At 46.8% G+C, this 138,358-nt stretch overlaps 9 protein-coding genes across 13 annotated transcripts; 3 read left to right on the top strand and 6 right to left on the bottom strand.

The window, feature by feature from the left end:
• Positions 1–3,812: 3,812 nt before the first annotated feature.
• LOC117039131 lies at positions 3,813–8,554 on the bottom strand. The gene is made up of 3 exons (XM_033136201.1): positions 8,170–8,554; positions 6,363–6,557; positions 3,813–3,914 (listed from the first exon to the last, which is right to left on the bottom strand). Exons 1-3 carry the CDS (start codon positions 8,506–8,508, stop codon positions 3,813–3,815), a joined length of 636 nt encoding a protein of 211 aa, XP_032992092.1. The 5' UTR covers positions 8,509–8,554.
• Positions 8,555–18,943: 10,389 nt separating this feature from the next.
• Positions 18,944–22,974, bottom strand: LOC117061911. Its single transcript, XM_033174901.1, has 3 exons — positions 22,486–22,974; positions 20,187–20,342; positions 18,944–19,355 (listed from the first exon to the last, which is right to left on the bottom strand). Exons 1-3 carry the CDS (start codon positions 22,918–22,920, stop codon positions 19,191–19,193), a joined length of 756 nt encoding a protein of 251 aa, XP_033030792.1. The 5' UTR covers positions 22,921–22,974; the 3' UTR covers positions 18,944–19,190.
• Positions 22,975–34,705: 11,731 nt separating this feature from the next.
• On the bottom strand, positions 34,706–42,809 carry CST6 (cystatin E/M). Its single transcript, XM_033136225.1, has 3 exons — positions 42,526–42,809; positions 40,473–40,601; positions 34,706–35,091 (listed from the first exon to the last, which is right to left on the bottom strand). The coding sequence occupies exons 1-3, from the start codon at positions 42,790–42,792 to the stop codon at positions 35,002–35,004; spliced, it is 486 nt and encodes a 161-aa protein (XP_032992116.1). The 5' UTR covers positions 42,793–42,809; the 3' UTR covers positions 34,706–35,001.
• Positions 42,810–44,229: 1,420 nt separating this feature from the next.
• On the bottom strand, positions 44,230–50,886 carry SSR2 (signal sequence receptor subunit 2). Of its 2 annotated transcripts, none has more exons than XM_033174934.1 (6): positions 50,814–50,886; positions 48,997–49,185; positions 47,791–47,889; positions 46,956–47,064; positions 46,506–46,583; positions 44,230–44,758 (listed from the first exon to the last, which is right to left on the bottom strand). In XM_033174934.1, exons 2-6 carry the CDS (start codon positions 49,149–49,151, stop codon positions 44,648–44,650), a joined length of 552 nt encoding a protein of 183 aa, XP_033030825.1. In that variant the 5' UTR covers positions 49,152–49,185; positions 50,814–50,886; the 3' UTR covers positions 44,230–44,647. The 2 variants fall into 2 exon arrangements, with proteins under 2 accessions (XP_033030825.1, XP_033030826.1); XM_033174935.1 differs by having other exon boundaries at positions 48,997–49,151; positions 50,814–50,873.
• A 1,465-nt stretch (positions 50,887–52,351) lies between these two features.
• Positions 52,352–58,943, bottom strand: TSACC (TSSK6 activating cochaperone). 3 transcript variants are annotated; one of them, XM_033174352.1, is made up of 6 exons: positions 58,775–58,941; positions 56,344–56,426; positions 56,169–56,237; positions 55,088–55,117; positions 54,161–54,319; positions 52,352–52,915 (listed from the first exon to the last, which is right to left on the bottom strand). In XM_033174352.1, the coding sequence occupies exons 1-6, from the start codon at positions 58,846–58,848 to the stop codon at positions 52,689–52,691; spliced, it is 642 nt and encodes a 213-aa protein (XP_033030243.1). In that variant the 5' UTR covers positions 58,849–58,941; the 3' UTR covers positions 52,352–52,688. The 3 variants fall into 3 exon arrangements, with proteins under 3 accessions (XP_033030243.1, XP_033030245.1, XP_033030244.1); XM_033174354.1 differs by lacking the exon at positions 54,161–54,319 and having other exon boundaries at positions 58,775–58,943; XM_033174353.1 differs by lacking the exon at positions 56,344–56,426 and having other exon boundaries at positions 58,775–58,935.
• A 218-nt stretch (positions 58,944–59,161) lies between these two features.
• CCT3 (chaperonin containing TCP1 subunit 3) lies at positions 59,162–72,897 on the top strand. Its single transcript, XM_033174351.1, has 14 exons — positions 59,162–59,289; positions 62,430–62,491; positions 63,185–63,235; positions 63,364–63,426; positions 64,027–64,123; positions 65,657–65,774; positions 66,311–66,497; positions 67,025–67,174; positions 67,739–67,871; positions 67,969–68,050; positions 68,777–68,957; positions 69,824–70,069; positions 70,493–70,624; positions 72,494–72,897. The coding sequence occupies exons 1-14, from the start codon at positions 59,259–59,261 to the stop codon at positions 72,599–72,601; spliced, it is 1,641 nt and encodes a 546-aa protein (XP_033030242.1). The 5' UTR covers positions 59,162–59,258; the 3' UTR covers positions 72,602–72,897.
• A 1,598-nt stretch (positions 72,898–74,495) lies between these two features.
• GLMP (glycosylated lysosomal membrane protein) lies at positions 74,496–83,178 on the top strand. The gene is made up of 7 exons (XM_033174969.1): positions 74,496–74,631; positions 77,611–77,868; positions 78,104–78,301; positions 79,962–80,180; positions 81,325–81,602; positions 81,782–81,931; positions 82,860–83,178. The coding sequence occupies exons 1-7, from the start codon at positions 74,542–74,544 to the stop codon at positions 82,933–82,935; spliced, it is 1,269 nt and encodes a 422-aa protein (XP_033030860.1). The 5' UTR covers positions 74,496–74,541; the 3' UTR covers positions 82,936–83,178.
• A 4,773-nt stretch (positions 83,179–87,951) lies between these two features.
• On the bottom strand, positions 87,952–101,189 carry TMEM79 (transmembrane protein 79). 2 transcript variants are annotated; one of them, XM_033135888.1, is made up of 4 exons: positions 101,083–101,189; positions 92,049–93,030; positions 90,011–90,224; positions 87,952–88,468 (listed from the first exon to the last, which is right to left on the bottom strand). In XM_033135888.1, exons 2-4 carry the CDS (start codon positions 92,809–92,811, stop codon positions 88,252–88,254), a joined length of 1,194 nt encoding a protein of 397 aa, XP_032991779.1. In that variant the 5' UTR covers positions 92,812–93,030; positions 101,083–101,189; the 3' UTR covers positions 87,952–88,251. The 2 variants fall into 2 exon arrangements, with proteins under 2 accessions (XP_032991779.1, XP_032991778.1); XM_033135887.1 differs by lacking the exon at positions 101,083–101,189 and adding an exon at positions 100,981–101,072 and having other exon boundaries at positions 88,252–88,468.
• A 5,666-nt stretch (positions 101,190–106,855) lies between these two features.
• On the top strand, positions 106,856–137,963 carry SMG5 (SMG5 nonsense mediated mRNA decay factor). The gene is made up of 22 exons (XM_033136325.1): positions 106,856–107,104; positions 111,931–112,029; positions 113,190–113,313; positions 115,220–115,376; positions 117,903–117,992; positions 118,552–118,641; positions 120,035–120,113; positions 122,026–122,151; positions 123,283–123,351; positions 124,058–124,266; positions 125,172–125,309; positions 126,065–126,784; positions 128,781–128,950; positions 129,760–129,835; positions 131,139–131,314; positions 131,786–131,944; positions 132,780–132,839; positions 133,873–134,032; positions 134,420–134,510; positions 135,304–135,378; positions 135,503–135,641; positions 136,143–137,963. Exons 1-22 carry the CDS (start codon positions 107,016–107,018, stop codon positions 136,224–136,226), a joined length of 3,180 nt encoding a protein of 1,059 aa, XP_032992216.1. The 5' UTR covers positions 106,856–107,015; the 3' UTR covers positions 136,227–137,963.
• The last annotated feature ends 395 nt before the right edge of the window (positions 137,964–138,358 follow it).

The following is a 138,358-nucleotide window of genomic DNA, read 5'->3' as shown; positions in this document are numbered from 1 at the left end:
TACAAAACACAGGGGAAGTCAAGCGCTATTTTAAAAAGACCATGGAAGAACATCAACATCCAAGTCAGAGGAATGGAAATGAGGTCGGTGATAACAGTGTTGTTTTTATATACTTTTATAGAATTGATAGAAAGGTCCCATTCTGAAAGGGTCAGTTTATCAGGGTTTTAGTTGGCAAGGACTTTGTACAGGGCATCATTCCAATACTTCAGAGGTACCAGCTTAGCAAACATCTCAGGGGCCAGATGAGATCTCGAGAGATGGGCCAGCTTTGGATTGTTATTTTTTAATGCCCCAATAAACTAATAATATTGGCACCTTTTGGTTTCATGTGAGCTCCTGAAAAGGTGACTGCTTTATCAGGTGGCAGCTTCGCTGAGATGGCAGATCTTTAACCTGGACCTCACCTTTCATCATCCACCTGATTTCGTATCTCTGTGGGGCTTGGGGAAAGTGCATCAAACTTCATTTTGAATCCACACTCTCAACCATGAAACTCACTGATTGACCTTGGGCCAGTCACTTTCTCTCAGCCTAACCTACTTGCAGGGTTGTTGTTGTGGAGATCAAATGGGGAGGGGGAGAATCATGCAACTCACTTGGAGATCTTTAGAGGAAAAGGTGTGATAAAAACAATACGTAAATAAAGTTGTGCAAATATGTTCTAACAGGCGTAACCACAGATTTCCCAAAAGGCGAGATAACGGCTAGATAAGCTGGTTTTAAAAGGGCAAATCTGTTGCAATCTTCTTGCAACTTCCAGTCTGTTTCAGGGAGAGACCCGTGGGCTTGCTGTGTGCCAACTTCTGTGTAAATATTTTGCACTTTGCGCAATGTTCAGACCACCCATGGCATTGATGGGCAACGTGACTCTCCTGATATGCGCATATCAGAAAACAAAGTGAGGTCGCTGGGATACGTTTCAGATGATGGCTTCCTTCCAAGTCTACAGTTCTATGAGTCTATGATTCTTTGATCATCTTGTGGTCTGATATCCACAACAGGCGCAAGTCTACTTAAAAGAGATGGTTCATCTAGGAATCTAAGATAGACTACCTCTGGACATGGAGGTTCCATAAGAAGATAAGAAGAGCCCTGCTGGATCAGGCCAATGGCCCAACTAGTGCAGCATCACAGTGGCCAACCAGATGCTGGTGGGAAAACAGAAAGCAGGACCTGAGCAGAAGATCCCTCTCCCCTCCTGTGACTTCTAGAAACTGGTATTCAAAAGCATTGCTGCCTCTGACTGTGGAGACAGAGCCAAGCCATCATGACTAGTAGCCATCAATAGCCCTCTCCTCCATGAATTTGTCCAATCCTCCAAGTGGTGGCCATCACTGCCTCCTGTAGGAGTGAGTTCCAAAGTTCAATTTCAGTGGGTCTTTGCTGGGGAAGCAGAAGTCGAATACAAGCCAAAGTGAGGCACCTGAACACTGCACCCTCTTTTTCTTTCAAGGCGTTGTCTCACTTTTATGCACAAAGCCTCATGAGTTCACGATGAAATTAATTCTGTGTTGCGTGAAACGAGAGGCCTTAAGGAGGGATAGTGGAGAAATTTGGTTCAGCTCACATTTTAATGCAAACCTGCTTAATTCACACTTCCTGAAGCAGGACATAACCCCCCCCCCAAAGACAACCATTTTGAAATTCATACTTCTCCAAATTTTGCAATGCAGCTTTCTAACAAAAAATATGTAGGAAAAGGTATGTGCTTAGGGGAAAGTGGGCACCATAAGGCATACATTAGTGAAAGTAACATACAAAAAAAGCATGTTACATTTGGGGGAATGAATTGCAAAAATATTTAAATACGAGAAACGTGTACTTAATTGTGGATGAATTTCCGTGAGAACTTTTTTTTTTTTTTTTAAGCACCTCAAATCCCAGGCAGGAATGTGGCAAAACGAATTGAAGATTCGTCAAGAAAATGAGAAACCGAAAAAAACCAAAATGGACAGATCCATCCAACATTAAACATGAGTTAGAAAGATCTGGTTTTCATGGCTGCCTTTTCCTTTGGAGTAGACAGATAGGTGTGTCACCTGAGATTTTTGCCGAAATAGTGGCAATCATTGCTATGACTTAGTTTGTTGGCTAAAACTACTGAAAAGCGAGCCCGTATTATTTCCTCACCAAACAAAGGAGCACAATAGTGACTGTATGGTTTGCTGCATATTCAGGTTCAACTAGAGACTTGAAATCCACCCCAACCCCCAAAGTAATACCTCGTCCTTCCTTCCTTCCTTCCTTCCTTCCTTCCTTCCTTCCTTCCTTCCTTCCTTCCTTCTACCTTTCACAGCTGCTTAAAGCAGTTAATGTTTCCTTTCTTCTGGCGCATGGGGATGGAGGAAGCTATTTTAAGATGCTCCCAGGAAGTGGCTGCAGGTCAACATGCTGCCCCTACCTAGGAAACTGCATGGGGAACAAGATGGCTGCCCCTTGTAAGGATATGAGGGAGATTGTGAGAGATAAAGATGGCTGCCTGGTGCCCTGATACAGCCATCAGACAGCCCTTCTTTTCTCTGTACAATTTCCCAGGAAGGGGCTGCACATTATAAAACAGCAGTATGTTGTTGTTGTTGTTGTTGTTGTTGTTGTTGTTGTTGTTGTTGTTGTTGTTGTTGTTGTTGTCCCATGAGGGAGGTATCAGCTGCTCTAAGCAGGCTGTAAAATGTGAAAAAAGAGGCAGCCCTCAGCCAACCTTGTAAATACAGAACAGATCCTGCGTGGGTCAGTTTGCCAGTTACTCAGCTTAATCCACAATTCCACCTTCTGGGCTGTGCATGGGGTTGGTGTCTGTGTGTGAATGCGATGGGCACATTCACTCCAAAATCAGAATCCTCCTTACAGTGGATGCTTGCTTGCCCCGCCCCATTTGCAGCGAAAGACCTGCTTGTGTGGGCATCCCTTTGGGGCATCTGGTTGGCCCCTGTGAGAAGAGGATGCTGCACTAGGTGTGCCCCCTTTGGCCTGATCCAGTAGGCTCTTGTTATGCCCTTATGCATCTCCCCCAGCTTCCCTTTCCTCCCTTCAGTTACACCGTCATGATGACCTTCAGTTCATCCACCGGGTCCAGGTCTGGTCAATGCCAAAAACAGGGCAGAGGCACCGGAAGAGCTTCCACAACTGCCCATGTGGCAGAGCCAGGCTGCTCCACTTGTGACACCTTTGACAGAATATTTCGCCGTGTTGGGACTGTAACACTTTAGCATCCCACCCAGTGGTCCTGTGTTGGAATAGTCGCCTGTGCCAACAGCCCCTTGCACGTATGAAATCTATCATGTCAGGGAGGTGGAGTTGAGGAGGGGTTTTTCCCCCCTTTGCCCTCATCAGCTTCCTTCCTTTTAGAGGGGGGAAATATTCAACGGTCCAATTTCTCCACACTGATTCTGCCAATTGTGTGGCAGGGCTCCTAGCTACCATGCAGGGAGATTTTTTAGCTGTGACTGTATGGGGTTGGACTAGATGACTCCCGGGGGGGGGGGGGAATCCCTTCCAACTCTACGATTCCATGAAGACACGGGTGTTTAAACTGGACAAACAGACAGAGCTGTCAAGTCACATGGCAATGCTTGTGCAAGTTAATTTTATTATCCTATTTCAGAACAATGGAAAACAGAGGCTGGGGGGGCGAAATCTATCAGAGTGTCTACGGGGAGGAGGGGACTGCGCTGAATTTGGACACCAGGCTTGCTTCTAAGTGATTATGTTGCAGCCGTGGAAGGAAAGGAGTGGACCAAGTGGGGGTGGGTTTCTCCCCCACCCCACCCCACAATTGGCTGGCGGCAGCATCTGGGAAGGAGGCAGAGGCTTCAATCTTCACTTTCTTCAACAATTTGCACTTCTCTGCAGCGATGACCGACGATATGGTGCCCATGTCCACTGAAATACATTGAAAACTTGCATTTCTGGATCTGAAGGCAGAAAGAGAAGGCGGCAGAAACCAAAGGAAGAAAGATGTTAGACAGTCCGGGAGGGCCTGTTTTTACTCATTTCAATATACCTCCACTCTTCTCTTAAAGACAAGCCCTGTGGCCAGCTGATCGGGGCTCTCCCTGAGACCATGCTAGAAAGGGTTGCATGGATTTGGGCTCCCTTGGGTTTTCTGCATTGCAGGGAGTTGGACTAGATGATCTTTGGGGAACCCTTCAAACTCTACCACTCTATGATTGATGACTAAACACAGCAAACACAGGCAGGGATCCTGGGTGCAGCATTTGGCACTCGGGAAATATGTACTGTGGTTTTTAAAAGAAGCGTTCCGGCTTATATAAGTTGCAAAAAGCAAACAGATGAAACAAACCCAGCTGTGTGAATATTTGCAGAGAAATGGCCGGTCGAGTCCCAGGAATCAGAGGGAGGGGAGGACAGCATTCTCCAGCCATGTCTCAAGGGTCCTTAACCCTCTCAACAGACATGGGCCAGCCTTAACATTAGGCAGAGGGAGCTGGGCTTCAGCAACAGCTGATTTTTTTTCATTGCAACCATTGAGTAGCATTTGGTCAGTTATAATTCGGTATTAAGCAGAACTTTTGCCACCAAGAAGAGGTGCTTTGGGGAGTTTCCAGCCTCATATTTTCAAAAAATCTCAGCCTAACCTTCTTCGCAGGGTTGTTGTGAGGATAAAATGAGCAGCAGAACCATGTATGCCACTTTGAGCTGCTTGGAGGAAAAGGTGGGATAAAGAATGCAATGAATGTAATATTTAAAAACCAAAAACAACATGGGGGGCGGGGAGTGGAAGCCTGCCACATGCCAGACTATTTCCGCCTATATAAGGCTTCAACTGGTTCATGGAGGAGAAGGCTACTGATAGCTACTAGCCAGAATGGCTATGCTGTTGCCTCTGTGGTGGGAGGCAGCAATGCTTCTGAATACCAGCTGCTGGAATTTGCTCTTGTCTTGCTTGTGGGTTTCTCTTTGGGGAATCTGGTTGGCCTCTGTGAGAACAGGATGCTGGACTAGGTGGGCCACTGGCCTGATCCAGCAGGCGCTACTGCCTGCAGAGGTTAACATCTTTATTGTGCTTCCCTTAGCTGCCAGGCCTCTTGGACCTGTCCAGGGTCCTGAATCATAGCTGATCTGTGATTGTACGCTGCTGGGCTTTCTTGGCAATCAACTGCCTGCAGAGGCAGAAAAAAATAAGGGTCTCTAGGAACTCCAAAACCTGGTGAAGGAGCCTCATCCCAGCTTGGTAGCCGTTAGCTACAATGGCTGTTTTCCCTCCTCTGGCCCCTTTGGCAGAGCAGAACCACTGTGGCTAGCAGCCACTGACAGCCTGTTCCTCCACGAATTCGTCTAACCCTCTTTTAGAGCCTTCCAAGTTGGTGGCCATCTTCGAGACTAATGTGGGAGGGAGTTCCCCAGTTTAACAAGTGTTTTCTTCTCTCTGTTCCAAATCTTTCAGCATTCAGCTTCATGGGGTGTCCATGAGTTCTAGTGTTAGGAGAGAGGGAGAGAAGCTTTTTTCCCCCTCTATCCACTCTCTTCCCCAGAGAATTGTGGGAATTGTAGTTTCCTTTTCACAGAGGCACCCGTTTCCAGCACCCTTAATGAACTACAGTTCCCAGGACGCTTGAGTAGGGGAGGGCAAGTTGTGCGCTTTTTCAATGCGCGTCAAATACGCTTCGAATATACAGAGTGCACCTGCCCAAAATCGAGTCAAAGTCTCCACATAACTTCAATGAAACGTAGAACAGGGAAACGGACTCTGTGTTTTGAAGTTGGCAAGGAATTATGGTCCACCTCCCCTGGCTTTGCGGGCTGGTTTCATTGTCATTGTTTGTAGGAGAATGCTTCCTGTTTAGAGCTTGCCAGATGGTTGTCCTTGAACACCATGGATGGTGGAGTGGAAACGCTGTGGTGGAAAAGGGAACTTATACAACAATGCAATCTGGTCAGGGAATGGATATGGTGAAAGGGAGCAATGGTGGGAAGGATAGATCCAGATTTTACACACAAGCAAGATGAAGAGAAAGAAATAACACAGAAACAACAAGTAATGATTTAAGGTGGGGAGGCAAGGGGTTGGGTAACCTCATTTGTTGTTGTTTTGTTTTTTACGGGAATAAGAAAATATACAATTGAGATTTGATAAATAGACAGCTGGGGGAAAGGGGGGAATTAAATTTTAAAATGTGGAATTTAAGGTTAAATATAAGGAATAGAATGTGAATTGGAAATAAATATGCAATATGAAGCAGTCACACATCAGTGAAGAAGAGTGGGAAGTCATTGGGGAAATTGCATTAAATTTGATGTAATTTAGCACTGATCTGTTAAAAATTTGAAAAACTCATAAAAATTATTCGGCAGAAAAGAAAAGAAAAAGAAATGTGGAACAAAACTGGTTGTTCTCTCACCTCTTTGTCATCACCGGACAGAGGATGGCAGCCTGACAGATCTTCTGATGACTCATCATCATCATCATCATCCATGTAGCCATGATTCCTGATGCCACGGCGTAGCAGCGACTGGCGAGGAAGCTCCTCCTCATCCTTTGTGCAATTGGTCTTCACCATATACACTGTGAATTCCATTATGAACCCAGGGGCATCCTGGAAGCCAAGAAGGAGAGACATTTCAAGCCTTCCTGTTCTCAATGTGAAATGTTGCATTGAGCCAGGGCTTCATCCAAATCCCAGTAGCTGCTTTGAAGGTGAGGGCCCAAGCCTGAGAACACAAGTAAGAAAGGGCTCCTCAAAGCATATGCAAAGCTTTTCTTTTGCCTCAATGTTGTCTCTCCCAGCCCTTAACAACAGCCTTCAACTTTCAGCCTGTGGCTTATGGGGGCCAGGTCGGAAGATGTAGGTTCTCAGGCACGGTCCCCTCAAGAGGCCCTTCCCTTTTGGAAACTGAAAGCAAGGCCTTCCCCCCTCCCCATCCCACCCCCAGTTACTGGGCCTGTTCCTCTGTGGCCCACCAACCTAGTGGGTAGAGGCAGGAGAGATTTTTGCACAAGTCCCTCAAATCCTATGGAGAGAAAACCAAAAGCTGAAAGTTGTAATTTAGAAAAACAAAACAAAAAACTCACTTGATGTTCTCAGATGCTGGGGGGGGGGGGAGCGGACATCTCCTGGAGCTGCCTGATCATGGTTCTCCATTATTAAGCCCACCCATGAAATTGCAGTTCCCTTTCCACAGAATTGGGACCATTGCATCATCTATCTATCATCTATCTATCTATCTAACATCTGATATGTTTCATTTGCACAAAAGTAATATTTTTTATTTTTTAAAAAAAATCACTCTAAATACCTGTAAAAATATTTCTAAAACTAATTTTTGTTTGGGGGGGGTTAATTGGTATTTGAGCAAGCAGAGGGAGGAGACCAAGGCAGGGCGGGTGCATCAGAACTAGAGAGAGACCTACCAAGGAATAAAAAAAGAGGAGTGGGGAATATCGGTGGCCCTTGTGATGTTTTTGGACACCAGCAGATTCAGTAGCCAGAATGGCTAATGGTCAGCAATGCTGGGCATTTAGTAACAGCTGCAGATGTACCGGGACTGGGAACTGAAGGGAACCCCATGAATCCCATAACATACACAAGTCAGACCGGCTGTATTCCCAGCTGAAGGTAGCCTCAATGGCTGGAAGTGCCTTTTACCATCTGCGACTGTGGTCCAGCTACAACCATTTCTGGACCAGGAAAGCCTGACAGTAGTTCATGTGCTGGTGACTTTGAGACTGGATTACTGTAATGCACTCTGTGTGGGACTCCTCTTCCACTTGATCCAGAAGTTGCAGTTAGCGCAGAATACTGTGGCACAATTGCTGACGGGAGTGAGGCCCTGTCACCATGACACTGGTGTTCAGATATTTGCCCTAGCTGCTGATTTTTCTACTGTTAATGGTGTGACTGGAGTCAGTTTACTGGCGAGATCGCCTTACCCCATATGTTGGTGCCACATAGTGCTCATTCCCCATCTGTAAGAAATTGATATTTTAGAGTGGCAGCACCTACACTTTGGAACTCCCTGCTTATTGATCTCAGGTAGGCTCCTTTGCTGCATTCTTTCCGGCGCATGCTAAAAGCGTTTTTTGTTTAGGCAAACCTGTCCAGATATAGAACATTGATGTGTATCTTAATCTGGACAACCTTTTTTGTGGGAAGGGGAGAAAGAAAAAAAGAGCACCTCTGGGTCTTCCCAGATGCCTGCTTCTCTTACCTTGATTTTTAACTGTGCATCCTCGTATAGTTTATAGAAATGTTTGGGGTTCTGCGCATTAAAGTAATCTGTAATCTTTGTCTTGAAGTAATCCCTGAGATATTGAGATTCCTCTTCATCTTTCAACATACGCTGATTGCTACTCGCCCTTTCCTCGTACCTTTCCTCCGATGTGAGCTCCCGTGCTGCCCCTCGACAACAGTGCCACTGTCCTCCACCCCCTGATTCCGGCTGTTGCAATTCCTCTCCGGGCTCTTCTTCCTGTGCCCCCCATGCCGGCTGACCCAAGAGCAGGGCACTCAAGAGCAGCAGCGGCAAACACAGCCAGGATCCGGTCATTGTGGCAAGGAAAGGCTGGGAACTCAGAGGCTACCCGGCTGGAGGCAAGGAGCCTACAGATATAGGGATGGAGGAGGCTCCGCCCCCTGGTGGCTCCGCCCACCCCAACTGGAAGCACCCCACCTCCTCCAAGACACGTCTGCCAGATCAGAGAGAAGAAAAGTGAGTTGAGTCTGAGAACCCAGCACAGGCTTGCGACTTCAGCCTTAGCCTCTGGGAGGTCCCTTTCACTCCTCTGATTCAAATACCTCTCATAACAAGCTGCTGTCTACTAATCAAAACAGGAGCTAGGAGATTTATATCTTGGCCCTCTGTTCTCCCCAGTGAGCCCTCCACGATGCTACAGTCCACTTCCCTGGGATGCCGTGAGGCAAAGAGGTGTCCCAAGGACAAACACCCAGAAGAGGGTCTTGAATCTGGATTTTTTGTTCCAAATATTTTGTTGTTTTCACCAGTGCTTTTTTAGAGACGGACGGGGACGGACGGGGACGGACGCAGGTTCAAACATTTTGTGAATCTTTGTACTTTTGTCCATTTACTGTATTTATTTTTCCTGATTTGTACTATAAAATGGTATTTTTCTGGAGTCAAAATGAGAGCACCCCAAAAACATTTTTTTAAAGAAAAAAAAGCACTGGTTTTCACTGACTTCTACAAGAAGGAACAGTCAATACTCAACAATAGATAACAGGTGTCTATTTAATTACATTTAACTTTTAAGTCATTTCTGTTTTTAAACTAAGGTGTCATTCCACAAATTGCCATGTGTCTTCGAAGGCCTATAACCATGCTCTGTCGAGGTTGCATAGGCTATAAAACTATGCCAGGTAGATTGAAAAGTAGTGTTTTTTTTATCTTGGTCAGTTGTTGTCAGTTTGTCCATTAACATCAAATCCCAGAGTTGTGAGATCCAGATCTCAGACAGCTGTCTTCAATCTTAAATTCACTTTTTGTGTGTGTGTGTTTTTAAGTCCTTATGAAAATTCTTCATTATTTTTGCATGAATTTCTCTTAATAAATGCATTTTTGTCTGCAGTCAGGGCCAGGGAATGGGGAGAAATGGGATGGGCTGTGCATTTAAAAGCCAGACTGATCAAATTCACAAATATAATATCGGCTTTCAAATCTCTCGCCTCCAGGGGCGTCGCTGGGGAGGGGCGGGAGGGGCGGTACGCCCCCAGTGACAGGGTGAGCGGCGGCGGGTGGGGGTGACAAGCGGTGGCCCCTCCCGCCACTCCCACGCGCTGCCGCCCCCTCCGTCACCCCGGGAGCAGCGGCGCTGCACAGACGGGATGCTCGCTCGGCCGAGCGAGCACCCCGTCCGTGCGGCGCTGCTCCTCCCGGGGTGACCGGTGGTGCGTGGGGGGGCCGCGGATTGTCGCCACCGCTCACTCCGTCGCCGTGGGAGCAGCAGCGCACAGTGTGTGCGGTGCTGCTGCTCCTGGGGCGACGCAGCGAGCGGCGGCGCGTGGGGTGGCGGGCGGCAGCCCCTCCCACCGCTCCCACGCGCCACCGCCCCCTCCGTCACCCCGGGAGCAGCGGCGCTGCACGGACGGGGTGCTCGCTCGGCCGAGTGAGCGCCCCGTCCATGCGGCGCTGCTCCTCCCGGGGTGACTGGTGGTGCATGGGGAATGGTGGGAGGGGCCGCCGCGTGTCACCCCCGCACCGCCGCTCGCTCCATCGCCGTGGGAGCAGCAGCGCACAGTGTGTGCGGTGCTGCTGCTCCCGGGGCGACGGAGCGAGCGGCGGCGCATGGGGTGGCGGGCGGCTTCCCCTCCCACCACTCCCACGCGCCGACGCTCCGCTTCCTGCCCGCTGGGCTCAGGGAGCGGAGCCCGGGGGAAAGGACAGGGGCAGGCCAGCTGACCCAACCCCTCTCCTTTCCCCGGGACGGCTCCGCTCATGGAGCGCAGCGGGAGAGGGGCGGGCCAATTGACCCGCGCGGAGGCATTGTTCCGTGCGCATGCGTCATGACGTCATGCCCACGGAGTGACACCCCGCCCCCATGGGTGCCGCTGGGCTTGCCGCCCCCAGCAGCCCAGCGGTTAGCTATGCGCCTGCCTGTGCCTCTGATATCTTTCAACCTGAAGTTTTGGAAACCTCTGATTCCAACGATGCCCAGCGCCTTCTGCCAACAAAACACAGGCATTGACCCCCCCTCTGTCTTCAAGGAAACTGACATAGAATCAAACAATTGTAGAATTGGAAGGGGACCCAAAGGTTCGTCTGGCCCACCCCCCTGCAATGCAAGTGTTAGGAACTGCACTGGATGGTAGGGCATTCTTTTACCTGAGGAAAGAGGGTCCCAAGCTCCCTAAGGTCAGGGAGCACCAGAGGTGCAAATCCAAGTTGAGGCTTAGCTTGAAAATCAGTGCCCAGCAATGTGGCTCAAGCATGAGGTGTCAGGGAGCACCATGGAGCTTGTGCATATTCTTTCAGACAGCCTTGACATTTACAAGATGGCTCAAAACTCGCCGGTGTTCCTCCTCATTCAAGGAAACGATTTGGGGCAGTGTTGGCGGAATCTGGGCACACAAAGGTCTCCTCTCCCCTCTTCCCACTTTCCAAGGTTAGGGCGAAGAAGAAGGCCTCTTGGGTCCTCCTCAGACTGACACCCTCCCACAAACTGGTTACCCTCACGGCCGTTTATAGAGTGACAGTTCTGTTGCAAGTGATAAAACCTGGTAGCAGAAAACTGAGGTGATTTCGAAGTGGCGGTGGTGGTGGTTGTTTGTTGAATTTATATACCGCCCTATACCCGGGGGTCTCAGGGCAGTTCACAGAATAAAATCAAGATATAAAATCAACAAAATACATAATAAAAATAAAAACCCAATAGCCACCCCCCCAAAAAAAACCCAACACATTTAAAAAGGGCATAGGATGTAAATCCAACCAAAGGCCTGGTTAAAAAGGAATGTTTTTGCCTGGCACCTAAAGGTGTATAACGAAGGTGCCAGGCAAACTTCCCTGGGGAGAGCATTCCAGAAATGGGCAGCGGAGGAGCAAGCCGATCGGGTGCCTGGGGCGGCGCGCATGCCCTACGCACAGGGGCAGGGCCAGCCGGGGCAGGACGTCTTGTGGGGCCTCTGGAGTCTGCCTACGATTCTATAGGAATGCTTTGATGGTGTTTCCTGCTTGGCAAGGGGTTGGACTGGATGGCCCTTGTGGTCTCTTCCAACTCTATGATTCTACCTCCTCCCACTCAGCCACCCTACAGCCACCAGTGGGCGGACCGTTTGGGCAGCACGGAGCCTGTGGGCGCCCAAGCCACCCCGTCAGTCCCGGAAGAGACGCATGGCTCAGGCGTGCTGCAGGCCCCGCGGTGGGTGCCACCCAGCATTTTCTCAGCCCCCTCAGTGGTGACACCCGGGACGGCCCACCCCCACTGCAACCCCTTCGTCCGTCCCTGCAGACGGGGAGCCACTGCAGAGAAGGCCCTTTGTCATGTTGCCACCCTCCGGACCTCTCAAGGAGGTGGCACATGAAGGAGGGCCTCAGAAGATGATCTCAGGGTCTGGGTAGGTTCATATGGGAAGAGGCAGTCCTTGAGGTATTGCAGTCCTGAGCCGTTTAGGGGTGTGTAGATCAGTTGTGGTTGAGACAAGCAGGGGAAAGAAGCCAAGAAGATCTGAGTAGTTAAACTTTTGCATATAGCCTCGTAGCCGCAGCCTACTGCTAAGTAAAATTTGTTCCTTCCATTGCAGCCTGTGTGGGTATTGCAAATGCCACATGGTGAGAGCAGTGGGATAGCTGTAGTTCAAAGTGCCACCAAGACGTCAGACAAGATTTTGGACTCTTGATTCGCCTGTGACTATATCACAGGAGGCAGAGTAACCTGGTAATCTGGATCACTTGTAATCTTGTAGACGCTACCATAATTGCAAGTCCTGCATCTGGGTCAGGATAGGCTCCAAATCTCACCCTCCCTGGTCCTGCTGGCTGAGCAGATGGGAGTCCAACAACCTCAAAGGGGCGCGGGCATCACAGCCCCCTTCTCTGAGGACTCCCCCAAACCTCTTATCCTCCTCTCTGTATCCACTGAATCATAGAATTGTAGCTATCTATATAGTAGTTATCTATATAGTAGTTATTGTAGTTATCTATATAGCTCTGAGGAACAAGAGTATCGTACCATCTTTACTGACTATTTCAGGTTGCCAAATTAGGGCCTCATTGTCTACCTTATTTCTAGCAGGAACAGAAACGATAACAGAGAAAATCGTTTGACTCTCTGAGAACGAGGTCACTATTTGAACGGCCTTTTAGCCTGGGGGTTTCATATGATTTATCACTATATTTATATATTTGTGTACTTGACTGGTCTTTCTCCAGTATTTTTATCTGTTTTATCTGTATTTTTAGTCGCAATGGCCTGTTGGCTACGTGAATAAAGTTTGATTTGATTTGAGAATTGTAGCGTTGGAAGGGACCGCCAAGGCTCATCTAGTCCAACCCCCTGCAGTGCAGGAATTGCAGCTCAGTTTTTTCTTTAACTCGCCCCTCTGGCACCACTACATGTCCTGCTCCAGGCAGCAACCCCCTCTTCTCCTCTCACTTCATCCCCTCTTCCTAACCAGCTCCCTGGCCAACCCTGCCTCTCCCCTCACTGCCAAGGTCAGCAAAAGAGAAAACAGCATACGAAGCACGGGGGAAATAAAGCGCTATTTTAAAAAATGAACAAGGGCATCAAATTGCCATTCACGTGGATGCAATTATGTCATCAGTAACTTTATTATTTCATTGTGCTTCTGGACATCTTACAAGGAACTGCAATTCTGAAAGAGCTCACACACCAGGGTTTTATTTGGCAAGGTCCACCTGGGGAGCATTATCCATGTGGAATGATGGTACCCAGTTCTCAAACACCCCATGAGCCAAGAAAAATGCCAGGTGATGTCTGAAAAGAGGCAAGCTTTGGATAATGCCACAATAAGCCTGACATTTCCGTCACTTTGATGGAAGCGGTTCTAAATGTCACTGAGCAGTGTGACACGGCGCTCCTTGAGCCTTAATTGCAAGATTAGAACGTGATTTGGCTAGGACACACGCTTGGCTTGCAGAGTGCCTCAGTTTCAGGCATCTCCAGGTGAAAGCAAAGCAGACTTTCCCGAGGCTGATTCAGGAAATGGAATCAAGACGTGTCATGTTAAGATCCTGGGCACTCGCGGCCAGAGCTCGCAAACAGGGACAAGGCTTGCTGGAGGAGACTAAAGAGAGCGAGCTTGTGGCTTTTGGAGCCTGAGGGGGAGGAGTTACAAACTGAGAGGAAGACAGGCTGAGGGATGTCAGGGACTGGACCAGGGGTAGGCAACCTAAGGCCCGTGGGCCGGATGCGGCCCAATCGCCTTCTCAATCTGGCCCACAAATGGTCTGGGAATTAGTGTGTTTTTACATGAGCGGAATGTGTCCTTTTATTAAAAATGCATCTCTGGGTTATTTGTGGGGCATAGGAATTCGTTCGTTTCCCACCCCCCAAATATATATATATATATATATATATATATATATATATATATATATATAGTCCAGCCACCCACATGGTCTGAGGGACAGTGGACCAGCCCACGGCTGAAAAAGGTTGCTGACCCCTGGACTGGACTGAAGAGGAGGGCTGGGGATCACCCCCTCCTTCTCCTCTGCTTCCCTCTGAGGAAGAGGGGAAGTGGGGGTGGGGTGGGGGAATCGATTCACCTTCTCCAGCAGTTTCAAGAGAAGAAGGAGACAGGTTTGGATTACAGCAGAACTCAGGGCTGCCAAGTTATGAGGTGTTAGGAGAAGGACAGGGAGGGGGAGAACTGCCAGAAGAGATGTCCTTGGAAAGCATGGAAGAGCCAGCACCCCCACCTACACACTGCTCAATTAGAAGTCAAGAGCAAAGGGCTCAATGACATTTGACTCCTGAGCCCCCACCCCCCACCCCATAGAGCCAAGGTTTGTTGCTGGGGAAAGAAGCGGAGGAGTTCAGAGTGAGCAACATCACTATGGATTTAAGGACTGGATTCTTTGCCTCGCACCACAAGGAATAAAACCATAAATATGAACTTCCTTGTTTCTTCCTTGATCCTTGGTGCTACCTGGGGAGGAGAGAATCCCCCAAGCCTGACAAGGGAGAAGTTAGCAACCAGCAGCAGTCAAACTTAGCTCAGTGCAGATCCTGGGAGCTCGCAACCAGAGCTCGCAAACTGGGGTGTTTATGAAGGCGTTTAGCGGTGGGGTTTAAGGAGGAGACCCAGAATTCTGTCTCTTGGTGTGCATAGGACCAGAGACATGGAGGATGAGGGAGCTGTTGCAGTGACCTAGAACGCCATCTTTGTCATTTCTTCCAGAGAACAAGCAACAGTACACTTGTAGCAAGTGCAAGCTGGTTGAGGCCCGCCTAGCCACACCTCAAGCAACAGGGCAACATGCAGAGTTTCTTGATAGAGCCGAGTTGAGCACCAAGATAGATGGGGTGCCTCCAGGGTGGAGAAAGATTGCCCATTGCAAGAGTCTAACCCCTGGAGGAATGTGGTGCACAGAAGTAGGACAGTCACAAACCACACTTTGTCATTAGAGTTGCAAAATTGCTTCCACGCCCTCACCTTAGACCATGGGTGTCAAACACAAGGCCCGCGGGCCTAATCCGGCCCACCAGACCTTGTCATGTGGCCCGTGTAGCCGCCGCCGGCCACCAGCCTTCACCTTTTATTCTCGCTTTTTTTTTTTAACAGCTTCAGCCGGTAGTGATTTTTAGGCCATTCTAGGACTCCCCTTGTCTATAGACCGTCCCTTCCTCTTTCCCCCGAGTGCCGACCCCCTTTCTTCCTCGTCTCTATGATCCGCGCGACCTTTCGGGGGCGATTGGCGGAGCTCTCGCGAGAGGTGCGGCCTTCGAGAGGCCGGCGGCGGGGGTGTGGGGGGGAGCGAGAGCGAGAGCGGCGCTGGGAGGAGGGGGCGGAGCAGGTGACGGGGCCTGGCATTGAAGGCCTGGTGGAGGAGGCAGCGGCGAGCTCGGTTGGTGAGTAAAATGGCGGCGCCGGTGGGGGAGAGAGGGTCACCTGTGGGTGGGGAGAAAGGCGGCAGCAACCCGTGAGGGACATGGGGGCCTTCTCCGTGGCGGGATGCGGCGGCGGCTGAGGGGGACACGAACCTCAGAAGACACGAAGGTACAGTGCACAGAACAATTACCGGTATTTCCACCCCCCAGAAGCGAAAGAGACAGGAGAAGATGGATTTAGAAGTGTCTTTTTTCCATTCTTGATCTAACCCCATCAGATCCAGGGCTACTGACCCGTGGATGAGTATGCTGATAGCGTCCTTGCTACCTTTCGTGGAGACGATGTTGGAGAAAGTGAATTGCAGCCTAGAGGTGACAAGCTGGGAGGAAGGAGTAGGAAGTACTCAAACCATAAGTTTCCGGCCTTTGTAACTTATCCCAACAATATCAAAATAAGCTCCAATAAACAAGAGGGGAAGATTTGAAAACAACAGAAGCAGACCTCAGAACACTCCAAGCAGCCTTTAGAAGCAACAGCCCATAGAATGATTCGAGGAGGAGATGAGTGGAGGTGCTAGGTGACTCCCTCCTGAGGGGAACAGAGGCAGTTGTGTGTGGAGGAAACAGGATGTCACAGGAGGTGTGCTGTCTTCCGGGTGCAAAGATTCCCGATGTGATGGAGAAGTTGCCAAGTCTTATAAAGCCCACTGACCACTAACCTTTCTTTCGGATTCATGTGGGTACAAATAATACTGCCACACATAGCCTGCAACACATAGCAAGGGACTATGAGACATTGGGCAGGGAGCTGAAGAGACTTGGGGGCACAGGTAGCCTTTTCATCACTCCTTCCTGTTGAAGGTCGTGGCCCAAGAAGAGAGAGGAAAATACTTGAGGTAAACCACTGGCTGCACAGATGGTGTCGTCAGGAAGGATTTGGCTTCTTGGATCATGCTCTCCACTTCCTTGACATAGGACTTCTGGCGAGAGACGGGCTGCACCTCACAGCAGTGGGCAAGAATGTGTTTGCCAAGAGTCTTGAGAATCTGATCAGGAGAGTTTTAAACTAGACCCTGAGCACCTGGCACTGGGGATAATAGCTTCACTGATGCACAGGAAACTGAGGTGGTGTTCCAGAAACCTGCTAAAGGGCAAGAAACTACAGGAAGGAAGCAGCTGCAGGGAACAACTTATGGTTTCAGTTGTCTCTACACAAATGCACAGAGTATGGGAAACAAATAAGATGAACTGAAGCTTTTAATATAAGATGGCAAATACGACCTGGTAGGCATTACTGAAACCTGGTGGTATGAGACTCATGACCGGAATATAGGAATTGAGGGGTATAACCTGTTCAAAAGGAATAGACCAAACAGGAAGGGAGGAGTAGCATGGCATATAAAGGATGCGTACACTTGTGAAGAAATCCATGACCTGGAGCATGAAAAGCAGAGTATATGGGTAAAAAAATGTAGGAGAGAGAAACAACAGTGACCTTACTGTGGGTTACAGGTAGGTAGCAGTGTTGGTCTGCCATAGTCAAAACAAAATAAAAAATAAAAAAATTCCTTCCAGTAGCACCTTAGAGACCAACTAAGTTTGTTCTTGGTATGAGCTTTCATGTGCATGCACACTTCTTCAGATACACTGAAAGTCTGGTGACTTCTGTTTCAGTGTATCTGAAGAAGTGTGCATGCACACGAAAGCTCATACCAAGAACAAACTTAGTTGGTCTCTAAGGTGCTACTGGAAGGATTTTGTTGTTGTTCTCACTATGGGTGTCTGCTATAGACCTCCAAGCCAGACTGAAGACTTGGATGATGCCTTACTAGAGCAGATTACCAAACATTAAAAAAGGAGAGAAATAGTAATCATGGGGGACTTCAACTTCCCTAATATCTGTTGGGACTCAGACTCTGCCAAGAGTGCAAGGTCTGAAAAATTCCTCCACTGCCTCGCTGTCAATTTCATTTCCCAGAAGGTAGAAGAACCAACAAGAGGATCATCTATCTTGGACCTGGTCCTCACCAATAGGGATGAACTGATTGATGAAGTGGAAGTGCTCAGAAACTTAGGAGGAAGTAATCATGTTTTCCTGGGTTTCAGGATACGAGGGCAAGGGAAAACTGAGTGTAGTCAGACACATACTCTGGACTTTAAGGAGGCTAATTTCGAAAAGAGGAGCTACTGGGTGTAAGGGGAAGGTCAGGCTTGCAAGAGAGGTTCAAAATAATAATAAAAAAGGTTTCTTCGGCTATGTCCAAAGTTAGAAGAAGAACATGTAAAGTAGTAGGTCCTCTGCGTGGGGAACACAGAGAAATGCTATTGGGTGACAGAGAAAAGGAGGAACTACTCCACACCTACTTTGCCTCTGTCTTCACCCAAAAGGAAAGCGGTGCCCAACCTGGTGATAACAGAATAAATGATGTAAGGAGGGAGCTGCAGCCCAAGATAGGAAAAGAGGTAGTAAGGGAACACCTAGCTGCTTTAAGTGAATTCATATCTCCAGGGCCTGGTTAGCTGCATCCAAGGGCACTAAAGGAGCTTGGCGACGTACAGTAATTTCCAGAAGAGCCTGCAGGATCAGGCCAATGGCCCAGCTAGTCCAGCATCCTGTTCTCACAGTGGCCAACCAGATGCCTCAATGGGAAACCTACGAGCAGGATTCGAGCACAAGAGCCCTCTCTCCTTCTGCGGTTTCCAACAACTGGTATCCAGAAGCATTTCTGCCTCCATCTGTGGAGACTGAGCCATTGTGCTCTTTAGCCACAGAAAGCCTTCTCCTCCTCCGTGAATTTGTCTCACCCTCTTTTAAAGCCATCCAAGTTGGTGGTCATCACTGCCTCCTGTGGGAACGAATGAGTTTAACTATGCGCTGCCTGAAGCACTTTCTTTTATATTTTCTCTCTTTCTTACTTTAAAGGTCTTGTGTCTTGCTAGCCATGCAAGCCTTGTGTTGCACAGTAAAGGACTCTCGTCCCGGGGTGCTTCATGCTCCTGTGAGGAAAGGGCGAGAGCCCTTTGCACTCCTCCAAATGGATTGTGAGAAGGAGTTATTTCAAATACCCCACATAGAGAAAAGGCTTTGTAGATAATCTGGATTGTCTGTGGAGCCTGTTGCCCCACCCTTCCAAAAACACACACAGAAATCGTCAATTTTCTCTATTTGAGGGTGAGAAAGAAGAAGATGAAAGTTGGAAGTTTCAGGACAGACAAAGGAAAGGACTTCGTATTCGTTTTCCAAATATAAGTATAAATAATACTTATTTGTTTTCCAAATTTTTAACAAATCAGTAACAAATGACATCAAATTTAATATATTTCCCCTTAATTTTTTAATACATTTTCCCCCCTTAATTTTTTGTTTAGCCGTGATTTCTGCATCACAGGGGTTGGGCTTGATGACCCCTTGGGGGAAACTTCCGATTCTTATGTTTCTATGAAAACACACAGTAGTGCTTGTGCAAGTCAATTTTATTATCCTACTTTGGAACAGTGGGAAGAGAGCGATTCTGGGGTGTGGAGGGGACTGCGGTGGATTCCAACGCCTCCTTTTATTGGGAGAGTTTTCTGGCTTGTTTCTAAGTGATTACATTGCAAGTGCGGAAGGAAGGAAGGAAAGGGGGAAATCAAGCGGGGGCTTCTCTCCCACCGCTGCCAGCAAAAGTGGGCATCAGCATTCAGAGAGGAGGCCAAATCTTCATCACTCTTCAAGGGAGGGTTCGAACACTTCTTCTTCCTCCTCCTCCTCCCCCTCTTCTCTAGAGACTGCTTCCATTCTTCTAGGAACAGGTTCGCAATCATGGTCAATCACAGTTGCCCCTCCATACTTCTCATCTATAAATACTGTAAACGTGCAGTCGAATTTCTAAGAACGGAGGTAAGATGGGGTGGGGTGGGGACAAGAGACACATGCAAATTAAGAAAACGAAAGACGAGAAATCTCACGTATTGAAGACAATCTGGCAATCTGGGAAAGAAGGAAGGGACTTTTTGGTTCCAATGGTTTGCCTCGGGTTAGACACAGCCATGGACTCAGGCTGCAGCATTCAGCATCCTGAAAAGACCAGCTCTTTATGTTGGGGAAACACTCAGAGACAGACGGCAACTGCTTGGTTGTCCAGGGAAAGGAAGGTCGAGCCTGGACCTAACATAAGGAGAGCCAGCTGGATCAGCCCAATGGCTCATCTAGTCCAGCATCCTGTTCTCGCAGGGGACAACCAGATACCTGTGGGGAGCCAGCAAACATGACCTGAGCACAAGAGCATCTCTCCCCTCCTGTGGCTTCTAGCATTACTGCCTCTGACCGTGGAGGGAGAGCACAGTCACCATGGCTAGGAGCCATCAATAGCCTTCTCCCCCATGAATTTGTCTAATCCTCCTTTCAAGCCATTGTGGTTGGTGGCAACCACTCCTGCAGGGGCGAGTTCCAAAGATTAACGCTGCTTAACTATTATCCTTTTCCGCCCTGCTGAGCTCCACAAGGGCAACCCAGAGACTGAGGATGGGGGAAGCTGATAGGCAGGCCCACCCCTTGTAAGAAAGTGGGACTGTGGCGGGGGGGGGAGGCTGAGGTTGGTAGGGCACTGCCCCATTCACCCTAAAGGGCCAGCCTCTCTGTTGCTCCCAGGACATGTTAAGGCACCTGACATCAGCTGGCAGTCCGGACTGAAAAACGACACCGATTATGTTATCTTACCTCCTGTTCGGATTCAGGTAGTAGCACACAACCCCAGCTCTCCAAGTACGGATCGGAGTACCGCGTGCCGAAATCCTCACGGTTGCTCACGTCATCCTTTGTGCAGTTGGTTTTCGCCAAAGTCATCTCAAAGGTGGCTATTACCCCTTGCGCCTTCTGGAAGCAGGGAACGAGAAACACTTTCGAGGTTAAGGTAACACACGCTGGGCTCACCTCCAGAGGTGTGGGTTTGCACTAAGGCAGGGCTTAGAGCTTGGGATGTGCTAAGTGCGTAAAATGCAAAAAAAAAGGGTATCGAAGCATGTGCAGAGTGCCTTTCGCTCGCCACCAGGGAATTGCTCCCAACCCTTAGAACGTTTGGCTGTTGTCATCCTTACATTTGTATCTCACCTGTTCTTCATGAAGCTGAATGTGGCGAACATGCTTCTGCACACACACCCCTCCGTTTTATCCTCACAAGGACCCTGTGAGGTAGACTAGGCTAAGAGAGTGACTGGCTCAAGGTCACCCCATGGGCTTCATAGGCAAGTGGGAATTCAAACCCTTGACCCCCAGGTCCTAGTCCAATGCTCTAACCACTACACCATGCTGGCTCTCTGAGTCCCTCCAGTCTAGGGTTGCTTTATATCTGGAATTTTGAAAAAATAATCAGCAAAATGTCCGGGTTTTTGCCAGCAGAACCAGGAAGTGACTTTTTAAAGGGGGTGGTGGGGAGATTCTTGCTCTTGGATTCCAAACGCCCCACCCCCCAGTGTTATCTGACTACAAAACCAAACTTCATACTGTTGCAGATTAAGGAACCTGCACCCACCCACCCTGCCATTTACAGAAAACATCATCATCATCATCATTATTTTTGATAGGTAATTGGGATTTGGAGAAATGTAGAAAAGAGGGAAAGGGGCATATGTATTATTTAATAATTAATTGTTTTATGTAGCCTCCACTCCATATATTGAAAGCACTCTTAAACCATTTTAAACATTCATGGTTCTCCCCACTAGCAAAAAATAAATAATAATAATAATCGTGAGAAATGTAGTTTCTTAAGGGTGCTGACCTCACAGAGTTCCAAGCTTTCCTAACAAGCTACAATGCAGTTTCCCAACCAACCAATGTTTACAAAAACGCATGTACTGGGGGGAAAGTGCGCCGCAGAATGAGAGTAACATGCAGAAATGCATTGTGTTTGGGGAAAAGATGCCTGCAAAAAATGTGTTTATTAGGAGAAATTTGCACCCAGGTGGTGATGGATTTTCATGAGGATTTTTTAAAAGAACTAAATCCGTGGATTGCTGGCATAGCTCAATTGGTAGAGCATGAGAATCTTAATGTCAGGGATGTGGGTTCGAGTCCCATGTTGAGTGAAATATTTCTACATTGCAGGGGGTTGGACTGGATGGTCTTTGTGGTTCCTTCCAACACTACAGTTGATAGGAGTCTAAGCTGGATAACTGAATTTCAGACTGGGAAAATGAGGGAGCATCAGGTTGGGAAGTCCTGGTACAGAGGGAGGGCACGGGGCTCAGTTGCACCTATCAGCCCCACCGCCTGAATTCTAAAGGACCCTCCATCCTATACAAGGGGAATCTCAACAGATCAATATTTTCTACTTCCCCAATTTATCTATGCCTTTTCTCGGCTCTGTAGTGGCTCCCCGTTTGTGGAATGCTCTCCCCAGGGAGGTTCGCCAGGCACCTTCATTATATACCGGTATTTTTAGGCACCAGGCAAAAAATGTTCCTCTTCAACCAGGCCTTTGGCTGATTAATATCCAACAGCCTTTTAAATACGTCTGCGAGAAGGGGGACGGGAGGCTTATTATTTTACTGCTTTGTTTTCACTCTTGACTTGTTTTTAATCCTGTATTGTACTCTGTGAACCGCCCTGAGAGCTTATGATGAAGGGTGGTTTTTAAAAATCTAATAAACAACAACAATAAAGGTCCCCAGGTGTCTTACACCCAGAGGGTAGGAACCGTACCAATGGCTTCAAATGCCAAGAATGGAGATTCTGACTAAACATTAGGAAGGACTTTCTGAGGGCAAGATCCGTTCAACAGTGGAACGAACAGTCCCTCAGAAGGTAGCAGGCTCTCCTTCACTGGAGGTTTTCGCACAGAGGTTGAATGACTATATGAAAAGCATTCTTTAGCAGTGTTTCCTGCACTGAAGGGGAATCGGCTTGATGATCCTTGGGGTGCCTGCCAATTCTACAATTCTAGGATTCTATGGTCCCATAGTCCACACACACACACACACACATTTGGGGAACCATTCACAACCTCGGCTTTGCTCACCTCGACATCCATATGGCTGCTCTCATAGTGCTTGTAGTAATTGCTTCGCCAATCTTCCTTGTTATAGTGAGCCACCGCCATATGCTTCATGAAGTTGTGCACTGGCTGTGCGCTGTATGCCGCATCCTCTTCCATAAACCTTCTTTCCACCTGAGCAATCATCCTTTCATGTTCCTCCGAGTTGTGTGGCCGCCAGAAGCCTGAATCTTCCAGGCTTTCCGAAGTGGGTTCCTCCTCCTCTTGCAAATCCCCCTCTTCTTCTTCTTCTTCTTCGGCCAAAGGTGGCGCCATCTGTTCCTCACCTTCCTCTGGGACAAGTGGCTCTCCTAACTCTCCTGAGGAGGGCTGCTCTTCTTCTTCTGCCCCCCATGCCGGCTGCCCCAGGAGCAGGGCTCCCACGAGGAGCAACGACAAACACAGCCAGGATCTGGTCATTGTGGCAAGGAAAGGCTGGGAACTCAGAGGCTGCCCGGCTGGAGGCGATAGCCCTGCAGATATAGGGATGGAGGAGGCTCCGCCCCCTGGTGGCTCCGCCCACCCCAACTGGAAGGACCCCACCTCCTCCAAGACATGTCCACACCACAGAGGAGAAAAGTGAGTTGAATCTGACAACCCAGCACAGACTCGTGGCTCCAGGCTTAGCCTTTGGAAGATCTCTTTTGCTCCTGCAGTTCCATTACCTCTCATGAAAAACTATTGTTTACTAAGGTGCTAGGACAGAGGTTTCCCAAATTGTGGTCCATGAACTTCATGCTAGTGGTCCATGGCATGCCTGCGTTAAATAATATTATTATTATTATTATTATTATTATTATTATTATTATTATTATTATTGGATTTCTTTAAGAAATCTGCAAATGCAATTATCAAAAACAAAACATCAAGCTAGAAATAATAATTAAACAGTTGTAAGAGTAAGAGGAATAAGAATACAATAGAAGAAGAAGAAGAAGAAGAAGAAGAAGAAGAAGAAGAAGAAGAGGAATGAGTGTCACAAAACATATTCCATAGTGGAATGTAAGGTTCATATTTATGCAAAACTTATCAAATAATCATGAATCCATTATTGATTTCTAATTGCATTTTTACTGCTTATTTTATTCCGTATACCGTGTTTTCTTTCATAACCCTTTGACTTCCAGCGAATCCATACCAAATTCTGTGGAATTCATACCCAAACACCATCACAAGCTATTCCTCGCAGAAATCTTTAGCAACAGAAGTGGTGAAGTTGAACTTCTTCGGCGTTTACAGCCCTCACTTTATCGCACTCCCAGCTGTGTGGCAGTTCCAGCTGCCACATGCAATCTATAGCACCACACTGTACAATTCTGTAAAGTGCCAAAGGTCTCACCTTCTCCTCTTTTGCACTGGGCATAGTAAAAGTGCACCAATCGAACAAGAACACCTCTTTCTGTTTAATTTCCCCCTGCTTAATTTAGCTTAGTGCTTAATTTTCCTATCGGCACTAATTGCCAGACTTTCTTATACTGTGTGGTCAATGTTTCACCCTCTAAGAATTTTGAAACTCTGGCTATTACGGGCTGGCATGATGCTTAAAATGCAGCCTTATATTGTCCTCTAGGTCAAGATTGAGCAAGGCCAACTCTGAGCCTTTGACAATGTTTTATGCAGTTATCTAATAATAATAATATTAATAATAAATTTTTATTTATACCCAGCCCTTCCCCGCCAAACCGGGCTCAGGGCGGCTAACACCAATAAAATCACAACAAAAACATGGGTAAAACAATTCATTAAAATACAGATTAAAATACAATTTAAAATTTAATCTAGACTGCAGCCTCATTTTTAAGTAGCCCACCAACCACACCAAAAGAACGAAACATCAGGGTTAAACTGAAACCAACCCAAAGGCTAGGTGGAACAGCTCTGTCTTGCAGGCCCTGCGGAAAGATGCCAAATCCCGCAGGGCCCTGGTCTCTTGTGACAGACTGTTCCACCAAGTCGGGGCCAGTACTGAGAAGGCCCTGGCCCTAGTTGAAGCCTGGCCCTAGTTGATTACTTGGAAGACTTCCTTGCAGAATTTAGCCACCTTGTCACAGGGCCACCACATGTGGAGATGTGGAACCCAGCATTGCACATCTGCCCCCAAGTTGTGTAGTGGCTGTGATCGAGCACCACTAATGTGGAGCAGGTAAACTGGAGCAAGGTGTCACTTCTGCGGAATTTTCCATGCCATTTCTTTGGGATTTTCCCTTTGTTAATATTTTTTTAAGCAATGGCAAGAAACCTAAGACCATAAGAAGAGCCTTCTGGATCAGGCCAATGGTCTATGTCAGGGGTCAGCAACCTTTTTTCAGCCGTGGGCCGGTCCACCATCCCTCAGACCATGTGGTGGGCTGGACTACATTTTTTTGGGGGGGGGGGAGGAGAGATGAACGAATTCCTATGCCCCACAAATAACCCAGAGATGCATTTTAAATAAAAGCACACATTCTGCTCATGTAAAAACACGCTGATTCCTAGACCGTCCGTGGGCCAGATTGAGAAGGCGACTGGGCTGCATCCGGCCCACGGGCCTTAGGTTGCCTACCCCTGGTCTACGTAGTCCAGCATCTTGTTCTCACAGTGGCCAACCAGGTGCCTCAGTGGGAAACCTCCAGGCAGGATTCAAGCACAAGAGCCCTCTCTCCTTCTCGGGTTTTCCAGCAATGCTGCCTCCAGCTGCCTCCATCTATTTTCTTGTTGACATGCTCAAAGGCATCTAATAGGTTCATGAGACTGGGCCATGCTGGTGCTGCTTTAATAATAATAATAATAATAATAATAATAATAATAATAATAATAATAGTAATAGTAATAGTAATAATTTATTATTTATACCCCACCCATCTGGCTGGGTTTCCCCAGCCACTCTGGGTGGCTCCCAACCGAATATTAAAAACACAACAAAGCATTAAACATTAAAAACTTCCCTAAACAAGGCTGCCTTCAGATGTCTTCTAAAAGTAAGTTAGTTGCTTATTGCCTTGACGGGAGGGCGTTCCACAGGGCGGGCGCCACTGCTGAGAAGGCTCTCACTGCCTGGTTCCCTGTAACATCACTTCTCGCAGTGAGGGAACTGCCAGAAGGCCCTCGGAGCTGGACCTCAGTGTCTGGGCTGGACGATGGGGGTGGAGACGCTCCTTCAGGTATACTGGGCCGAGGCTGTTTAGGGCTTTAAAGGTCAGTACCAACACTTTGAATTGTGCTCGGAAACGTACTGGGTGCTCGTTCTTCTATATCAGGCTTCCTCAACCTCGACCCTCCAGATGTTTTGAGACTACAATTCCCATCATCCCTGACCACTGGTCCTGCTAGCTAGGGATCATGGGAGTTGTAGGCCAAAAACATCTGGAGGGCCGAGGTTGAGGAAGCCTGTTCTATATGCTTGGTCATGTTATCTTTCACAATACTAACCACTAGTTTTCCAGGCGAAAGCAAACCGCTCTGCAATTTCCAGGATTTCCCCTGCATCCCTTTTAAACATGTATAATCTGAGGAAAAACCAGGTGACACAAAGTTTCTCATTCCCAACCTTCTGCACCATAGAATCGTAGAATTGTAGAGTCGGAAGGGACCACGAGAGTCACCTAGTCCAGCCCCCTGCAAAGCAGGAATCTTTTTGCCCAATGAGGGACTTGAACCCGCAACCCTGAAATTAAGAGCCTCATGCTCTACTGGACAGATCTCTCTCTCTCTCTCTCTCTCCACACACCTATGATTACTGGGGAATGCTTTCAATAATAAAACTGGGCTGTTGCAAATCCAAGGAACATTCATAGCTGCATCATATGCTGAGTCAGGCCATGGGACCATCGAGCTCAGCATTGTTGACATCCAGGGAATAGCCCAACCAGATGCTTTCCAGATGATGCAGGATTCCAACTCCCACCATCCCTGACTATTGGCCATGCTGGCTGCTGGTGCTGCTGGGAGCATCTCGAAGGACACAGGTCCTACTCCCTGGTTTAATCTAAACTTACTGGCAACAGCTCTCCAAGAACAGCTCTTCTCTTTCAGAGAAGACACAGACCTCATTTGTCCGTAAGCTTGCCTTGCCTCAGCTTTGACAGTGTGTGCAGAAGCAGGAGCTGCCTCTACCCTCCCCAGTCCAACCAGTCACCCTCATTGGGCCCTCTTCCTGGCCCAGAGCACCACCTGTCCCTGCCAAGGTCAGCAATGGAGATAATGGAATATAAAGCACAGAGGAGATGAAGCGTTATTTTTTTTAAAAAATGACCAAGGAAGGGCATCAAAATGCAACCGAGCTGAATGGAAATGGCATCATTGATAACGATGATATTTTTGCATGCTTTTCACACAATGAACAGGGAGCTCCCATTCTGAAAGGGGCAATTCAGAAGCGTTTTCGTTGGCAAGAACTTGGTCCAGGGCACTATTCAAATATTTTGGAGGTACATGATTAACAAACAGTCCAGGTGAAACCTCAGGTGACCACAAGAGATGGGCCAGCTCTGGGTTTGTTTTAGTGTCCCAATAAACTAATAATCCTCGCAACTTTTGCTTTGCTTTGAGTCCCTGGAAAGGTCACTGCCAATGCATCAAGAATCTTTATCAGATGTCCTTATCAATATATCTGACAAGAAGGGCTTTTGGGGTTTGTCTGCCCGTTCTGCGTTTTAAACCTCTGAATCTCCCTTTGCCTCATTTCACCTCATTTGGGGGACTGAAGAAAGTTTCTTAAGCTTCATTTCTCTTTGCGTTCATCCAGAATTAAAAACGCAACTGTAAAAGATTTCTTTGGTGAATCAGAATACCACCTTCATGTGGCAGGATCGGGATCAGGGAGAGATGCTGCATTTCAAAACGTAGCCAGGATGGACCTGGTTTTGATACGTTGTGCACAAACATCCTTTTGGAAAACATTTTGGGTACAAAACAGCCCAGAATGCCTGTTTCTGAGGCATCCAAAACCATCTGATCTAGGCGCTCCTTAAATCTAGGCGGGAATACTTTGGGATCGGTTGTATGGGGAAAATACTCAATTCAGTTCCCATTTAAAGTCATATCTATTCATTTCACACTTTTGAAAACAGTTTGAGAACTGGAACACAGCTATCTTTTGAAATTTGCCCTTTTCTGAATTTTGCAACAGAGTTCTCCCGCCAGTGTTTTTTTTAAATGCCTTTAATAAGTAAAAAAAATGTAGAAAAATTGATATGATGAAGAAATACAATAAATGCATCATATTAGAAGCTGTTTGCAAAACTGTGTGTGCTGATGACTATCAATTGCACTTGTCATTTGTCAGTTCTCTCAGTACCTCATTTTCCCAGTCTTAAATTCAGTTCCCCACATTTTTGCAGCAACTCATGACAATTCTTCAGAGTTGTAGTGCAAATTTCTCTGAAGCAGAACATGTTTGTTGCAGTTCTGACCATTTTTGCAAGAAATTCCCCTAATTTCGGGAAACATAGTTAGCGGGATAGTAGCATTGCAAAATTCAGATAAGCACAAATTTCAAAGAACGGCTGTGTTTTGCTTCTCATAAAGTGTGAATTTGAGTGATTTCTTTTTAAATGCAAACTGAATCACATTTCTCCCCATTCCCTGGCCAGAACTGCATACACACACACCAAAAAATATGTTTATTTATGGAAAAACACTGAAGAATTCTCACGAGGATGTTAAAAAAAAAAAACCTAAAATGACAAACTGAAGCTGAATTTTAGATTGAAAAGAAGAGAGAGAACCAGTATTGACACATTCTTCCATTCCCAGGTGGAAGTGAAAAATCCAGCTTCTGGGCATTTGTACCAGCTTGGGATGCCCTCTCACCTCACGACATCCCAGAGAACTGAATTGCAGCATCCTGGAGGGCTCACTGGGGAGAACAGAGGGCCAAAGAAAGAAATCTCCTTGTGCCTGTTTTGATTAGTAAACGATAGCTTGTTATGAGAGGTATTTGAATCAGAGGAGCGAAAGGGACCTCCCAGAGCCTGAGCGTGAAGTCACAAGTCTGTGCTGGGTTATTGGACTCAACTCACTTTTCTCCTCTCTGGTCTGGCTGCCGTGTGGACGTGTCTTGGAGTAGGGGAGGTCCTTCGCGTTCGGGTGGGCAGAGACACCAGGGGGCGGAGCCTCCTCCATCCCTATATCTGCAGGTCTCTCGCCTCCAGCTGGGCAGCCTCTGAGTTCCCAGCCTTTCCTTGCCACAATGACCGGATCCTGGCTGTGTTTGCCGCTGCTCCTCGTGGGAGCCCTGCTCTTGGGTCAGCCGGCATGGGGGGCAGAAGAAGAAGAAGAGCAGCCCTCCTGGGAAGAGTTAGGAGAGCCACAAGTCCCAGAGGAAGGTGAGGAACAGATGGCACCGACTTCATCTGAAGAACGGGAGGCAATGGAAAACCTCGAAGAAGAACAGAGGATGCCAACTTCATCTGAAGAACGGAATGCAATGGAAAACTTATTTGAAGAAGAAGAAGGAGAACCTCTGCATTTTCAGTCCCTGGCTATGGACTATTTTAACAAGCTCCCGTATTATGATGGTATTTACAGGAGCGTGGAGGCCAAACCTCCAAAATTCAAGGTAAAGGAAACAGGCACCTCAAGGGCTCCCGGGTGGTGGAATGTACCCCATTTGGAGCACCCTCTCTCCTTTGCCCCCAGGCAGATGCGGGTGGCGCTGTGGGTTAAACCACAGAGCCTAGGGCTTGCCGATCAGAAGGTCAGCGGTTCGAATCCCCGCGACGGGGTGAGCTCCCGTTGCTCGGTCCCTGCTCCTGCCCACCTAGCAGTTCGAAAGCACGTCAAAGTGCAAGTAGATAAATAGGTACCGCTCCAGCGGGAAGGTAAACGGCGTTTCCATGCGCTGCTCTGGTTCGCCAGAAGTGGCTTAGTCATGCTGGCCACATGACCGGGAAGCTGTACGCCGGCTCCCTCGGCCAATAAAGCGAGATGAGTGCCGCAACCCCAGAGTCATCCGCGACTGGACCTAATGGTCAGGGGTCCCTTTACCTTTACCTCTAGACACCCAAAAGTCATCAGACAACCATAGCGGTGTTTGAGGACAGGGATAAGAGCCACTCAGCACTGCTCCCCTCCCTTTGTGGTTCTGGAGCATATCCCCCCCTTGTAAGTTGTCCCCAAGATGACATGGAAGTGGGTGGGTGAAGATTTGGAAGAAGAAGAATAAGGTCCTAGTCCTCGTGATGATAAAGAAGAAGAAGGCAGTCTTAGTGTGTGCTTTTCCGTGTACTGTGGGGCTTTTGTAGGCAAGGACTTCCCCCTAGCTGGCTCCCTTCTCCTGCCCTGACAACTGTGTTTTCTTTCCTTCTCTCATTCTTTGTGCTTGCCCAAATACCAATTACTTCCATCAGTTAATAGCCTACAGCAGAGGTTTTCAAACATTTTGAGTCCATGGCTCCCTTGACCAACTACATTCTTTCTATGGTTCCCCTGTGGGGCTCAGGAGCCCAGTTATGTCACCCCTTGCCCGCAGAGCCTGCAGCCCCTCACCCCTTTTTGGTTTTATGGCTGCACAGCACTGTCACCTCAGGTGGACCATAATGGTGCCTCCTTTAGCACCAGGGGGAAAGGTGCGGGGGAAGATCTACATGAAGGGAAAAGAGGGCTCTGCTGGTCCTGTGGAACCTGCTGGCTGAGGCAATCGCCTCACCTTGCCTCATGGGTGGGCAGGCCCTGTTGCTGTAGACAAGGGCGCCAACTTGCCTTCGCTTGTCCCTGCCCCCTCCCAGCTCCCGGGTGGGGGCTGGGGCACCCAGAGGGCACCCAGGGGTGATGGGGGTCATCGGCCCCCTCAGTATTAGGGGTGACTGGGCCCCCTGATTGAAATTGCTGAGGGGTCTGGAGCCCCTAGCACCCACTATACCTGGCACCAATGGCTGTAGAATTCTGTAGTTGCATGAGAACTAAGCAAAAATTTCCTCTCACTTCTGCCAGCTGGTGCTGGAGAAGAAAAATTGTGGAAAGGGGGGGGGGGGAGCCAGAGATCGCATGAAGGGAGGGGTGTGTGCAAAGTGCTTAATTTCAAAGACGAAAAGGGGGTGGGAGAGATTTCACCCTCACATCTCTGAATTTGCCCTATAAGCCACACATTGTAAGGGCTGGGTGTGGTTCCCTAAGAGCCGTGAAAAGGCACTCTGCACATGCTTTGACACCCTTTCTTACACCTTTCACACTTAGGGCAGAGCGGCACCGTACACATAATGCACATTCGATACACATTAGCACATGGCTTCCTCCCCCCCCCCCGAATCCTGGGAACTGTAGCTTGTTAAGTCTATTGGGAACTGCAGCTAGTTGTGGGCAAAGGGGGGGGGGAATGTGGTAGTTAGGCTAGGGGTAAAGTATATTTCTAGGTGGGTGAGTTGCACCCCACACATCAATATCTCTCAAAGAAAAATAGCAATATGGGGTGATAACAGTCCAGCCATGGGGCAGGGAGTAAAGGGGGTGGGCTCTTTGGGGTGGGCATCTGCCCCTCTCTCCCACCCCCTTTGGTTCCTGTGTTGGTGGGAACTATGATTGGGGAGGGGGGGTCACCTGGCTTAAATGTGCTTTAACTGAACAGTGTAGACATTTGAAAGCTTGAGCCTTGACCCTGAAATCAGATGCCAGGGCTGAAATTAAGCACTGACTTGATGCAAAACCCTTATTCCCGGCAAAATTGGCTGGTTGGCCGCCACAGAAGCTGTGAGCTTGAAGCAGCTCTGGTTCTCTGCTTCCAGGAAGCCATCGGAACAATGGTGCACATGAAGATGCTACTGGCGAAGACCGACTGCAAAAAGCAGCAGGAGAGGCGTCACCATGACATGATTGACCATTACATCTATCATATGCACTCTTCGAAGAAGGAGCCATTGCCGGAGCTGAAAGGTTGCAATCTGCCACCTCCAGACGAACAGGAGGTGAGCTAACAGCCAGGGGCGTAGCAGGGGGCGTGGCATAGGGGGTGGTCCGCCCCATGTTCCATAATGGAGGGGGTGACAAATTATAAAAGAACAATTACTGCCCTACTAGGGCGGTTCATAAAAAAAACTTTTTTTTAAAAAAAATGCCTGCTCCAAAGGTCTTATCTTACTATACTAGGGATTATACAGTGGTGCCCCGCTAGACGAATGCCTCGCTAGACGAAGGCATTCGTCTAGCGGGAGGCTGCCCTGCAAGACCAAAAAGTCTATGGGGCTGCCTCGCAAGACGAAAATTTTTCGTCTTTTTTTTTCGTCTAGCGAAAACCGCGGTTACATTGCCGCTTCACTAGACGAAAAACCCGCTAGATGAAAATACTCGCAGAACGAATTATTTTCGTCTAGCGGGGCACCACTGTATAGCTATATATGAAATTTCATGCATATCGGTTAATATCTTGACCCTCCTCCACCAAAACAGCTGTTCACTTGGCTGTTTTCCAATGTCGTGAAGGCTGAAATTTCAGTTCAGTGGAGCACTTACTGTTCCCAACCCTAACCCTGTGGAAAGCCATCTAATGAGACTTTAATTTGATTTTGAGATGTTTTTAGGAGGTATAATAATAATAATAATTTAATTTAATTTAATTTAATTATTGTTTGATTTTATACCAATGTTATGTATCTGATGTTAGCCACCCTGAGCCCAACTTTGATTTTATACCAATGTTATGTATCTGATGTTAGCCACCCTGAGCCCAACTTTGGCCGGGGAGGGCAGGATATAAATAAAAGTTTATTATTATTATTATTATTACTTATTATTATTCCTTTGTAAGAAAATATGAAAAAACATAAAACCATTTTTGCGGGGGGGAATCAATGGAGGGGTGACAAGAAATTTTCCGCACTGGGTACCACCTGACCTTCCTACGCCTCTGCTAACAGTGTCCATTTAGTCACAGCATCATAGAACTATAAGGTTGAAAGGGACACCCCAAAGGACATCTAGGCCAACCCCCTGCAATGCAGGAATCACAGTTTTTCATCATCATATTTGATGGCATGGCCAAACCCCCACATTTCTAACTTGTTTCTTTCATCTCCCCCCCCCTTGCCCCCCCCCACTGCCACACTTGTTCACAGAATCTGAACTGCAACTTTGGAATATTTATGGATGCAAGAGAAGGCTCGACATCTGTGGTTCACCACGAATGCACACCGCTGCATGTTGAAGAGTTGTGGTGAAGACCCTGCCTAACCCCCGGATGCTGCCGCCAGTCAACTGCGGTGGGGGCAGGAGGAGGAGAAGCCCCCACCTTGGTCTGTTCCTCTTCCTCCACAGCTGCAAAATAATCACTTAGATCCAAGCCTGGAAACTCTCCCACTAAAAGGCGGTGTCTGAATCCACCGTGGGCCCCCTCCTCATCCTAGACACTCTGGTCGCTCTCCGTCTCTCTCTGTCACTTTTCGTTCCGAAATAGGGGTAATAAAATTAACTCGCACAAGCATTGCCATGAACTCGAACGGCTTTGTAAACTTGGTGCGTGTCTCTTGTCTCAGCAATAAGCACTAGTCACAGCCAGCGGTGACTAGTGCTTATTGGGAGAGGGAGGGGGGAAGGCAGGGAGCTGAACAGCAGGTGGGCGTACAGTGGTACCTTGGTTCTCAAAATTAATCCGTTCCGGAAGTCCATTCCAAAACCAAGGCGTGCTTCCCCATAGAAAGAAATGCAAAATGGATTAATCCGTTCCAGGCTTTTAAAAGCAACCCTTAAAACAGCAATTTAACATGAATTTTATAATTTAACAAGACCATTGATCTATAAAATGAAAACAACAAACAATGTACTGCAGTCACACAATCAATCAATCAATCAATCAATCGCTGAACTGGGTTCCACACAGTCACAAAAACAAAACAAAAAGAGCCACAAAAACGAAAAGGCAAAATAAATAGCAAAAACACAGACAGACCTCAGTGTGACACTCAAAAAGGAAGTGTGGCACTCAAAACAGAGCATGTTCGACTTCCAAAAAAAAGTTCACAAACCGGAACATTTACCGGTACTTCCGGGTTTGCAGTGTTTGGGTTCCAAGTTGTTTTGAGTACCAAGGAGTTTGAGAACCAAGGTACCACTGTACTAGGACTTCCCTCAAACTAGACACTCTGCTTCTGTTGATGCAGCCTGGAATTCCATTACTGTTGGTTTGGTTTGGTTTGGTTTGGTTTTGCTGCAGCATCACACTGTTGACTCATGTTCAGGAGCGGTTAGGCAGCATTTCTCTACTTTGGGATTCCTGATTGTTGCTAAGACTACAAGGCCAAACATGGCCAGTGGCCAGGGATGATGGGAGATTTAATTCCAACAACAGCTGGGGACCCAAGTTTGAGAAAGGCGGGGTTCTGGCATCCAGTGAGGACGTGGGAAAGATCAGGGTTCAAATCCCCACTCAACCATGATGCTTACTAGGTGCCCACAGGCCAGTCATTGCCTCTGAGCCTAACCTACCCTACTTCACAGGGTTGTTGTGGGGTGGGGAAGAATTATGTATGGCACCGTCAGTTCCTTGGATTAAAAAGTGGGAAGCAAATGAACCAAAACAAGCAAACAAACAGGACTGGGGAGGGGGGAGAGCTCGCTGTGAACTCCTTTCTGGCCACCCATAACACCGGCAATGTTCATAGAATCATAGAGTTGGAAGAGACCACAAGGGCCATCCAGTCCAGCCCCCTGCCAAGCAGGAAATACCATCAAAGCATTCCTGACAGATGGCTGTCAAGCCTCTGCTTAAAGACCTCCAAAGAAGGAGACTCCACCACACTCCTTGGCAGCAAATTCCACTGTCAAACAGCTCTCACTGTCAGGAAGTTCTTCCTAATGTTTAGGTGGAATCTTCTTTCTTGTAGTTTGAATCCATTGCCCCGTGTCCGCTTCTCTGGAGCAGCAGAAAACAACCTTTCTCCCTCCTCTATATGACATCCTTTTATATATTTGAACATGGCTACCATATCACCCCTTAACCTTCTCTTCTCCAGACTAAACATACCCAGCTCCCTAAGCCGTTCCTCATAAGGCATCGTTTCCAGGCCTTCGACCATTTTAGGTTGACCATTTTTCAACCTTGGCATGTGCTGCAAATTCAAAACACTGTCTGGGTGGCCCACTTCCAAGAATTTAATGTCATTCCCACCGAGGTAGATAACAGAAGCAAGGTGGAATTATTTCAATACAATGGATGGAGTCCTTTAGGTGGTGGAATTCTGTGCAGGAAAGCGAGAATGAGCTCGTTAAAAGGAAAAAAACAGCAATAACACCTGAACACTGACAAAGTGATACCTTTATTGGGATGAATCAACAAGTTACAAAGGGAAAAAAAGGGGTTTGCAGGACCGTTAACACAAAGAGAGGGGGAGTATATTTGGAGGCATGGCAGAAAAGCCCCAGTGCAATTTTAGAAATGTGATTTCAGAATTAAAATAGTACTTTTCCTTTATTGAGATAGGATTGGGGTAGATAGTTTCAAGCTTGCACTGGGCCCCCAGAAATGATGCTTTGGCCTGTGTTCATCCAGGCAGCAGGGAGACCGAGGTCCATTCGAGTCACCCCCAGGTGTGACGTTCAGGAACTGGCTGCTTTGCAGCTCATGTGTGTCAGACGTGTGTCATTGAGCCATGGACGGGACCAGACCTGGAACTCACAGATTTGTTTCTGGAAAGATAGAGAAAAATATCCAGACAATTAGAGCTAAGTGGGGGGGAATTATTACAATTGATTCATTAATCACCTTCTAAACCACCTTCACACACAGCATTATGAAAAACAGTTTAAAAAGCTAACACATTTAATGCAAAATTAAAACCCTAACAAATGAGCACATGTGGCAAAGATCTTTTATCCAGCTGGGAAAGCCTGGCAGAAGAAAAATATTTCCAGCTGTTTCCGGAAAGTGCAGACCGTGGGTGCTCTGTTATATCTCGACAAGGATCCTATTCCACAGAACAGGGGCAGGGCATCCACCCTAAAAGCCCTGCCCTCTTGAGTTACTACAGCACAGGCTTCCAATACTTTAAGAACTTGCAGGAGAAACTCTCCCACAGACGCAGCACAGTCACAGTGGCCGAACATTCCTAGTGGGGGAAATAGGAGAGGGGCCTGGAACAGGAGCAGTCTATCTGAAATATGGAAGCATCAACATCCAACGGCATTGCCCTCAAAGAGAGAAAGGAAGGCATTATTGCGAACTTGCTTTGGGCCAGGAGCAGGAGAGTGGCATAGAATTGGGAACCAGCCCCGGTGTGGAAATGGCCCGTCATGGGAACAACCTTGTTCTAGCAAGAGCCTCATGAATATAGAGAACAGTTTTAAAAAAATAAAAAAATAAAAAGTTGGTCAAGGAAGGCAGAGGCACTGGAAGGTTTTTGTATGATGACGTGTCCTCACTAAACAGGAATGCAATGCGCCAGGCTGCTTCCTCCCTGCTCTCAGGAAGAACCTTCCCTGGAGAGGTCACAGGGATTTCTTCAGAAACTGCACAGGCAACATTTCCATGACGAGCAGAACCTGTTTCATGGTAGACCTGCCCGTGCTTTCAGTGCATCTTGAGACATGCCACATTCCACTCCCACATTTTTCCCCCAGTTCTGAGAATGTGAGGAGGAGGCAGGAAAGAGGTCGGTGCAAGACAGGCAGCCAGCACACAAAAGGGAACTGGATGATGGCTTGGGATTCTCTGGGAGTCTCTTCCCTGGATGCCTCAAACCCCAATGATGCCGTAGTCAGCTGGCCCGGCTCAGTGGTGAGTCGAATGAACGCCATACGCAACTCACGAGATTCGCACCTCTGTTGCTTCGTCAATAAATACCCGGGGTTAAGGCAGAGGGAGCCTCGGCTCAGATTAAACACAGCGCCAACAGGCTGAAGCAAAATGACGCATTTTGCACCAATACAACTATAGCTGGGGACCCTGCTTCCATCTGGGGTTAACTGGAGTCAACCTCAGAACGTATTTGCAGCAAGAGAGCACCTGCCCCTTTGCCTGGCCTGCACACATTCAAGCTGCCACTCATCAGAGGCACATTTGTGGGGAAAAAGACACCAAACTATCCTTGTTGTCTCCCTTGCTGCAGCAGGCCTGGAGAGTGAATCTCTCATTGCCCCATTGCAGATTTTCAGACCAACCAAGAACATTTCCCCGAACATTCCAGCTGGTGATTCTCAGGCACAGCAGTGAGGGTCAACTGGGAAACTCCAAACTGAAAATGATTCCTAATTGTGCTGATTTGCATCGGAACAGTTTCCGACGCCCTGGAGCATGATCTAATTTAGCAATGTTTCTTTTCCTTGTATCGAATAAGCAAAGCCTGTTCCCTCATCTTGCACCTGTAATTAATTGCATCCATTAATTGTCCCTCTTGAGCCTTGTTGTTGTTCAGTCGTTCAGTTGTGTCCGACTCTTCGTGACCCCATGGACCAGAGCATGCCAGGCCAGCCTATCTTTCACTGCCTCCCGCAGTTTGGCCAACAAATTCTTGAGCCTACGAAATGCCAAATTTTCCATGGAAAAATTAAGCACTGCCAATTTGGGGGCAGAAGTGGAATTCTGATGATATGGGGGCAAGAGGCTTTGGGAACCATTAGGGGACACAGAACCGGAGACAGCTGTCCTTCACAAATGAACAGAAGCAAGGACAACACAGCAGGGTTGTTGTGAGGGAGAACTTCTTTGAGACTTGACTTGGGCCCTGTGCTTTATTAGCAGAAAGTGATGTGGGGTTGCAATTTACTAATACTGCCCCCAGAACGTCTTCAGTCAGCCCAGCTGGTGAACTATTTACACAGACCATATTGGGAGGCAGGGGTCATGCAAAAACATGTACCAAGACCCATTTTTTCCTTTACAGGCATTTGAGCTGCTGGCCTTGTAAAATCCTCATCTCCCTCTTGTGTGAGCTATATTTGCCAGCCATTATGTGTTTAGCTCATTACGATAAAAATATAAATGACAAAATAGATTATATTACAAAAGATAAGATTCTATTATGTTAGACGCTGAACTTTTTTTTTATAAACCGAAAGGTAAAATACAATGCTTTTCATTGCTAAATTACAACACAAAATCAATTTCATCTATGAACTATAAAATTATTGATCATAACCAAAACAGCAAACTCTGATTTACTTCTTTAAATTTTTAAGAAGCATGGCTTTGCTCCCCATTAGGCATAATTGGCCACTTTTATGATTTAAATACTCCAATACTTTGGCCACCTCATGAGAAGAGAAGACTCCCTGGAAAAGACCCTGATGTTGGGAAAGATGGAGGGCACAAGTAGAAGGGGACGACAGAGGATGAGATGGTTGGACAGTGTTCTCGAAGCTACTAACATGAGTTTGGCCAAACTGCGAGAGGCAGTGAAGGATAGGCGTGCCTAGCGTGCTCTGGTCCATGGGGTCATGAAGAGTCAGACACAACTGAACGACTGAACAACAACAACATGATTTAAATGCAAAATGTCAGACTGTAAAAGAGTGAATTTGTATTGGAATTTTAAATTGCAGTAACAAACAAGCTCCATTTTTTAACAAAATAAACATATTTCACAAACATCCTTCAATGTCTCACTGGCAACAGGAAAGGTTTGTCAACAACGCTACATCCCCACACTTCCTTGTACCATTGCAATATGCCAAGTGAAATATCAGATTTCCAATTGCTTGCTATTACTAGTCTAACCACCATTAGCTGTCACAAGTTTCAGATCACCCTTGGGAGTGAAATATAAAGGTATAACACTTTATCCAGACATAATGTTTGGACAGTTAAAATAATCATCAGGTTGTATCAAGTATTAATCATACTCTGAGTAAATCCATCAAAGTAGACAGACATGACTAACTTGACCCCATTAATCTCAATGAGCTCATATGACAAATGTCATATGAGCCAATTGAAATTAATGGTGTCAAGCATCACAAGATATACAAGATGTGGCAACAGCCACTGGCCTGGATAGCTTTCCTAAAGGAATTGTGTGGGGGAGACAAGTCAACCAACGGCTATTCAGCTAACAGCAAAATAAACCCTCCTTATATAGAAGCAGTCTACCCAGAGTGTGAACAAAAGAACGACCAGCACATTTATGTCCCATCTTTAAGTGTCCACAGGTGGTCAGCTGGTTACTGATGAGAAAAACTACTTTTGCTTTCTTTAAATAATAATAATAATAAACCCATGCCAAACCCTAGCAAAATAGTAAATGAGGAAGCCCCATGGAAATCCCATTTTTGCTAGGGTTTCCATCTGTGATCCTCCAGATGTTGCTGGATTCCAGCTGACACCAGCCAGAGACCCACTTGGTGGGGATGTGAGAGGGGGCCTTCCCGGTGACTGCTCCCAAACTTTGGAGCTCCTTCCCTAGGGAAGTTCAACTGGCTCCCTCCTTGCTGTCCTTCTGCTGGCAAGTGAAAACTTTCTGATTCCAACAGGCTTTGGGGAACGGACTACTTTTAATGAAAGGGCTGGTGCCATTCTTTTTCTATTGTAATTGTCTGGCTTTAATATTCCACCAATATTTACTTTTTTAAAATGATTGCTTTTTCTATGTTCTTAGCGGTTTTTGTTTTTATCTGTAAGCTGCCTTGAGTTCCATCAAGGGAAAAGGCAGGGTGTGAACAAATATAGTAACTCTGGAAATGACAACAAGATTAAACCGCTGGCTGGCTGCCACTTGCTTATTTACAATGATTAGTCATTAAATACAGGAAGGAGTTTCTCATAACATTCTTAGGACACGATAAACACTACTTATATAACGCTGTAATCCGACACCAACCAGGCAGGTGAAATAGGCCTAAGGTTACATTCTGCACAAGGAAGACTGCAGCTCAGTGCCAGGACATCTGCACTGCATGCAGAAAGTTCCCTGGTTCGATTCCTCAGCATTCCCAGGCCAGACTAGGAAATACCCCTTCCCATCTGAAAGACCTGGAGAGCTGTTGCCACTCAGCATTGACAGCAATGGGGCACCCGGGCCAAGGGTCTGATTCTGCTTAAGGAAGATTCCCATGCGGTTGCTGGCAGTGGGGAATGCTAGGCACAGACTGGCCGCAATGTGGGGCTTCCCTTACGCTTGAACCAGAAGCTGCAGTTAGTGAAGAATGCTGCAGCACAATTTCTAACAGGAGTTGACCCTGTCAGCTTATTAACACCTATGCTCAGAGACCCACACTGCTTGCCGATTTGCTACCGGACCAGGTTCAAGGTGTTGCTGAACAGCTTAGGACCAGTTTTCCTGTGAGATTGCTTTACCCCATATATCCCCAGTCAACTACTTTGATCTGTGGAACTGGCACTGTTACAGGTGACACAGAATACTCATTTTGCATTCCTAATAAATCAATATTTTAGTGTGGTAGCATAACACTTTGGAACTCCCTGCCCAATGGCATCAGCAGAGGCAATCACCATATCCCTTTTGGCGCCTGGTAAAAACAGCTTTGTTGAGGCAGGCTTACCCAGTTAGGTAGAATATCGTCTTTTAACTGTTTAACTGGGAACTAATGGTGAAAGGTGGGTAATTAATAATAATTACAACAATAACAATAAACAGAGTTTCTGTGCGCTGCTCTGGTTCGCCAGAAGCGGCTTAGTCATGCTGCCCACATGACCCGGAAGCTGTACGCCGGCTCCCTTGGCCAGTAACGCAAGATGAGCGCCGCAACTCCAGAGTCGGACACGACTGGACCTAATGGTCAGGGGTCCCTTTACCTTTACAACAATTACAATTATCATGCTCTCATCAGCTCTAGCATCCTACAGCAGGCTGGGGCTGATGGAAGCTGTAGTCCAGATCACCAGATGGGCACCAGGCTGCTCTGGGAATCATTACTGTGTCTTGGGATTACTCAACAAAACTGAGGATATTCACAAATTCCTAAGGCTGTTTGTATGAAGGGCTCATCATCAAAGCTGCTCCATCTACGGCAGTTTTAAACTGTGTTGTACAGGGAGGACCCAGCCTTTCTTATCACTGAATAAGCACCAAGAAGCTGCGAGGTCCCCGGTCAACACATCTGGTTCCTAGTCTCACCTGCTGTTCTCCTTCCGGGGGCAGGTTGCAGCGTTGGAGGTCCTCGGCACTCAGGTTTGACCCTGCCTTCTTCTCACACACGGTATTCACCAACTTGACAGTCAAGTAGTATTTTGTGCCCTCCACCACCTGGAAAACAAATTAGGCATTCGACATTTAGCAGAGTAATGCAAGTGCACGTGTGTGTGTGTGTAAAATGAGAGAGAGAGAGAGAGAGAGAGAGAGAGAGAGAGAGAGATGGAGGCAGAAAATAGATTGATGTAAACAGATGCAATTAAAGGTTACTGTCATTTAATGAACCATGTGCTTGATTCTACATGAAAAGAGTCCTGCTGGATCAGGCCAATGGCCCATCCAATCCAGCATCCTGTTCTCACAGTGGTCAGCCAGATGCCACAATGAGACACCTGCAAGCAGGACCCAAGTACAAGAGCACTCTCCCTTCGTGAAGCTACCAGCAAATGGTGACCAGAAGTATTACTGCCTTTGATTGCTGAGGTAGAGAATGGCCATCATGACAAATAGCCATCGACAGCCTTCTCCCTCTGTGAATTGGTCCAATCCTCTTTCAAAGTCATCAAAATGGGTGGCCATCACTTCCTTTTCTATCACCAACTATCCTTTGGGAAGGAACCCGATGGCTTTTTAATGTGCTAACACGGGTTTGTATTTTCTGGGAATGTATTTGCAAGCCACCTTGGGGGGGGGGGTATCCTGAAAGGCTGGACAGGAGTTGCCATAAATAAGTACTGTTACCTCTGATTCATTTTCAGTACCTCTTACTTCCTGTTCTGAAAACACACACTGCACCTCACCCTCAATGAGGACTACCTTGTTCCTTTTTGTCTCGAGACCCTAGACTTCTACATCCCAATACCATTTCCCCCCCAGGGATGGAATGGGAGGGTGGGGGAAAGAAAGCCCAGCCTACCTCCCTAGAGATCAAAAAAATTCCTTCCAGTAGCACCTTAGAGACCAACCAAGTTTGTTCTTGGTATGAGCTTTCATGTGCATACACACTTCTTCAGATACATCTGAAGATATCTGAAGAAGTGTGCATGCACATGAAAGCTCATACCAAGAACAAACTTAGTTGGTCTCTAAGGTGCTACTGGAAGGAATTTTCTTATTTTTTATTTTGTTTTGACTATGGCAGACCAACACAGCTACCTGCCTGTAACTCCCTAGAGATATTTTAGCCTTTCTATCGGGGGGGGGGGGGGGGCTGACTGTTTAACCTTTTGCTTGACTTAGGTTCACACTGACTCATTTAGAAAACTGATTTTAAAATGAGTGTTTGTATGTACACATCATTAGTCTACAGCAGGTGCCAGAACACATCATGCATTTATTCAGCTTGCCACTTGGCCTGGGGGCATTTAGCAGTCCATGACAGTTCATAAGGAGCCATGATTTCCAATCCTGTCCTTTGATTGGGACTCCTCCCCCCTACAAAAAAACACCTCTCTCTCTCTCTCCCCTACTGTGTCAACCCATCTCAATTCTCTTCCCTCCACCCCCAGCTTCCAGGAACTTAAGAAGTTGCCTATTATACCAACAGACTGTTCATCCATCTTGCCCATTTTTGGCTACACTGACTGGCAGCAGTGACTCTCCAGCATTTCAGGCGGGTGTGTGTGTGTGTGTGTGTGTGTGTGTGTCTCCCAGCCCTACCTAGGGACGCGAGGGACTGAAACAGGGATCTTCTGCATTCAAGGCAGATTGATGACAACTTGCACCCTGCTTTTCAATCTGGGACCTTCTGCAAGCAAGACAGATGCTCTACGGCTGAGTTACAACCCTTCCAGCCCCCTCTCCACCCCCAAGGCGCTCCTTCCTTCAACGACTAGGCTACTTCTCTATGTCAGCCTGCGCCCTCCGGAGGCTTTGGACTGTGGGCTGGAGGCTAATGACAGGCCAAGACAGCAGGAGGGCTCCTCCAGGCTGGGGAAGGCTGGTGTGAAGAGAGAGATTAAGAGGTTGGGGGGGGGAGTTTTAGATTAAGAGTGGAAAAGGCGCCCAAGACTTTCTTGCAATCCCCCCGCAACCTTACCTGGCTCTCCGCCTTGAGGATGCTCAGCTGCCGGCAATAGAACATGTTGTTGCTGGCCTGGTTGTAGGCGGCCACGGCGAAGGCAGCGCTCTCCTGCACGTCGGGATCCGAGACGGAGCGAGACGTCAGGCCTCCGGGCATCCCGATGCTTCCCGCAAACAGCGCCGGGAGGAAGAGCAGCAGCCCAAGACAAGAGGAGATGCCCATCGCGACAGGTGAGCACAACTGCGCCATTGCGGAGAATGAGCTGGAAGCGAGCGCGGCCATAGGCTGATATAAAGGCCGAGGCCACGCCCACGCCGCGGAGCCGGCCAATCAACGACGCGGGAGGCGAAAGCCTGAAAGGACAGGTAAGGCGCGGAGCCACGCCCACTCTTGGGGAGGGCTGCTCCCGCTGGACGGAAGAAGCAGGCGCACCCTGGGAATGTTCGCGCCTTTACCTGGGAGTAAATCCCACTAAGCAGCGTGGGGCTTCCTTTTGAGTAGGCAGTGCAGAGGACGGCGTTGATCTTTCGCTGGTGGGTCACCTCTGAGTTGCAGCCTGACCGGAGGTGACCGATTCTGATTCAAAGCAGCGCAAATATAGAGGATCCTTCCTCAACCGGGTGCCCTCCAGATATTTGGACTCTGGTGGGACTTTTGTAGTCCACTAGAGGGCACCAGGTTTGGGAAAGGAAGCTGTGTTTCTGGAAGATCCTGTGCTGTATATGGACGAATGCACACCAGACATGTAAAACACATCCAATGCGCATGGCTACCGCCCCCAAAATCCTGGCAACTGTAGTTTCGCACTCAAATAGTTCCCCAGCAGCCTGAACAAGCTATTATTCCCAATATTCTGTGTTTTAAATTTGTATTGCATGTGCTTTAAACCTTCCACTTGGATCTGACCTGTGTCACTACAGCAGCACTCAGACCAGGAAAATATTGAACGAAACAGATTTGCAGAAAAGACTCTACCACCTCAAATTAGAGACAATGCCAAGTATTTTTGTAACCCAATAAAATATTTAATAAAAAATATTTTTTAAAAATTGGGAAGTGGGACCTAAAATGCCAATTTAGGAAAATGGTAGGATCCTGCTCTGAAAAGATTGGAGACTCACTGCTCTAAGGCACTTAAAAATTTAAGTAGTTTTTCATTCCTTTAAAATTTGTTAGCAATGTATTACCTTACAAATTAAATACCTTGTTTTTCCGTGTATAAGACGTTTTTGCTAAATATCAGAAAAATACGGTATTTTCTTGATCTTCCCGCAGCTGCTTCCGTGTTGCCTCCTCCTCCTCCTTCCCCCCTCCCCAGCTGCATTTGCCGCTCTTTCTCGTGCGTGCACACACGGGTGCCAGGTGCCGCAAACTGCGCAAGGTTAAGGGCACCAACAGAACACTGCAAGTAAAAGTGCATCCGGAGCCTTCTTCATTTCTCAGTTTGGGGTTCAAAAAAATAGGGGTCGTCTTACACATGGGAAAATACAGTAATATCCTTTTGGACTGGGCCTCCACATATTTTACAGAACCTGCCGCAGGTCAAACAATGCCATTTGTTTCTGTTCAGTGCCCCCATTTCAAAACATGCTGGTGCCAATGTCTTTCCACCAATCTGGTGCCCTACAGATGTTTTGAACGACAACTCCTCCCTTCCCACTGGCACCAGAGGTAGGAGAAGGCGTGCTTTTGCGCTAAGGGAAGAGAAAAGAAATCACAGCAGATTCAAAGTTTGTGTTTTATTTTTCATGATAAAAAACACACGAACGCACACCATTCTGAGGCACAACAGATTTCTCTGACAGATTACAGTATCTAATCTTTCACGCTTAGGGCTCTGATATTTCCCCTTCCTTCCAGCGCCCTCCTGTGGCCAAGTAGAGCAGATTTGACGTGGAGAAGGAAGAGGGGTGGAACCTCCGTCACTGAGGCTGGACGGATCCGTCAGCAGAATGGCTAGGAGGGCTGGCAGAAAATATGGGGCCTGTTTTAATTCACTGATGGATTGGTTTTTCTTTTTACGGCAGCTGTTTCTTGAAGAGCAACACCCCAATTTGTTTGGAAAAGCTGGCTACTCTGCTGTCGCTCCTGAGAACCCCTAGAACCAGAGCGGGGAACAGAATCCACCTGGCGCAGTTCAGTTCTTCTTGCTCTTGGGGGTGTCATACTTCCTTTTGCTCGAGTACCAGAGGAGCAGAGGGATGCCGATGGAGGGGAGCGTCATGACCCCAAAAGCTGCCCAATCCAGCTTTATAAAAGAAAAGGGGAAGGGGAAATAGTCATTTCTATTCAATAATCTGAAGAAGTGTGCATGCACACAAAAGCTCATACCAAGAACAAACTTAGTTGGTCTCTAAGGTGCTACTGGAAGGAATGTTTTTATTTTTTATTTTGTTTTGACTATGGCAGACCAACACGGCTACCTACCTGTAACTGGATCAATTCAACAAGTTCATTGTGCTAGTCCAGGGGTTTCCAAAGGGTGGGGGGAGGCAGCACCCCCTGGGAAGCAGTGGGATTACAGAGGTAAGGGGGGGCAGCTGGAGGTGTAAATGGCTATCAGACTTTGAAAAGCTGGCATCACATGATCAAGTTCATCAACTCTGTTGAGATCATTAAACTAAATAGTTTAAACTAGATTTTGAACAGATGTGCAACTAGCTGTTAGTAACAGATCTTCCTTAGTGGGTTGCGCACACCACTATTCTGAATAATGCTTTTTATAGAGTAGAATAGGGGACACTGGGGATTAGTTTATGGAATCAAGGAGATGGTGGCTTGAAAAAGTTTGGGAAGCACTGTGCTAGTCAAAAGCTGTGACAGTGACCATTATATTATAGCGTTCCAAAAACTAGTAATAATATAACAAACATAAATAATATAAAGGAAAGTAAAATCAGAATTCCCACCAGCTAACTCAACTTCGGATTAAACCCCCAAGTCTCTAGAACGCTTTATGGCTAAGCTCTTTAGCATGGAAACCATCAGATTATTGGAACGACGTCCGAGCAATGAACCACTGGTATATACCGGTAACAAGTGGACTCTTTATTACTGCGTTTGCAATTGTTCAAGATAAAATCGATTTTGGAAGAAGAAAAAATGAGCACTGAACCACTGATATATTATTATAAGTTAACTTTTAATTTACTGTGTTTCCTTTTGTTTAAGATAAAACCTGTTTGGGAAAGAAACTACCTTTTGCCCTGTATATAGATGTTTATTGTTTGTTTACAGATAGTTGCCTTGGTGATTATTATCTTGTGTCGATTGCGGCAGTCACTGTGGTGATCCTGTCTATTGTTTTATTCCAATAATCTAAGGGCAGCTCTGCTGCATCAAAGCAAAGACCCAGCATCCTAGTCTCAGAGCAGCCAACCAGATGCCCCTATAATAAAGAAGAAGGAGAATCTCCTCTACAAATAAGGGTTGAAGCGTCTTGGAATTTTCAGTTTAGAGAAAAGGCAAGCAAACAACATGATATAAAAGTTTATAAAATTAAGCATGGCAGGAAGAAAGTGGATAGATGCAAGTTTTTCTCCCTCTCTCATAACTCTAGAACTTGTGGACATTCCAATGAAGCTGAAGATTCAGGAGAGAAACTACTTCTTCACACAGCACATAGCAAAACTATGGAGCTTGCTCCCGCAGGAGGCAGTAATAATGGCCATCGGCCTGGGTGTCTTTAAAAAGAGGATTGGGCAAATTCATGGAGGAGGTTCTTAATGGCTGCTAGCCATAATGGCTCTGCTATGCCACCACAGTCAGAGGCGGCAATGCTTCTGGATGCAAGCTGCTGGAAGCCACAGGAGGAAGTGCCTTTGTACTCCAGTCCTGCTTACAAGTTTCCCACTTGGGCACCTGGTTGACCACTGTGAGATCAGGCTGCTGGACTAAATGGGCCATTGGCCTGAACCATCAGGCTCTTGTGTTTCTAATGCCCCAACCCCAATGTTGTAATGCAGCAGGCTGACAGCACTGCTTTATTTACTTACAAAGTGTGGCGAAAACCTCCGGTCAAATTCTCGCTGGGCAAGGATCCCCCCTTGCCCTGGAGCACTGGTGAAGCCCACCTGAAAAGAAAGAAAATTGAGGGGGGTTGTGTTTGTTGTTGTTGTTGTTGTTATTATTATTATTATTATTTTATTTTATTTATTTACACCTTTCCCCCTGAAGGGCCATGGTGCTTGTGGTCATGCGAGGTCTCCTTGTTAAACAACCACCACAAAACTCTAACCCAGGGTTTCCCAGACTTGGGTCTCTAGCTGCTTTTGGACTACAATTCCCATCACACACACCCTCCCCAAATTTCCCTGCACAAGTCAGAGGACTCAAGAAAGGGAGGGGTCAGTGGCAACTACAAAGAATGCCTTTGCTTGTGAGCACAGCCAAAGCCTGTGGGCCCCTGCAGACCCCGGGCTCCACCCAAGGCGCTTGCTACTTACCACCACTTGGGCCCCCTCCTGCGCCAGGTAGGTGATGGTGGCCGAAGTGAAGTTGAAGTAGCCGGCTTTCAGGGGCCTCAGGACCACCGTGTGGGATACGTTGCTGGCACTGAGCAGCAGTGGCTAAGGAAGCAGACTGTGCCGTGGGAGCAGAAAGGAAAGAAAGAGGGGGGGGGGTTTCGGGAGAAGAGACAAGGGGGTAGTTTGGGTCTTACTGCTCATGCGTGTAACACTGAATACTTGCTCAGTGCTTCAAGATAAATAAGGGACAATCCTGAGGGCTTGTTGAGGCTTAAGATCTAAACCCAAATGTTTTGTGGGGCCCTGCCCTGATAGTTCCATAAACTTATTCCAAATGTCCCTACTCTACCCTAGAAAAAGCATTACAGGCGACTCAATTCATGCAGGGGTTGTGTTCCAGTGATAACACAAGAAAGTCAAAGTTCCATCTAGTCCAAACACCTTGAGTGCAATGGTGGGAGGGAATGACAAAGTGTGCCCCCCCCCTTTTTATTTTTGTCAAATGCATAAAGCTGAATGCACACAAGTTAAAGGTGGCTTAAGTTGTGAGTTACCTGCATTCAGAGTAGTGGTTTGCACGACCCAGTAAGGAAGGTAATAACACAACGAAACTCAACACAGTAACATTTAACTGCACATTTATTCCAAATCCAATTTAAACTATTGAGTTTGATGAATTAGATGGGTCATTGATTGGTCTGATCCAGCAGGCTACTCTACTGTTCTTATGACTCTAGGGAGTCTAAAAAGAGTCACTGTCACCCCTATACACAAACACACACACACACACCACTCTGTGCAAAGAAAAGGATACGGTGCGATCCTGTCCCACTTGACATTGAGCATCCCAGAAACAATGCCGAAGTCTTCAGGAGGAAACGAGTCGTCCGACAACTCCACCTCTAAGGCAGCACTTTATGCCAGCAGGTAAAAGGATTGGAATAACAGTATTAGGAACGATACACCATTTGAAGGCAGGGTGTGTGGGGTGGTGGGACCCTTACCAGATTGGATGCCTTCCAACCTGGCTTCCAACTTGAGTTTGGAACTGAAACTACCTTGATCACCCGGACAGATTATTTGTAAAGGGTGAGTGAAATCTTATGGATTCTCCGGGATTTCTTAGCAGCCTCTGACCATGGCGTCCTGTCCTTCCCAGGTGTGTAGGTGCCACAGCAATCCATCTTATTCCCAAATGCTATTCTTTAACACCTACATCATGGACCAATGGCAGGAGGCACCTAGAGATAAGGGCTAGGGTGCCATCAATATGCAGCTGACAGCAGTTTAATTTTTGATTAGCCAAGTAACCTTAATGATTACCAGTATTTTTTTAAAAAAATGAAAGTAACTTCTTTTTTAAGTTATATGACGGTGAAGAAATATTGATGATTTAATGCATTTGTATTCAATTTTTCTCCCAAACTGGAATTCAAGACAGATTCCAACATTTAAAAAACGTTACAAAATTCAATGTAATATACTAAAAACAATTAAAACTACAACAAAACACATTTAGAACCAGCAATTAAAAGTACAGTTTGCCCTGACAGCAGCCCAGTGGTCAGCATTGTCTGCGCCTTAGTTTCCAAAGGTCTGACTGAACAGGAAGGTCGCAGCCTGCTGGCCAAAGGATAACAAAAAGGAAACCAGTCTAACCTTTCTCAAGATGGAATTACACAATCTGGGAGCAGCCACACAAAAGCCTCTCTTGGGTGACCACCAGCCATGCATCTGATGTTGAAGGTGCACTCCCAAGGTTCATATAGGGAGATACACTCTTTCAGGTGGCCTGGGCCAAAGCCCTAAAGGGCTTTATAGGTTATAACCATCACTTTGAATTTTGCCCAAAAATTGATTAGTAGTCAATGACAGGAGAATAACATGCTTCCTGCAACCCGCTCCAGTCTGCAGTCTGGTCACAGCATTCTGCACCAGCGGCACCTTCTAAAAACCTTTCAAAGGCATCTCCATGGAAAGAGCATTAAGATGCCATCAGCCTTTCCTAAGAGGGATTTACCTAGAGCCAACATTGTAGATGTTGTACTGCAAAGTGAGATCCCGGCCTTCAACAGCATATCTGTTCAACAGGGACTTGGAGGCCAAGAGCCTGGCCCCTTCCTCGCAGTAGACTGAGGAGGTGGCAACCAGCACGGCAAGAATCAACAGCTTCATCTGGAATGGAGAAGAAATGGATTTGTAGTTGCACCTGAAGAAGAAGAATATCATTTGGTAGAGAAAAAGTGAAGTACAGAATAGTGAATCTGTTTAAAGTGTGAGGAAGGGAAGCAGTATCAGCACACCAAGTAAATGTGTGTTTATTTTTAAAAACCTGCTGCCAAATTAATAAAATTGAAATTATGTTTTAATCGGTTAGCCTAACTGATTCACTAATTAAAACACTGCCATCTTACTAAACAGAGATTAGAACCCCTACTTTGCCTCTAAACGAATATGGTTTTGGGATGGCTAAAGAGTGTATAACCCTAATCCATGATAAATGACCTTTGAGCATCCATGCTCAAAACATGAATGAAATATGGCCATGCCTACAAAGTGAAACAGGTGACTTAAATTAAATCAGTAAAAATACAATTAAGAACCATACATAATCTTAGCACAGTGGATTACAATTGCTACAACAGGCAGAAAACTGATTTACGAGGTTTGCCAAGACCCTCAGCAATTTTCATCTGTCCCGTGGAGGAAAATGTTTGGGAACTGCTGAGCTAGAGAAGGGAATGCTGGGCAAAGTGAATTTTATTTATTAACTTAGTCCATACAATGCTGCTTCCTGTGATCCAACACCACTATAGATTTATCCTATACAATAGTTCTGATCCCCTCAACTGAATGGCAAATACTCTGATTTTTTTCTCTACCATGATCCCGTCCTCTTTTTCTTCTATGAGGACCCCTCCCCAATTGCTCAGAAATTGCCCCATAATAGGATTCTGTCAAGAGCCAGTGTGATGTAGTGGTTAGAAGAGCATCAGTCTAGTAGGATCTGGGAGAGACCTGGGTTCAAATCCCCACTTGGCCATCATGAAGTTCAGTGGGTGACCTTGGGCCAGTCAACATCCCTCTCAGCCTAGCCTACCTCACAGGGTTGTTGTGGGGATTAAATTAGGAGAGAGATAACAGTGTGAGCCACCTTGAACACCACAGAGCAAAAGGTGGGATAAAAACCGCAATAAACAGTAGTAGTAATAGCAGTAGTTCATCTCGCCAAGTGGTCATTTTGACTGCCAGCTGCTCTCCAGAATCTCAGTCCATGAAAAGAGACAATATTGTGAAGCAGAGTGTTCGACCCAAGAGAGACCAGGGTTCGAATCCCTACTCGGCCAGGAAGCCCACTAAGGGGATGGCCCTGAGCTCAGTCCCTGCCTCTCAGCCTAACACGGTTGTGGTGGAGATTAAATATGGACTAGGATTTAGGAGACCAGGGTTCAAAACCTCTACTTGGCCATGAAACTACTTGGGGGGGGGCACCTCACTGTCCTCTCAACCTAACCAACCTCAAAGGGTTGTTGTGGGGATAAAACACGGGGAGGACCCACGTGCACCACCTCGAGAAGATGGGACACAACTGCTGTTGAGTGAATGAATGAATGAATGAACACAACTTTCTTTGTCAAGCCTATTTGCACCCAGCACTCAGTTCCAATCGCCCTCCTTTTCCCTAGCAGAAGAGACCCCCCTTCTCCAATCAACTTGCATTTTCCCGACTAGAAACCCCCCATCTCATTTTCTCATCCAAGGCTGTCCTCTAACCAGACCCCCCAACCCAGTTTTGCCTGCCAAGACCACCTCCCCTCCCCTCTTGCGCTCGCCCACCTCGGCTCCTGCAGCTGCCAGCAGAACGGAAGAGAGAGTCAGCACTCGCCGCGACCGGAACCCCGCCTCTCGCGAACGAGCGCCAGCGCATTACGTACCTTCCTCGCGTTGCCGCTGAGCTCTCTGGGAAATGTAGTCCCTCAGCCCCTGCTTAAGAACCTGTGTTGAGACAAGCTGGAGGATGCCGGTGGGCCTTTTGGCTCAGCATCCTGTTCTCCCAGATGAACCAGAGGGATGCCCACAGGAAGGTCCCGAGCACAACAGCAAACCTCCTCTCTTGTGGCTGCCAGCAACCGGCACCTGATCCTGCATTTACTGCCTGCTCTCAGGTTATTTTGGTGTTAGAATATGCAAGAAACATGAAAGCTCATTAGGAGAGCCCTGCTAGATCAGACCAGTGGCCCGTCGAGTCCTTGCATAGTTTTATAAGCTTCTATCATGTCACCTCTTTCTTGCCTTTTCTCTAAACTAGCCATTCCCAAATGCTGCTATCTTTCCTCACAGGGGAGTCGCTCCATCCTTCTTGTGACCCTATTCTGAACCTTGTCCAAGTCTACAATAATGCATTTGGAGAGGAGGTGACCAGAACAGTATTCCAAATGTGGTCTTAGATATGAATTAACAACATTTTGATAGTGGCAATTTTGTTTTCAATTCCTCTGATGATCCCTAGCACGGAATTTCCCTTTTTCATGCCTTCCACATGCTGGGTCGACATTTTTATTGAGCTATCCGTTAAGGCTCCAAGGTGTTACTCCTTTTCTGCCCCATGAGAAATTCGTATTTCCCCCCCCCCACACACACACACACATGCATCACTACACACTTGTTTACATTGAATTGAATTTGCCATTTTACTGCTCATTCACTCAGTTCAGAGAAAACCCTTTTGGAGCTCTTTGCAATCTTTTTAACAACCCTGAAAAAATCTAGTATCATCAGCAAACTATGCCACTTCACTGCTAAGTCCTAACTCTAGATTGTTTATGAATAAGTTAAAAAACACAGAACAGTACCAATCCTTGAGGGACTCCACTTTTTACCTCTTCGTTTGGAGAACTGTTCATTTGGACAATTAACTATCCAATTGGTCACTGTAACTATTTTGTGTTCAGATAAATCACCGGTTCCTCTGCTTATTTTGTATTTCATTGATCACTGAACTCATTTTTCCACCCAGTGTGACATATGCCAACCAATTCAAGATTTCACTTCATGCATCTGATTGGCAGCACTGGCAAAGCCGTGTGGAAAACTTCACCCACAGCACTTTGCAAAAGGGCAAAAAAGGGGTTGTCTGATGTCACTGTGACATCAGGCTTGCCCCACCTACCTGTCAAATTTGGCCTACAGGAGGTGGGGGAGATAGCCAGTTCCCCAACCCTGCTTTAACCCAAAAAACACCCTCATTCCTAGCTGCCACTTTTTATTTAGCGCAAACTGTTTTTGTTTTTTTTTAATTGCATTAGGCAAGCAGGCTGGCTTGTCTTGTCTTACTCATCATGAACCTTTCCTGGAAAGATCACACCACAGAACCATGTTTATAACAACCATGTTTATTTCAAATCATTGTCTCTTCCCACACCACATAATACTGCCAGCCAGCGCAGAAAAAGAAATCAAATTTTACAAGCATTGCTAATTTACGGAAATCGTATATTGTCGCAGCGTGTGGTAGGAATAGGTACACAGTTGCTCTTGGGTAGCTTTTACCCACCTGGCAGCCCTCCAGATGTGTTGGACCACAATGCCCATCCACCCCAACCAACATGATGGGAATTGTCACCCAAAACATCTGGGTGACATGAGGTTTGCTACCATGGCTCAAGGAGACCGAGAGCTTTGAGTTGGACAGGATGGCAGGTGCGAAGGCTGCTAGCTGGCGGGGTTGGGAGAGGAGGCTGAGCCCTTTGTGGTGCGTTGATCTGGCTGCCCCAGGCGCTCCTGGTTTTGCTTCTCCTGCCTGGCAAGGAGGGTGTTCATGGACTCTCGCATGTCTTCGAGGAGGGCGAGCTGTGCCTGTGCGATCTGTGTCTGTGTCTGGATGTTGTTGTGCATGCACTCCAGCAGGCCAAAACACTCCTGGGGCTGATGTTCAGGGGCTGGGGAGAGAGAGGAGAAGGGAAGGGAACAGGCAGAGTTTGGCTGAATCATCCACATTTTCTGCAAAGAGAGGCATACACAGAGCTGCTTCTCCCCACTATGGCTGCCTATGCACATTGCATTTAAAGCACAGTCTCCCGACAAATGAAATAACGACGGGAACTGTAGTTTTTTATGGTGCTGGGAATTATAGGTCTGGGGGTAAACATCAGTTCCCAGGATTCTTTTGGGGTGGGGTGGGGAATGTGCTTTAAACACGCTTTCCCATTTGCGGTGGGAAAGAGGAAGCCAATTCTTGGTCTGGGTGGTTGAGTCTCTGGGATCACTAGCCAGATGTTGGTCCCAGATCCCATGCTGGCATTGCTCTTGAGTCTTGACTGAAAGCAAACAGAACCCCCTTGGTGTGCCACAACTTTGGTCACTTTCCAATCTAAGGAGCTTCTTATGTGGATGCTGGCTGTAGCCCCAGAACAGGAAGATGCTACAGGACGTAAACCTTTCACTATGGTACAAGACTGTATGGACTTTGGTTACTGCAGGCAAGATTAACTCACAAATTACACATTTCTACAAGTAAGGAAAACCCATAACATTTCTATACCGTTTGGTGGGATTATTAAATTCAGATGTACAAAACTCTCTTCTCAAATTAAAAAAAATGGCTTTCATTATGTGTTTTGCTGCTTCTATTTATCTACATTCTCTTTACAGTGGTACCTTGGTTTTTGAACAGAATGCGTTCCGGGAGTCCTTTCGACTCCCGGAACCGTTCAAAAACAAAGCGCAGCTTCCGACTGGCTGCAGGAGCGTCCTGCAGCCAATCGGAAGCTGTGCTGGATGTTCAGCACTGGAAACCGGAACACTCACTTCCAGGTTTCGACCGTTCGGGAGCTGATTTGTTCGGGTGCCAAGGCATTCGGCTTCCAATGTATGACTGTATTTGGAAAACACAACCTGTGTAAAGCTCCTATATTTTGTAAACTTGCTTATGTTTTTGTTTGTTTGCACTTTTGATTCCATTTTAATAAAAACTTAAAAATCAGGGGATAGGGAGCAAGATAAAGAAACCTAGAGGGGAGGGGGGGTCAGTGAGTTACTCAAAGCAGACTGAGCAGGCATACAAATATTATATGCATCTCTGCATATAAAGATGTACAAATTGGTGTCCACTTTTTTGGCCATGGGGCTACTCTAAGATGATGGCCCACATGCATGTAAAGCATGAGAGGGTTCCCCTAACTTACAGAAATGTCTCTTTCCCTTCCCGATCCGAGCTGTCTGGGTATGTGGCAGGCCTTGGCTGGGCCTCCACTGAGTTGATGGGAGTTCCAGGAAACTGGGGGAGGGCTTGGCCGGACACAGAGGCTTAAAAGAAGGAGGTGGAGGACCATCAAAGTCTTCTCCTGTTGAGAGAGAAAGAGTGGATCAGGTTGCATGGCCAAGTTCTCTAGAATCCTGGGATCAACTCTCACACCGTTAAAAGTCCTCTTAGTTTATTAATCATATGAGCTGGGTTAGTCACTGAAATTAGATTAAGAGGTTAAATTTGCATGCATTTGCATTTGGATATAAAAATTTGTTTTGTGCAAGAAGCGTAATTTATTTTGAGTAGCGGGCATTATCTTGGAAAAGATATTCCCTCCTGTGTGAGGGAAAACAGGGAAAGTATGTTAAGATGCTGATATCACAGATAGAAAGGGGAACTGAATGGGTGGCAGCCGATTTCAGCATCAACCTTCAGCCAGGCCTTTGGCTGATTGTCTATGTCCTTTTAAATGAGTTTGAGGCAGGGTGGGGGTTGTTCTTTGGTTTTGTTGTTTTTAATATGTACTTTGTGTTTTTATTCTGTACTGTATATTTATGCCGTGAGATTTTCACATGAAGGGCAGTATACAAATAAAATAAATTAATAATAACTTTTAAACTGCTCCTGCTGCTGTACCATTACCCAAAAAAGCAGCAGATTGCAACAAGAGAGCAATTGCTTTTATCTCTGTACCAGGTAAAGCTTCACTGTTAATTCTTGCATCTCAAACTGCTGTTAAAGATGCAGCAATAAGCGGTTGACTGAAAAAACCCAAATCACTGGAAACCCAGATGAAAGTGACTGAGTTTGGCTGGGTCATTCCCCCCCCCCCCCCGGGCAAAGATATCTAAATAAAAACACTTACGTGGGACTTGTGAAGATCTTCTTGGTGTACCTGAAAAATATAAAATTATACTTATTATAGATCTTTATTGGGGTGAATGGGTTGCTCTTTTTATTCAGTAGATATTCATTTCATTCCTCTGTAAATATAGAGTCCATACTTTTGCTGCCTCTTTTCTAGGGAGAAAAGTTGCAAAGCGCTTTTATCTGACCCTCCAAACTCAGCTCTGGGACTTTTAATAAATCTGGCAGAACTTATTCTACCTCCACCCCACTAGCTTTCTCTATGGCTTGTTGTGGCCAACATTGCCTCGGGTGTAGCCACCACGTTTTTCTCACCATAAGGCACATAAGGATGCAGGGAATTTAGGACTGGTGCCACGGCTGCCAACACAACTTAAGAGGTACATGGTATAAGTGACATCCATAAGGTACCAAAGGGTCTCAAACTGAGACTGTAGCAGAGGGGCTACGCAGCTCACTTCTGACACCAGTGTTGCAGCTTGCCACAGGAGAGGACTTTTGGCTGCTCTTTCCTGGGCTGTAGCATCACCTCCACTGCTGATGGCCAGGAAGTGGTACTTAGGGTTGCCATTTTCCCAAAACCATGGCAGCCCTAGTGGTACTGCAGCTACCAAAACAGCAAGTGCTAATACAGGGTTGCCAAGTCTCTTTACCCCAGAGTGTGTGTGTACGTGTACTTGTGTGTACAGCACAAAGACTAATGGGTGCAGCTGGGGGACAGCACTTGGAGGTATTTCAGCACATTGCTTGATGTTGCACATTGGGCAATGTTGGCCCTTTTAATAGTGTAGGCAAGTCAGTGCCTCTGGCTGTGATAATATATGTTGCTCACTTGGGTGAAAGAGAGAGAGGTTTTTACAGACCTCTAACTTGTGTGGTTGTACGAAAGGTAAAAGTCACAGTAGATGCCCTGCCTGCTTTTTGGCCTCTGGCCTTGCCCACCAGGGGTATGTGACTCCCACAAGTTTATCCATGAGGGAATGTGGCCCCCGGGCTGGGAAAAAAAGTTCCCTATTGCTGGTTTAAAATGTTAGCTGGAGAGGGGAAAAGAAAATGAGTCTGATGTAGGTCTAACCTACTTTTCCGATGCTGCTTCTCATCCTGGGGGTTGACGTCTGGCTCCATCCGAACGGGACTGGAACTCTTACCTGGAACAGGAGGAGAGGAAGAAAATAGTTATTTGTATCACAAGCAAGAGCTTTCAGGTTGGGGAGGGTTAAAGAAAAGGAGGTCCAAGACTGGAAAGCAACTCCCCTTTCATATGGACCGGAGGGAGAGCCTTATGTTTCTTATTTAAGGCCAAGATGGTCTTCCGGTGTCTTTCTGGTTTCATACTGCTGCGGTTGGAAAAAAAATGATAGATTAGAGCTTACTCAACAGGGTGTACTCGCTTTCCTGGCGGCTTCTGAAAACTCAGAAGACAAACCCTAGGTAGGCCTTTTGAGCTTGTCGCAACACGTCCCGCTGCATCCTGGTGTCCCTGGCCAAAGGGGACACCTCCTCTTCCTCAGTCAGAGGGGCCTTCTTGGTGGCTGCTCCCAGGCTTTGGAACTCCCTCCCTAAAAAAGCCAAACTTCCTCTCTCCTTGCTGTCCTTCTGCCTGCAGGTGAAGTCTTTTACTGTATTCCGATAGGCCTTGGGAAACGGAATATTTTTTAAAGGAAATGGCTTTTAATAGGGCGGTGCTGTTTTTATGATCTGTGTTTTAATCGGTTGGTTTCTTGTATTGTTGTAATTCTATTAAGAGTTTAATTACTTTATAAATAAAATAATAATAGCAATAATAACAACTATCAGTGACTGTCTCATAGTGCTCTGTTTTTACATTCTGGGTAAGACTGGGAATGTGTTTGTGAGGAGTTGCAAACTCTACCAACTGCTGAATAGCCACTCTTCCTCTTCTCCCAGGTATAAAAGACGGAGAAGTCCAAGACAACAGCTTGGCTAAAATGCAAAGCAGGGTTGTAGGTGTGCATTGGCACTGCACAAAACATTGCATGGGTGACCATGGGAGAACATCATCCCTGGGGTGATCTTGAGCCAGTCACTCACTGCCTCTTGGCCCAACCTACCTCTCAGGGTTGTTGTGGGTATTAAATGAAGAGTGGGAGAACCATGTACACTACTTTGAGCTCCCTGGAGAAAAAAGGTGGGATATAAATGCGACAAACAAATAAATAAAGTTACTGTTAACCAGGTTCATCCTTTTATATTTTCAGACAAACAAAAATGCAAGAATTGTAGAATTGGAAGGGACCCAAAGGGCCATCTAGTCCAGCCCCCAGCAATGCAGGAAGGGGGGGATCTTTTTAATTATGAGAAAGTGGCTATGCAAGAGGCACAGACCACACTCTAAACTGGGGAGGTTGAATTCCTTCTCACCCCCCCACCAGCCAACTCACATGAGGCCTCTTCTCTCCCTCTCTGCAATCAATTGCTTTCTGGGGTGAATTGCTCATCTTGTCACTCTCCCAGTTGGAGGTGAATCTGAGAAAGTGCTCTCCCTGTGTACACATATAGGCAGTATGAGAATTCAGATTGAGGCAGTATGAGATTGAGAAGCGAATTCTCATCACAAACTGTTCCTGCATTATGTGCCTTAGATCGGCAAATAGCGTGTGACAGAGACGACATGGGGCTGACATGATATTCAAATGAAGTGCAGTGTATAAATTTAAAAGATATGGCATATACAGCACCCCCAAAAGGTGCCTGCATTTAGCACTGAATGCACATCATCATGCAGTAATGTGCACAAGCCATACTTGATACATTGAAGGAGGAGTGTGGCTATTAGACTTTTCACTTTAATTGTTTTCACTTATAACCACTGTGTGGCTGCACTCGGATTTGTAAGATTAGGTATCATCCATATGTTCAATAAAATAAATGTGGTTCATTCTTTCTGCTCTATAATGGAGAGTTTCAAATATATTCTGCTGTCTTTATTGTGTGCACGTTGTGTGTGTGTTGCTTAATTTTAATAACGTTGATGTGTGTGAAAATATTCCTACAACTTTTAACCTGGCACTTACATAATTTCCAATTTATGTACTCTTATTAGGGATTAATTTTAATTTTATTTATTTTGGCCTTGCATCCTGTTTCTGCCACAATCTCACCAGGTGTCCTAACCATAACATTCTCAGCCTTAGATTTATGGAGTGCCTGCAACTGGCCCCATGCTGCATGTAAAACTTGTTATTAAGAACCTGAAACTGAGTTTGCTTATTTCTTTCTCCCACCTGATTTATTTTCCTTTTGTGTCGTATATTTTAAATGCAGATCTTATTTGTATTGATCTCTGTAATGATGTTTCCTCAGCTGAAAAGTGGCCTAATTTTCTTTTTCTTTAAATAAAATGATCCAGAGGATGTAGCAAAATCCAACCCTATAACCCGTCTCCCAGGATATCTCACCCTGGAGAAACCTCAATACTGTATCTAACTAGCACTTTGGCAGCTCAAAGGGCATCTTAGTGAGGGAAAATACTACAGCTCCCATCATACCCAGCGGTGAGGATGGGCGAGGATTGGCTTGGGAGTGAGTGGGGCCCGGATTGAAACTTCAACTCCCATGATGCTCCTCTGACCAGAACTTAAAACGAGACCACAAATCCCATCATGCCTAGGCTCAGGCCAGTCAGGACTCCGGAGATCCTTTTTGTGGTTTCCCCAAAACTCGCCTCTGGGGTGCGACTGGTCGGGGTCGGAGCGCGGCAAGTGCTGCAGCGACCGCCGGTGTGAAGACTCCATCCATCTAACCGCTGACTGGAGCCCGCGCGCGTGCGCACTTCCGCCTCCCTCAGAACTGCGCGCAGGCGTAGTTGGCGTCCTTCCGCTTCCGTTATGCGCAGGCGCATTGCTTTTCCCGTTTTGTAGAGAAGCGCCGCACGCGCTACGCGAAGGGCGGGGCGGGGGGGAGAGCGTGAGTAGTCCGTTGTCCTATCAACCGATCTTGGTGGAAGAGCGGTGGGCGGGGCCATGGTGGCAGAGCCCGCTTCCTCATTGGTGACGGCTGAAGCGCCTCCGGCGCTGATTGGCTGTGCAACCGCAGCAGTCATTTTAGGGTGTTCGGGCGCGGTGAAACGGCATTTCCCCCTCCCTTTCCTTTCCTTTCTCCTCCTCCAGAAGGTTCCGCGCCGGCTTCCCTCACGCATCGCGGTGAAGATGATGGGCCAGCGCCCCGTCCTCGTGCTCAGTGAGTCTGAGGGAAAGAGGGGTGGGTGAGAGGGGCCCCTCCATGGACCCCGCCCCTCCTCTGCCACCCCCACGAACACCCCCCTCACAAACCCCCCTAATTCGGTTATCTCACCCTTCCCCAATTCTCTCCCATAATATCCCTTTTCAAATATGCACAGAAAGTATATGTTGGAGACCACTCCTTATTATTACCCCCTCGGACTAAATTCCCCATATAATTTTCTGCCTCCTTTAGCTCCCCTCCCCCAGTATAAACTGAACCCCAACATTCCTGGTTGCTCCTGTCTCGCCTCCCCGACTGTATAATAAATATGCACCATAATTTAAATATATCCCGCCTCTTTTATCTCCAGACACCCCCCCTGAAATGTATATTCTGGAGACCCCTTCCCCTCTTAACCACCCCACATTCCTTGATGCTACTGTTTTGTCCCCCTCCCACAAAAAACCAAGTGTATAATAGGAACCTCTCCTGTTCCCCTTCAAATTCTCCTCAACAAACTTCTCCTTCATTTATACCCTCATCCCTCCTAAAAAGTGCTTATTAAGAGGCCTTTTTGTTGCCCCCCAAATAATTTTTCTCCTGCTGTATTAAACTCTTCTTGCTCTGACCCACCTGTTTCACTGAATTGTGCCCTGCTTCACATTCCACAATTTCCTAAATTCTGTATCTTCCCCATCCCCCCAAAAGTATGTGTTGGGCATTTCTCCTGATCATTCCAAACCCCTCCCAGAATGCCCCACTTCATTTAATCCCCCCTCCTTACTCAAAAAGTGTATATTGGGGAGGGGGGCTTCTACTAAATCCTCCCCATAATTTCCTGCTTCTTACATGCCACCTCCTGCCTTCCCAGTTAATAACCGACTGTGTACCAGTATTAGGTTGAGCTACTATGAGCCTTAATAGGGTTTAGAGTCCTGATCTGCTGTACCCCATTGTGTTTCAAGCTGGGCGTATATTGTGGATGTACCTTCTCTTGTCAGTATGCTGTTTGAATGGAGGGTGCTCCCTTCATCAGTCTCCTCAAATATGCCCCCTAATAATTATTCTCCCGCTGTATTAAACACCTCTTCTTCCAACCCACCTTTGTTTCACTGAATTCTGCCTTGCTGCACATTTTATCACTGTCTGTTCCCTCACTTTACTCATATTATTCTCCATTTTAAGATGCCTAAGGCAGCACACAGAACTAGGAATGAATGTTGGTGTCTTGACTCTGTTGATTCTTCTGTTCTTTCCCTGATGTCCGGGTGCTCGGTTCTACTGCCCTGCCTCCTTTAAAAAAATATTCTCAGTAGGCTGGTTTTGCTATTTTGTTCTGATTACTAGATTCTTTACTCCAGTATTGGATTGATCTTGTTGGATCCTCCTTCCATTCTTAAAAGGAGAATCTAAGTGAGATTTGACACACTATTGGAGTGGATAGAGAGAGTTTCCAAATATGGGTGTGGATTTCTGGTGCAGAACGCACCACATGTGTGCAGCAGATAGCAGGGTTGTAAAGTTGGCAGGAGTAAATATCTGAAATGGGGATACGCTTAAAGTGTGTGTGTTGAGTGAGTTCCCTAAATCAGCTTTATGTTGCAGGCTCAAATATACGATACATTCCCATGTCATTGACAACAGGAGTTAGGTTTCCCTTGGTCTCTCCCTAGAGTCAAATGAATGTGGTTGAAAATTGAATAAGCCAGTGATAGCTCTTTCCTTGCTCGTCATAGTTACTGAATGTTTTAATATACCGGTACCTTCTTGTCTTTGTTTGGGTGTGGGGAATGGAGATTGTAGGTATCTGACTGCAAACTGTTTCTTAAAGGGCCATTTTCTTTAAAAGATAGATAGATATGAACATTTATATAGAGAGAAAGTAAATACTTAGCAATGTGTGTTTATTCTACACATTTAACAATTTACCGTGTTTCTCCTAAAATAAGACACCGTCTTATATATTTTTTTGCTCAAAAAAACACAGTATGGCTTATTTTCAGGGGATGTCTTATTTTAACTGTGTCGCATCGGTACGCTGCATAGCCACGCCTCCCCAGGCTGTTTTAATGGGAGGTACCACGTCACTATGGCTTATTTTCGGGGTATGGCTTATTTTTGGGGAACGGCTTATATTTCTCAAATGCATAGAAATCCTGCTATGGCTTATTTTATGGCTATGTCTTATTTTAGGAGAAACAGGGTAGATACAGTCATATCTCGGGTTACGGCTGCTTCAGGTTGCGTGATTTCGGGTTGCGCACCGCGCCAAACCCGGAAATAATAGAATGGGTTACTTCCGGGTTTCAGCGCAGAAGTGCTAAATCACACTTTGCGTTGCGCAGAAGCGCCAAATTGTGTCAAGCGTGTGCGTAGACGCAGCAGTGCAGGTTGTGAACGCGCCTCCTGCACGGATCGCGTTCGCAACCTGAGTGTCCACTGTACTGCTTAACTGCAAATTGTTTCAACTGCATGTTTAGTCAGGAGGACTCATGGGAAAGAACTCATAAATTAAATAAATAATAATAAATAACCACTTCCAATTGGTTACAGTTTTTACTGTGGTATGTCGATTGTAGAGCTGTTGTAGTAAAGATGTTCTGTCATTAGCATTTGAACATTGTTGGGGGGGGAAATAATGTGCCCTGTAGCCCTTAAGACAAAAATGGGTATTCCAGAAGCCTTGCTAGTGCAGGAACATCACAAGCAACTATATTGCCATTTAGGGTTGGTTGGTTATGATTTGATTTGGCTACTAGAGGAGAAGTGATTTCCTACATTGCCTGCTACAAATTGTGTAATAATACATTTCTGTTCCTTTAAGACATATTTTATTTACCTACGCTGTGCTGTTACGCATTCTTACCTGAGAATACTTCTCATTGAATATGGTGGGATTAATGTCTGATTAAGCATGCATAGGAATGTGCCATTTGTGGCATTTGTGTACCCATTCACAATTATTGCACTGGGCCCATTCTAAAGTCCCATGGTGGGGAGGGAATAGGAAAATAAGGAGGAATGAATGTGTACCAAAGAAGTAGTTAGGGTGAAAATGGGAGGTCTACAAAAAAAATTTTTAAGAAAGAGAGCCTGCATTTTTGTGAATGAGTTGTATTAGATGATTTTCATAATTGTTTTTCTGTTTGCTTTAGGTCAGAACACAAAGCGAGAGACTGGCAGAAAAGTCCAGACCGGAAATATTAATGCTGCTAAGGTATATTTTTCTGTAAAATGTGTTGGGGATGTGAAAGACAGCCTGTTAAAATTGCACACAGGAGTGGGTAGTGACCAGATAAGAAGAGGGTAACACTTTTTTACTTTTAACCATTGCCTAGTAAAGAAAGTTTCATCAAGGATACAAAGCTCTCCTTCCAGCATTCCTTCTTCTGTATTTGGTCAGTCTAAAAAGAGACGAGAGGCAGACACACAAACGCAAAAAAATAGAAGTGGTCACCCATTTAAGTTTTGGGTTAAAGTTGGATCCTGGGTCTGAAAAGACTGAAGGCTTCTGGTTTAATACTTGATGCAACAGAACCGTCAAGCCTTTGCATAATAATATCTAATTACCTTTTCCCCATGGTCTCCAGAGTTCCCTTGTCTGTCTTTTCACTTCCTTTCTGCTGAAAGGAAGCACACAGTTCTCCTGTCTCCTAGCCAAACAGATCTTTTTCCTCCCTGCACAGATGATGACCTGTTTTTAAGTGTTCTGTTGGCAACAGCTTCCTCTGCAGATGTTGGAATGTTTATGAATATTCCATAGTATCACAGCATGTTTAGGCTTACATTTGACAGGCAGTAGCTAATTTTGTGTCTCATAATGTTTCTGAAATTCAGCGCATAACTATCAAGGGTGTACCTAAGCTTTTCTTTTAAAATCATGTTGCCTTATCAATTCCTTCCATTTCAGACCATTGCTGATATTATCAGAACATGCTTAGGACCAAGGGCCATGATGAAGGTGAGAATACTTTTTCCCATCATTGCTCCATTAGTTCACAGTAAAGAGAGAATCTGAATACACATCTTCTTTTGTTGATATTGCATTCCATGTAATCTGACATAAGTGTTTCTAAATCTCCAATGCAGATGCTGTTGGACCCAATGGGTGGCATAGTTATGACCAATGATGGCAACGCTATTCTTAGAGAAGTAAGTCTCCTTGGTGCTCACAGCAGTTGTAGCTTCTTAGGACTTAGCCAAAAGGCAGGCACAGCCTAAGAAATAAATATATAGTCTGTCTTGCCACATATGATTTGAAGAATTGTGAAATTGAACAGTGGGAAGTGCCTCTTAATGGGAATGCCCCAGAAATTAACTTTAACAGCCAAAATGGCTTTTGAGAAGCGTTTTAGGGCAGCCTTCATGCTCATGCTCTTATTCCAGTATGGGGGCTGCCTTACATTTTTTTTCAAAAGCACTGTTTGAAGCAACTTGCACGCTTCTCTTGTCCACTCGCAGGAGAAGCGCACAATCTGCTTCAAACAGTGCTTTTGGGAAGTGCTTTAAACTCTGCTCACCAGATGATGAATAGGGATTAATCCTGCTGCCTTGGCTGTATGATCCTGTTCCCTGCTGGGAACAGGATGTATGGCCAATACAATGAAGCATTAAACCCTGTCCTGTAATCCTATTCCATTTCTATGTAGGCTTTATTCAAGGCCTCCTGGTGTTTCAGGAGGTTTCAGTAAAGGGAGCAGGAGTGCTAGAATGCAAGGTTTGTTCATGAGTCCGTCCTTCCTTCCTTTACAGATTCAGGTCCAGCACCCAGCTGCCAAGTCCATGATTGAAATCAGCCGCACTCAAGATGAAGAGGTGGGCGATGGGACCACATCTGTGATTATACTTGGTAAGATCACTCTGTGTATGCTCTTGAATGCCTGCCTGCACAAAAGAAACCGTAAATTAGAGAAGCATGTTGGTGCATTAAATGGCCACAAGTGATTAACATCTATTGAGGTGTTGTGGGTATCATTGTGTTGGAAACAAGAAAAATATTGAACACTGGACGCAACCTGTTATTTGAATGAATGGGATCTGGACACAAGAGCATTGTCATTCTGTTTCACAGATCCTTTTCATTTCAATGGGACATGCAGGAGTATCTGTCAGGGAACCGTCAGAGCCCAGCGGGGTAGAAGGGTTCTGCGAGGCTGAAGGTTCCCAGCACCACCGGAGCAGCAGGGAGACATCCTGCAGGAGCGACAGGCAGGAAGAGAGCGCTGTGGGGAAGGGGCTGTGGGATACTCCAGATTCCCAACACCGACCAAGCAGCTCAGTGGAGGAGGGGGCAACGGCAGTTCCGTCGCCCCAATTGCATAGAGGGGTGAAACACAGGGACGAGCAGGGGAGACTTGGGATACCCAAGTTCTTTTGTTGGGGGCACTCTCGAAAAGCGCCACTTCCGGGATCTGAGAGTGACTAAGACGGTCACGGACTTTTGAGCTCTGCAATGTATATAGCTGTACAGTGGTACTTCTGAACAAAATCAAAAATTATTTCCAGTAGCACCTTAGAGACCAACTGAGTTTGTTCCTGGTATGAGCTTTCGTGTGCATGCACACTTCTTCAGTGGTACTTCTGGTTACGTACTTAATTCGTTCCGGAGATCCGTTCTTAACCTGAAACTGTTCTTAACCTGAAACACCACTTTAGCTAATGGGACCTGCCGTTGCGCCGCCAGAGCACGATTTCTGTTCTTATCCTGAAGCAAAGTTCTTAACCTGAAGCGTTATTTCTGGGTTAGCGGAGTCTGTAACCTGAAGCGTATGTAACCCGAGGTACCACTGTAAATAAATCTTGTAAATAAATGGATCTAGAGTGAGGACTCTTTACTCGCGAGAAGCCACTACAGAGACCTTACAGTATCTCTCTGGGTTTTACCCTGTGTTAAATGGTGGGGGGGGTACCATTTGGATTTGCCAGCTCTTTGTAAAAAAACATGTCCATAGGTGCTTGCGTATTAATGAAGCCAATTTAACATGAAGAGGTGTTGGCTCTCCCCTATATGATCCATTCCCAAGAGAGCAAACCTAGTAGAGCTTGTAACCTGAAAGAATCAGATGTTGCATTATTAGCAAAGGTCTAGCTCAGTACTTCAGACTTGGCCCACTGTGAGTCACTTGCTGTCAAAAGGAACTATTTCCCTTCCATACCTGGAATTGACACTTCTGGTTTTTGCCTCTATTTTGTACCAGCTGGCAGAGCGATCATTGGGGGAGGCCTGGGGATAAAGGTCTTGACAGGCTCTGACTAGTTTGTGTCACTGGCCATAACTTGTGCTAACTGTAGAGCACACCTTTCGTTCGTTACTGTGTGCAATTCAGAAGCATTGCAGTTGGTGGCAGAAATCCTCATTGACTGCTCTCTGTTTGCTGTTTAGCTGGTGAGATGTTGTCAGTTGCAGAGCACTTCCTTGAGCAGCAGATGCACCCAACAGTGATCATTAGTGCATACCGAAAAGCTTTGGATGACATGATCACCGCTCTGAAAAAGATCAGGTGAGCAGGGAAGCTGAAAAGTGGAAGGGAATATGGTGAGTGGGCAGGTGATCTGATGACCCATCTCTGGACACCTGAGGGATGTGACAGAAAGGGAAATGGAAAACCCAGAGCTAGGTAGAAGTGATGCAAGAGTAGTTGTGATCATCACTTTGCCCAAGTGTTTGCATCTAGGTGCAAATTCACATTTGATCCCTGTCTATTCCTTTCTGAGGAGGGACCCTTATTTACATGATATACTAAATTATTTGCATGTGGAAGGTCCCAAGGTTCTCTGCCTGAGATCTTGAAGTTCTGTTGTAAGTCAGAATGGACAGTATTGGGGTAGATGAAATACCTGACTTGGTTTAAGCATCTTTGATAAGAGTAAAGTATTACAAATCAAAATAAAGTTGAAACATGTAGCTGGGGCAGTTGCAGAGAACTTCATGACCATGTCCCCAAAGTCTACTAGTGCTCTCAGCCATCAGTGAACTGCATAAAGTTCTGTTCTTCTTTGTCTTCCTGATGACATGCTTTATGCTTGGTTTTTCCAGCACTCCAGTTGACATTGGCAACCGAGAAGCCATGCTTAAAATAATCAGCAGTGCCATCAGCACAAAGGCTATCAGTCGCTGGTCAGATCTGGCCTGCACCATTGCCCTCGATGCAGTCAGGACAGTGGAGTTTGAAGAGAACGGCAGGAAGGAAATTGACATCAAGAAATATGCCAAAGTAGAAAAGGTACAAAGGAAAAAATATACTGCTTTTTGAAGGCCTGGAAGAAAATGATTTGAAGCCCCTTAGGAATAACTGACACCATCTTACATTTGTGAAATAAACAAACAAAAATATAGAGAATGAATATACAGTAGATTGATCCTTCTGAGTTCATATTTGCTTTCAAGTATGGAAGAGCCTTCCTCTCAGAGTCAGAATATTGTTTAAAGCATAGTTTATAACCAATACCAAAACAAAAAAGGTAAATGACTCCTGGACGGTTAAGTCCAGTCAAAGGCAACGATGGGGTTGCGGCACTCATCTCGCTTTCAGGCCGAGGGAGCCGGTGTTTGTCCACAGACAGTTTTCCAGGTCATGTGGCCAGCATGACTAAACTGCATATTTATAATCAAAACAAAGGGAAGGTTATAAAGCACATCCATGTGCATTACCACCTACATGCCTTCGTAGCAACAAATACAAAAGAGATTGCCTTCCCCCCCCCTTTTCTCTTGTTCTTGACTTGTGGATGTTCTCTTTGCCTCATCCAGATTCCTGGTGGCTTTATTGAGGATTCGTGTGTCCTGCGTGGGGTCATGATCAATAAAGACATCACTCACCCCCGGATGCGTCGCACCATCAAGAACCCCCGCATCATCTTGCTGGATTGCTCATTGGAGTACAAGAAAGGCGAGAGTCAGGTATGTTGGGCTGCAAGTTTCATCTGCTCTTCTGTGCTGAGGGCTGGAATGGGTTGAACCCAAGCACTTCTCACATCTTTTTAAACATTGTATTCTTATTGTTTTCAGTTCAGAATACAAGATATAAGAAAGGAAAGAAAGAGCTAGCCATCTAAACAATAATTGAGATTATAATTTGTGATCAGATGATACAGGCTCATCATGCCCTCAGCAGTCTTTGTTGATTTATGTTTTCTTGTACCTTAGAAGGTAAAGCTAACTTCCAGTGTGCTGGCTGAAGCTGATGGAAGTTGTAGTCCAAAACATCAGGAGGGTATCATGTTGAGAAAAGTTGACCCACCATTTTATTTACCTCTTATTCTTTTAAGAGAATTATAAGCATTATATATTGTCAAAGTGGTCGGGAAATAGACTTTCCAGTTAGTGGAGGATGCATATTTAACTTTCCAGTTAGTGGAGGATGCTTCGGCCTAAAAGGCAGCAAATAATGAAATAAGCAAAAGTTTATGAAAGAACCAAATATGCCCAGTGGAGTATAAATCTCACTTGTCTTCTTTTATACAGACTGACATTGAAATAACTCGTGAGGAGGACTTTGCTCGCATCCTGCAGATGGAGGAGGAGTTTATTCAACAGATGTGTGAGCACTTGATCAAAGTCAAACCAGATCTCATCATCACAGAGAAGGGAATCTCAGGTAAATACCAAAGTGTGTTTATGTGGGTAAACATTTGGTTATTATAATCTTCTCGCCTCCCTGCCTTTGCATTGTACTTAATATTTTTTGTTTTCAGACCTGGCACAACATTTCCTAATGAGAGCCAATATCACCGCCATACGTCGGGTGAGGAAAACGGACAATAACCGGATTGCAAGGTGATTGCAACACTTGATTTTTGTTTTTGATTTTTTATCAATACAAGCTGGTAATGCTGAAGTGAAGGAACATGTTTTTGATGGCATGCCAAGGGTGCTTTCTCTTCTTCTGCATTCCATCAGTTTGTTTTTAATCCTTAGGGTAGCAGCTATCTTAGCCAGGGCAGAGCATAGTGGTGAGGAGCCAGATATTCTTCTGCTCTCCCTTGTTACTACATGCTGGCTGAGGATGAAAGCTCTGATGTTCTGTCTGTTTTGTCAGGGTTGTATATATCTTTTGGGGGAAATTTGGAAGCATGGGAGAATGCTTAAGTTCTGGAAACTTCCTTTTATGCCTTAAACCGGCTTTTTTTGGGGGGGGGGGAGTAAGGGATTAAAAGCTTCCTAACATCACTAGTAGGAAACACGGATGATTGGGGGAGGAAACTTCACTGCCTTGCTTACCTGCAAAACTGCAAACCTGTCTGAAACCAGGCAGAGCAGGCTAGGCATGCAGCTGATTAGATGCCAGCTTGATTTGTGTCCTGAAGGAAGGGTTGCCAATCCTCTGAAGAGCAGATAAGGACACAATTTCCCAGCAGTTCTGAGACCCAGTTTTCCCCTCTTCAGAATTACCCACTAGCAAGAAAACGAAACTGTTGGTAATGCCTATTCTCCAAGGAAGAGTCTTGGATGCAGATGTGGAGCTACAGCATTGGAGTGGTGTCTTTTGTTCTTTTTCTGCAGGGCCTGCGGGGCTCGTATTGTCAGCCGCCCAGATGAGCTGCGTGAGGAGGATGTTGGGACTGGGGCAGGACTTTTTGAAGTGAAGAAAATTGGGGACGAGTACTTTACATTCATCACTGAGTGCAAGGAGCCCAAGGCCTGCACCATTATGCTCCGGGGTGCTAGCAAAGAGATTCTGGCGGTAAGCACCCAGTCATTAATAGGAGACAGATAGGCAACAACTTTTGTTAAGGGCTTTTCTCCCCCTGGGGAGACAGGAGAGATGTGGCTTTGGAATTGAATCACTTAAAGGTGATCCAAATCTATGTCAACCTGTTTTGAATGTCGAGAGTTTAAAAGAACCCTCTGGAACATCTAGTCCAGCCTTCCTCAACATGGTGCCCTCCAGATATTTTGGATACTTCCTGTTATTCCCAGCCAGCATGGCCAACGGGAGTTGTAGTCGAAAACATCTTGAGAGCAGCAGATTGAGGATGGCTAGTCTAGATCACTTCCAAGAAGCTCTCTGAAACTTAATATCTTTCAAACTCCTGATGGTTCTATGTGCACTGTTTGTTTTCAGAATTAAAGTTGGCACTTGCTTTGAGTGTAGTCCTAAAACTTTTTTGTTTTTGAAATGTTGATGTGTTTGCTGCCCCAAGATCCTTCAGGAGGAAGGGCAGGAGAAAAATTCAGTTAAGAATAAAAAAGTTTTACCTTTTAGAGTAATGAGTGTGAATAGCCTGTCCTTGGGTAAGTTAGGCCCTGTGGGTGTTCTGAGTGTATTTCTGCATCAGGAATGGTTGGCGCATTCTGTTGCTCCTTATCGAGAAATGCCTAGGAATTGCCTGTGCTCAGTGGATTTTGTCTGAAAGAAGGCAAGGTGAAAACAGTGACTCCTGCACCAAGCAGCCACCCCTGTGCACGCTTCACAAGAGGCTTTCCATATTTCATTCATTTAGTTATTGTATCCACAGCCATCTCCCCACTGAAATGTTCACCAGTTTGCTAAGCATCTTGGCATGAAATGTGAACCTTTGCACTCTCTCCTCTTCCCCTTTCTTGCAGGAGGTGGAGCGCAACCTCCAGGATGCCATGCAGGTCTGTCGGAATGTCCTGATTGATGCTCAACTGGTGCCAGGAGGTGGTGCTTCTGAGATGGCCGTTGCTCATTCCTTGACAGAGAGGTCAAAGGTCATGACTGGGGTGGAACAGTGGCCCTACCGTGCAGTTGCCCAGGCCCTAGAAGTCATTCCCAGGACCCTGATTCAGAACTGTGGCGCTAGTACCATCCGCACACTCACTTCACTACGGGTAAGGGATGTGTTTGCTGTTGCTGCTGTTCTGCCCTTTCTGATTCCTCCTTTTGTCCTTGCAGCTAATAGCCGAAGATTGTCAAAAGCAAGAATTGTGCTAGGTGCTCTGTGCAGAGTAGAAATGATACTGTCTCTGCTCAGAGGTGAGCATTAGAATATGGCCCTAGGAATCATTCCAGAAAAGATTGTGAGTTTTGAACCTCAAATGTTAAATCAGCTAGGAGTGAGCATAAGCTGAGTAGATGGGAGTCCTTTAGGAACGGCCACAGGGCTGCTTCATGACCTTTGGAACTACTTGCTTTTCAGAAGCGTGGTATTGGTGGGGGGGGGGGCGCAACTGGATTGTTCAGTTGAATCAATAAGTAGAAATCGGGCATTTCTGAAATTGCATTGCATCAGGATTTTCTATTGTTGCTTACAGGCCAAGCACACCCAGGAAGGCAGTCAGACCTGGGGAGTAAATGGGGAGACTGGAGCCTTGGCAGACATGAAGGAGCTGGGTATATGGGAGCCTTTGTCTGTCAAGCTGCAGACCTACAAGACAGCTGTAGAGGTAAGAGCAGGGGTCAGCAACCTTTTTCAGCAGGGGGCCGGTCCACCGTCCCTCAGACCATGTGGTGGGACTCTATTTTTGGGGGGGAAAGAATGAATTCCTATGCCCCACAAATAACCCAGAGATGCATTTTAAATAAAAGCACACATTCTACTCATGTAAAAACACCAGGCAGACCCCACAAATAACCCAGAGATGCATTTTAAATAAAAGGACACATTCTACTCATGTAAAAACACGCTGATTCCCAGACCATCCGCCGGCCGGATTGAGAAGGCAATTGGGCCACATACAGCCCACGGGCCTTAGGTTGCCTACCCCTGGGTAAGAGAGAAACCACAAGCTTGATTCCATTGAAGCCAAAGTTTTCACTCCCCTGCCAAAAGAGGTTTGTGGCAAGAAGTGGGTGTAAAGTCTGCCTTGTTCATTGCAAGTGAAATTTTCATTCCAAAGTTCTCTTCTGGGAGAATGCTTTCTTCCCTTTGCTATCTGCTGCTATGTACCATGTTCATACCAGAGCTCTGAAAGAATTATTACTTGCTGCCCCACAACTTTGCTTCTCTTGCTTCTCTAAGTCTGTTTTATCAGGCACAGGGAACCTGTAGCCCTTCAGACTACATACAGCTCACATAATGCCTGAGTGTTGGCCGTGCTGGCTGTTGAGAGCTGGAGGCCAACAATATATGGAGGCCAACGGGTTATTCAGCGCTGTTGTATATCTTTGGAAAACCCTTTTATGTATTTTGGGTTAAGTTCGATAATGAGAGTGAAAAGACAGCCTAATTTGCTAGTCTGACTTTCTTGGATGCATTATATTCTTAGTTTAGTTGCCCATCTCTTTAATCTCATGTCCCCACCTGTCTTAGGGCATGCTGTAAAAGTGTAATCTATCCAATATACTGTATTGGCACAACTATAAGATGCACCCGCAAATAAGTCGCACTGTTAAAATGGGGGGGGGAGAGAGAAAAAGAAAATAACCGGGCTGCTTCCTTTGGGGGGGGGGGAGCCATCCTGCTTTGCAGGCAGACTTTCCACCTTCCCCCTTCCTTAGACTGCTCAGGGAAGGCTTGGGAGCAGTGGGCAGGCCGTGCTCCCAGCTGTTCTCTTGGAGGGGGGGAAGCCGCACCACTGCCAGCAATCTCCCCCCCCCTTCTCCCCGGCGGAGGCTTGGGAGTGGCGGATGGGCTGCACGCTGTTGCCCCATGCTCCTGGCTTTTCTCGGGGGGTGGGGGAGAGCCCCGCTACTTTGCCGATGGTCTCTTCTCCCCAACGGCCAGGGAAGGTTTGGGAGCGGTGGGCTGCACGCCACATAAGGTCACGAATATAAGCTGCACTTATATTCCGCACGGGCGGAATTTGGAAAAAAAAAGTGTGGCTTATATTCAGGCCAATACGGTAAAAACAGTGTTCTAATTGATGCTCATGAAGTGGGTGGAAAAAAAAGAATGGTGATCATCCAGTTATATGTTGGTATTGGGCACACCAAGGAGAAAGTCTAGGATCATGCAAGATTGAATTGGGCATTTGGATAGAATCTGAGCTTCAATGAAATCCCTGGAGCCAACATTGTACTAGGTTTAAAGTTCTCTGTCTTAGATGCCGCAAACATATTTAAAGTACACACACACAAATCCTGGGGGCTGTAGTTTTCCCCTCAGAGCTACAATTCCCAGTGCCCCTTATCATGCTACAGTTCACAGGATTCTTTGGGGGTAGTGCTTTAAATGTATGGTCTGTATACAGCCATAGTATAAAGACCAGTTGGCAGCACCTTGTGTTATCTTACAAATCACAGGAGTATAGGATGGGAATTCTGCCTCTCCCAAGATTGTTATTCTTACTGACAAAAATATTTCTCCACCTTAGACTGCCGTCCTCCTCCTGCGTATTGATGACATTGTTTCGGGCCATAAGAAGAAAGGAGACGATCAAAGCCAGCCGCAGCCTGGAGCCCCAGATGGGCCCCAAGAATAACTTTGTGGAGTTTGGAAAGCTATAGGGAAAGCCATGCGCTGGGATAGCTGGACATGGAAACCACCTGGATTGATTTCGAGTGCTGCTTTTCTTCTCTCTCCCCTCCCCCCCCACCTGCGTTCAAGGGCAGTCAGTGTCCAAATACCGATTGAAGCTTGAAGTGGAGAGGAAAAAGGAAGGCCAATGATGCGTTGGTTACCCCCGTTCTGTTAAGGAGACACTGACGCTTTATTTAAACGTATACTGTAGCTTCTTTGTGGCTTTATTAATAAAAATTCACCACATTCATAGATCAATTTTCTTTGTCACTTCTTCCTGTCCATAGCTGTCCATAGACTTCTTTCTGTGGTATGGTCTCAAATCCAGCTGCTTTGGAGCATTTCCACACTTTGTGCACCAGCATAGCCAGACCTGCCTTGGGCAAGGGGTACAGCCATTCTCGTCTGTCTTGTGCATGTATCTTAAGCACCTGATTGATACAGTCAAATATTTTTGAAAATGTCCATTTTTTCCTCCCCTAAGGGAACTCCAAACAGTTAACATCAAGCAATATTAATAATTGATGCCATATCAAAGGTATGATGAAACCGTTACAGAACTGGTAAGCAGAACAGATTGCCAGTTTAGTTTTCCCCAGTTTAGCACAACTTAAACAAGCCAGGTCTTCACCTGCCACCAGAAGGCCTATAGAGAGGTGGCCATATGAGAGGCACTCCACAGTGCCGGCCCCACAATCATAGAGACCCTGTTCTTCATGTAACATACAAAAACTACTGGACATAAAACTCTTACCAAATACATTTTGACCCTTAGGTCTTCCTCAGTGGTCCTAATTGCATATATACACCTACATCCAGTTTGGCGTGCCTGTCAGATGTTGGAGAACAATTTACAAACATCCCAGAAACAAAATGGTGGCAGTACAGTCAGCCCAGGATCTGTATAATGTGCTCAAACTGTCTTGCCCCAGAGAGCAACCTGGCCACTGAATTCTGCACTGGCTGAAGTTTCCAAACTGTCTTCAGAGGCATACCATGTAAAAACCATATAAAGAAGTTTAAAATGCAATTACCTGCATAGGCTTGGTGGAATAGAAAACTTCAAAGGCATTTAAAAGTTGAAACAGAAGGTGCCTGTTGCATCTTCATTGACGAGTATCCCACAATACTAGGCTGATAAAGTTAAAGGCTGTTTCTTGTTTGCAAATGAGCCTCACCAACTTAGGGAATGGCCAGTGATGCTCCTGCTGATGATCTCTGATGGAGATGGGGTGTATATTAGGTACCCTGGACCTAAGTTCAGGACTTTGTCAACTAATCTGGCTTGGTAGACAGGCAGCCAGACAAGGATATCCCATGTTCTTGGCCAGATGCCCCCACCAGCAATCTGGCTGACAGATTGTGCACCAGCTGTAGCTTCTGAACTAGACCCAAGGGCAGCCCCACATTGAGCGCATTACAGTAGTCCAGCCTTGAAGTTACCAGTGATCAGACTATCCCTGCTGTAGCTGAGAACCAGGCAAAGCCAGCCAAGTTGATGGCCATCAGTGCCTCCATTGGGAGCAACTTCCATAGTTTATGAGCTATGTGAAGGACTTTATTTTACATATAAAGTGTTGCTTCCAACAGAATACAGAAAAGACAGCGAAAAAACAGGCTTTTGGGGAAGGCATTTGATTAGCCACTGTGAGGCCAGGATGTGGGGCGGATGGCCCTTTGTACATGCACCATGGCACTGTTATTCTGGTCCACAAGCCTCCGTGTTTTTCCTTCTGCAAGATTCCGGATTTCGTTCCATTCTCTCCCAAGAAGAGAAACCCAGCAAGCCGACTCCTCCACGAAGCGGCCCCTTTAAGAGCCACCTCCCTTTTTAAGAATGAACCGGAATGATCAGCTGCAGGCGTCACGTGGCCTTGCAGCCCTGGAAGTTGGAGGAGCAACATGCTGGCAGGCGGTGGCGGCTGGGTCTGGCTGCCCCTCCTGTGGCTGGTGGGGTGCCGGGCAGGGGATCCCGCCGGGTATAAGAGGAAGGTAGGACGGCCCAGGGGCTGGTGGGTGGATGACCTCCTTGGAGAAGATTTATTTCTAAGGGATGTTTGAGGGTTGGGTTAGGTCAGCCGCTGCCAGCCTGGGCTGGCTCATGGTGGCTGGGGCTGATGGGAGCTGTAGTCCAAAACATCTGGTGGAGGGGCAGGTTGGCAAAGGCTAGGAGCCTCGGGAGCTGCCTTATGCAGAGTCAGAGCGTTGGTCTATCTAGCTCAGTGTTACCGGCACTGACTGGCAGCAGCAACTCTCCTGGGTTCTGGCCAGGGGACATTCCCAGCCCTACCTGCCTTATACTGACTCAGACCATCCTCCATCTAGCTCAGTATTGTCTACACTGACTGGCAGTCGTGGTTCTCCAGGATTTGGGGCAGGAAATCTATTCCAACCCTACCTGGAGATGATGTTGGGGATTGAACTTTGGAGCCTTTAACATACAACCCAGGTGCTCTCCCACTGAACTGTGGCTCCTTCTAGTATCATAGGAAGTTGCCTTATACCAAGTCCGACCATTGGTATATCTAGCTCAGTATTGTCTGCACCGGTTGGCAGTGGCATTCTGGGGTTTCAGGCAGGGATTCTATTCCATTCCTACCTGGAGATGCTATTGGGGATTGTACCTGGGATCTTCTGCATGCAAAACAAATGCTCTACTCACTGAGCTGCAGCTGACCCTGATCAATGTTGTGTACCCCAGGAATGGGGCAACCCTGTGGTCCCCCAGGTGTTGTTGGGCTCCATTGCCCATCTGCCTGGCAATGTAGTTCAAGTAACACCTGAAGCTTGTATTTTTACATGATAATTTACATTTTTAATGTTTTATTTTCTTTGTTACGCTTGTTGAAGGAAATAAAAGTGGGGGGCAGGAGAGAGAACGACGAGTGAAAATGAGAAAAACAGGAAGAGAGGAAAACTCTGCCGTGTTGTGGGTGGATTTTAGGACTAGGGGATTTCCATGTGGGCTTCAACCATTTCAAAGACTAGTCCCAACTTTGAATCTTGTTCTGCCAAATGGGAGCCAGTTGTTGTTTTTAACCACTGTGTGTTTTTATGAGTTCCAAATCTGTGCTCCGTCATAAAGCCCTGCAAGATTCCTCTTGGGGCTAGTCACCATTTCTGTTTTATATTTTAATCCTCCTTCCTCTTAGTTGCTCAGGGAGGCATGGTTTCCCCTGTTATCCTCACAGCATCCCTGTAAGGTAGGCAAGGCAGAATACAAGTGCCTGGGCCACAGAGGTCACCCAGTGAGCTTCATGGCTCAGTGGGGATTTGAACCCCTAGCCGGACACTCAGTCCACTAAACAATGCCGGCTCTCCATCTTTTAGCCTGGCCCACCTCATAAGGTTGTTGTGAGGGTGAAATGGAATCAAAGCCATACATATGCCACCTTGAGCTTCCTGGGAGGAAGTGTGGGGTTAAAATACAAAAAAAGGACACATATGCATGTTTTTAAAATGGCAGATACAATCTTGTAAGCTGGGATTTGCAACTAGAACCAAGACTGAACTTTTCGAAGACAGTGTGTTCCTGCATTGTCTGATTTTTGCCTCCCGAAAATCTTGTGCCAGGGCCAAATCCGACTCCTGGGAATCTCCACTTGTTCCTCTGATCTCTGGATGGGGCACCAGTATATTAGACTTTTTTGGTGCCCTGTTTTTTTATACTGAGGGTGTGGAGATCAACCGGGGTCCCAAGGAGTTTCAGACTCTCAAATCCTGCCTTTGGCCTGTGAAAAATATGTAGGTGTGCATTGGTATTCCCTGCTTAGAAGCTGGATCAGGAGTCTGTAGGGACTTAATTTTTCTCCTGGTGAGACACTACCACCAAGTTGCAAAGTCTGGGAATAAAATCCGTTCATTTCCTGTCAGTGTTTGGGGTGTAATAAAACCCACATTCTAACCTCATTGCCTGTTTTTCCACTCTAAGCTGCTTGGGCTGAGGCAAATTACAGGTTTGTTTGTGTTAAAAAAAAATACTTTTTTATTGATGTTTTTAAAACCAAGGCCCAAAATGCACAGTAAAAATACAAGAAAGGAAAATGGTGATCTTCCCTTAGTTCCACAATCACTTTTGGTTTCACAGTACATTAATATTTTTAAAAACAGAGATTTGTCCTTATTTGCTGGGCTAACAGTAAATCAAAAAGAGGAGTAATAAACACAGTCCTGGACTGCCTTTCTCAATGTGGTTAGAAGTTCTTTTCTTTAACTTCTAAAAGTTGTTGACCCTAGAAGAAGTTCTTAGTGAGCTGATATGTAAGGCAAGTATTCCTTGTTTTTCAGTTATGTAGTACTTTCAGTTCGTTCTTTTTTTTACAGTGGGAATTAGATATGCTGATCTGGTCATATTTCAGAGTTTTGAAATGGCCTCCAGCTGTTTTGACAACAGCAGGTGGGATTTGCAATCCAAAACTGCTAGATCCTAAATTGGTTTTGGATTGTAGTTTCCTTTGAAAATAAACTAAATGAAGCTCAAAGCGTTCTCTTCTCTGACAGTTCTCTACAGCACGGGAGGGATTTTTGCATGCCCTCTGTCCCCACCCAGCACTGGCATGAGTCTCCCAGAAGATTGCCCAGATGTGGGAATGTGGCTCTTGAGCTGTGTGTTGAGTCTTGGACTAAAACCTGGGCAAGACCAGGGTTCGAATCCACACTCAGCTACGAAGCTCATTAGGTGACCTTGGGCCAGTCACTGCTTCTCCCAACCTAACCTACCTCACAGGGTTGTTGTGAGGATAAACATGGGGAGGAGGAGAGGACAATGTATGCCATTTTCCACTCCTTGAAAGAAGGAAGGTGGGATGCAATAAATAAATAAGCGAAACACTCTTAGGCCACAGGTAATGAAAAGCCCAAGGCCTGGCAAATAAGAAGTGTTTATGCCTGGTGCCTAAAGATATGTAATGACGACCTTGCCCGGCATTTGTGAAGCAGATTTAATGCCCTGGTGGGGACGCCCATTTCCAGGTCTCCCTGGAATATAACCCTGGCTGGAACAGCTCTGCCGTGAACCTCCTGCACGTCCGGGCAGTGGGTCTCAACGACACCATCCATTATGTCTGGAGTACCATCGGGGCACCCACTGTGTTGCTGGTCTACACAGGAAGCCAGAGCAGTGGTCTCCACGTCAACTGGACCCGGCTCCTCTCCCCCTCGCCCTCCGGAGCCATCCAGGTCGAGCCAGCTGGAAGCGTTTTGTATTCCATGGCTGTCATCTTTTCCAAGGTAAGCTTGGGGGGCTGCGGAGTCTGAAACGAAGGCAGGAGGTGGTGTGGGGGGTCATCCAGGTGGGGTGGAAGAAGAATGGCAGCAGTGGGGAGAAAAGGGGTGTGAATATAGCTGCTCCAGGACGTTGGGCATCATCTGGCTAGCCACTATGAGAACAGGGTGCTGGACTAGATGGGGCCTCCTTTGGCCTAATCCAGCTGGGCTCGTCCTACATTAACACGGATGTTTCTAGGTGTTTGAGTACAACGGCACAGAGACCTCGGATCTCTCCAAAGCTAATGCAAGCAGCTTCTACCCCACCTATGATTTGGCCAACTTCACCTGGGACAGCCTCGATGGCCGGCTGAATGAGACTACTTTGACGGCGACGTTTCAGGGGGTTGGCTCCCACTCTGGAGGAACCTTCCAGAACGGAAGCATCTCCTTCCAGGTAAGAAAAGGGCGTGGCTTCCCCTCCGACAGGTCAGATAACCAGTTGCTGTGTGTTGTCATGATCATGCCGTATATCTAATCAGTGATGCAAGGTGGAATTTTTTTCTCTTCGACAATGGATGGGTGCCAGTTGCAAATAAATATAAGGCAGCTTCGTGTTTTTTTCAAACTTCGTTCGCTAGATGCAAGTCAAATAAACATGCTAAATAATTAGATCACTTTTTCAGGAGGGCATGGGGAACATCTGTGGCTGCGCATAGTTAAACTGTGGAACTCGCTGCCACAGGAGGCAGGGGTGGCCACCAATTTGGATGCCTTTGAAAGAGGATTTGACAGATTCATGGAGGAGAAAGCTATCGATGGCTACTAGCTGTAATGACCAAGCTCCGTCTCCGTAGTTGAGAGGCAGCAAAGCTTATGAATACCAGTTGCTGGAAACCACAGGAGTGGACAAGGCTCCTGTGCTCAGCTGCTACTTGCGGGTTTCCCATAATGGGCACCTGGCTTGCCACTGTGGGAACAGGATGCTGGACTAGATGGGCCACTGGCCTGATCTAGCAGGCTCTTCTTAAAGAAATATAAGGAACTAGCTGGCCCGGCCACGCGTTGCTGTGGGGTTTTTTGTTTTTGTTTTGCTTTTTAAAATTCTCCTGACCCCAAGAGTATTCTGGAAGCTCCTGTTTTCATTCTTCCATGTCCCTTTAGAGCAGGGGTCAGCAACCTTTTTCAGCCTTGGGCCGGTCCACTGTCCCGCAGACCATGTGGTGGGCCGGACTATATTTTTTTTTGGGGGGGGGGGAATGAACGAATTCCTATGCCCCACAAATAACCCAGAGATGCATTTTACATAAAAGAACACATTCTACTCAAGTAAAAACACCAGGCATGCGAAGATGCGGCGGCCATTTTAGGAGAGGGCAATGGCGACCTTAAAGAGCATTCTCCCCCACCCCAGTCCCAAAATTACCCAGTTCCAAAATCATGCACCCCAGCGAAACAATCCCCTCAGAGCTGGTCTTACTCAGTGCGACCTTTCAGGCATGCCTCCTGCTCCGTGTTTTTTTTTTCCCTCGGAGCATGCAAAGCTGCGGCGGCCATTTTAGGTGAGGGCACAGGCATTGTTGCTCTGGCCAGGTCTGATGATGTTGACGGGCCATCTGCCTTTCTATTGGATGCTGTTGGAGTCTTCATTCCTTTCGCGGGTGAGGTATAATAGGCGCGCCATTTTTTTTTTTTTTTGCCTTTATTCTATATTTTAGGCATGACAGGTGTGGTTTTTTAAAAAAAAATTATTATGCCAGATCCTTCCTCAATGGTCATGTTACGCTTTGTACTAATTGCGCTTTGGTCCAGCGGACCGCGCACACAATGGGAACATTTATATATATATAGATGGAAGGAGGAGGGTTGGGGAACCTTTGGCCCTTCATATGTAGCTTGATCCAGCCCCCATCATCTGCATTGGCCATACTGTTTGCGGCTCATGAGAATTGGCAGTCCAATGATACACCTGGACAGCTGTGGCTTCTCCACCCTGGGCTGTTTTTATCCAGCTATGCCACAGCGTGTCTCTTGCAACTGCAGGGCACGCACTGTGAGAGTCTCTTGCCTAACCAGCCAACTCTTCACCGTTGGCGGTCCCCATCGCTGCTCCCCAGGTGGCGGCGTATGAAGAGACCGGCCGCGACGGCCCGCTCCCGCGTCTCCTGCACACGGCCAACAGCTCCAAGGTGGACTTCGTTATGCGCGGGGTTGCTCCTCGGGGCAACCGTTCTCGCTTTGCGCTGGAGATCGTCACCGTGGAGGAGAGAGGTGGGCAGAAGCAGTTGGAATCCACCCGCTCAATCGACGACGAGTATACGCCGACCATATTCGAGGTAATCCCAGTGCTGGGGTATGAAACTTGCAGTGTGCAGAAAGTGTGCCTCTGAAACGCGTACAGAGTGTCATTTCCCTGCTAACTAGCCACGCTTAGCTCCCAAGTATAGAGGTTAGTAAAAGGAGCTTCTGGCTTAAGAGGGTACCAGGGAGGTAGGCATTAGCCCTAAAATCCCAAATTGAGGTTGGATGGCCATCGGCTAGGGATTCCTTAGCTGTGATTCCTGCATCGCAGGGCATTAGGACTAGAGGGCTCTTGGGTCCCCTTCCAACTCTATGATTTCTCTTGCCTGGAAATTACATGTTTCCCGTATTTTTTCGTGTATAACACGCCCCCGTGTATAAGACGACCCCTGTTTTTTGGGACTCCAAACTGAGGAAATGGGGGGAGATTGCCCACAGTTGTTGAGCTTTTGTGGGAAGGGATTGCCAACAACCGCTCACCTGCCTGACTGCCGCTGCCAATCCCACGCATCGATGAAGCCACCAGCAGCCGCCAATCACCCGCCCAAATGCCGCAGCAGCAAATCGCCAGCAGACCTTGCCACAGCCACCAATCACCAGACCAAACGCCGCTGACAATCTCCTGCTAGTGGCAGCCACCAATCGCCCGTCCCGCCTCAGCACTATCCGTGTATAAGACGACCCCCAATTTTTAGCATTTTTAATAATTAAAAAAACCTCGTCTTATATGTGGAAAAATACGGTACATAAATAGACCACCATTTCCTACAAGGATCTCAAGGTGGCATACAGGCTTCTCCTACTTCATTCTGTTGTTACAACAGTTCCGCGAGGTAAGTTAGAGAGAGAGAGAGAGAGAGAGAGAGAGAGCAATTGCCCCAACTTGACCAATTAGTAGTAGTAGTAGTAGTAGTAATAGTAGTACCCTGCCCGTCTGACTGGGTTACCCCAGTGGTATTACACTTTAAATCAGGCATAGGCAAACTCGGCCCTCCAGATATTTTGGGACTACAACTCCCATAATCCCTGACCACTGGTCCTGTTAGCTAGGCATGATCGGAGTTGTAGTCCCAAAACATCTGGAGGGCTGAGTTTGCCTATGCCTGCCTTAAATGTATGGTGTGAATGTGGCACTAGTTTCACAGCTGCCCCCTTTTCCTTTCCGCTGCCCCCTTGGAGATGGCCCAGCTGGTTTCTGTCCCCCGCAACAACAGCACTGGGTTCAGCTTCCTCCAGTGGAAGACGGCAGCGTACAGCGCCTTGCAGCCCAAGCGGGAAGACACCGTTCACTGCGAGTATTACCAGCTGGAGACGGAGAATCACACCGTTCCTCGGCCTAGCATAGCCCACGCCTACTTTGGGGAGGAGCTGGAGGTCCACAACGGCGTGGCCGCCATCAACATCTCCTTCGGCAGCGAGGACAGCGAGGCCTACCAAGAAAAGAGCTACCTGAGCTGGTGAGAAGTGGTCTTGGGGGGATAGGTTTCTTTTCCCTGCGTAAAACCGGAGGCCCCTCTTAACCCCTACGCCACACGGACGGTGGATGGAGAGGAGGGAGAAGCGAGCCCATAAGCTGAGGTATTGGCTAACGACAATTTCTCCTCTCTCCCCCCACCCCGCCTGTCACCCCTTCCAGGTCTGCGCTGATTGGCTTCGGCGAGCCCCCCAAGGACGGGTTCTCCCCCCTCGTGATCGCAATTCTCGCAGTGGGGCTGGGGACTCCAGTGCTGCTCCTGGTGGGGGGCAGCATCACCGTCCTCGTCTCTCGGAAGAAGCCCTATTCAGAGTACGAACCCATCAACTGATTGTTGTCAGACAATTGCCGTCAGCGGCTTGGCCAAACTGGCTTCTGGTAGCTTGACTGGCAGCTGTTTCTGGGGCATGTTTCTTCTGTTTCCTTCAGGGGGACTTCTCAGTGGCTTAATTTATCTCCTGGTGAAGATGCTCTGGTCTGCTTACTATGTTTGGGTACCCTCGGTAGATGGATGGTGCTACCTGGTGGGGCCACTTGCATTGTCCCCACCTGTATTCTCTTGTGGAGGGAGGAGGGATGTGCGTTTCAGTAGTTTGGCTGCTTATCCGGATCACTCCCCCAGACGTTTTCCTTCCTTCCACTTGAAATTATTGTCACTTGGAAGACTCTACCGTGATATGTGCAGTTCTCAATATTCCAGAGGCACAGGGGTGTTTACAATGGGACAGGGAATGTGTGGACCATTAGACATAATTGGACTCCAGCTGCTGTCATCATCCCTGATCAAAGGCTGCTGGGAGTCCGAGTCTGTCGGCATCTCGAGGGCTGCAAGTTCCCGACCCCTGGTTTACAGTGCCCATTTCCCAAAGAGGGTTCTGTGGTTTTTCTTTCGCTGGGCGACGCTGGAGAGGCTGAATTGTCTTTACACCCTGCGATAAGCTTTGGGGAGGGGTAGTATTTTGGGTCCTGTTTCCTCAGACATTCACTTTCTTGCCCTCTCAAAAGATAACAGCGTCTTTGCACTGCGTTGATTCATCAACAATCTCTCGACCAGACATCTTCCCAGAGATACGTTCTGCCTTTCTTTTCTTCTTTTTTTTTTAAAAAAGCATTGTCTTGTTTTCAACGGGTTACATTTACAAAGTACTGTTTTTTAAAAATATATATTGCTGAAATGCCTCCTTTCTACAGTTGCAAACTTCTTTTCCAATTGAGGCTCCCTCTGTATTATTTTTTTAAGGGAACAAAGCTTTTCCCTGACGGAGCCCTTCAGAGATGGTGGAGGCTGCAGCTGTTTCTCTTGCTGTGCAATATAATGATGATGATTTGAACAGCTATATCCTTTGGTTCTCTCTCCTCCGTGATACAGCTGTCAAATGTGGGAAGGGAAGCTGACGACCCGTTTGTCTTTTTCCCCACAAAAAGGGTAAGCCACTGCTGTTGCGTTTACAGGCTAACGGCCATGAAACAAAGGACAAATTGCACTATTGACTGTTAAGTAATGCACCTTTTTTATTATTCTGGAAGTTAGGGTAAGAAAACCAGGACATCCCAAAACATAGCTGTCAACTTTTCCCTTTTCTTAAGGGAAATTCCCTTATTCCGAATAGGATTCCTCGCAAGAAAAGGGAAAAGTTGACAGCTATGCCCCAAAATTGTTGTGCTTTTTTTTTTAAAGGAAATCTCTGAAATTGTTGAGGTGAATTGTCAGAGGGCTGCTTGAGGATCCAGTTCGGAGGCTCTCGTTTGAAGCGAGAAGGGCTTCAATTTGGGCTGCGTGGACATCTTTTGGGGTTGGTAAGGGGAGGCCGATTCTGATTCCTTCTTTGGTGTGAAGCAGTACAGCATAGCCTAAGGCAAATCTCCCCAACCTGGTGCCTTCTGGATGTTGTTCAACCCAGCCAGCATGGCCATTACTCAGGGACAATGGGAAGTGTAGTTCAGCAATATCTGAAGGGCAGCAGGTTGGGGAAGGTAGATCATGGGGAGGGTTCATTTGCAGAGGCTGTCGGGGAACTTGTGTGCATTTCCAGCTGCCCCTTGTCTTTTGTGGACCAATTAAAGATTATTTTGTTTTGGAGTTGGTTTTGTGTGGTTTCTGTATGCTAATGCCTGTCTTTCGGAGCTAAATTTAGGGAGGTGAAGGATCCTTTCTTAATTTTCAATATTGGTATGTGGTTGTTTTTTAAACCCTTTCTGTTTAAGGAAAGGTCAAAGGTCAGCGGCCTAGTCATCTTTTGTTGTGTTTCCATAGAGTGACTCTGTGAAACAGTGGAATCTACAGAGTGGTGGAGCTGGGGGCGGGGCTGGCATGCATCCCGGGGGGCGGGGCACACATACTGGGGGCAGGGCGCGCCGCCTGCAGGGGTGTGGTGCCCGTTCTGGGGGCAGAGCATGCCATCCGCAGGGGCGTGTCGTGCATTCTGGGGGTGGGGCGCCCAGCGCGGGCAGGAGGGGCAGACGCGATGGAACCCCACCAGGATCGCACCGATGGGAGCAGTGTGCTCCCATCGCCCCCCCCTCCTCCGCCCCTGAATCTACATATTTTTCACTTCTGCCACTACTATTCCTGATTTTGCAATCCTCTGGCTGGCTTCCTTCCACCCCCTCTCTGCAAACTGCCAATCCCACTTCCTGGTCTCTTCCTGGGCCTGCATGGGATTATGCAGTGCAAGCAGCACTGATAACAGGCACCCTCCTAAGCCTGTGTTCTTCCTGGATCTTCCTCATCCTCATTGCTGGTCTGTCTTTCAGGCAGCCTGCTTCTGTTGCCATTTCTCCACCCTGCTTGCTCTCTTGCTCCAGGACAGAAATGGGAATAAGCATGAGGGCAAGAGCAGAGCCTCTTGGCTAGGGCTGCTTTTGTTGCTGTTGTCGAGAAATCACACAAGAAATCAGTAGTATTTGCAAAGATAGCAAATGATCCGCAGAGGCTAGATTAACCTCGCTGTTACAAAGCTTTATGCAAAACATAGCTTAGCTTCCTTGCCCTGCTGGTGTCACAGTGAACTGATTCCCCACCCCCATACAACCATGTCTAAATCACTTTGGTTCCTTCTACCTTGGCTGCTGTCATTTATTTATTTCATAAAATTTATTGTAAAAGGGCGCCCTCAAACCAGTTTACAAGAAATTAAAAAAAAAACACAATAAAATTGTCATTAAGAAAAATTAACCAATAATTTAAAACTTCTAGAAAGTTATTAAACTAAAGAGAGAATAAAACTCATATCAACTTTCTAAATACTGTATCAGCATAGATTTGTAGTGAGTCCTATTGTTTATCTATGTGCTGCGTGAAAAAAGTACTTCCTTTTATCTCCTGACATTTCCTTTCCTGCAAAAAAAAAACCCCGTTGAGCAAAAAAACAACCCCTTACACATCCAGAGTCACTGCTGCTGTGTAAGCAAATTGGCACTTTTGTGGTGAACTGTTGGTCACACACACATGGTGAGCTCTAACGCCCTATCCCTACTTCTGCTTGCTTCTCAAGGGAGCAGAACCAAGCAGTTTCTTTCCCGGGGCACAAACCCTCTGCAAGTGTGCCCATTTCCACCAACTGCTGCCTGCCCAGGCATGTTCAGATTTCAACAATCTTGAGAGCTGTTCTCTCAAGATCTCCAGAGAGTTATTGCAGCGTGTACATCAGGCTTTAATAATACAGAGGTTGTGTGCAAGCCTTAGTCAGGAAAACGTCATACTTGTGCAAGACCTCCAAATTAAATGGATATCGCCTCTGCTTCCCAAAAGCAGAAGCCTTCATTGTGCTCACTGTGAAACAGAACCGCAGAATTGTAAGAGACCCAAAGGGTCGTCTAGTCCAACCTCCTGCAATGCAGGGATAGGATAACTAAGGGTGATAGCATTTGCTCAAAAAGAATATCCTTTACGATTTAACTATGATTAACTATGCAGTGGCACAGTGATTGGGGGAGGGAGGGAGAACAAGGGGCACTGTGACCAGTACAATACACACACAAATAGAAAACGATAATAAATAACGCAAGTTATGTAATATTCTTTAAAAAAAAACTAGTGCCCTCAATGAGAAGTATCTCATCCAAAAATAGAGAAATTGCATTATGACTCCTATATAGATGATATTACATGCCTGCCAGATTGCAAAGAGCATTTACCAGCCGCTTGCTGGAGAGGATTTAAGGGACGGGGAGGATGTTGCCGTATGGGGTGGCAATGCCTAGCAGCACAAGATTTATGGGTAAAGGTCTTTCAAACTTGCTCCTCCATAGCACCACAAATTATCCCTCCAGACCCAGGTTTAGCATTGCCATCACTTCCCCCCACCCACCCAAGAAAACACTGCAAAATGTGTTATATAAGGACCTACTGATCCACCTAGTAACAGCAACTAGGTCCAGCATTGGAGACCACATTCCCACTTCACTTTAAAGGTTAGCAGCTGTAGAAAAAGTCATGTCACCAACATGAACCATTTGGAAAGCATGAGTCAAAGACAAGTGTTCCACAAACAACTGGGCCTCCTTTAAAGGCCTTCACATTCTGAGATGGAGGTATGGAGCAGCTGTATCTCTAGAGCACACAGTCCATGTTCATCATCAACAGCAGCCTCGGAAGGATCTCGGAAGCCTCTGCAGAAGTGTTGCCATTTGGTGGAGGAAGCCTTCTTTATTATGATAGTATGCAAGAGATGCATCCTGGAAGGAGAGGCAGCTCCTGGCTGCCACTGCGTGCGGCATCTCAGGAATCCAGGACATAGGAAGCGCCGTGCTAGATCAGGCTAACAGCCTAACTAGTCCAGCATCCAGTTCTGACAGCGGCCAACCAGGTGCCCCCAACGGGACCTTAGTACCCTTTGCTGCAGCCTCCAGCAACTGGTACCTTGAGGGCAGTTGAAGAGGCAATGAAGTCCCCGCTGACCAATATTTAACTCAAGGGCTGACAGGTCAGGAGCGTCCCAGACCCTGAGACTTCAGGACTCAAACCTGAGACCAGCGGTGGCCCCTGAAATGGGGGAAGCTCTTGTTGGTTCTTCCTCTGCATTTCCTCATATCACTGAGCCCTGGAGACGGAGGTTAATTGGGAGAGAGGAGGCAAGAGTAAAGGTTGGAGAGCCCTTCTCCCAAGAGTCTGTGCAATAACTGGCAGAGACAGAGGTTAATTGGAAGAGGGGAGGGAGAGGGTAGACCACCACCCCAGAGTATCTGCAATAATTTGCAGGTAGGTCCTGCCGGGCTGAAGCTTGCTATCTGCATGCACAGTCCTATTTTTTATGCTTTTTTTATTAATTGCACTCTTGCTCACTTGGAGATCCAAGCCTTCCCTCTGCCACTTAGGGGGGGGGGTCAAGAAAACCTGGAGACTTCAGGCCAGTTCTGGAGATCCAGCAACCTTATTCCATTCTACCTCTGGCTTAGGATAGCTTTGGACTGGGACACTGATCTCTCTGACAAGGCAAACTGTATCCCTAATTTTTGTTGGCTGGGAGCATGCCTCATATCCAGGTTTTCCTATGAATCTGGGTGCATGTTGGGCCATGTGACAAGGAATCAATGGAATCAAATGACAAGAAAGGAAACATCAAACATCAAGAAATTTCTGATGGCAAGAACTATTCAGCAGCTTAACGGACTTCCTCAGAAGGTGGTGAACTCTCTTTCCCTGGAGGCTTCTAAGAAGAAGTCGGGTGGGCATCTGTCAGGGGTTCTTACCTGTGGTTCCTGCATTGCAGAGGGTTGGACTAGATGACTCTTGGGGTCCCTTTCAATGCTACAATTATATGGTTCTATGTAGTGTCCATTTCCTGCACAGCCTGGCCCTACCACAACCATTTCTGGGTAACTCTGATTTCCTCCTATTTCCAGAAGATGATGACCTACCAATTGTGCTTTTTTTCTTTAAAAAAATGTTTAGGGGTACTCTCATTTTGACTCAAGAAAATCACCATTTTATAGTTCAAATTGAGAAAAATAAATACAGTAAACGGACAAAAGTACAAAGATTCACAAAATGTTTAGGGGAATGTGTACCCCCCAGAAAAAAGCACTGCCTACAAACTTCCCTGCCTTCAGACTTCTCACACAATGAGGCTACCTGCACTTCAGATTTCAACTTTGCAGCTGGTCTAGAATAAGCTTTATACTATGGTAGGGGTAGGCAACCTAAGGCCCATGGGCCGGATGCGGCCAAATCGCCTTCTCATTCTGGCCTGCGGACATTCCAGGAATCGGCATGTTTTTACATGAGTAGAATGTGTCCTTTTATTTAAAATGCATCTCTGGGTTACTTGTGGGGCATAGGAATTCGTTCGTTTCTTCCCCCCAAATATAGTCCAGCCTACCACATGGTCTGAGGGATGGTGGACCGGCCCACGGCTGAAAAAGGTTGCTGACCCCTGTACTATAGGATACAATTTGGCCCCGGTTTTGAGGACAAAGTGGTCTCAAAGTAATGGGGAAGAGGGCTCCTTGCCCTACAGGTGTACCAAACATTAGGATTATAGCAGGGGACGGTGGGCACCCCATCAGGTAGTGAGACCTGAGTGCCATCATGTAAAATGTCCATTGGGTCAAGGCCAGAGTCCAAGGCAAGGCAGCGGCCATCCAAGAGAGGGGGCCTGGGCTGAGGCCTCTCCCCTCCCCACCTGCCCTCTTCACCCCCAGAACCGAGGCTTGGGGGCTGCCAGGCGCTGCTCCTTCTCCTGGGAGGACTTGTCACTGCTGTCGGCCACAGCAAACATATTCTCTGGATCCATGATGAACATGCTGTAGAGGTTGAACAACAGCATGGTGAAGAGGGGCAGGAACGTCAGGCCGAATCCGAAACCACGGAAGGAGCGGCCCATGGCGTAGGCTAGCCAGTAGAGGAGCCTGGAGGAAATTGGGGGAAAGGGTGGGAGGGAGGAGAGAAAGCAAGCAAACAAGAAGAGGGTCAAAAGATGGCCGTGGTTGTTATGTATTCAGTGGTCTGTGTTTTGCCTGAGCTTGAGTTTTGGACATTCTGAGCACCTGTGCTCTGATTCGATACATGATATCCAATCACAGAACATTTCAGGATTTGGGCCTCTGCCATTGGCCCTTAAACTCCGAGTTATGATATGCAGCTTGGAAGTCTGGACAGCCAATCAAGTTGGGAGTGGGAGTGGCCCAGGCCTTCCGAAATGTATATAAGCAGTTGCTTTGCCCCTGTTGTTCAGTTCTGTTAGTTCAATGAAGGTTCTTGCTGTCATCGCTGTGTCTTGCCTTGTGGGAACCCACCTACACTTCAGTGATGCCGTCACTACCTTGAAGATGCAAAATGGAGATTTAACTGGCTTTTGTGGGACAGTGCAGCAGGAGAGGGGGTAGCCCCAGTGGTATAGTGATTAGTGCGCTGGACTAGGGCTCAGGAGACCAGGGTTCAAATCCCCACTCAGCCACGAAGTTCACTGGGTGCCGTTGGGCCAGTCACTACCTCTCAAACTAACCTACCTCACAGAGGTATGGGGAGGAGGAGAAGTCTGTAGGCCATCTTGAGCCCCTTGAAGGAGAAAGGTGGCATATGAATAATCAACTTCCGCTCTCCCCAGGAATATTAGACAACGTGCCTAAAACTCAGCTTCACCTCTAACGAGCTAGATTAAACTGGCTGGTCACCTGCTAGTGCCCCCCCCCCCGGTTTTCCCCTCCAGCTAAACAGAGCAGGAAGTTGGGGGCATAAAATCCTTTAGACCGAGACAGACCCTTCTAGGTCAGTACTGCCTTCCATTAGGCAAACGGATACAGCCTGAGTGCCTCCCTGGGCTGGCAGCTGCCACCACCTGCCCAGTGAGGCTCTCTCCTTGTCCTGCTCAAGGATCTTCCTTCAGAGCAAGGCATTCAACATAGAGGGGCCCTGAAAGTGCATTTTCTGTAGCAGTTAATGATGGGAAGGTGTGTGGGGGGGTAGGTATTCTAGGCTGCATTAGCCCCCGAAGCAGAGCAGCACAGGTGCTTTCATAGTTAGTGCAGTATTACCTACACTGGCTGGCAGCAGTGGCTCTCCAGAGTTTCAGGTAGGTTTCTCTCCCAGCCTTACCTGGAGATGCCAGCAGGGACTGAACTTGGGACCTTCTCCATGAGAAGCAGGTGCTCTATCACCGAGACACAACCCAAAGCCTGCTTTCATAGCCAACCTGCCCAGACCATCTTGCTCAGGGAGAGAAATAGGGGCCTCCTAGCATTTCTCTGCACCCTTAACAAACCGCAGCTCCCAGTATTCTTTGCGGGAAGAAGCCATGACTGCTTAAAGTGGTACCCTAGCGTTTTATAAATGGATGGTGTGGACCTGGCCATGGCTGCTGTATTAGGAGCCTCCAGACGAGGCCTGCTGTTGAAATTGTGCCTGTGCCGCCGCCACTAACCATTCGCTGCGTTTCTGCTTCTCTCTCTTACCGTGAAATGGCAAAGAGGGCTGTCAGCAGAGGGATGAGCTTGAGGCCTTCCTGGGGCAGGTAAGTGGAGAGGACGGAGATGTTGAAGAAGTACAGGATGAAGAGCTGGACGGACTGGGAGACATAGTGGCGGTGGATCTCCACCTCCCGGCGCAGCTCGCCAAAGGGCTGCAGGGAGGAGAAGCAGATCCGCGAGACCCCGTACACAATCATACCTGCAGGATGGAGAGAGAGAGAGAGAGAGAGAGAGAGAGAGAGAGTGCACTCACACACCTGAATATGAAGATGCAGCAGACTTCAAAGGATGCCAGGACTCTGCATCCCAGGACATCTGCTTCCGAGCTGGGTTCAAGGCCCTCATATTAATTTACAAAGTCCAGACCACCTAAACCCTTTTAGCCCAGCTCAATCACCAATATGATCTGCAGGAACGTCTTTGGCTATTCCCCAAGCTGGCAAGGCTCATTTGACAACTGCTAGAAAACAAACCTTTAGTTTAGTGGTTCCCAAACTTTCTCAGGGAACTGCCACCTTGGTTCCATAGACCTGGTTCCAAGGGCCACATTCACACCATTTGTTGAAAGCAGTGGAACGCCACTTTAAACAGTTGTGGCTTCCCCGAAAAGAATTCTGGGAACTGTAGTTCATTAAAGGTGAACTACACTCCCTATCCCCTTCACACTGTTAACCAGAGTAGTTTAACTGCCAATCCCACTTCCCAGGGAACTCTGGGAATTGTAGCCCTGTTAGCAACTGTTTTGAGCAGGCTATTGGGACAAGTGATTTTGTTAAAACTGGGAGGGGGCAAGAGGACACATTTGTAAGAAATCCATCTTTTAGTGTGGCAGCACCTACACTATGGAACTCCCTGCCTATTGACATCAGACATATACAAGAGAAACAAGACCACTTTAGGGACCAGAGCAGAGAAGAGGTGGGTTGTTGGTATCACCAGCACTGTCCAATCAGCACTGTGCAACATTAGGTTCTACTGGAAATGCCACAACTAGTTTTCCCTCCAATCTTAGTCCTGGGCAGGGAATCCTAGATCCATTTGCAACATGGTGTAAATGCCCCTTGGAATTACAGTTTCTGATATTTAAATAGCATCCTCATTCAGCATAGCATCATGTACAGAGTAAAGCAAGAACAGGTCCCAGCTTGATCTGCCAGAAAAAGCAAGTCCGTTTACACACCCTCAGAATATCAACACGGAAATCAAACAATAAAAAGCCTTGAAGAATATTACCGGTCGGGGTTGGGCATCGCCTGAGAAGCACATTTGTTCCCCTATTGTACAAATGCAAATTCTGAGATCTGGCACAAGAGTGTACATATATTTCACTGCTCTCTGAGCAAGTTTATAGTTCCTATGACCAGTAAAATCTCAGGCCAGAGAGGGAGAGCAAGAACGGTTGTCAGTATTGGTAGGGAAAATTCTCAGCGCTAGCAGAAGCTGTTATGCAAGGTGTGGAAATAGATTAAAGTGTGCTAGATTTGCATAACTGATTCAAGGCAGCAGCTGGTACAATTGGGATGCTGAGCAGGGGCAAGAATGGGGGGGACTGGCTTGCAGGGGTCAAATGAACAGCTGGACAGGGGTCAAAAAAGGCCCTCTCTATCCAGCCCTCAGGTCACACCAGGCAAACCCGCCCCCCTTCCGGTCCTATTTTGCACTCTAGAATCACAGAATTATAGGCTTGGTAGCCCATTTAGTCCACCCTCCTGCAATGCCCTCCTTGAGTACTTTTGTCCTTGAGTTCCAACCATGCCTTTCACTCGCCCAGTTGGAAGATAGAGGGGTGTGTGCAACTATGTTTAAAAACTAGCCTACTATATACAAAGGTACAATTCGCACTTGTGGTTCTGCCATCTTTTACCTCTGGCACCTGCCCCAACCCCCAGGCAAGTGGCCTTTGACCAGATTCCTAAAAGGGAATGTGGCCCTCAGACTGAAAAGGCTTCCCGAAGGCTTTTTGGCCAGACCCGGCAGGGAAACCCTTTCTCCTCCGCAGCAAAACCCACAGACAGACGCTCACCTACGATGATCGGGAAGGTGGCAAAGACGCCGCAGCGCATGGTGTAGACCAGGCGGGAGCTCATGGTGGGCATGAAGGGCGCATCAAAGGGCAAGAAGACATATGCCCCATAGATCAGGCAGGGGAAGATGACGGCGGCTCCAATCATGGAAGCCACCGCTTTGAGGTTGGCTGAGCTGCAGGTGCCGTTTTGAAGGCAGGGCCACCTCTCGGCGCAGGTTTTGCCTGGCTTCCCCTCATAGCTGGGCGAGTTGTCAAAATGGGCTGAGTAGCCGCGGGAGATGAAGTTCTGCTTCTCAAGGGCGGCGTTCTCCCTCTCACAGCGGATAATCTCGTCCTCTTCGTCGTATGCCGGGTACCATTCCTTTTTCTCGGTTACTGGCGTGCGTTCAATGCAGTAGGGGTCGATGGGGATGAAGACTTGAGCTGCCACCGCAGGCATACAGTTGTCATCCTCTTTCTCCTCCTCCTCCTCCTCCTCTTTCTCTGCCACCTGGGTAGCAGGAACTCCAGGGAAGGCCTCATTGTCCACACCAGGCCCCATAATGGCCTCTTCCCTGCTCCCCTCAGGACTTGGCCTTGAGTCAGTCTCCAACGTTTCCAGCGTTGGTGTCTCACAAGATGTATCATGATGGGCTTGGTCCCACGGCAGGGTTGCCTCAGAGCTCTGCTCTGGGGTGTAACTTGTCACTTCCTGGTTCTCAGGCAGGTCTTTTCCCAAAACTACCATCACCACCTCCTCCGAAGGGATAGCAGCCGCCATTTTGGGACCTCCAGGAAGATCTCCAGGAAGTTTTGGCTTCTTCTCAAGGGGACAGTTGCATCCAATGGGCTTCTCAAGCTAGGGCGCCATAACTGCAATTTATCCCTGGTCCTGGTGACTCCCTGCTTCCGGGAGGGCAATTTAGATCTGGAAAGTGAAGGTGCAATCTGTTTCTGGCCAGGTTTATAGCTAGGCTCGCCTCATCTTCTCCGTCTGGCTCTACAAAGGGGTGGAAAAGCATACAACATGACTCAGTTTAAAGGCAGCCATTACAGGACTGTTCTATAAAACCAGGCCTCCCAACTCAAGCAAATATCAACAGTGGAAAAAGCTTAAGGACATAAAAATGTAAGAAAAGCCTGCTGGATCAGGCCAAAGGGGGTGGGTGGGCAACTAATCCCGCACCTTGTTTTCACAGTGGCCAAGCAGATGATTGTGTGGTATAGTGGTTAAGAGCGGTGGACTCGTAATCTGGTGAACTGGGTTCGCGTCTCCACTCCTCCACATGCAGCTGCTGGGTGACCTTGGGCTAGTCACACTTCTCTGCAGTCTCCCAGCCCCACTCACCTCACAGAGTGTTTGTTGTGGGGAAGGAAGGGAAAGGAGAATGTTAGCCGCTTTGAGACTCCTTAGGGTAGTGATAAAGCGGGATATTAAATCCAAACTCTTCTTCTACTAAGAAGCATTATTGCCTCTGACCTTGGAGGTAGAGCATAACCATTGTGGCTACTAGCCATTGGTAGCCCCCCCCTCCTCTATGAATTTGTCTAATCATCTTTTTTTAAAGCCTCATAGGTTGGTGGCCATTACTGCCTCCTGTGGTAGGGAGTTCCATGGGATACCTACAATATGTGCTGTGTGAAGGACTTTATTTATCTGTCCTGAATCATCCAACATTCAGCTTCATTGGAAGTCCACAAGTCCTAGCTTCAAGATGGAGAAAAGCTTTTCTCTATCCACTTTTTCGATGCCAATCATTATTTTATAAACTTCCTATCACGTTGCCTCTTTCTCGACTTTTCTCTAAACTAAAAAAATCCCCAAATGCTGCAACCTTTCTCCATTACGGTTACCCTTTTGTGAACCTTAAACCTTGGCACAGACAGTATTGAATCAGTAAGGGCTCTCATGAGCGCCAATGATGGAACTGTAACCCTGGGTTAATATTTAGAAGAGAAATGACCAGCCTCGATCCTGAAACAGAAGCCACAGACTTGTGAGCTGGATGCCTGGGCTCCTAAATCCAGCTCAAGCAGGACTAGGTAGGCTCTGGTTACTCAGCGATGATGAACTGGGTTGTCACCTAGCCAGAAACCAGGACCCGGCCCAACCAGAATGCTACCTTCCTGGCCTGTTGTAAGAAGACTTGGGAGGATTATAAAGCCAGGAGGAAAAAGGGAAGGAACCACACCCCACAACTCTACCCATTTCCCCTAGATACTCTCATGATTCCAGCTACAACCCAGCACACCAATGTGGTGTCACTTCCCTCCAAATAACTCATCGTGGCCTCTTGGGTGGAACATTTGGCTTAACACTGTCTGCTACTGAGCCGGGTCCCTCATATTAATTTTAATAGTGCTGTTTTTACCATCTGTATTTTAATAGTTTTCTTTGTGAGTTCCATAGTTTATCTATGTGCTGCGAGAAGTTCTTTCTTCCATCTGCCCTGAATCTTTCAACATTCATCTTTGTTGAATGCCCACAACTTCTAGTCTTATGAGGGAGAAAAAAAACTCTCCCCTAATCACTTTTTCCACCCCAAGCATAATTCTATAAACATTGATCGCGTACTCTAGTAGTACTCAAAAAAATGAATTCATGAGCCCAGATTTCTTTAAATCTGTTTCTCTTTCGTTAGTGGATTTCAGAGTTCTAGATACTGCTGGCCAAGGATCTTTCCACCCCTACTGTAAAATATCACCTGCACATTGGCCTTCCCTAACCTGGCGCTCTTCGGATGCCTCACGCTACAACTCCCACCAGTCATGCTTGTTGGGGCTGATGGGTTTTACCATATACTCTAAAACACCTGGAGGGCTCCAGGATGGCGAAGGCTGATAGATGTCAAAACACACACACACACACACACAGTAATAACAAATAAGGATTTTGCAAAAGTGCAACCACATTTGGACTTTTCTGTACAGGTCTGGTCGCCTCACCTCAAAAAGGATATTGTGGAGTTAGAAATGGTTTAGAAAGAGAACCTCAAAATGATCAAAGGGATGGGATGACTCCCCTATAAGGAAACGTGGCAATGTTTGGGATTTCTTAGTTTAGAGAAAACGTGAGTAAGACGTGAAACAGAAGTTTATAAAATTATTCGAGGCACGGTGAAAGTTTTTCCTCCTCTCTCACACCACTAGAACTTGTGGGCTTCCAATGAAGCTGAATGTTGGAAGGTTCAGGGCAGAGAAAGGAAGTCCAGTGTTAAACTCGCTCCCACAGGAAGGCAGAGATTGCCACTTGTTTGGGTAACTTTAAAAGATTAGCCAAATTTATGGAGAGAGAGGGTGGTCGACAGCTGCTAGCCACAATAGCTATGCTCCGCCTCCACAGCAGAGATAATAATAATCTTATTATCTACACCACGCCCATCTGTCTGGGTTTCCCCATCTAATCTTCTGAATACCAGTTGCTGGAAACCACAGGTGGGGGTCAGTGCTCTTGTGCCTGAATCCTGCTTGCTGGTTTCCCACTGGGAATTGTTTGGTCATTGTTAGAACAGGATGCTGGACTAGATGGGCCACTGGCCTGATCCGGCACGCTCTTCTAGCAATGGGGCTCTAAGGAGAAGCTGCCTTTGCTGTGAAGGGACAGTTCCCTGAGCTATGAATGCACCAGTGCAGCCCCTGTGGAAAGGTACTGGTGCCTGTTTGGGGCTATTTAGCACACACCTGTGTTGGCTTTGGAGATATGGAGACAGGCTGGACAGCCTCAGCCAGTTGGATGCCCTTAATGATGAAACAGTTTGACCGGGTCAGCTATGGGTCAATGCAGCCTGCAGTCCCAAAAAATATTAGCCGCTCTTGCCTTGGTTCCCTTAACTGAAAGGAAGCTGCTTGTTGTTGTTGTTGTTTTGTTTTAAAAAGCAAAAGCTGGAATTTTAGAATTGAATTTTATAGATCCATGAAACACCTGCTGTCTTGTTCAAAATCACCTTCCAGTCTGCTGTTAAAACGAAAAATAAAGGCAGCTTACTTTCAGCTGAAAGAGGCAAGCCTAGGGTGGCTAATCTTGTTGGGGCCACCGGCCACAGTGACCCATGGCTGACCCTCACAGAGGGGAGAGATGCGCGTCAAAGTGGGCATGGCAATAAGTCAGTGTTCAAAGACTGCCTCCCAAAAAGGGTACATGTGAGAGGGGTCAATAATTGTACAATGCAGAAAACTGTGCCATGTTTTTATTTTTTTGCATTTGATTGAAGGCCCTGGCTGGAGATGTCGGTGGAGACCGAACCAGGAATTTTTCGCATGCCAAGCAGGCACTCTGCCGCTGAGCTATGGGTCATAGGTAAGGCAAGAGTAATGGGGGTGACATCAACTGAGCTCCTAAAAAAGGGGGGGGGAGGAGTGGGAAGGCAGACAAGGTGGAAATTCCAGAAACAGTTCATGCAAATGGTCCCTTCCAACTCTATAATTCTACAACTCTATGAGACAGTCTGTTCTTTTAGGTGGTTTCCTGGGCAGCTGCCTCCAAGCCGTGAGCTGTTGATCAGGAATGACCGGCTCCATTAAATAACCGTCCTTCTCTCACCACCAATATGCAAAATTTCAGGATTATTATTATTATTATTTGTGGCACAGTGCGGAAGCCATGCTCTCTATGTGGGGCTTCCTTTGCGCTTGATCCAGAAGCTGCGGTTCGTGCAGAATTTTGCAGCACAATTGCTGACAGGAGGCGGGCCTTCTAAGCATATAACACTCCTGCTCAGAAATCCACACTGGTTACCAATTTGCTACCAGGCTAAGGTCAAGGTGTTACTATTAGCACATAAAGTCCTCAACAACTCGGGAGCGGCTTACCTGAGAGATTGCCTTACCCCATATGTGCCCACCTGCTTAGACTGGTGGAAATGGCAATACTACAGGTGCCACGTAATACCCGCTCATTTGTAAGGACTCAGTCTGTTAATTTGCCAGGACCTGCGCTTTGGAACTCCCTGCCTCTTGAGATCAAGCAGGTGCCTTCACTATACTCTTTTTGGCACCTGCTAGAAATATTTTTTCGTTTAGAGAAGCCAACCCAGATGCTTAGAAAGTTGAGGAAATTTTAACCTTCCAGTTAAGATGACAACCAGTTGGGCAGCTGGACCTGGAGCCCCATAGTTTACGCGATTCATTTCAGTTTCAATTGGATCTACGCAGTCTTAAATCAGACTATTTTTGCATCTTGGAGAAGCAGCAGACAGCAGGTGGAAGATGCGGAGCTGTGTGGCTTGCTGCAATGAACAGAGTTTGTGTCTAGAATTTTAACTTTTGTACTGTATGTTTTAAAGCAGGGTTGCTAATTGTCCTCGATTTTGTCATCTTTTTGTAAACCACTTGGGGGGGGGGGTTCCTTACAACCAAGCAGTGCGTAATCTTTTTTAAAAAATAAAAATAATATATAGGTTAGTTATTGTTCCCTATGAAGGGAAAGATCATCAGTGGCACACTTACAGGTGCCACACAATATTCATTCTACACTTGCCAGAACTTGATATTTTAATGTGGAACTCGCTGCCTTTTGACAGGGAAGTTCCTTTGTTGCACTCAAAATGAGTGCATGTTCAAAAAAAAAAAAAAACAACCATGCTTGTTACTTTAGACAAGCTCAGATATGCAGAAGACCAACTTGTGCTTTAATATGTTTTTAGTTTATTGCTGGTTTTATTTTAATTTTATTTTCAAAATGTTTTAAATAGTTGTTTTTACCAATAATTTTATTGTTTTATTCTTTCTTGAAACCACATTGAGTTTGTTTGTTGTTGTTGCTGTTTACAACCTGCGGTGTATACATGTTATGGAAGAAAAGTAAATAAAACAAATCATTTGCTGAGCTTCTGCTCTGCACATAGGTTCAGTCTCCAAAAAGACACCTGCCAGTCAACAACGCTGGGCTCGATGCACGAACAGTCTGACTCTGTATAAGGTCCCTTCTTCCGTTTTTGTGAACAACGGAACTGCACCATTTAAAGCAGCCAGCCGACAGCTGCTGCCTTATTTAAAAACGTTAAAACTGATAAGGAGAATTACTTTGCATTTGTACGGGGGTTTTTGCATTGTCCCAATGCTCTTCGCATACAGCAAACCACACAGAGTTTGGCTTTCACCATAGTTTAGAAGTCAAAACATGATTAGAACTTTGAAAATGTACAACAGGCAAACAGGGTCCAGAGCAATGTCTTGTTTCATTTTTCTGCCTGCTCAATGCTCCTGGCTCAGACATTGATTGACTGATTGTATGTTTTCAATCACCTGCCCTTCTCCCTAAGGTCTCAGGGTGGGTTACAACAATTATAACACAATATTAAAAACAAATTAAAAGAGCTTACGACCATAACAGTAAGGTAGGTCTGAAAATCATCATACACCTCAAGTGTCAAAAGCCGGGAGAAAGCTCTTCCGAAAGCTGTAGAATGAGGATGCCAGATGCACCTCTGTGGCGACTTCCATATCTTAGGGGCTGCTACAGAGAAGGCCCTGTCCCTAGGCCACCACCTCCTGAACATTTGAGAGTGGAATTACCAAGAGGGGTGAGGAGGCAACCTTAAAAGCATTTGAGGTCTGAGTTGTTTAGGGCTTTAAATACTAACACGAGCAGCTTGTACAGTATTGAGCCCAGAAACAAATTGGCAGTCAGTGCTATTCTTTTAAAACAGGAATCACGTGGGATATAAATGGAAACCCCTGCCAGTAATCTGGCTGGACCAACTGAAGTCTCCAAGTCATCTTCAAGGGCAGCCCCATGCAGAGTTGTACTTTAGAACTACAAGTCCCAGCATCCCATGCTGGCTAGGGCTGATGGGAGTTGTAGTCCGAAACATCTGGAGGACACCAGGTTGGTAAAGAATGACAAAGATTAAACCTCGGGGTCCCTTCCAACTGTACAATTCTATGCAACTGATATAAAAGAATTAAAACATCCAAATATTACATCAGGAAAAAAATATAAACACAGGTGAACCGGGCATTCTCACGACACACTTGAGAAATAATATATAAATGCCAAATATATAGGATCAGTTACAACAGCAGGCTTGCAAAGTTAACAAGCTTCTATTAACCTTGGAGAGAGTCAGAGACATGATATCTAAATCAGTGTTTTTCAACCACTGTTCCGTGGCACACTAGTGTGCCGCGAGATGTTGCCTGGTGTGCCGTGGGAAAAATGGAAAAATTACTTTATATATAGTCAATATAGGCACAGAGTTAAATTTTTTAACATTTTTAAACATTTTCTAATGGTGGTGTGCCTCGTGATTTTTTTCATGAAACAAGTGTGCCTTTGCCCACAAAAGGTTGAAAAACACTGATCTAAATAACGAAAATCTGGAGTGTTTAAGTTCAGGCTCACACACCTCTCCAAAAGGAAAAGGGAACAGAAGGTGTTCTAGGCTGTTCAGGTGAGGAATTAATGAAATAAATGACGGGAGGCGAGTCATAACATTTATCTGTGGTAACATCACCTCTGACTACAATGCAATGTTGTGTTAGTTTGTCTACAAGCACAATCTTCAATCGGCAGAACTGGCACCATCGCAAGTGCCACATAATACCCATTCTGCCTTTGTAAGAACTTGATATTCTAGTGTGGCAGCACCTAAACTGTGGAACTCCCTGCCGATTGATATCAAGCAGGCGCCTTTTTTCAGCACCTACTACAAACATTTTTGTTTAGACAAGCCTGCCTAGATAGAATCATAGAACTGGGAGGACGTTTTGAAAGCTGATGCGAGCTTTAATCTGTTTTTTATTTACTCCTATTTTTACTTTTTGAAAACCTTAAATTATCAGGACTCAAGTCTTCTTATTTACAATTTTATTGCCTTCTCTTTTTTTGTAAAACGCTTTGCGTGTTTGCTTGTCTGTTTACAATCAATTTTATGAATTTTTATGAAATAAATAAAATAGAGACATTCCAAAGCCTATACCACTTTTCCATAGTTAAAATAAAGCCCTAGCCTGACTGGGAGTTGCAAATGCTAAATATGCCCAGAGGCCCCAAAAAGTTGGCAACCCCTCATTTAAAGACTAACAATTTAAAGCCGCAATCCTGTGTGTGTGCAGCTCAGAAGAGTTCCCTATCCAAACCAAACGTCCACAAGATTGCTTCGTAATGCTGCCGATTCTATCTACACTTATCTGGAAGACCCATTGAGCATCACCATTTACCTCTTCTGAGTAAAGATCACAGAACTGTGTCTGGAATTTCCCTCGAGTAGAATTCCCTGTGCAATTCAGATGTGCAAAAAGGTTTCTTCCTTTCTTGTGCAACAATATCGTGGAAGCCAGCTGGTACAAACATTTTCCCCATCTTTATTCCACTCCCTTCCCATAACCCTTTCCGCAGCCAGTAGATCCGCCCTTCCGTCGTGGGACCCAGTCCCCCCAGAGAAATGCTTTCAGTTGATTGGCTTGTTAAAGGGAGGCAAATCAACTGGGGAAGACATGTTATCCCCCCCCCCCCGTATTCCTATCAAATCAACACTGGTGGGCAACTATATTGGCCCCTATATTCACTGCCAAAAATTCCTCCCTCACGATACCGACAAATTGGAAACAGAGTATAATCATCCCAATATACAAAAAAGGAGATCCCCAAGATCCTACCAACTACAGGCCTATCAGCCTACTAGATCTTCCTTTCTTACCAGGTTTTCTTTGTGTATCACTAACACACAGAGAGAGAGTGGGGGGGGGGGGTTTAAAACTTTGGAGCCCAAAGCCTGTGGCATTTATTAAAAACACTGACCATTTTCAAGGAAATGCCTGTTTTCCCACCACACAAACCCACATGATAGTTGTTGTGTTTTTTTTGGGGGGGGGGGAGAGCACAACCGAAACACAATGTAAGATACCGGTACTTCTGCAATCTGTCTGTGTTTAGGAGAGGGGAAGAACCCAAGGTGGCTCCTATTTCTGAAGAGGAAAAGGTACATAACCAAATTAAAACAGGGCTTACCCAAATGGAGGAAGGCATGGCTCCCACAGTAGCGTCCCCACTTTCTGCTCCCTCCAAATCCCCTCTTCCCCAGCCTTCACGTTCCCCCCCCTTTTTTTTTACCTGGGGAAAGAAAACTGAGCTTGTTCCAAACACCAGGAATCAGAACCAGTTTAGGAACGATTGTTCTCTATAGCGACTATAATTCTCTGGAAATGCTCAGCTTTCGCTTGGACTTTCAAACCTGTTTAACCAGCCCAGGTGGAGCTGGGATTAAAGGGCCAGGGGGGGTGGCTTGCCTGGCCCCACCCTCCAAGCTTCTGAGTTTTGAAACACACGCACATCCCTCCCGGAAAGTGTGGATGGAGCCTGCTAAGTCCCGCAAATTCTGCTCTCTCTTTTAAACATTCACGCCAACTCTATTTATCAGTATTAGTCATTTATTCATTGCATTTCTATCCCACCTTTCTCTCCAAGGTGGTTGATGTGCTTCTCCTCCTCCTTTTTTTAAATCCCCACGACAACCCTGTGAGGTAGGTTAGGCTGAGGGGCAGTGACTGAGCTCAAGGTCACCCGGGGAGCTTCATGGCAGCCGAGACAGGATTTGAACCCTCGTCTATCCCAGGTCCTAGTTTGACATTCTAACCACTACACCATACTGGCTCAGCCCCAGACTGAAGCATTGCCATGTTACATTTCACAGTAACATCTCTTACTGTACCAAGAAGTTCTGTTTCTGAGTATGAGTGGGGTGTAGTTAAAAAGGGAAATTTCAGCATGCACAAAAAAAGTATACATTTCCAACAAAAGAGACACAAATCTTTGATTCCTGAGTATGCTAAAGCTATCCAAAATTTGAAGCGCTGGGGAAGGCAGCAGTACTATATATTTTTAATCACAGGTTTTTATGGACATTTCCTTTGCCTCAGACCTGGGGACGGATGACCAAGTTGTGAGTGGTGGTGGACATTTTGCTGCCGCCCAGTCACACTTCACAGTTCAAGTGACCGTGAAGGGAAACCAGAACAGCCAGCAGTTTTGGGGAGAGAAGTTTGGCTTTCACATTCCAGAGGACCGGTGTTCATTCTCTCCCACCTGTGTGCTTGCTTCTGTGTCCCCAAAATACCTTCTGAACCTGTGTACTGTATTTGCAAATACACTCATCACAAAAATACAATGCAATCGGTTTCGCCTCTTATGTGCTCTTAAAGTGTTAAACGCTCTTCAACTTCCCACCATTTGAGAATGGCAAACAGGTTTTTTTGTTTTTTGTTTTTAAATTGGTATCTCCAGAGCTGAGCCAAGTCTGAGCATGACCGCTGTTGAGCAGTGTGTGTTCTGCTGTCAACGTCAATATTTGTTTTGCCCAGTTGTATACAGGAGCCTGAGCTGGACAAGAGTTTGAACGGCAGGTTTCAAACTGCTTGGTCAACAAAAGCAAATTCCAGAGGGGAAGGCATGCAAACCTGCTAAGGTAACTCCTCAAAACGATTGATTTTTAACAGGGGAGGTTCCGGTGGAGGGTAGGAATGTACAAACTGGCTAAAAGGCCACAAAATGCACATGGCAAAGTAAATCTGTGGCATTTCCAGGCTAAGCTCAAGTTTACATAAGATATAAGATAAGCGCATTCGCACTACAGTGACTGGTGATAACACTATCTTCCCAGTGTTTCATAGGCTGTAGCTTAGTGAAAGAGTAACTGTCTTGCATGCAGGAGGACCCAAGTTCAATCAGCCATTAATTTGGAGCCATGAGGACTAGAAACTTGTATCTAGATTTAGGAGGAGAGCTCTGGCTCACTGGCAGAACAGAAGGTCCCAGGTGGAAACTACGCATATATTTTAAAAAACTGTGAAAGTGCTTAAAAAAAAGTTTTTTAAAATATATTGAATTTGCCATTAGCTCACTATCGCCATCTTGTGTCACATTTGTATAATGCACTTAAAACATTATACGGTATTTGCAGCTGTATAGGTAAAGGTAAAGGGACCCCTGACCACTAGGTCCAGTCATGGACGACTCTGGGGTTGTGGCGCTCATCTTGCTTTACTGGCCAAGAGAGCAGGCGTACAGCTTCTGGGTCATGTGGCCAGCAGCTTTTGGCAAACCAGAGCAGCGCACGGAAACGCCGTTTACCTTCCCGCCAGAGCGGTACCTATTTATCTACTTGCACTTTGACGTGCTTTCGAACTGCTAGGTTGGCAGGAGCAGGGACCGAGCAACGGGAGCTCACCGCGTCGCAGGGATTCGAACCGCCGACCTTCTGATCGGCAACCGCCAACCTTCTGACCGGCAAGCCCTAAGCTCTGTGGTTTAACCCACAATGCCACCCGGCTGAGTTCAATTCCCTGCATCTCTAGGTATGGCTGAGAATGTCCCTTGCCTGAAACCCATTGCTACCTGTCTGTGTAGACAATACTGAGCTAGATGGAGCACCTGTAGTGGGAAATAAAAGCTCGGACCCAATGAAATCCTAAACAAATGTAACTTACTGCAGTTTCACTATGAAGTTTCCCTTTTGAAGTCATTTTGCCGGAAGTCCAGTGACCCTGAGGTAAGGACTGGCAGACTGAACTTTTATCTGAACCGGATTCTGAGCATCACTTTGGGTTAATGTCAAATTTACATCAATTTATCCTTTTGAGTAGCAAATGGGAAATGACGCACACTTCGCAAACAAATTTTACATGGTGGTTCCTGAGATCTAGGAGCATGTTTTCATCTATGTTTGGGTAAAATTGGATGTCATTTTGAATCAAGATGGCAGAGGAAGCTTTTCAAAATTGCACTGATTTTTTGGTTTATTAGAATTCTGCTGTGTGTGTGTGTGTGTGTTAGATGCAAATTTAAAAGTAATTACTGTCATTTAAATAAAAACATAAGATAGTTGGTTAGAACATGGTGTTGATAATGCCAAGGTTGCAAGTTCTCTTATGAGACAGTTGCATATTCCTGCATTGCAAAGGGTTGGACTGCTAGATTATCCTCAAAGCCCCTTCCAACTCTACCATTTTAATGATTCTACATCTCTATACTTATAGTGACCCACTGGGCCTGCTCAGTGTTGCTGTTCTGGTGCTGCTAAGCCATTTCAAGCCTTTTTTGGGTTCTGTATATTTCATAGAATCATAGAGTTGGAAGGGACCCCAAGTGTCCTCTAGTCCAACCCCCTGCAAATGCAGGACTCTCAGCTAAAGCATCTATGACAGATGACTATCCAACCTCTGCTTAAAAACCTCCAAGAAAGGAGAGTTCACAACCTGCTGAGGGAGACCATTTAAACCAGATTTGGGCCAGACAGCCCCACAAACAGAGGATTGTCTTCTCTGAAGAAGGACACATGGCCACCCTACTTTGGATTTAAGGGGAGAAATTTAGTGTTCTTTTCTTTCTGCAATCTGACTGAACCAAGAACAATTATTAATCCATATTAGCCTCCTCTCCACAAACTTTACTTTTCTATTAATTCATGGTGTTGGGTCAGGGGTCAGTACCTGGTAGGGCTGCCATATTTCAAACAGTGAAAATCCGGACAGAAAAGTTGTTGAGCTTTCTTTTGGGGGGGGGGGGCAAAGTTGTTGACCTTTTTTAAACTTTTGATATTTTTGGCAAACCCATGAAGTTTGCCATGGGTTGCCATACGTCTGGATTATCCAATACATTTTTGTTTTCGATTTTCGCCCAGACACTGCTTCCGACTGCAGCATTCCATATATGTCTGAGAAATTCCAGATGTATGGCAACCCTAGTACCTGGCAAACCTGGGCAGATATCTGGGGCACCAGGACTCTGGGAGGGCTCATTGGTGATGACCCCTGCCCCTTGTGAGCCAGTGTGGTGCAGTGGCTAGAGAATTTGACTAGGACCTGGGTGACCTTGGGCCAGTCGCTCTCTCTCTCTCAGCCTCGCCTACCTCACAGGGTTGTTGTGAGCACATTCGAGTTCCTCCTTTTATTTTATCTATTTATTTATCCAGCAACACACACAAACACACACACACACACTTTGATTGTAGTACCGTAACACCATTAGCAAATTGGCAACCAGCGCTGGTCTCTGAGCAGGTGTGTTGTATGCTGGCAAGGTCTTGCTCCTGTGAGCAATTGCACTGCAGCATTCTGCATTAAGCCCTCACCTGGTTTAGCCGGCCAGTCGAAGCCATTCCCGGGGTGTGGCTGCTGTTGCATGCTGACAGCTTCTAGGAGCCATAGGTGAGAGCTGAGTGCAGGGTGGCTACCAAAGGTGGAAAAACTACCCCAGAAAGAATACGACATGGCCCCCACCAGTGTACCCTTCCCTAACACCCCATACACACCTAATAATAATAATAATAATAATAATAATAATAATTTCAAACGCTGGTGACTTCCTTCCTCCCCGAATCTGACCACGTTTGCTTGGCAACCGATTATGTTGTCAATAAAGTTCATTTGAATGCAGTTTGAAGCTGGAAGAGCGGCCATCTTGCCCTTACTATAGTCCTGGCAAATCTCATGCGAAAGGAAACGCGCGTAGCGACCGGTGAATGAGCTCTCGCGACGATGTAAGCTGATATCGCGAGACGAAGCCGAAGCTGCCCTTTCCTTTGCCAGTCACCGGGGGTTGGGGGTGGGGACTGTCGTCACACAGAGGCCCCCTGCTGGAGTCTTGCCCTCGAGGTACTGTAGAGAGATCAGAAAAATAGAAGAGACCCTGTCTTTTCCTTGGATTCAGGACTTCCAAGTTTAGTTTGAAAGAAAAACATTTTAAAATCTCCTTGGGGGAGGAATCCATTTATTATTATTTTCAAAAATGACCTGCTAAAAATTCCCCTGCCAATTAAAAAATTCAGTTCATTATCACTATATTGGAGGGGAGGACTGAAGTGTCTGAAGAAGTGTGCATGCACACGAAAGCTCATACAGAGAACAAACTTAGTTGATCTCTAAGGTGCTCCTGGAAGGAATCACAGGTCACAGGCTCACCCTATTCACACGTTAAACGTGCCCTTAAGGCAGGATCTGTGAGCACAGAGACAATGGGGAGATTTCCTATTTCCTTCGACCTTGCAGAGAAATATTTGAGGTCATTTTGGGAGAGAGAAAATGGTTTCAGGACTTTTCTGTGGATTTCAGACATGTGGTTTACATATTTGTATGTGTTTGCTTAGTACATTTATGAACATCTATTTTATGTATATAAGACCTTAAAATTCTTATAACACAACCCTACCTGGAGGTGCCGGTAGGGATCAAACCAGGGACCTTCGGCATTGAGAGCCTGTGGTGGTGCAGACAGTGGTTAGTGTAAGACTGAGGCCTTGGGAGAGACCAGGGTTCAAAAATCCCCACTCATTAGCCATGAAGGCGGTCTTTGCCCCTCAGCCTGCCCTACCTCTCAGGGTTGTGAGGATTAAGAGTGTGTGTGTGTGAGTGAAGAACCATGTACTGTACATTAAAATGAGGTGGAAAGGTGGAAAAAACAGATAGACAGCAAAGCGCAAAGTAAAGTAAAGCAAAGCAAATCCTTTACCGCTTGCCATCAGGCCACTGAATGCTCCCTCTTCACTTTTATAGATCTATGTATGTATATGCGGCCCTGGCGGTCGGGGTGGGGTGGCGCTCACGCGCGCCAGGTCCGATCTCGCGAGAGGCGCGGGCGAGTTCTCGCGCGACTTGGCTAAGGTGGGCAGCCTCCACCTCCGCCGCCGCGGCAGCCCCCGGGATCCCGATCGCGGAAGGAAGGAAGAAGGGAGGAAGGAGGGGAGGGAGGGAAGGGAAGGGAGGAAGCGTGCGCACGGCGGGGCGGGGGAGGAGCCGCAGCGCGATGGCTGCCGGGCGAGGGGGCCGCCGGCGGCAGCAGCAGCGGCAGCGGGGGAGTCTCCAGAGGCAGGCGGCGGAGGAGGAGCAGCAGCGGCGGCGGCCCTTGAGGCTGAGGCAGGGGCGGCGGGACGAGCAGCAGCTGGAGCGGCGCCGCGGGGAAGGCTGGGCCTGGAGCAGCGGCGGCAGGTGGAGCTGCTGAGGGAGCCCTTCGGAAGCCGCCGGCCACACGCGAGGCAGGCCCGGCTGGGCGCCATGAGCCAAGGCAGCGGAAGCGGAGGAGGAGGAGGCGGCGGCGGCGGGGAACCCGAGGCCAAAGCCCTCCACACCAAGAGGCTCTACCGGTGAGGGAGAAAGGCAGGAAGACCTCCCCCCCCTACCCCCCGGTTTATCTCTCTCGGAGGCCTCTTCCCCGCTCCCTCCCGCTGGGTGTAGATACCTGGTCAAACGTTAATGTCGTATCTACCTAACTATATCTGTGTGTCTGCGGAGGTCACGGTGGCGGGCATGGTTCCCCTCCCCCCATTCTGCTCATATTTCTAATTCGCCCCACAGTCAGCCCCCCCCCGGGGGGGTTAGGCGAGGGTGGTGGTGACTTGCCCGGTCCCAGGGCGGGTTACAAGAATTAAAAAGCAATATTGGTTCCCAAGGCTCTTTCTCACACACCCCACGCCCCTCCCCCACTTTATCATCTCCTGAGGTTGAAAGGGCACAACTGAGTGGCCTAAGGCAGTGTTTTTCAACCTTTTTTGGGCAAAGGCACACTTGTTTCATGAAAAAAATCATGAGGCACACCACCATTAGAAAATGTTAAAAAAATTAACTCTGTGCCTATATTGTCTATATATAAAGTAATTCTCTTGAATTTTTCAATTTTTCCCACGGCACACCAGGCAGCATCTCGCGGCACACTAGTGTGCCACGGAACAGTGGTTGAAAAACACTGGCCTAAGGTGCCCCCTTTCCCTCCCCCGTTTTATGTTCTCACCTACCCTGAGGAGGGAGGATAGGATTATCACCATTATTTATTAGCCGCCTATGGACCTAGGGTGGGTTACAACAGTTAACACCAAATATTATGACCTGGGGATCTTTCTCACATCTGTCTCTTCATCCTCTACCCCCCCCCCCCCCCGGTTTCTGAGAGGATAAGGGGGATGAGGATCAATTCCCCGCCTAAGGGCCCAGAGCAGGTTACACTTATTGAAACCCAAGGATCTTTCTCATCCGCCCATCCCATATCTTTTATCTTCCTTTGCATTTTCCTTTACAGCCCTATGAAAGAGCACAATTGACTGGCCTGAGCTGGCCACCTCTTTTTGTATTTTCAATGACCCTGAGAGGGGAGCTGTAGAGGCCAAGGTGCCTTCTCACCCCACCTTTAATCCTCTTGTCTTCACCCTGGTCAGTTTAATCTTAATGTATATAAGGCAGAATAATGCTATAATATATCTATTGGAAGTCCGAGAGATGTATGTGCATTGCAGCACTCCTGAACAGGAGGCTGGGTGAAAGTTGTTATTCTTATTACTAAAGTTATGGTGCACCTATCACCCGGAGGTCCTGAGGCAGATTACATCAATTTCAAATTCAGAAATTTAAAATAATTAAAACATATTTTGTATAGCTCAAGGTTTTTCCTCACCTCTCACACAGCCTTTATTCTCTTTATTCCCCATGAGGTCAAAAGAGGACAACTGAGTGGCATAAGGTGTTCCTCCCCCCCCCTTCCCAGTTTTTCTTCTCAACAATCCTTAGGTGAGGATGAAAGAGGGTGACTGAATGGTACCGAGGTGGAACAGGGTGACTGAATGACTCAAGGTCCCCTCCCCATCTTCTGAGCAACCCTGTGAGGAAGCCTGAGCTGGGAATGGGCCCAAATCCCTTCATCCCCATCTTATCCTCACTTGTGAAGGGGTATGCTGTGAGAGAGAGGCTGGACCAAGGTCACTCAATGGCAGCAGGGATTTGTACCTGGGTCTCTCCCAGCCACCCATTTCTGCCCTGCTCCCATATATAGCTTTCTCTCTTTCTCTCATTGATGGAGCTTGGAAAGGAGGAAGCTTTCCTTAAATTTGGCACAAACTTATGGATCCATCGTTCTTTTTTATCTTCACTGGGTGATAGGAGGCATTTGCAATTATTTTATTTCACCTTGCTCTGTTGTTTTTTGTTTTTTTTTAAAGGTCCAGCCCTGCCTTTTTTTTAATCAACCCTGACCCTATCAACCAGTTTCTTCTTCCATTCCCACTTAAGCAGAGTACGATGGGGCAGGAAACCCAGAGTCAAGGGTGTAAAGAAGTTGATAGTTTCTCCATATGTGGCACTTAACAAAGCTCTGTCCGCTGCATCTGCCTATTTCCCTCCATCATAATTTTCAGAATGTTATATGGAGGCAGGTTACTTCACAGATGGATTATGGCAATTCTCAGTGGCTATTCCCAGGCCACCGCATGCAAGTTGAATGCTGGATGCACTTTGTTGCCCTATCCCTCTGCTTTATAGCATATCACTTCAGAGTAAATAATTCTGTTCCTTTCTGTCCCCACCTCATCTGCTTTCCCTGTGGCTCCACATAGATTCTCCTATCTCCTTCCTGACACTTTCTTAGACAGCAACCTGGATTTAGACCCTCCAGATGTTGCTGAACTACAACTTCCATCTGCCTTAGGCCAAGGACTGGGAATGCTGAGAGTTTTGAGTTCAGCATTGTCTGGAGGGCCAAAGGTTTTCCACATCTGGTTTAAGACACAGTGGCAAACCCATGAAGCAGATTAGGCCCACCAGTACTCATTTTCCTCCCTATAATTGTGGTGGATTGGGAGGAAATATTTAAAGCTCTTCATACAGCCCAGCATGGTGATGGGGCGATCTGAGGCTCCGTTGCAGTCAGTGCTGGGATGAAATTCGAGGTTTAAACCTTGTCACCAGGTACTGTGACAAGGATGTATGTGCTATGTGCCTGCAGGTGTGAATGGTTTGTGAAAATGCTCATGAGAGAGTGGCACATGACCCTTGGAGGGTAAGCCAGCCTTTTTCAAGGTTAGCTTTCTATGGTTTAGGCATTTTCCTGCCACATCGTAGTTCACATAGCTGTCTTTTTGTGGAGGGCAGTGTGGCGTAAAGGAAGAAAACTGATGATGTAAGTGGTTTTTCTAAGGTCACTTGGTGAGCCTGTGGTTGAGTTTGAATCCTTGGCCAAGTACAGTTGAGGCTTGAGATGCAAACAGCTTTCCCTGCCTTCTTCCCTACAGTCAGAATGCTTGTCATTGGCTTGTGTTCATGGAGCATGGTATGCACTGCCATTTTCGGGTCTTTTAATAGACTGAGGCATTAGACTTGCTTTCTGCCAACGAGCAAACCCAGCAGTAGGTATCAAAATGCGCCAGCAAGGTCCAGTGCCAACCTCTTAATACCCCAAAGTGGCACTGCTTTCAGTTACTTCTTAACTGTGAAGCCTTTAGGTTTGCTTAAAGAGAAAGAGGAAAGGGTGTGTTTGAAGCCTGGTGCTGAGCACTAGATGGCTAACTACTGCCCCAAATAGTCTTCGGGTATTCCTTGCAGGTTTCTCCAGCTAACTTTCCTGCTTCAAATTACCGTGCACAAAGTTGTGCTGTATAGTACCTGTCTTTCTCACTGTCAAGTGAGCCAAAGTCACACCCAGCTTTCATGTCCCCCCAGCCAACCTTGCCTGTGTTTTGTTTCTATTGTGCTGTCCCCAAGCTCAAATTTTCCCTATGCAGAATCTTGCTTGCAGAATGTCCCTCATTTTTAAAGGATATGTACTGTGGATCTATTAATGTGGACATGTTACCTGTGTCCATGCCCATTTTTGGCCCAAGCTGCACCACCCAGTACTGGCATGTGGCCCCTGGAAGGCTTCTCACCTTAGAACTACATGGTATTTGGCACCCATGCAAGCATTTAAATCTTGGAGTGGGACTTTCCTTCCAGAGCAGTAGCAGCAAGTTCAGAACTTGAGGATAGTAGCTGCTTGGGAGTTGCTGCTTTATGGGAATAGGTTGTGTATAGGCTACCTTTTGCACACACAAACATACCCAGTGTGTGTGTGTGTGTGTGTGTGTTGCTTGCCCTTCAACCTAAGGTTCCAGTGTGGGTTATAACATTAAAACCCAACAACTTGCAACTATAAAAAGTTGGTCCTAAAAACATACACCTCAAGAGGTTTGCTTCCAATATCTTCATCTGGAAGTATGGAGAGGTAGCTAACATTCTGTGGGAGCAAAGGAGGGAACAACTAGAGTGTACTGTCTAGTCAGGATTCAGCCACCGGCAGTTGGAGCTATGGACTTTCTCCATCAGTGGAGACTATTCTGTCAAATGCGGCTGTTCTTTCTTCCTAACAGGTATAGGACTCTGAAAGGGTGGCTCTGTTAGATTCTTGTATGAAAACAGTCTGGTTACACCGTGGCAGACTTAGGTTATTTATTATGCCACAAGCATTTGTGGACTAGAGCCCCTTGTAAGATACATTTTCAGCTGCTGCTGATGTGGATTGACGGCCAGGGAGTAGCAAGTGATGCGCTAGGTCAGGCCTGACTTCCTCCATGCAGCTGAATTCTGAAGACTGCTTGGAGAAAGGAGCAAGCACCTGAACTAGCTGCACATTGCTTAAAACCGGAGGATTGCCTCTTAGCTTAACCTTGCAGTAAAGGTAAACACACTGACCAAAGGTAACTAGCCAGGTGGTGTGCCTGTTGCACCCCAGAATTTTATCTGCAGAACTTGCACTTTTGCAAGTGCCACATGCTGTTCGTTCTGCATTTGTGAGAAGTCATTCCTTTTGTGTGGCTGCACTGGTGCTCTGGAACTCCCTGCCAATTGACATTAAGCGGGCACCCTCACAATACTATTTTAGACACCTGTTGAAAATGTTTCTGTTTTAACAAGCTTGTCCAGACACATGATTTGGTTACATCTGTTTTTAAACTTGTGTTTAAATGTTTTCAGATGCTTTAAAATGTTTTAAATATGCTTTTATTTTATCACAGTACAGTATTATTTTGTCACCGATGTATCTTGATTGGGTGAACAAGCTTTAAGAAACCAAGGAAAGGAGGAAGATCACGGCAATACAGAATTCCCATGCAGCTCTCAAAGCTGTGTCTTCCTTATGTTAATACTTGCTGTTCTTTTGTGTCTCTTGTAGAGCTGTGGTAGAAGCCGTGCATAGACTGGATCTCATTCTTGGAAACAAGGCAGCTTATCAAGAAGTTTTTAAACCAGAGAACATCAGCTTGAGAAACAAGTAAGCAAGCTGACTCTCTCTCTCTCTCTCTCTTTTAAGTTTTGTAGTTCACTTAGGGGCATGGTCTTGAAGGCACAAGCTCTACCCTTGCTGGAACTAAGCAGGTATGGGAAGGACACTGTGCAGGGACTTGTGGACACTGCCTTCAGTTTCATGGAAGAGACCAGATACCGAATGGAATAAAAAAAATACTGGCAGAAGCTTAATATTAATGATATGATATATAAGCCTGCCTTTTATCGGGCCAGTGGATTATTCAGTGCAGGATATTGCTTCGTTCTGCAGCAGATTTCAAACTTGTGGTCAGAGCTGTTGCTTTACACATAATGTTGTTTGGGAACACCCTTGCAGAAAATTTACCCCATAATAAAGTTTACCTAGCCTATTCAACTGCACATACCTTTGTTAATTATGTGACACAGCAGTAGCCTGAAAAAAACGGTGGGGTGTGGGTGTGCAAGGGGCTTGTGCATTTGGGAGTTCAGCGGAACTTGCACAGAAGAAGCTTCCAAGCAGACTGTGCTCCAGCTCTCCCAGTTTTAAAAAGCTATCTTGCCTGGAGACAGTGACCAGGCAGTCTGGAAGCTAGAATGACTGCCACCTTGTCCTGCTTTTTCCTTGGCTATTTAGTTGCCTCAACTATGTGGGATTTTTTTTAAAAAATATAAAAAGTATTTTATTGCTTTTTCACTTATAAAAAATAATAATTTAAAATAGAATAAACTACAGCAATACTAGTTAGTTTGTCATTTCTCGGGGGAAATGCCATAAGAGCAGCTTAAAGTTAGAACTGCTACTTAAAATAAGTTTATACTGCATATTAAAGTTTCTAGTCCAGTAAGTCCCTCTAGATGTTTCTATGGGTTGGGGAGGTTGTCTTGAATGATTGCCATGTCTCATATGGGATGCCAGGTGTTGTAAAAAGTAAAGGGTTCATCTGGCCTCTTGCTGCCCTGACCTGACATTTTGTGTTAAGTTGTATTTTGTTAAGTTGTATTGTGCTATTGACCCAGATTGCAGGATGCAGTGGAAGATGGGTGGCTTCAGACTGCACATCATTTTGTTCTGCTAGGAAGGGATCATAGCTTAAGTGGCTGTTTTAGCTAAGTTGAAGGCTAACCCCCCTCTCTTTTGCCCACTCTCCCAATTTCCTGCCGTAGGTTACGTGAACTATGTGTGAAGCTGATGTTCTTGCACCCAGTGGATTATGGGAGGAAAGCAGAAGAGCTGCTGTGGAGGAAAGTTTACTATGAAGTCATTCAGCTCATTAAAACAAACAAAAAGGCAAGCTGTCTCTGAACCTTGTTGAAAAAAAGCATTTTAAAATTGAAAAGAATAAAAATAATAATGTACCCCTGCTTTCCCCAGCCTGGAAGCATAGTGCAGATGTAAACAGTAATAGCAATGTTCCTACAAGACCTGAAGTGGAGAGAGACTGAAAGTTGCTATTATCAGTATGAAGGAAAATGTTAACATAACCGTATACTGCGTAATATGGCAGGTGCAGCTTGTCCTGTTGTCTTTCTTTGTGTACTGGATGAATGGCCACCAGTTCATCATAAAAGCTGGTGGGTTTTTTGTTTGCTTTCTGGCCACATTATGTTTTTGCACCAGTTTTTCAGAAAGTGTTATGTCCCAAATTTTGTTTCCCCCTTGATTTTTGCATTTAAACCACTGTTTCTGAAACTTTTTTGGCCCCCTTCCCTCTTGATTCCATAAACTCATCCCCCGTGCCCCCTATCATAAAAAGCATTCACAGTAGCAGTTTGCACAACCCATTCAGGATGATAGTAACACAATAATATTCAAAACCGCAACGATTAAATGCACATTTATTCAAAATCCAATCAAAACTATGTAGCTTAATTCACCAAAATGGATGAACTTCATTCAGTAATACCAGCTTTTCAAAGACTGATAGTCATTTACACTTCCAGTGCCCCCATGCTGCCCCCTTGCATCTTTGTGCTCCCCCTAGGTAACCCGCCCTGGGGCAGTGTCACCCATTTTGGGAACCACGGATTTGAACCCTTTGCTTCTTTCCAGTTTCTAGCTACCAATATTCCTGCTGCCATTAATAAGTAAACAATTAAATGTTTGTACTCAACCATTGGTTGTCTCCACTGAATATGCTAAGCATTGCTATTTCAATGGGTTTCTTTTAAAAAGGTTTCCCCAGTATTTTATTTGTACAAATACCTCATCCCACGTCTCAGATCTCATCCTTGATCTTGTTGTTTTAACATGTAAAGGCAGCAACATAAAGTGGATGGGCTACTTCTCTTGTGGGGCCACAGTGGTGGTTGTTAAGCTGCCTGCAGCCTTGGCTGCAGATTACACAGAGCAGCACCCCACATGACCCCTGGTTCTCCTGACTTTTTCCTTCCTTGCTTCAAGTCTGTGGAGTGAATAGTGCATAGGAATGGCTACGGTCATGGAAGCCTAATTAAGGAGGAAATGTACGGTGTACTTGCATGCAAAACTCCTTTTGTCTGCAGCATGCAGAGGAAGGCTAACTTTTGAGTTGGTGATTGCTCCTTATTATCAGCTGAGTGGAGAGAATAGCAGCAGTGGCTGCCCCAAATCCCCTTCCGTTGACTTAAGGGAGGGTGCAGCTTTTCACAAGCCCACCATTGGAGAATAGTGGAGTTGTACTCGCTTTCCAAAGCGTACAAGCCGTAAACTGACTTTTCACCAGCTAAGTAGCCCTCAGGCTGGCACAGCTCAGCTGTGGTAGGGAGACAACAAGTAGCAAAATGCCAGTGGCAGCCTACACATTGCAAGTTCTACAGAAGAGGGGTGGCATAGAGCAGTGTTTTTCAACCTTTTTGGGGCAAAGGCACACTTGTTTCATGAAAAAAATCACGAGGCACACCACCATTAGAAAATGTTAAAAAAAATTAACTCTGTGCCTATATTGACTATATATAAAGTAATTCTCTTGAATTTTTCAATTTTTCCCACGGCACACCAGGCAACATCTCGCGGCACACTAGTGTGCCGCGGAACAGTGGTTGAAAAACACTGGCATAGAGTGGCCAGAAAAAAGAAGAGTTTTGTGCTGAACTTAGCTATGGCTTTGTCTACCTTTTGAGAACAGGGAGGGGGGTGAAGGTGGTGGTGAAGCAACTGGAGATGCGTTCTAACTTTATTTCCACCTCCCCTCTTCTTTTTGCTCCCCACCCCACAGCACATTCATAGTCGCAGCACCCTGGAATGTGCCTACCGGACTCACCTTATTGCTGGCATCGGTTTTTACCAACACCTTCTTCTCTATATCCAGTCTCATTATCAGTTAGAGCTGCAGGGCTGTATTGACTGGACACATGTTACGGATCCTCTGATAGGTCAGTATCCAGATGCTGACATACGTTTTATTTACCATTCATTTATTGCTTTTGTAACCCTAACTTTCATCCCAAGGTGACGTCTGTGGTTTTCTCCCATCTCATTGAATACCCACAACAACCCTGTGAGGTGGGTTAGGCCAAGAGGCAGTGAGTGGCCCAAGGTCACCTGGTGAGCATCATGGCCTAGTGGGGAATTGAACCCTGGTAATGGAGGCAAATGTAAAAGCCAAAGCTATAATTTAAATGGGCATATGCTGCATCTCGCCAGAGTGGGGATGGTTGCAACCACTTGAGCCGTATGGCTCCTAGGATGGCCAAGTGTCCTACTTTACAGGGGGGGCAGCCCTCTGTTTGAAGGAGCATGCAGTCCAAGTCCAGTTTGAAAATAAAGAGCTCTGAGAAGAGCAAGTAGGGGTGGTTGTGGGGAACCTTGAAATACCTTGGCTGCACACATTATGTTTAAATGATGGCAATGAGCTTGATGACTGACTAGGGATTCAAGCCCCGCTGTTCCAGGTCTTAGTCCAGCACTCTAACCACTACGCCACACAGGCTCTCTATTTTAAGAACATTTTATTCGGTGCAATGGTTACTCAAATCATCTGCACTTACCCGTTTACTTAAGTAACGGAAAGCCTCAGTACAGTGGTACATCTGGATGCAAATGGGATCCGTTCCGGAGCCCTGTTCACATCATGAGCAGTCTGCAACTTGAAGTGCCGCATCTGCGTGACGTGATTCGGCGCTTCTGTGCATGCGCTTGACGTCATTTGATGCGCCTGCGCGAACCGCCAGACCTGGAAGTAACCCATTCCGATACTTCTGGGTTCAGTGCATTCGTATCCCATGATGAACACAACACGCAGCGTTCGCAACACAAGGTACGACTGTATCTGAGATGTCCCTCCCACTGCAAACTTTGCACAAACCTTACAGAAACGATGAGAGCACCCATCTTTTAAGAACAAGGGTGGAGGCTTTGTCCAGTGTCTACCTTTTAGTGTGGCAGGAACCCCCTCTGGGATGGCCTCCACTCTGTAACATACACATACGTCATAGGGGAGCTGGGAGCCATTGAATTTAGGACATTCTGCATGCCAAGCATGTGTTCTGCTGCTAATCTTTGCCCCTCCCCATATCCAAGGTGGTTTGATTATCCTGGCCATGTTGGTATTTCTCAGGAGCACTTAAGATGGTCTTACTTGACTGGGCTGTTGCAGCATTTTAACACACATTTGGGTAAGACAGTCGGAATTCAGTTGTAGATGATTGGCAGTCGGTTGACTGACTTCTTGAAAAAGGGAGTCCATACTGAAAAGTGTCCAGATACAGATATTTTATTTTAAGGTGTTATCAGTGTTATGTTTAAATCTAGGAATGTGAAAAATATGAGGCGGGGTGTTATTTTGTATAGAATTGTGTTGTGAGTATTGCATTTCTAATAGGGCCTACATAATTCACTTCTTTTGTTTACACAAATATGGGCCTTGTCCATATGTTAAATGGGGTTTTACAAAATGGCATCTGGGTTGGTTTTTACAGCTTTGCTCTTGGTGTAATTAATCTTGATTGCATTATAAGCTGCTGAGTTCTCAGTAAATCACATAACATAGAATTTTCCAGATAGTTTGTGAAGGATCTGGTTTTACAGAGGCATTGGCCGGGGGGGGCGGGGAGTGGGATCTGATGGCCAGATGAGTCCTTTGACCCTCGTGAGATGGCTAGAAACGGCTTTTTTGTTCACTTGGACACGCTCAGTTCTTGACTGGTGGGAGTCCATCGCTTCCTTGATGGCTGCCTTCCAGAATGATGCACTAAGAGACTTGTGTCCTTGGCAACCATCGCTGTGAGAATCCCATTAATACTGCTGCAGAATTTAAGCCCTCAGAATGCCTTCTAATCCACATTTAAGATTGTGTAGCTTTTGACACATTAATTGCACTTTGAAATCTTACCTGGGTTGCTATTGTGGTGGGGGCAGAACTAAAATCCATAGTTGTGGGGCTTAATATATGTCCAGAGTATGTACGGATGTTGTTTTTGTTCCAAACATTTCTTACAGTACTCTAGTACAGAAATTAAGGGGACCTTTTTGTATTGCATGTTGTTCTCCAGCCTTTGCCAACCTGGTGTCACCCAGATGTTCTGGATTACAAACTCAACTGGCTCCAGCCAGTGGAACTAAGACATCTGGTGCACAGCAGGTTGGTGAAGGCTGTTTAGCTGCCATGGCTATTGGAGCCGGGGGTGGACAGCATAGGACTGAAACCCCACCCCCTTGACCACATGAGGTCATCTCTGCCCCCATGAGGCTGTTCAGGCTTTTTGCATTTCCAAAAATAAAAGCAGAGGCTTTCAGGAGATCACAATCTGCAGTTTGTGTGGTTTATTTGTGGAACAAGCCTAGCCATATGAGAAAAAGCAAGCATGGTGATTCTGGTGCTGGCAGGCTCTCCACTGTCGGCTTAGAGCCCCAGCTGCCTTGCTCATCCCAGGTTACCATATTCCTTGTGTCTTCCACAGGCTGCAAGAAGCCTGTATCTGCATCGGAGAAGGAGATGGAATGGGCGCAGATGGCCTGCCACCGGTGTCTGGTTTACCTGGGGGATTTAGGTGAGTACTAACAGTGGAGGGACATACTTGTGGAGATTGGGGTGCTGCTCTGGCCCAGTGATCCACAGTTTTCTTGCATTGCAAAGGGGAAGCAGACTCCATCCATTACTGACTAGCAAAGCCCTAAATGGCTTCGGACTGTCTCATCAAAAGCCCCTTTAATAATTCCCTCTGTGAACTTGTCTGTAGGAGGCAAGGAAGTGTTAATGATATTCCATGCTTGTTGAGCTTCCTCCTTTTGGGATTTTTCCTTAACCTGAGCTTAAGACTCTTCCAGGATTCTCCCCCCCCCCAACCCCAGGGTTATCCTAGTAGAATTGGAGGCATATATGTTGTGTTTTTGGATATTGCATTGGACTTTGGTTTCAAGAGGATTGTGAAAAGTTATTTAAACTTTCCAACTGCCCAGAGATGTGAATTTGCTTCATTTATTGAATAAAGCCTCACTATTTCACCTGCCCGTAAGGCCTCCCAGATGCTTTTGTAGCATTGTGCTGCAATTCTACACCTTTTCTTACTGCAACCCATAAGTCTCTTGTGTGTGCTTCTTCCTCATCAGCTCGGTATCAGAATGAATTAGCAGGTGTGGACACAGAATTGCTGGCCGAGAGATTTTACTATCAAGCCCTTTCTGTTGCACCACAAATTGGTAAGTGTTTAGTCCATGTCTTATGATCCTTCCCCCAGATTTGTCTACCAGGCAATTTTGTCTTCAGGTTACAAGCCCATTGCAATGTTTGCCAGCCTGCTCACAATTAAGATGGTCAGTATTTGTAAACTACTGCCCTGCCTCGGGCTGCTCTTGGCTCTTGTTGGAGGCAATGGAGCAAGGGATTCTTTGACAGATCTGAGCTAAATCAGGCCTGTGATGGTAATCTCCCACACTGAAAGCAATGTGGGTGTATCATGTACATGCACACTGTCCTTCCTGTGTGTTGTCCACTGAGAGGAATCTCCAGTACTCAACAGCTTCAGGACTTTCCCCACATGTTTTGTGGAAGCATCTTGGGCCCACCCAGCCCATAAACCATGTATGTGGGAGAACGAAAGCATCACTATGTGTCTCCATGACTTCAGAGGGCCGTGGTGGAGGTGGCAGTAACCTTTCCCACTATTGCAGCTATTTTCTCCTTCTGGTTACTCTGGACAGGAATGCGGTGAAGAAACCCTTGCCTCTGTCTCTCAGCCAGCACAGCAAGGAGTTGCTTAATTGGCAGAGCCAACATTGCCAGTCCATCAGCCAATTTTTATGTATTTAAAAATGTGTCCCTCGCTTTTTGAAGTACTATTTCCACAAAGCAGCTTCCTGTGTCCAATAAAAAACAGTCCCACAGTTCAAACAATATTCTTAGGTCTGTGGAAGCTCAGCCTGTGTGGGTCTGGCCTGTAAAATCTTGATGACAGCTGTAGGACCAGGCTGCACAGATGTTTTGAAAGCTGTTTGGCTGCTTCCAGGGCTTTAGATACAGCCTGGCCATAAAGGGAAGGGGACTGAGGGATTCAGGCTTTGCAGAATCAATTATCAAGCTCCCACTCCCTGTCCCTTCTGGGTTCCTCTTAAGTTCTGCCTTCCACCTGCTCAAATGGTGGAAATGACTAGATATGCCTGTCTGGAAGGAGCCCATCTCCTCTGGTCCTTTATGGGCTCTAACACAATCCCTTCTGCAGTCTCTTACCTCTTGGTTCCTGCAAAGTAAGGAAGAGCAGCCCCTTGTATTTGCAAAAAGGCCATGGGTTGAATCTATGTATGGATGAAATTTCTATGTCGTCCTTCATCTGAGGATCACAGGGCAGTTTACAATATAAAAACAGACAATTGCATACCATAGTAACAAACAAACAAAACCCCAAGTGTATGAGTAGACCCATTGAAATCAGTGGGTTAAGCTGATGGTGCCCACAGATTTCACTGGGACTGTTCTGAATATGCTTTGGTCAGGTACAGCCACAGATCCTAGGTGGGACTCCAGGGTTTTTTGTTATTGTTGGGAGATTTGGACAAGCACATGTGGAACTGACTCACTTCTGCCTTTTTGGGACAGGTATGCCTTTTAACCAGCTGGGAACACTGGCGGGGAGCAACTACTACAATGTGGAAGCCACCTACTGCTACCTGCGCTGGTGAGTGTACCTCCCAAGGAGAACGAGTCCACCTGTTGCTTTGGGGCAGAGAGGGCTTTTCACTGTGCAGTGTGTCACCTGTTGACTTTCTTGCTCTGTGCATAGCTGGAATGTGGTTCCCATAGCTGCCTAACCTGACTGCCTGGATGCTGGTAGCTCTGTTACAAGTGCGCGTGCAGCCTGTGCCCTTGGGCTGTCAGTCTATGAAAAGCAGTTAAAAAATAAATAAATCCCAGGAACTTGTGAGCGGGGCGCTGTGTAGCTTGCAAGCCGGTTTTAGGCACCAAATTCCACAGAATTTCTGCTTTAATTATTTTAAAAATATATTGTAAACTTCAAATGAGAGATGAGTAAGTCTCCCCAAAGAGGCCTGCCAACTCAGAAGATTCCATCGTTGCTAGTATGACTAGTGCTGTCACCTCTCCAGATCTAAGTTGGTTCCAAAATTGTACAAATGGGGTTCATTTTTTGTGTTTTGGAAATGTGCTTGTTGATCGAGTCTTTCCACACCACAAATGTTGGTGCTTGTAGGCCTGCTCAGAAGCATAATGTCCCTAGACCTTTTAAAAGCAAAATTATAGCCGTTTCTGGTGGCTTTTCCTCTTCCCCTCTCAAGCTGTTTCTTACCACCTTCCTGAAAAGGTGAACCCTGTGGCATGCATAGGAGCTTCAGCGGAGAGGCAAGGCATTCTATCGTTTGTTTGCTTATTTATTTATTACATTTATATCCCACATTTTGTTCAATCACCTCAAGGTGGCATACATAGTTCTCCTCCCACCCACCCCCAATTTATCCTCACAATGCTATGAGATAGGTTAGGCTGAGAGTGAGTGACCGGCCCGAGGTCACCCAGTGAGCTTCATGGCTGAGTGGGGATTCGAACCCTCGTCTCTCCGGTCCTAGTCTAACACTAACCACTCTATCACACTTGCTCTTTTGTGCAGTCGGAGAGAGTCCTGTTTCTGACTATATACAAAGTAGAGAGAATCCCATGCTTTTCTTTCAGAACTCTTGTGGAGGAGGTGACTCTATGCTAGACAGGGTGGGAAAGTTATCCTGGTTGATGGGTATGTGGAGCCCTGTGACTTAAAACTCTGCCTCTCACATATTACATTTTAGATACATACCCAAAAGCTGTGTGTCAGAGAGAGGTGTTGGTAATTTTGTCAAATGAACAGGCACATTAATGAGAGAGGATTAGCTGAGGTTTGCTCAGTGGCAAACATGGGGTTCTTGCTCTGGAATGGTGTGAAACAGCCTGCATGCTTGGGTGTGTGAGTGATGTTTGACGAAGTGACTGAAACCAGAGGGAACGCTGAATGAGATTACTAGTGGTTGACAGCGGAGTGCTGTACCTTGGGTTTATTGTGAAGGGAGGGAGTCTGACCTCACAGGGCTTGCACCTTCTCCCATTTCCGGCACAGCCGCAAATAGGAATTTTGAAGCTTCTGTTTTCAATTCAGTGCAGCTAGTCATTTTGCCTGACTTGGCAAACTATTATTAATTATGGTTTGTTTGAAACAAAGCAGCTTCAAACTCTGATTTGTGCCAGCAAGCCATGGTTATGATTAGCCACACTTTAGGCATCAAATGCAATGCTAAACTGTTTAACTGAAACCAGAAGTGAAAGTTTCTGAACTTCTGCATTGATGCCAGGAGGAGGGGAATGTCATTCTTAACAAAATATGACATCTGGATGCAGCCATGGCCTTGCAGAGCTTTGCTCAAAGTCTCACGAGTGTAAAACTAGTTAAGTGAAACAAGCAAAGAAGTGCAAACTTGCTTGATTTCAATAAATTCTACTGGTGGCAAAATTCTGCTCTTTTGACCCTGTCAAGTGTAACCCGCTGCTTGTTTGGGGTTTTACTGAGAATTTCACATTTCTGCTTTGGGGGTTTTGTGCCTGTTTAGTATCCAGTCTGAAGTGTCCTTTGAAGGTGCTTATGGGAATCTCAAACGCCTGTACGATAAGGCGGCCAAAATGTATCACCAGCTGAAGAAATGTGAAACCAGGAAACTGTCACCCAGCAAAAAGAGGTAAGGACGTGGTGTGGTTCAGTCCTGCGGTGAGCAAATCTCGAAACCTGTCCAGTGTTCTGGTAGACGTGTCCAGAGGTAGAGTGTTATCCAGCCTCTGTGAACATTACCTAATTCCATAGAGAAACACCTGTGACTGACCCCAGCGGGCTGACGTGCCAATGAGCACATGTAACCCCCCCCCCCGAATTTATTTGTTGGGTGGATTGTGATGGTTTCCTAATAGTCATTTGGAATTAACACCTGCAATTTGAGCCTTAAGGGGGAAGGGAAGAAGGGACACACCATTTGTGTGGTGCTGCATGTGAGAATTGAAATGCAAGTGAATGAGGCAGTGCAGGCTGTTTGGGTGTGCAAAGGTGTGTTACTGCCCTCTTGCTTACCATAACAGCCCATTTTGGTTCAAGGCCAGTCTGAGCTGAGGTTTATATGCAACACCTAGGCCGGTCCAAGTCCGGCACTACTAAATTTTAGCGATGGGTTTTCTCAGCATTAAGAATGTGGTAACTGAGGGGTTATAAGAGATGGAAAACTGTGGCTTTGTGCAGTTGAGGCTTATTCAGCATTAGGACTCTCACTGCTTGTCTGTCCTGACTGCTCTTCAGTTGAGGCTCCAGTGCACTTTGGTGAGTGAAGTGGTCCTTTGCCAAAGCTGCTGCAGTTTGGGTTCTACTCCCTCCTCTTCCAAATTGGAGAATGTGCCTGCCACATACTAATATTGGCTGTGCCTGAAATTTCCTTTGCCTTTGTGGTGCTGGCTGCATAACTGCAGGACTTGCTCAAAGTCTTAAGAAGCATTATGTTACAAGGGGTGAAAATGCCAGAATGACAAGAAAGGGAGAAAGAGAAGGAACAGTCCAGATTCTGTGCCAAGCAAAGCGAATTCTGCAAACTGTAGAAAATAGTAGATTGAGTAGGTTTGCCACAATTCCCCATTTTGCACAATTTAGGGTGCAGTGCCTTCTCCTTTGCTGAACTTACTTTGTTTCTAGCAGTCTTGGGGGTGGAGCTAGAGCTGTTGGGCACTAAGGCCTTATCTGAAACCACTGAAAAATCTTCCTTGACCACCTCCTTGGGATAATTGTGCCCTTCTTCCTCTTTCCCTCTCCCAACTCCACCCCCCCCCCGCAGGTGCAAAGACATTAAGAGGTTACTGGTGAGTTTCATGTACTTGCAGAGCCTCCTTCAGCCAAAGAGCAGGTGAGTCTTCTGTGTCTTTATTCTTACTGTGCTGTTTTGTTAACTCCTGATAGATTATGTAGCTGAAGCAGAGCACTTTTACATTGGGATAATATACTGGTCCAAACAATCCCAAGGGCTTTGGAATAACTTCCCACGAGGGGAGGAGAATCCCTTGCTCCCAACACACTTCTGCATTTTTGTCATGGATTGATAGCAATGCCTTTTCACCAGTTGAGAGTCTCCCACCACTAGGGAGGATGCATCACCCTTGGTCCTTGAGAAGGGCCATAGCTCAGCGGTAGAGCATCTACTTTGGATGCCAAAGGTCCTGGGTTCAATCCCAAGTAGGGTTGGGAAAGGCTTTCTGCCTGAAACCCTGGAGAGCCACTGCCGGTCAGTGTAGACAATACTGATCTAGATTGACCAGTGGTCCAACTTCATATAAGGCAGCTTCTTAAGTTCCTAATTTGTTGGGTGAGTCTAAAGCACCTTGGGGAGAATGTGCCCTCAGATCAAGTATTGGGGTTGCCTGGTTCTTAGTTACCCACTCGTTGGCTCAGCCTCTGCAGATGAGGACTCTTTAAGGTAGCTCGTTAAGGGGGTTGTATAACTACTGTGGTTGCCTAGGGTTTGGAGAGGCTTGACCTGTTTCAACTGCTTGCACCTCCTGTTTGCTGTGGGACAATCCTCTGTGGCTCATCTCTCCCTGCCACCCACCTCTCAGTTCTGCAGACTCTGAGCTGACGTCTCTCTGCCAGTCGGTTCTGGAGGATTTCAACCTCTGCCTCTTCTACTTGCCCTCTTCGCCCAACATGAGCTCTGCCAACGACGACGAAGAGGAGTGCGAGAATGGCTACTCCTTCCTGCCAGACCTCCTCATCTTCCGGATGGTCATTGTCTGTTTGATGAGCGTCCACAGCCTCAAGAGGGCAGGTGAGCAGCATGGCTGTGTGTAGTGTGTCCTCCTCTTGCAGACTTGGTGTGCAAATTGTAAGCTGCACTGTCGGCCTCTCCTTATAATATGGTTGGTTGAACTGAGCTAGCATCTCTCAAACGCTTCCTGTTTCCGGAACAGCAGCAAAGATGAGGTGGTTCAGCATCCACTTCATAAAACACAGTCATTGACTCCTGGGCTCAGGTGCTCACAGAGTAAATCTGGGATCGAAGCATTTTCATTTCATTTCACTTTAAATTTGTATTTTCATAGAATCATAGAGTTCATAGACTCAAAGAGTCTGGATATTTAGCATATCATCATTAGCATTAGCATTTATTAAATTTGTTAGTTGCTTTTTTGCTGTGGCAGTTTGAAGCAACTTGCAAAAAACCCACATACTTTTAAACTAGGATGGTTTAATATATTAAAACATCCCACTCGCTCTAAAAGGCCATAGATAGTTCAAAGCCAAAGGCCTGGTTAAAGAGGAGTGTTTTTGCCTGGTGACTGAAGCCTATGTACTGATGACACCAAGTGAGCCTTCCCAGGCAGAGCATTTAACAAATAGGGAGCCAACACTGAAAAGGCCTGATCTCAAGTTGCCACCCTCCGGACCCTCCTGTGGAAAGTGGGCACATGATATATGCAAGTGGCTGAATAAAGTTCTTAGTTTGGTTGCAGAAAGGATTTTTAAATCTCTGAATAACAGTGAGTTGACAAGAATTTTAACTTTGATCGCATAAAGAAGCCCAAAGGCATTTGGGTACCTGCAGTTGAATAAAGGTAAATGCAAATGCATAATTATGGAGTTTGCTCCCCCATGGACGTTGCAGGCACTGTTTTTCCCATTCAGTTGCCAGCTCCCCTTGACGTTGATGCTGCCTCATCTCTCTCCTTACAGGCTCCAAGCAGTATAGTGCAGCCATTGCATTCACACTGGCCCTCTTTTCGCACCTCATCAACCACGTCAATATTCGCCTGCAAGCAGAGCTGGAAGAAGGCGAGAATCCAGTTCCAGCCTTCCGGAATGATGGCACAGGTAAGGGCTGCAAGAAGGGTTAAGTTTGCCCATTCTGTTAAAATCCTTGCCTTCCATCTTCCACACTGCGTTCTGCTCTTATGACAAGGCAGGCAGTGGTGAAATTAAACTGGTTAACAGTTATTTACTTTTCCTAGGGGATCCTGGGAAGTTCTTTGGGGACAGTCTGTAAGAACTTGAAAACAGCCCCGCTGGATCAGACCAAAGGCCTGTCTGGCTCAGCACCTTGTTTACAGAGTGGCCAGCCAAATGCCTATAGGAAGCAGGGAAACAGGACCCAACCCCAACAGAAGATAGTAATCGAAGCCAGTGATAGCAAACCAGAAAAACGTTCGCAAACCAGAGCACTCACTTCCGAGTTTGCGGCGTTTGGGAGCCAATTTGTTTAGGAGCCAATCTGTTTGACAACCAAGGTACCACTGTAAAACTATAAACAGCAACAATGAATTGCACAGTTATTCAAAATTCAGTTAAAACTATTTAGTTTAATTAATTCAACAAAATGCATGAACTTGATCCAGTGAGACCAGCTTTCCCAAAATCTGACACAGTCATTCACACCACCAGCACCCTCTTTCATCTCTTGCCCCTTAGCCCCCTCCTCCTAGGTAATCCCACCGCCCCCCAGGGGTGTCTACTTCGGGAACCACCGGTATAAAGTATTTGTGGCAGGTGTTGCAACGAAACAGTAGTCAAGCTGGTTTGCGTATCTTAAAAGAGTTTCCAAAAATGTGTGTTCGGCTGCTCTTTTGCAGAGGATCTGGAGGCCCGGGAACCCTTGAACTCCATTGAGAGAGAAGCCGAAGGGGACCTGGCCAACCACCGACCCAGCGAGGAGCAGCGGAAGAGCGAGAGCAAGAAGGGCAAGAAATATTCGCGCCTCTCCTGCCTGCGCCGCCGCCGCCACGTCCAGAAGGTGGACGAGAGCGACCTGAGCGAGGGCTTTGACTCCGACTCCAGCCCGGATTGCACGAAAGGGAGTGACGGCTCAGAGAGTGGCTCAGAGAAGAGCGATGAAGAGGCCGAAGCGGCTTTTGATGTGGAGACCGACTCGGACATGAACAGCCAGGAGTCACGCTCGGACCTGGAAGACATGGAGGACGAGCCAGATGCCGAGGGGGGCAGCCAAGCCAAGGGCATGAAGAACGGTGCCCCAGAGGCTTTGGACTCTGCGGAAGGGGATGTTGGCAGGCTGGTGGACTTGAAAAGCCCTGGCGTTGCCAAGACTGAGCCCCTGCTGGAGCCTCCTGTGGCCAATGGGCCAGGCTTGCTGGGCGCCAGCGATGCCAGTATAGCCAGCAACCTCCAGGCCATGTCCACGCAGCTCTTCCAGACCAAGCGCTGCTTCCGACTGGCCCCCACTTTCAGCAACGTCCTCCTCAAACCAAACTGTGAGCTGCCTGCCCCGAAAGAGGCGGTGGACAGCAAGCCATGTGTCAATGGGGATGTGGAGAAGTCCAAAATGCCTGAGCAAGGTGAGAGAGAGAGAGAGGAAAGGAGATCTCTTCCATGAATGGAGAAACGGGTGTGTGAGCAGAAGTGAGGTGAAAACACCTTAGGATTTTGTAGAGGGTGATTTGTGGGCGAGATGTGGCTGACACAGATCCCGGTTGCCAACCCAGAGGTGTAAGTGGGGAAGGGGGCAAGATGAGAACTCCTTTGATATCCTTTTCCAGGCCAGCATTAGCCATGCGCCCCCAAAACATTGCTGTCTTAAAGTGGGGTGACAAACCTGTCTTCTAACCCTTTGACATCGTGTCCCCATCTGCACTATACATTCAAAGCAGCAGCATATCACAGTTGTGGCCTATTCCTCCTAAGAATTCTCAGAAGTGTAATATGTTACGGGTGCTAAGAGTTGATTGGAGGTCCTTTTTCCTCCTCACAGAGCTGCAGTTCCCAGAGTTCCCTGGGGAAAAGTATTGATTGTTAAACTGCTCTGGGACTTGTAACTTTGTGAAGGGAATAGGGGTCTCCTAACAACTCTCAGCACCTTTAACAAATCTCATTTCCCACTATTCTTTGGGGGAAGCCATGATGCTTTAAAGTGGTATGGTGCTGCTTTAAATTTATACTGCAGATGGGGGCAGTGTGTGTGTGTGTGACAGGGGGGGGGGATACACAAGCATGTGTGCAATTTGATCATTTGCACAGTCTCCTTAAAAGGGGCATATTTTCATGCGCAACTCTACAGATCCATGAGAATTACTGAAGTCATCCTGAAAGTGCAGGCAAAAGCAGGTCAAAAATACTTGAAGTTTAGGCAACCTTTAAGTAAGCCGGTTCAATAAGGCTCCACCTGCAAAGTTGATTCATCTAACCGTTTTAAGCACAAGGCTGTGTTTGCTGCTAAGGAAACTGAATGTAAAAAGTTTAATTGGGAGAACTGGTAGTTTTGTGTGAGAGATCGGTAGCTCCCAGTGAAAGTCCCAGTTACACAATCTGAAGGCCTCTTGGTTCATTCTGTGTTCCAAACCAACGGGGACTCTTATATGGCTTCAGATTATTTCTATATAAAAATAATATATAGTATTCTAAATGGTAAGTTGTGAGGTAAGTTGCATAAGGAATAACTGGGAATCGGTAGCAGTCACTGAACAATCATTGGGAAGACGCTGGTAGATGTTAAATATGGGTGTGGGGTGCTCAGTAGTTAACAAACCCTTTCTGTGGGTCTTTGCTGATTGGAAAGAGGGGATTCCCGTGTCTCTTAAAATTAATAATCCAAGTGCAGCTTTATAATGGTGTGAATTGGAAAAATCTTCCTCCCTCACCAGCTAAGGAAACAGCAGTACTGTTTGGCTCAGTACTGGCTTCCTTGGATTGACTTTGCCTGACTCTAGGAGAGCTATTGCCAGTCCAGGAGTAGCCTGCCTGGTGCCCTCTGTTTCCTAGGAGTCTGCAGAGACAAAGCCTTGTAGAACAAGGTAGTCTTCCCGGCACATTTAAAGTCAGCAGGCATCTGCTTGGCTGCTATGAGAACAGGATGCTGGATTAGATAGGCCATTGGCCTGATCTGGCAGGCTCTTCTTTCATAGAAAATGTGGCACCGCTGAAAATGCCTTGTCCCTTGTCCCCACGCCAATCTGATCCAAGAGCAGACTACTCTGAAGGAGAAGTTGAGAACTCTCCCTTTTCTTTTGGGCCCTCGGAAGCAAAGCAACTTTTGAGAAGCATGGCAGAAAGGAAGTTGGGGCAGGGTGGCGTACTGAATTGTGTACTAAATCTCCTTCTCCCCCATCCCTACTCATAGGGAGTGATTTTCTTTTCTGTGAAGGTGCCAGCTACTGCTTTTCATCACCTCTGGATTAAAACTTGATAAAACCTCTTGATTCCCAAGGGCCAAATAAAAAGCACTTGGCAGGGTAGGTGGGTGTCTCTTCTCCTGAGGGGAATCACATTTTCCAGTCTGCAGTCCTTGTTTAATTATCCAAGTTCCTTGTTTTTAACGAGCCGTTTGTCTTGTCCAAGATGATGTCTCTGAGTCGGAAGAGAGTGTCTCTAGCAGTAAATCCTGCAAGAACGAGCGTTCTCTCCAGGAGAAGCTGGAGATCATCACCAATGAGGGGTTGCTGCCGACTGTCAAAGTATTTCTGGACTGGCTGAGAACCAACACAGATCTCATCATCATGTGTGCACAGGTAGAGAGGGGTAATGGGGGAGAATCCCACTTACACAACTTCTTCAGCTTACACCTCTGGGCTGGTGAATGAGCCTCTGTCTTGTGCACTCAGCCACTGCAGTTTCCAGTCTGTATAAAGCAGTTTGCCATTAACTGCTAAAAGTAGAAGTAACTGATAAAAGCAGTGGGTCCCAAAGTGGGTGGTACCAGCCCTGGTGGGGCGGTGGGATTACCGTGGTGTGGGGGGGCGCTAAGAGGCAAGGGGGCGCTGGAGGTGTAAATGACCCACAGTTCTGATATTTATCAGATAAATCGTAGGGAAAAGGATGGGATTTCAAGTAGACCCCAAACTAATGTGAAGGTGACAGACCCATGCCTTCAAATACACACTTCATGTAATCCTTGTGATTTAACGTAGCAAGGGGAGCTGTGAACCCTTCCCTCCCAGGTAATTTTCTCCCAGCTGAGCCCTATTCCACAATCAAAACCAAGCTGGAGAAGAAAGGGACTGTGGGTGGGTGGGAGAGGTTGAGTGTTTCAGTGCCCTATTCTTGCCCCATTGCTACCTTAAATCTATACACACACACACACACACACCCTCTTGCACTTCATTTCGAGGGCAGACCTTCATGGGCCCCCTGCTCTCAGCTGTAGTAAAATGGGTGTCTCATTTTATTCTTGCACTGACTTTGTGTGGTAAGTTAGGCTGGGAGGTGGTAGCAGCTGGCCAGTCTGAGCAAGGGCTTGAACCTGGATCTCTGGCCCAAGTCCTAATATTCATCACATGCTCAGCTTGCATTTGTTTGTGGTGCTTTTCCCTTCCTCCAGAGTTCTCAGAGTTTATGGAACAGACTTTCTGTCCTTCTGAACCTGCTTCCTTCAGCTGGAGACCTTCAGGACTCAGGTAACTTTTAGAAGAAATTTCCTTTTCTTATGTCCACACCCCCACCCCCGACACTCGAACTTCAACTTCCTGTGCATTTCAGACACTCTTGCTAGTTTCCTGCTTTACACCTAGTTTTTCTGCCGTTTTTAAATAGGGAGAGATGGTGGGAAGTCTAGTCACACTAGAGTGACTTCTTTGAACCTGGAACCTTCAGTTTGCAGTCTCCACTATCTCTTGGTCTACTAGGGAATGTCCCTTGCTGGAAACCCTTGGAGACCAACTGTCCCAATCTGCGTAGACCAGGCTTCCTCAAACTCGGCCCTCCATATGTTTTTGGCCTACAACTCCCACGATCCCTAGCTATCAGAACCAGTGGTCAGGGATGATGGGAATTGTAGTCTCAAAACATCTGAAGGGCCAAGTTTGAGGAAGCCTGGCATAGACTATTCCTGAGCTTGGTAGACTTCTTACATTCTTCTGGAATTCCATTGCTTAGTTCCAGAATGAGAAGTCTACCAAGCTCGTATGCTATGCAATGGAGTAAGCACAAAGCCCTTTTCTGTGGGAACAGCTCCCCCCAGTTCCACCTTCAAGGCCACACTTGCTTACCTAATGGTGGCTTGTCTGGATTCAGAGAAGGAAGCTTCTGCTGAGGTCTTCTGTATATGCCTCATGAAAAGAATAAGAATTGTAGCATTGTAGAGTTGGAAAGGATCTCAAGGGGTATCTAACCCAATGTCCTTCAATGCACAAATAACAGGTCAGAGTCCCTGGCAGATGCCCCCACCCCCAACCTCTGTTCAAAAACCTTCAATGATGGAGAGTCCACCAGCTTCCAACGTTGTCCGTTCCACCGTTGAATAGCGCTTACTGTCAGAGCTGGTCATAATATGGAAATGTAATGAGCCACTTTACACAGAGTCAAGTTACACATCTAGCCTAATGCTTTCTACCTTGACTGGCAACAACTTCTCTGTGTGTGTTTGTTTCCCATCCCTACCTGGAGGAGATGCTGGGGGTCGATCTGGGAAACCTTCTACATGCGGAGCATTTGGTCTTCCACTGAGCTGCAGCCTGGTTCTGCCAAGGAGACACAAGCATCCCAGGCCAGGAGCATCTTCCCCCTTTGAGCTTCCTGCGGGGCTGACTCCCGTGTGTGGCAGAGTTGGAGCTGGCACCACGGGGAGTTGTGGAAGTCATAGTTTTAGACTAGACATGCCCTTGAGGACTAGCATTTCATGTGACTTTCTAGTTGCTCCTTCCGCCTCTGTGACCCAGAAATATCATTCTGTCCCCTCCCCTCCCCACTGCTGATGCGCAGGGCTGTTCCTCTGCAACGAGGTGAAGAGCATGCTGCCTGGGTGTGAGCTGCCAGACTTGCCTGCCTGCCTGCTGCTCCCAGAGGACATGGCCCTCCGCAACCTTCCCCCGCTGAAGAACGCGCACAAGAGGTTCAACTTCGAGCAGGACAGGCCTCTCCTTGCAGAAGTGGAGGAGGTAAGGGGCTGGCTTTGGTGCTGGTTTTCAGAAGTCATGGGAGGCTTCTGGACTGGGGGGAAGCAAGGAGCGTGAGGGCAAGTAGAACCTTTGCTCCACTACTTCAGGGGTGGGGAACCTCTAGCTCGCAGGCCAGTCCTGTCCCACCAAAGGGGCCCAGTTTGGTGCGCGAGGCTATTTCCCAAAACCACATCCACCTGTCAATCAGCTGGTGTCGCTGGGTGGGGTTTCATCCTTCTGGCCTAGAAGCTCTTTGCAGGGAGCAGGGCTGAGCATTCCCTTTGATCCTTTGCAGCGAGAGGTCAGCCATCTTGGCCCATCCTTTGCCCTCCCAAGTCCCAGCTGTTCCTGTAGCCTTTCAGGTGTTCAGGAGGGGAGCTTTTGCTTTGCTTTAGTGTGTGTGAGGTCTCAAGTGAACGCGCTCCCTGCCCTCCCCACCCACCGGGTCGTCCTCCTCTTTCTTCATTACAGTCCGTGGTTCGCATCTGTTGCATCCGGAGTTTCGGACACTTCATCACCCACCTGCAAGGCAGCATCCTGCAGTTCAACCCGGAGGTTGGGATCTTCATCAGCATCGCTCAGTCGGAGCAAGACGGCTTGCTCCAGCAGGCCCAGGCCCAGTTCCGCATGGTGAGCTTTTCCAGGGTGGGCTGAGGGGGAATAGTGGGACAGAACAAACATGCTCCAGTGAAGAGCAAGGCTTGATAGCCATACAGGGACCCCCCCCCCCTTGCATTCCCTGTCTTGTCACATGCCTGTGCATTGCACAACTCTTCTCTTCCATATGTGAGTTTATGCCACCGGTGAAGCCTGAGAAAATAACAGAAAATGCATGGGAAGCATCTGATGGAAGTTTCAGGGGCGTTGTGGAAGTGAGTGGCTGAGAAAAGACTTGTAGTAGCCAAGTTTCTAGTCCTCCACTTAGCACTTTCTTTGCCCATAAAAAAAATGTCTAGGGAAAGTGTAAAAATACGTTACAGTGTTATTTCTGTTGCTCTCAGCAAAAAAGAGGGGTCCTTTAGACTGTTTGCAGTCTAAATTTCAACTAGGGTGTGGGGGATATCTAGGGAGATTATTCAGAGCATTCAGTTTTATACTGTTTATATTGTATTGCATATTTAGGCTTTTGTGACCTTACAGTAGATTTATTTCTTATATTTATATGCCACCACCTCCTCCAAAGAGCTCAAGGGGCTGTACATGGTTCTCCCCCTGCTCCCCATTTTACCCTCAAAACAATCCCTGTGAGGTAGAGTAGGCTGAGAGGCAGTGACTGGCCCAAGACCACTCAGTGAGCTCCATGGCCGAGTGGGAATCTGATCCCAGGTCATAGTCCCAACACCCTCTAACCATCTCACCACCCATGGATAGAGAAAGGAAGTGGAGGAACCATTCCAGAGATGTGGAATGGGACCATAGACGCAAAGGCAGTTTGACATGCATCGTTCCCTTTGCTCTCCCCTAGGCCGCTGAGGAAGCTCGCCGGAACAGGCTCATGAGAGACATGGCTCAGCTTCGGCTGCAGGTACGATGATGGACTGTGCATGAATGGGGGAGGCATGCACAAGTCAGTGGAGGCCTCCAAATACCTGGGGTGGGGTGGCCGTATTGCTTGTGCTTGCACCTGACATAGTTTGCAATGCACGTATTAAAGCACTTGACTGAATGAGGACAATGCCAGCAGGTAAGGTTCCCATCCTGCGCTGTAAACTGGTCAGGTCTGTCAGCTCTGTTGGTCAGAAACTGGGGTACCGATAACTGAGTCTTCATGATTGGTGGAACTGGCTCATAATACCCGTTCCCCGTTTGTAAGAACTCAGTGTTGCAGTGTGGCCTCACACACACTTGGGAACTCCCTGCCTATTGACATCAGGCAACCTCTTTCACTGCACTCTTTTTTTGCACCAGCTAAAAGCCAAGTCTACCGAGTGGTTTAGAAAGATGATGTGAGTTTTAATCTGCTTTCAGTCTGTTTTAACTTTTCAAAAGTATTTAAACTATTGTTAGTTTTTCCTATTGATAATTTTTTTGTTTTATCTTTTTGGTAAACTGTTCTGAAGGGTTTGTTTGTTTTTTAAATCAAATAGTGGATAAATTTTATGAAATAACTAAAAAATACAATGGCCTACACTACCATCCAGGGAGAGGAAGGGCCAGAGCATATGCTTTATATGCATCATTCAGTCCCTGATTTATCCTGTTAAAAGATGATCTTGAGCAGTTTGTGTTGAGAAAGATTTCCTGCCTGAGACTCTGGATTCTTGCTGAAGCCAGTTCTCTGAAATCTTGCCACAAACTGAGTCAAACCATAGAAATCCCAGTATAGTCTTGTCCTTTTCAGAGTCTCTAGCAGAGAAGAGTCTCTTCCCCAGCTTCGCTACCTAGAGTTTTGTAGGGTTGAATCTGCACCCTGCTACATAAAACTTTTTGTACTCTGCTGGACGGACTGGTCATCTGACAACACAGGGTGGGCCACTGAGAACACTCCTTAATGGATTTGGTGCTCATACTCAGAGCTTCTTCCCTCAAGGCTCCTGCTTCCTTCTCTCTTTCCCCAGCTGGAGGTGTCGCAGCTGGAAGGGAGCCTCCAGCAGCCCAAAGCACAGTGTGTGATGTCCCCCTACCTGGTCCCTGACACACAGGCTCTCTGCCAGCACCTCTGCACCATCAGGCAGCTGGCTGCCAGTGGAAGGTTTATTGTGATCATCCCACGGACAGGTAAGTAGCCGCTCCCGCCAGAGGGCTGGTATCCTGAGCTGGACAATTGCTGTTGCCAGGTAGTGAAAGTGTTGATTGCCCTGGGGGGGAAGGAGTGCTAAGAGGCAGGTGAGCAGCTGTATCACCGGTGCAGGTTCATCTACTTTGTTGACTTAATTAAACTAACCAGTTTTAATTGGAGCTTTAATAAATGTGTGGTTGTTAACTATTTACTGTGTGTTTCTTAGCGGGTTGTGCAAACCGCTGTTCTGAACAATGCTTTTTATAGGGTAGTGGGCACTGGGGATGAGCTTGTGGAACCAAGGGGGCAGTGACCAGAAAAAGTTGGGAACTACTGCCTTAAGGGAAGCAGAAGATGTAACCACCTTGTTTTTCTTCAATCCTTAGTAATTGATGGCTTAGACTTCCTGAAGAAAGAGAATGCGGGAGCTCGTGACAGCATCCGATATTTAGAGGCAGAATTTAAAAAGGGAAACAGGTAGGCTGAGCCCCCTGGTCAACAGTATTCCTTTTCATTGTACATTGGAACAGGTAATAAAGAACTGTGTTTAAGAAGCAGCCTCTATTGGGATGTCTCGTTAGGTTGTATTTTACACATACACCCTGATCAGCCTGCAGTTCTCATACGTAAAACAGCTGTTTGGGTCCTGCCCTTGAACGTGAATACCTGTTTGCAATAAAAATTTGAATGAACGTTGCATCTCCATCCCTTTTCCAGTATAGGTGTGCAGGCATCTGAACTTGGTTTTTAATAATAAAAAATATTTATTTTGTTTCTTTTGATTTCTGCTCCATCTTTTAGGTCTTTATAAGTCAGCTTACCATAAAACTTAAATGCAGTACAACAGTGGAATAAACACCATGCAGTAAAAAACAACTTCTGATAAAATAGTAGTAGAGGGACCTGCAGGAGAACCAGTACAGGATATTGTAGGGTCTCGAGCAAGGGGTTCGAGCAGAGTTCTCCAAGGAGGGATCCCACAACTGTGGGGCCACTACTGCCAGTGGGAGCCTTTTAACTTTGATGAAGCTTTTGGGGGAGCTGGGCTCAGATTCTCTCTCAGCTTGATCTTGGCCATTGAGCAAATCATCCTTTAACAACTGGTTTCTCTCACCAGCAAAACACAGGCACTTCTTAGCAGGGTTATTGGGATAAATATGCATAAATGTGCTGCAAATTACTTTGCAGTTTCAGCTGTGCTGCAGAAGTAGCCTGATCAGCATTGCACTCATGCACACATCCACCCGGTGTGTTATCTTCCATCTCCCAGGTACATCCGCTGCCAGAAAGAAGTTGGGAAAAGCTTTGAGAGGCATAAACTGAAGAGGCAAGATCTAGATGCTTGGTAAGAATTTGCTTCAACCTGCATCTATTTTTAAGCAAAGCTGCATTCACAAGCAGAGAGCTGTTTTTACTAAGCCAAATGGTGGCACTGTTTTCTCTCTTTTGCCTCAATACTAATATAACAGGAACCTCTATAAGATACTGGATAGCTGCAAACAGCTGACAACCTCTCAAGGGGGCAGTGAAGATGACTCCAGTGGGATGGTGACCATCCTCACAGGCTTCCAGCTGGATGACCCAAGCAAGCTTTCTGTGCCCATGAAGGTGAGTGTGGTCTGAAACCAAACTGTTCCGACTTTGTGATGATATTTTGACTGGATGGAATACTTTTTTTAAAAAAAACAACAGTGTTGTCTATTGAAATAAGAGAGAGAGTACCACTCACGAAAACAAAATGTATACCTGCAGAACTCATTGCCACATGATGAGCGCAAAGTACTGGTTGAAAGTAATTGGGGACATGGTGGGATAGGCTTGCAGTTGGTTAATCTGCCAGGAGGCAAGGTTCCATTTTTGCTTCTTTAATTGTTGCTGGCAGCAAGTGAACAATTTCATTGTCATGCTCCGCCTGTGATTTCCCCAGGATTTAGCTGCCCAGATACTATTGGAAGACAGAATTTGGGGCTAGAAAGGCCTAAGTTTCAGGGTGGCAAGGATGGTTACGTCCATGGGTAGCTAAGAGTTACTGGGCGAGATGCAAAGAGCAGTACCTCCCCTCCAGGGCCTTATTGCATTTGGATCCCAACTTCCTTGTTCTTTCCCCAGTCTGCGATCCAGGCGGCAGCCAACGCCAGCGTCGAGATAAAGAACGTTCTGGAATTCTACAAACAGTGGAAGGAAATGGGTTGAGGGGAGAGAAGCCGCTGGGTTGGTTGAAGCTCTGTCTCCCCGTCTTTGGACGTGCAGCGTTGGAACGAAAGAAGTCAAAACCACAGGCGATATTTGGACACGAAGCAGCTGCCGCCGCAGCAATCCATGAAAAACAAGCAGCTGGGCGTGTGCACGAAACACCACCCCCACATCCACACCCCCGCCATCCCCTCCCCATCTCACCAAACGGGCGGCGTCTGTGGCAGACCACGCAGCCGCTTGGGGAAGAGAGATGGATCTCGGCCGGATGGAGGAGAAGTGGTCTCCTTTTCTCCCAGCTGATGGGGACGGGTGTGAGCGGTGGGTGGGAGGGCCTCCATTCATCTCCAAAAAGCTTGCTTGGTTTCTCGTCTCCAGGATCCTGCAGGCAGCTTTTCGCCTACGCTTGAAACAAAAACACGACATTTGTGACTTTTTGCCACCGGATCCACGCTGCGAAAGAGCCGGTGATCCTGAGAGAGGGGATCAGGATTTGCAGGAGGCTCTTTCAGAATCTGGTGATGGGGAGGAGGACGTTTTCTCTCCCATTTTTATTTCATTTCTGCCCCCACTCCCTATTGTGTTTTTCTTTTTTATGTTTAGTGAACACCCCTCTTTGTTTTATTCTGTCCCCTCCCTTGTCTCCCCCTTCCCCCCAAAACGGGGGAGGGTTCTTCACCTTCGAGTGTTTGAAAGATGTCAAGGTGGCAGGGGAACAGTGATCCTGTCTCAGCAAAGCAAAACAGCTCTCTGTAAGAAGCTTCCGAATGAAAACATTATTTATTTCCTTGGGGGTGGGGGTGGGAAGAGTTAGCTGTGAAAAGGAAACAGTGGGCCTCATTCCCTTCCCTTCCTGCACCCTCCACTCTGCCTATCCAAAAACCGCACCATCTTCCCACGCCTTGCTTTTCTCATAAAGTGTTGCGTTTCGTGAGTGGTGTCATAGACCATCTTGGGCTGCTTGAGCCAGGGAGGAACAAACCCCACATTACAGCTCTCCTTTCATTCTCGGGGATTAAACGACCATCTGCATGGTGCTGTTCCACCTGCCTCCCCTTTCTATTCCCTTGTTCACCAGACAACAGGTAACTAGAAAATGGTGGCCCTTCTACTGGGCTTGCTTTAGGTTTCTTGGTTTGCCCTGAAAAACAAACAAACCCTATTTTCTGTGGCTCCTTTTGGCTTTTGTAGGAGGGATGAAGGCCTAGCTCTTGTGCAGAGCTTTTGCAAGCTAAGCAGGAGGAGGAGGAAACCTGACGGTGTCCCTTTGCCACAGAGAAAGCCATGGGGCCTTCCTTCCCCCAGTATTCTCTGCCTCTTCTGAAATACCATGAACCAGAAAGGATTAATTAAGGTCTGAGTGTTGAGGTTCCTGAATAGGTCCTCTACACCTGACTCCCTTCCGCATTTGCCAGTGTTTTATGTTGAGCCTGCCAAAGGGTCACTGTTGGAAAGATGCAGGAAGTGGCAAACCATTTCTTCTTGAAGCTAGCTTTTTCTTATGGGGGCCGGGGGAAGCCACCTCAGGGCCTAATAAGTATTTGCCCTATACACCTCCCAAGTCTTCCTTCCCCACCCCACCCCACCCAGGCCTGGTTTTGACACCCTCTGGGAAGGGAAGATACTGGAAGGGCTTGGAAGCAGTTTCCTGCGAGGACTTCCTTCTACATTCCACTTCCCTTCCGCCAGGCAAATAGGAAATGGGTGAGTTGCCAGCCATTCCTCACTCTTGTTTTCTCGGAGTGTGGTTTCCTCCTAGGCAGCGATGCCTCTGGTGGCTGTGGGCCATCCGGTGCCGCCATCTTGGATGGTTCTCTGCGGGTTCTGTATTTGGCCCTCGCCTCCTGCTTCTCTCGATCTCTTCTTAATCAGGTTGTGTTTCTTAAGCTTTTGAGTTTTCCATTAAGGTTGGGGTCTGGCCTCAAACATTTGAACATTTTATGCTGTTCCCAGGCGTCCTTCTCCCACCCCCCTAACAAGGCACCCAGAATGAAATTCTTTGCTGCTTCCATTACGCCCCTACCTTTGGCAGGAAGGCGACAGCACAGCCGCCACCCTTTGGGAACCATAGGTTAGATTTCTCTGGCTTGGCACGTGCTTTGTAATTTTTTTTAAGCCATCCTAGCGCTCTC

The sequence above is a fragment of the Lacerta agilis genome, chromosome 17 (assembly GCF_009819535.1).
Source record: "Lacerta agilis isolate rLacAgi1 chromosome 17, rLacAgi1.pri, whole genome shotgun sequence".
Lineage (NCBI taxonomy): Eukaryota > Metazoa > Chordata > Lepidosauria > Squamata > Lacertidae > Lacerta > Lacerta agilis.
This window is presented reverse-complemented; position numbering and strand designations above follow the sequence as displayed.

What these genes read in the sequence shown, in the direction of transcription:
- LOC117061911 (XM_033174901.1), bottom strand. Translation starts at nt 22,920, where the DNA reads ATGACCAGATCCTGGCTGTGTTTGTCGTTGCTCCTCGTGGGAGCCCTG. An exon ending in GCAGCCATATGGATGTCGAG is followed by an intron (nt 20,343 to 22,485) that starts GTGAGCAAAGCC and finishes CCCTGCTTCCAG; the next exon opens with AAGGCGCAAGGGGTAATAGC. An exon ending in TACCTGAATCCGAACAGGAG is followed by an intron (nt 19,356 to 20,186) that starts GTAAGATAACAT and finishes CTCCGTTCTTAG; the next exon opens with AAATTCGACTGCACGTTTAC.
- CST6 (XM_033136225.1), bottom strand. Translation starts at nt 42,792, where the DNA reads ATGGCCGCGCTCGCTTCCAGCTCATTCTCCGCAATGGCGCAGTTGTGC. An exon ending in TCCTCAAGGCGGAGAGCCAG is followed by an intron (nt 40,602 to 42,525) that starts GTAAGGTTGCGG and finishes TTTGTTTTCCAG; the next exon opens with GTGGTGGAGGGCACAAAATA. An exon ending in CCCCGGAAGGAGAACAGCAG is followed by an intron (nt 35,092 to 40,472) that starts GTGAGACTAGGA and finishes CTATCTTTCCAG; the next exon opens with AAACAAATCTGTGAGTTCCA.
- SMG5 (XM_033136325.1), top strand. Translation starts at nt 107,016, where the DNA reads ATGAGCCAAGGCAGCGGAAGCGGAGGAGGAGGAGGCGGCGGCGGCGGG. An exon ending in GTCCAAAATGCCTGAGCAAG is followed by an intron (nt 126,785 to 128,780) that starts GTGAGAGAGAGA and finishes GTCTTGTCCAAG; the next exon opens with ATGATGTCTCTGAGTCGGAA. An exon ending in TGTGATCATCCCACGGACAG is followed by an intron (nt 134,033 to 134,419) that starts GTAAGTAGCCGC and finishes TTCAATCCTTAG; the next exon opens with TAATTGATGGCTTAGACTTC.
- GLMP (XM_033174969.1), top strand. Translation starts at nt 74,542, where the DNA reads ATGCTGGCAGGCGGTGGCGGCTGGGTCTGGCTGCCCCTCCTGTGGCTG. An exon ending in TGGCTGTCATCTTTTCCAAG is followed by an intron (nt 77,869 to 78,103) that starts GTAAGCTTGGGG and finishes GGATGTTTCTAG; the next exon opens with GTGTTTGAGTACAACGGCAC. An exon ending in GAAAAGAGCTACCTGAGCTG is followed by an intron (nt 81,603 to 81,781) that starts GTGAGAAGTGGT and finishes CACCCCTTCCAG; the next exon opens with GTCTGCGCTGATTGGCTTCG.
- LOC117039131 (XM_033136201.1), bottom strand. Translation starts at nt 8,508, where the DNA reads ATGACCGGATCCTGGCTGTGTTTGCCGCTGCTGCTCTTGAGTGCCCTG. An exon ending in ATGCACAGTTAAAAATCAAG is followed by an intron (nt 6,558 to 8,169) that starts GTAAGAGAAGCA and finishes CTTGGCTTCCAG; the next exon opens with GATGCCCCTGGGTTCATAAT. An exon ending in TGTCCGGTGATGACAAAGAG is followed by an intron (nt 3,915 to 6,362) that starts GTGAGAGAACAA and finishes TTCTGCCTTCAG; the next exon opens with ATCCAGAAATGCAAGTTTTC.
- SSR2 (XM_033174934.1), bottom strand. Translation starts at nt 49,151, where the DNA reads ATGAAGCTGTTGATTCTTGCCGTGCTGGTTGCCACCTCCTCAGTCTAC. An exon ending in AAGTGGGACAGGATCGCACC is followed by an intron (nt 47,065 to 47,790) that starts GTATCCTTTTCT and finishes ACTGCTGCTCAG; the next exon opens with TGCCAGCAACGTATCCCACA. An exon ending in GGAGGTTTTCGCCACACTTT is followed by an intron (nt 44,759 to 46,505) that starts GTAAGTAAATAA and finishes TCTTTTATAAAG; the next exon opens with CTGGATTGGGCAGCTTTTGG.
- TSACC (XM_033174352.1), bottom strand. Translation starts at nt 58,848, where the DNA reads ATGGATGGAGTCTTCACACCGGCGGTCGCTGCAGCACTTGCCGCGCTC. An exon ending in AAGATCTTCACAAGTCCCAC is followed by an intron (nt 54,320 to 55,087) that starts GTAAGTGTTTTT and finishes CTCTCTCAACAG; the next exon opens with GAGAAGACTTTGATGGTCCT. An exon ending in GAAGGGAAAGAGACATTTCT is followed by an intron (nt 52,916 to 54,160) that starts GTAAGTTAGGGG and finishes CTCTCTCCCCAG; the next exon opens with CCCCTGAACATCAGCCCCAG.
- CCT3 (XM_033174351.1), top strand. Translation starts at nt 59,259, where the DNA reads ATGATGGGCCAGCGCCCCGTCCTCGTGCTCA. An exon ending in AATATGCCAAAGTAGAAAAG is followed by an intron (nt 66,498 to 67,024) that starts GTACAAAGGAAA and finishes TGCCTCATCCAG; the next exon opens with ATTCCTGGTGGCTTTATTGA. An exon ending in ACAAGAAAGGCGAGAGTCAG is followed by an intron (nt 67,175 to 67,738) that starts GTATGTTGGGCT and finishes TCTTTTATACAG; the next exon opens with ACTGACATTGAAATAACTCG.
- TMEM79 (XM_033135888.1), bottom strand. Translation starts at nt 92,811, where the DNA reads ATGGCGGCTGCTATCCCTTCGGAGGAGGTGGTGATGGTAGTTTTGGGA. An exon ending in CACCTTCCCGATCATCGTAG is followed by an intron (nt 90,225 to 92,048) that starts GTGAGCGTCTGT and finishes TCCATCCTGCAG; the next exon opens with GTATGATTGTGTACGGGGTC. An exon ending in GCCCTCTTTGCCATTTCACG is followed by an intron (nt 88,469 to 90,010) that starts GTAAGAGAGAGA and finishes AATTTCCTCCAG; the next exon opens with GCTCCTCTACTGGCTAGCCT.